Source organism: Saimiri boliviensis, chromosome 21, assembly GCF_048565385.1.
Source record: "Saimiri boliviensis isolate mSaiBol1 chromosome 21, mSaiBol1.pri, whole genome shotgun sequence".
Classification (NCBI taxonomy): domain Eukaryota; kingdom Metazoa; phylum Chordata; class Mammalia; order Primates; family Cebidae; genus Saimiri; species Saimiri boliviensis.
In genome coordinates this window covers 9,370,905-9,509,995 of record NC_133469.1, presented here as the reverse complement: position 1 = coordinate 9,509,995, position 139,091 = coordinate 9,370,905, and the positions used below count along the sequence as shown (strand labels likewise).

Below are 139,091 nucleotides of genomic sequence, written 5' to 3'. Positions count from 1 at the left end.
AAGAATGTTCTTTTTATGTAAACCAGTCTGGCCTCGTATATGATGCCTGGATGTCAGGCACCTCAGACCATTTGCCCATTAATTGACAAAAATTGTTTAGGTCTCGTAGAATACAAAAATCTTACTTGGTTAAAAAAAAAAAAAAAAAAAGACCTTACAGTCACTTTGTATGTCCAGCACTCTTAAAAGTACCTGGTACATGGTAGGTAATTAATAAATTGATTATCTATTTATTAATTTAATTTCATTCATCCGTTCATTCTCAGTAGTCATTCATTTATTATTTCCTATGCCAGACCCAATGCCCCACCCTGGGAAGACAGATGAATCAGACGTTTTTGATCAACTTAGTGTGATGGGGGCAGGATAGACAATGATGACAGTGTGCTCGTTGTTGTAATATTGGGGAGAGCAGAGACACTGTTTAGCCTAAGTCCTGTCTGCAGACTAAACTAACTATGTCTTGCTCAGAAAGATCAGGAAGTAAATAGCCCCATAGAGCCCCTGCCCTCAGCACAGATGGGGCTTTGATTCCTCATGGCATGGGGTATGGAGAGGACTTCCTGAAAGTCCTTTTTGTTTTTTGTTTGTTTTGTTATGTTTTTTTGAGACAGAGTTTCACTGTTGTTGCCCAGGTTGGAGTGCGATGGTGTGATCTCAGCTCACCATAACCTCTGCCTCCCGGGTTTAAGTGATTTCTCCTGCCTCAGCCTCCAGAGTAGCTGGGATTACAGGTATGCACCACCACTCATGACTAACTTTGTATTCTTAGTAGAGATGGGGTTTCTCCATGTTGGTCAGGCTGGTCTCGAACTCCTGACCTCAGGTGATCCGCTCATCTCGGCCTCCCAAAGTGCTGGGATTACAGGTGTGAGCCACTGCGCCTGGCCCTAAAAGTTAACTAGTCATACACTATGACAAGAAAGTAAAGCAAGCTGGACACCATGGCTCATGCCTGTAACTCAGCACTTGGGAGGCTGAGGCGGATGGATCACTTGAGGCCAGGAGTTTGAGGCCAGCCTAGGCAATATGGTGAGACCTTGTCTCTACAAAAAAAATTTTTAAATCAGCTGAGCGTGGTGATGTGCTCCTTTGGTCCCAGCTACTCAGAAGGCTGAGGTGGGAAAATCAGTTGAACCCTAGCGGTAAAAGTTGCAGTGAGCCTAGACCATGCCACTGCACTCCAGCCTGGGTGATAGAGTGAGGCCCTGTCTCAAAAAAAAAAAAAATGCCGAGCACGGTGGCTCATACCTGTAATCCTAGCACTTTCAGAGGCCAAGGAGGGTGGATCACCTGAGGTCAGGAGTTTGAGACCAGCCTGACCAACAACGGTCTCTACTAAAAATACAAAATTAGCCAGATGTGGTGGCACATGCTTGTAATCCCAGCTACTCAGGAGGCTGAGACAGGAGAATCACTTGAACCTGGGAGATAGAGGTTGCAGTGAGCCGAGATTGTGTCACTGCGCTCCAGCCTTGGCAACAAGAATGAAACTCTGTCTCAAAACCAAAAAACAAACAAACAAACAAATTAGCTGGGCATGGTGGTGGGCACCTGTAATCCCAATTACTTGGGAGGCTGAGGCAGGAGAATTACTTAAACTTGTGTTGCAGTGAGCCGAGATCATGCCACTGCATTCCAGTCTGGGCAACACAGCAAGACCCTATCTGAAAATAATAATAATAATAATAATAAACTAAAGCTGACAGGGGAAGTGATGGGTGGAAGGAGGCTACTTTAGGTCAGGGAGGCCTCCCTAAGGTGACGTTTGAGCAGATGCTTGAATTCAGTGAGAGAGGGGCCCATTAGGTATGATGAAGAAGAGGCCTTAGGAAGAAGGCAGTACACGTGCAGAGCCCTGAGTGGGAAGCACTCCTGGCACTTCCGAGGTATAGCAAGGAGGCCGGTGGCGGTGGCAGATGAAGTGAGGAGAACAGTGGAGGAGGTGAGGCCATGGAGGTGATTCAGCTCCCGGAGACTGAGACCCTTAGAGAAGGGTGGGCTGGGAAAAGACTTTGGATTCTGGTGTGGACTTTCCAGGGGACACTGGGCTAAGACCCATTCGGGCAGCATGTGCTGAGTGCCTGCCCTGGAGACCTGGTCCCAGAGGGACCATTCTGCTTCAGGGAGTTACCAGTGGTAACAACAAACAAGACTCCGCAGTTAGAGTGGCCATCAGGAGCAGCAGGAGCCCCAGGGAAGGTGAGCTATGTCCCTGGGGTGCTGTACTCCACTTCACCGGGATCTGATCATTGGCTGAGACATGAGCAGTGAGACAGAAAGTAACTGTGTGTAGGATCCATATGTGATGAAGGGTAGGGATGGGCAGGAGACCAGATTGAGGCCTGAGGTTCTTACACCCTAAACACCCAAGCTGGCAGGGTCATCAGAGTCCTCTGGGCCAGTGTTTTTAAAAATGGCTTCTGTGGAGCCCTAGGGAGATGACTTGGGGCCCTATGAGGGACAGGGGGATTCTGAGTGGGTGGGGTCCAGAACCCCCACCCCTACCCCATCACTGAACGGAAGCAAGCTCAGCTTTATCCCTATTATGTATTGAGCTTCTCATGAGCTTTCGTCTGAATAAGGAATCAGTGGCTAAAACAATACCCACAGGCCATGGATCACATATTTTACAGATTGAGGTATAAGGGACATATGTAATCAACTACACATATTTCAAGGGTACAATTTGATAAGTTTGACATATGTATATACCTAAAAAGCCACCATCACCATTAAGACACTGAACATATCCCAAAAACTTTACTCCTGCCTTTGTTGTTGTTGTTGTTGTTGTTGTTGTTGTTTTCTGAGATGGAGTTTCGCTCTCGTTACCCAGGCTGGAGTGCAATGGCGTGATCTCGGCTCACCGCAACCTCCGCCTCCTGGGTTCAAGCAAGTCTCCTGCCTCAGCCTCCCAACTAGCTGGGACTACAGGCGCACACCACCATGCCCAGCTAATTTTTGTATTTTTAGTAACGGGGTTTCACCATGTTGACCAGGATGGTCTCGATCTCCTGACCTCGTGATCCACCTGCCTTGACCTCCCAAAGTGCTGGGATTATGGGCATGAGCCACCACACCCAGCCACTCCTGCCTTTTTTTTTTTTTTTTTTTTTTTGAGACGGAGTTTCGCTCTTGTTACCCAGGCTGGAGTGCAATGGCGCGATCTCGGCTCACCGCAACCTCCGCCTCCCGGGTTCAGGCAATTCTCCTGCCTCAGCCTCCTGAGTAGCTGGGATTACAGGCACGCGCCACCATGCCCAGCTAATTTTTTGTATTTTTTAGTAGAGACGGGGTTTCACTATGTTGACTGGGATGGTCTCGATCTCTTGACCTCGTGATCCACCCGCCTCGGCCTCCCAAAGTGCTGGGATTACAGGCTTGAGCCACCGCGCCCAGCTTTTTTTTTTTTTTTTTTTTTTTTTTGAGATGGAGTCGTCGCCCAGGCTGGAGTGCAGTAGTGTGATCTTGGTTTACTGCAGCCTCTGCCTCTGGGGTTCAAGTCATTCTCCTGCCTCAGCCTCCCAAGTAGCTGGGATTACAGGCACAATACCGCCACGCCCAGCTAATTTTTGTATTTGTAGTAGAGATGGGGTTTCACCATGTTGGCCAGGATGGTCTCGATCTCTTGACCTCATGATCCACCCACTTGAGCCTCCCAAAATGCTGGGATCGGGAGGCTGAGGCAGGAGAATCGCTTGAACCCAGGAGGTGGAAGTTGTGGTGAGCTGAGATTACACCATTGCACATGAGTGAAACTCAGTCTCAAAAAAAAAAAAGCTGGGATTACAGGTGTGAGCCATGGCGCCCAGCTAACCCCTTTGTAATTCTTCCCCCAATTCCTCTGCTCTTCCACCCCAAAATGTTAAAAAATAGTTTGGCCAGGTGGTGGCTCACGTCTGTAATCCCAGCACTTTGGGAGGCTGAGTCAGGAGGTTAGCTTGAGGCCAGGAGTTCAAGACCAGCTTGGGCAACCTGGCAAAATCTTGTCTCTACAAAAAGTACAAAAATCAGCTGGGCATAGTGGCATGCATTTGTGGTCCCGGCTACTCGGGAGGCTGAGGTGGGAGTATCACCTGAGCCCAAGAGGCAGAGGCTGCAGTGAGCCATGATCACACCACTGTGCTCCAGCCTGAGTGAAAGAGTAAGACCTTGTCTCAAAAAACAAAACAAAACAAGCCCTCTTTGAACTCACAATCACCCCCCTTACCCCACATATGCTGGAAAGGACCTGTCATACTTGAAGAGCCTCTAGATGTTCCCCAGAAGTGTCTGTGGTGGGGGACCTAGGTCCTGAAGCCACCTCACCCAGAGCCTTTCCCCACTCCCCATTGGGAACAGATTCCTGAGGGAGGTGGTTCCTGGAAGCCTCTTCCCCGCCCCACCCCATGGGCCCTTGGGCTGTGCTCTCCTCCTGAGACAATAGCCCTCAATACATTGCAGACACCTTGTCTATGGCGGGGGCAGGTAGGGGGGATCCGTGCTTGGGGAGGTGGATCCCACCCCCAAGGTCAGCCCTTGGCTTTGAATTCCAGCTTAGTCACTGAGAAGCTGAGGGCTCTGGGAGAAAGGGAAGGCCAGCAGCTTCACCCCTCTGCCTCATCCCAAAATGGGGTCTCAACACCAAGTGAGCTGGGAGTACTGCAGGAAGTGATGTGTGGGGCTAGCCTGGCAGATGGGAATGCTCGGTGCCTATGTTGGCTCTATACCAGCCGGGGGTGCTGTGGGTAGATAAGGCAGAATGGGGAGGGGCAGCTACTTTCGAGGGTCATGAAGCCAGGCTAGGGCTCTGACCCTGGCATTGCTACTTTCTTGCTGTGTATCAGTGAATGAGAATCAAATGAGTTAATATAATCAAAGCATTGAAAACAGTGTCTGGGACATAGTAAATGTTTGAGCCAATGTGTCTGAACACTCAGTCTTGGTCTTGGTTCTTTTTTCTATAACATATAATCCCCTTGGCTCTGCTCTGCTAGTCACTGATTCTGTGTCCCTACCCACTTGCTAAAGACCCCAGTCTCTCTCTGCTCCCAAATGCTTAGTCCCTCAGAGTTATCAGCCACGATCCTCTCCTCTCTAGGCCCACTGGGCTTGGGATGCAGCAGCCTGCTGGGTGACTTGTCCTCCCCACATTCCCCCTGTCCTGCCGCCCTGTCATCTGCTGTACCACGTGCACAGTACCAGGGATCCAGAAGAGAAGGCTGGTTGCCAGGACAACGGAGGATAAAGCCCTTGCTCTGCCAGGCTGCTGATTGGCTGAGACAGGTCCCACCTCCTGCCATCCTGAGAGTGGGGACTAGTGGGGAGGGTCTCTGATGGGCAGGGAGAGGTCCCAGGATGTTGAGCTAGTCCAGGACTGCCCCCTCCTGGCCCACTCAGAGTTTCCGGGTGTGAGAAGCTCCGTCTCCCGTGGGGGGCATTGGCCTTGCCCTATCTCTGCCTCCAGCATTCAGGGCGGCCACAGATGGCAGTGTCTCTGGGGACAGCAGCTGCGAATGAGTCCACGGGCCGACGCTGAGCTGCTCAGGCTGAAGCGGTGTGCTCAGCGCAGAGCCCCCGGAACTGGCATCTGCAGGGCGTGAGGTGGGTCTTTGGGCACACGGAGGGCACCAAATGGTGCCAATGGCTTGGGAGGTAGGGAGAGGGGCTCTGCAGACTCATACTGTCTCAGGACTTTGGCTGAAATGAGGCTGTAAAATTCCATGTAGATCATCTGGCAACCCCCTCTCCACCCTGTCACTGTGCATAGGGAACCCTGAGTCCCAGAGAGGGTGAAGAAGGGGCCAAAGTCACACAGGAGGTCAGTGAGTGTGTTGCTTTTCCACCTAGGCCAGTTCCCTGAGAAATCAAACCAAGGAGTCCTCAGAATGCCTGGGATTTTGTGCACAGGGCTGGGAGAGGTTGGGGGCACTTGGTCTCTATTCCACAGCCCCTAGCATTGCAGCTGAAATGGCTTCTGTTCTGCCCCAGTCCCCCATTCGCATGTTTGGGGGCCTGGCTGGGCCTGGGCAGGGGGCATGAGTCACCTTGAACACAGTCAGGTCAGACTGGAGCAGCTATCCTGCCTGGGAGCTCCTTCCCTACCTTCGCCAACCCTGGCAGCACCAGGCAATCCTGTACTCTCTCCGCCTCCCCAGAAAGGCAGCTGGTTAAGAGGTGCTGGGTCCTACAAGCTCCCCTGCCTTGGCTATGCCAGTCACTTTGGACAATCAGTGCACTCTTCATTTTACTCTTCCACAAATAGGGGTGGGAGAGGGGCTCTGGATGGATGTAGGTCAGAAAGCAGCATCTCTCCCTCCCCTGGGGTCATAGCTCCCCTCACAGTCCCACCTGGGAGTAGAGAGACAAGAGGAGCTGGAGTTTGGAGACAGAGGTCAGAGGAGCTAGGGCATCTCTCCAACCTGCCTGGAGTTCTTTCCATTTATCCCCCTGCTTCCATTCCCAGAAGCAAAGTGGGCATCTTCTCATTTCATCCTGCTCATGTGCCTTTCCCTGCCTTGGAGGGTGAAAGCCTCAGGACATCGCTGGGGTTTGGAGTCTAGCTTTTTCCAGTTGGGTAACCCAGGGCAAGTTAGTGAGCCTGTCTGGGCCTCAATTTCTTCATCTGTAAAATGTGGATAGTGACACTTGTCCCATAGGTCTGTTGTGAGGTTTGTGGAAGTACTCAAATAGTGCTCTCCCTGCTGGGCAGGCAGAAGTGGGCTCCTCACCCCACCCCTTTCTTATAACTAGGGAAAGTTGGGGGTGGGTTCAATGGGCCCTGCGTCATCCTATCCCTGGAGGAGATGATCTATATATTTTTTTTCTTTCTTGAAACAGTCTCACTGTGTCACTCAGGCTGGAGTGCAGTGGTGCTGTCTCAGCTCACTGCAACCTCCACCTCCCAGGCTCAAGAGTTTCTCCTGCCTCAGCCTCCCAAGTAGCTGGGATTACAGGCAAATGCCATCATGCCTGGCTAATTTTTGTTGTTTTAGTAGAAATGAGGTTTCATCATATTGGTCAGGCTGGTCTCGAACTCCTGACCTCAGGTGATCTGCCTGCCTTGGCCTCTCAAAGTGCTGGAATTACAGGCATGAGCCACCATGTGTGGCCTAAGTCTCCTTCTTAAAGTGTGAATAGGAGTTGGGTGTCCCCATGGCATCGGGACAGCTCTGTGCTTGCCCAGGAGTCACCATGTGGTCTTGATGAGCCATTCACCCGCCCTTGCTCTTCTGGACGTCAGTCTCCCCATCTGTAAAGTGATGCTTGGGCCTCTGGTTCTGTGAAGCCTGCGGGTCTCCCTCTGGGTGGGCGGGACAAGGGGCACCTCTGCTGGCCCTCACCCACCCTGTGTCTCCGCAGCCAAGGCCGCCGCGATGCCACACTTCCTGGACTGGTTCGTGCCGGTCTACTTGGTCATCTCCGTCCTCATTCTGGTGGGCTTCGGCGCCTGCATTTACTACTTCGAGCCGGGTCTGCAGGAAGCGCACAAGTGGCGCATGCAGCGCCCCCTGGTGGACCGCGACCTCCGCAAGACGCTGATGGTGCGCGACAACCTGGCCTTCGGCGGCCCCGAGGTCTGAGCCGGAGGGGACCGGCGGGCAGCACCGGATGCCTTCCCCCAGCCCGCCTAGCTGGGAGACTCCCAAGGCAGAGGGAGGCTGGCCTCTTGGCCCTCTGGGCCATCCCTCTGCAGCCTGGGACTTCCCAACAGAGGCCCCAGGTGCTCTGGGAGGACGCTGGCAGTGGAGTTGGGGCACCCGGGTGCCTGGACGAGTTGCTGCCGCCGACCCAGGGCTTGCTCTCCGTGTCAAGCCAACTCACTCGAGCCCACTCTCCCCAGCTCAGGGGCATCCTCTGCTGGACCCCAGTGCCTTTGCACTGCGCAGCACTCCGCCCGCCACTAGAGTCAGGCATGACAATAGTTGCCTGTCCTGAGTCTCCCAGGCCCTCATTTCTTCGTGGAATACCTAGTTTCCCCACTCAGCTCCCCTGCCTCCACTCAATGGCACCAGCGCTGCAGCTTTAGGCAGCAGGCGTGGAAGCTAATCCAGGGAGAGAACCTAAGAACCTCGCTTGAAGGGATGCCAGCTTGGGCCAGCCCAGTCCTACTACACAGGGCTCAGGCTTGGAACTGGTGAGACTGTGGTGGGGACATGCAGAGGGGTAAGACTGTGGGGGAAGAGAGGGTTGGGAAGGAAAGAGAGAGGAAAAAAAGTCTGGGGGAGTGGGCAAACATGGGGAGCTGAGATGTGTATATGTAAGAGAGTGTGGGGGCTCCAGGCAGGGTAGGAGGTGGTAGAAACAGGGTGAGCTCCGTGGGCTGTGTGAGGACTATCCATATGGGTCCTAACCCCGTCCCTCTGCTGGACGTTCCTAACCCTTCCCCCTCCCCAAGACTGAGGTAGCTGGTAGGAACCCTGCCCTCCCTCCCCTTCCTGTGCCACACTTCTGGACCAAGCCCAGCCCCCTTGAGCCAGGCCCTGCCAGGTGCCATGCTCACCCTGGAGCCCTCCTCCTGTGTGGAGCCTGTGTCGTCCCACTTTGGACACAGATTGGCAACCTGTGTCACCTCACCCCGCCCCGCTTTGCTGGGGCTTCCATCTTAATTTATTCCCAATAATAAACCCTCCATGATGATCTCTGCAGGACTGTGTCTTTTCCTGAAAGGAGGATCATGTCTGTCAACTCACTGGGTTCTCATGAAAAATGTGACAGCTCCATAGTCCCCATGTTAGGGATGGAAACACCAAATCTCAGGGAAGGTAGACTGGGGCTTCCTAAGAGCAGCAGTACTGATATTTTGGACCAGATCACTCTTGTTTGTAGAGGTCTGTGCTGCCCATTGGAGGATGTTTATCACCCCTGATCTCTACCCAGTAGATGCCAGTTGCACTTGCCCCCTCTCCTGTTAGGACAATAAAAAGTGTTAACTGGGCTGGGCGTGGTGGCTAACACTTGTATTCCCAGCACTTTGGGAGACCAAGTGGTGGGTGCATCACCTGAGGTCAGGAGTTCAAGACCAGCCTGACCAACATGAAAATGAAAAGAATCCAATTCTTTTCAGCTGGAATGCAATGGCATGAGCTTGGCTCACTGCAACCTCTGCCTCCCAGGTTCAAGCAATTCTGCCTCAGCCTCCCAAGTAGCTGAGATTACAGGCGCCTGCCACCACACCCAGCTAATTTTTAAAATTTTAATGGAGATGGGGTTTCAACATGATGGTCAGGCTGGTCTCGAACTCCTAACCTCAAGTGATCTGTCTGTCTTGGCCTCTCAAAGCGCTGGGATTACAGGCATGAGCCACCATGCCCTGCCAAACTGCCTTAGTTTCTCAGAGAGTTAGGGGTGTGAGGCTGGGATTAGAAGCTCAGTGCAGCTCCCGTTCATCAGAAAACTGTTTCCCAGCCATGGTCAGGGGCAGGACTGAAAAGGGCCCAAGCAGATCTAGTTAGGAGTGATCATTGCAAGGAACAGAAACCTGACTCACTTAGCTTGGACAACTAGGCCAGATACCATGAGGACGCTGGGGTGTTCTGGCCCTTTAGGACGGGAAAGTAGTAGTGGACTTAGAACTAGAGCCAGGCACGCTGACCCTGTAGGAGTCTTTCTCTTGTTAGTCACCACTATCACACCCTCAGCATGGAAAACATAGCAGCCAACTGCTGGCAAGTTCTGTATCTCACAGTTTCAGCCATGGGAATTACCAGTCCCTCGCTCTGTCCCCAGTGCAAATATCTCAGGAGTGGGATTCCTTGTCTTATTTTAGGTCAAGTGTCCATATTAGGCCAGTCATCCAAGGCTGAGGCAGTGTCCTGTGAATGGTCCAGCGTGGGTCGTTTCAGAACAAGGCAGATCCCTTGGGATGTAGGGAGAGGAAAAGGCAGGTTTCAGGAGAAATGTAAACTCCCCCACCCCGAGCCTGACCTCAACAGAGTGTTTTTGGAGGTAGATTAGGCTCGACTGGCTGAGCAAGGGAGGGCCCCTGTGCAATCTGGCCTGCAGCCAAGTTTGATTTGTCCTACATAGTGTTTTGAAAAAATGCAAATTAGTTGCCAACATTCACCAGTCAGGAGATTTCACACTAGACACTCCTTTTTTGACTCCTCCTTAAAAATAAAAATTCTAGCCACACAGAGTCTGAAGTGTAAATGAGCTTCACAGCCTAGGCAGGGAGGGTGTCGACTGTGACCCCCTCCCTGGCCTTGAGGTGGCCAGTCCTCTTCTCAGGAGGGCTGCCTCCATTCAAGGGCTGCAACAAGATTTCTCACCCTAGGCTGCCGACAGAGCTGGGTCTCAGGGAGGGTGAGAGATTCATCCAAGCCTTCTGCTCTCCAACCTGGATCCTTTCCCAGGCTTCTCTCCTGGGCTCATTATATAAATGTTTATTTACACCTGTTCTTCACCTAAAAGATTCAAGAAGGTTTCAGTTGAAGGAGTCACATAACATGGAAGTAAGGAGGAAATATTTTAACTCTGACTCCTACTGTAATGCTGTTATTATTACTTGTCTCTAAGCCTCCTGGCAGCCAGAGGAAAAGGGGAGACACAAAGAGATGTTGGTTTTTTTTTTTCTTTTTCCTGTTTTAGAAATGGGGTCTCACTATGTTGCCCAGGCTGATCGTGAACTCCTGAGCTCAAGCAATCCTTCCACCTCCCAAGGGATTATAGGTGTAAGCCACCAAGCCCAGACCATTTTTTTCTTGTTATGTGATGGAAGAGATTCATTCTTCACAAAAGACAATTTTTTTTGTTTTGTTTTGTTTTGTTTTTTAGACACAGTTTTGCTCTTGTTGCCCAGGCTGGAGTGCAATTCGTGATCTTAGCTCCCTGCAACCTCCACCTCCCAGGTTCAAGCGATTTTCCTGCCACTAGCTGGGATTACAGGCATGCACCGCCATGCCCAACTAATTTAGTATTTTTGGTGGAGACGAGGTTTTGTCATGTTGGTCAGACTGGTCTCGAACTCCTGACCTCAGGTAGTCTGCTCGCCTTGGCCTCCCAAAGTGCTGGGATTCTAGGCATGAGCCACGGCACCCAGCGTTCTTCTGGTTCTAAATATGAAAAAGAAATGTCTCAGGTGGGATAGTAAAAGCAACACAGTGGAGGGGCGGGAAGGTTTGACCCAGATGGCAGAGCCTACAGAAACAGGCCATTGCCTGTAGGGGCAGGATTTCTTTTCCATCTGCCAGGGTATGCCAGAGGACTGGGCTGAGAGCAATTCAAGGTCAGGCCCTGACAATAGTAAATCCTAAAAAACCGTTTATTTAAATTGCATATCCTTGGCCAAGTTTCCTGAGCTCTCAGAAACACAACTGATTCGCCAAACATTTCTATGTCAGGCATGGAGAATCTCAGATGATTAAATCCCACACAAATGTCCCCTGCCAGTGTCTGGCCTTACGCTCAGCTCCTGTCAGGTTCTCTGTAGAGCCTTGTTCATTTTCATATCACTCCTGCCCTACCTCCATCACTGGGTGGTGGCAAATGTTGAAGGAGACTGTGGGGAAGAAAGCACAGTATAAACGCCGTGTATCATGTAGCTGTCCTCTTGAACCCTGCAGAGACATGTCACATACCTAGGCCTGGCACCAAGAATGTAATGGCAAAGAACATGTCCCTGCATCAGAAGAGCTCACAAATTGGAGGTTACAGAGGTATAAATAGACAAACTATTTATTTTTATTTTGAGATGGAGTCTCCCTCTGTTGCTCAGGCACTGAGTGCAGTGGCGCGATCTCAGCTTACTGCAACCTCTGCCTCCCAGGTTCAAGCGATTCTCCTACCTCAGTCTCCCGAGTAGCTAGGACTACAGGTGCACTGAAACCCCATCTCTATTAAAAATACAAAAATTAGCCTGGCTAATTTTGTATTTTCAGTAGAAACGGGGTTTCACCAAATTGGCCAGAATGGTCTTGATCTCCTGACCTCGTGATCCACCCTCCTCAGCCTCCCAAAGTGCTGGAATTACAGGCGTTAGCCACCGCACCCAGCCTATTTATTTTTTTTTGAGAGGGAGTCTTACTCTGTTGCCCAGACTAGAGTGTAGTGATGTGATCTCAGCTCACTGCAACCTCCACCTCCCAGGTTCAAGTGATCCTCACGCTTCAGCCTCCCAAGGAGCTAGGACTATAAGCATGTGTCACCATGCCCAGTTCATTTTTGCATTTTTAGTAGAGACAGGGTTTTACCATGTTGTTCAGACTGGTCTCAAACTCCTGACCTCAAGCAATCTGTCTGCCTAGGCCTCTGGGATTACAGGTGTGAGCCACTGTGCCACGCCAAAAGACACATCATAAAACTGTACCGCAGCAAGAGAAGTGCAGAACTAAAAATGGAACGGAAGAAGTACCTAACTCTTGGGGAAGGGGGCTGTCAAGGAAGGCTTCCTGGAGGATATGACTGTTAATCTGGGTTCTGGAGGTGGAATAAGAATTTTCCCTGCAAAGGGAAAAGAAGGCTGCAAGTGTTAAGCCATGGAGGCCAGAGAGAACCTAATCTTTTTTGAGGATTGCGAGTGGTGTGGCTGAAACACAGAACGCAAGTGAGCCAGTGGCAGGGGGTCAGGGGGATTGAGCAACCAGAAGGTGGCTTTTCAAGGACGGCTTAGACCCAGGCAGAGAACCTGATGACCTTCCCATTACCACCTCCTCCAGGAAGCCTTCCCTGGCCCCAACAGCAGCTTTCCCCATTACAACGCCAATCTTATGTTGTGATTTTGTTCACGTCAGTGGAAAGGAGAGACCGCATCTTCTCATCTTGGCTTGCAGCCTGCCTGGCACTGAGCAGGGCCTCCTTGAAAGCTTGCTTGTTGCAAGAATGGGGTTAGTTTCTTTGGAATTCCCGCCACGGGTTGCCTGTCTGCTTAGAGACCATGATTTCAGAAAGACTTGGAAATTTCCTGGGCGTCAGGGTGTGTGCAGGTTTTTAAAATGCTTTGAGAGGTTTTGCATAGTCCTGGGAGCTTTCCCAGCATCTGGGAGCTGTCAGGATGGAGAAGGGCAGGTGTGTCAGGGTTTGACCCAGAACAGGAGGACAGGAGGCGAGAATGTGCAGGGTCCCTGAGTAGGAATGGCTGCAATGTTCGGACTCCAGGCCTGGAGGGTGGCACAGGCTCCTCATTGTTCCGCCCCCTCAGTTCTCCACACTGGCTGAGCCGGAAGGGCTTCAGAAGGCTGAGAGACCAGCTTTAGGAGAAGGGCAAAGACTTCAGGCTCCCTCAAAAGACCATGACAGTCTCAGTCAACCACCCTTATAGAGAACTCCTGGCAGACAGAGCTTTTTTCTCCCTCCCTTATAAGGTATGAGGGGCTCAGTATTTGGAGTCTGGAGACCCGGGTGTCCAGGTACTGATTCACTGTGTGAACCTTGGCAAGTCCACTTCCTTCTATTTCTGCAGCTATAAACAGCTGGAACTGATGAGGAAGTCAGAGGAAATCATGGAGTGTACATTAAAAAGGAAATCAGAGTGCTAAGGCAACAATTTGAATGGCTAACATGGACTGAGCTCATGGACTAGCAATTCCCCGTTGCATTTTTTGTTTGTTGTTTTGAGACGGAGTTTCACACTTTTGCCCATGCTGGAGTGAAATGGTGCGATCTTGGCTCACTGCAACCTCCCCACCTCAGTTCAAGCGACTCTTCTGCCTCAGCCTCTCGAGTAGCTGGGATTATAGGGACCTACCACCATGCCCAGGTAGTTTTTATATTTTTAGTAGAGATGGGGTTTTGCCATGTTGCCTAGGCTGGTCTCAAATTCCTGACCTCAGGTGATCTGCCTGTCTCAGCCTCCCAAAGTGCTAGGATTACAGGTGTGAACCACTCGCTGCATTTGTGTGTGTGTGTGTGTGAGAGAGAATTTAGCTCTTGTCGCCCAGGCTGGAGTACAATGGCATGATTTCAGCTCACTGCAACCTCCCCACCTCTGTTCAAGTGATTCTTCTGCCTCAGTCTCCTGAGTAGCTGGGATTATAGGTGCCCACCACCATGTCCAGCTAATTTTTGTATTTTTAGTAGAGACAGGGTTTCGCCATGTTGGCCAGGCTGGCTTTGAACTCCTGACCTCAGGTGATTCACCCACCTGAGCCTCCCAAAGTGCTGGGATTACAGGCGTGAGCCACTGCACCTGGTCCTATTGCATTCTTTTTTTTTTTTTTTTTTTTTTTTTGAGACAGAGTTTCGCTCTTGTTACCCAGGCTGGAGTGTGCAATGGCACGATCTCGGCTCACCGCAACCTCCGCCTCCTGGGTTCAGGCAATTCTCCTGCCTCAGCCTCCTGAGTAGCTGGGATTATAGGCACGTGCCACCATGACCAGCTAATTTTTTGTATTTCTAGTAGAGACGGGGTTTCACCATGTTGACCAGGATGGTCTCGATCTCTTGACCTCGTGATCCACCCACCTCGGCCTCCCAAAGTGCTGGGATTACAGGCTTGAGCCACCGCGCCCGGCCTCTATTGCATTCTTATAGCAACTGTGCAAGTGGGTCCTCACTACTGTTCACCAAAAGTTTCTGGCTCTCCCACGGTCAGCACATGGTAGGATTAAACTTCCCTGCTTCCTTGTGATGGGTGAGGCCTTAGGACTAGTTCTGGCCAATTAGTTGTAATTAGAAGTTAGTACAGGCTGAAGCATTTAATGGCTAGCCCACAATTTGTCATTCCCTCCTTACCTCTGCCACATGACTAGCAATGCACTAAAAGGCAGCCTGGGTCCTAGAGGTAAGAGGGCACAGAGCAAAGCCTTAGCTGACTCAAATTACTGTGGACACAAGACATGGATGAGAATCAATGTATTGTTGCAGCCGGACATGGTGGCTTGCCTATAGTCCCTGTACTTTGGGAGGCTGAGGTGGGAGGATTGCTTGAAGCCAGGAGTTAGGGACCAGCCTGGGTAACATGGAAAACCCTGTCTCTACAAAACTTAGAGAAGTTAGGCCAGGCACGGTGGCTCACGCCTGTAATCTTAGCACTTTGGAGGCTGAGGAAGGTGGATCACTTGAGATCAGAAGTTCGAGACCAGCCTGACCAACATGGTGAAACCCCATCTCTACTAAAAATACAAAATTAGTCGGGTGTGGTGGCGCATGCCTGTAATTCCAGCTACTTGGGAGGCTGAAACTGGGAGGCGAATTTGCAGTGAGCTGATATCATGCCATTGCACTCCAGCCTGGGCAACAAGAACAAAACTCCATCTCCCACCTCAAAAAAAAAAGAAAAAAGAAAAAGAAAGAAAAAGAAAAATTAGCTGGGCATGATGGCACATGCCTGTAGTCCCAGCTGTTCGGAAACCTGAGGTGGGAGGATCACCTGAGCCTGGGTAGGTTGGGGCTACAGTGAGCTGTGATTGTGCCACTACACTCCAGCTTAGGTGACAGAGTGAGACCCTGTCTCAGAAAAAATAATAATAATAATAATCAATGTGTTGTTAATCAGCCACTGGGATTTGGGAGTGGTTGTTACTGCAGTATAACTTAACTTATCCTGACTGATATAATCTCCGTTTTACAGTTGGAATGGGAGCTCAGGGACACTGACTTGTTTAAAATCACATAATTGTAACAAACCCAGGCTTGAAAGACTCCCGAGCCTATGCCACTTGTCTGGGAGGCCACCACAATGGTTTTGTGGTTGAGTGGAGGCCTCTGTTCTCTGAGGCGAATTCCAGGCCTATGGATCTCTCCTTTGATGGGGAAGCACCATACATGTAGATAGGAGATGGCCACTGTCACTTTGGTCCCCTAGAGGGCAGCTGAACCTTGGCCTGTAATTACTGGACAGGCAGCTTCCTCTAAGCCTCTAAGCAGGGTAGATGGGCAGGAGGATGCAGAGATGCACAGACTCAGGCCTTGCTCTCAAGGCCCTAATAGTCTGGCAGGGAGCAAGATGGAAGAATTCTGCATCTTGAAGTAGAAGAGACCGACCACATGAGGGCATCTGATCCCTATTTAATTTAATTTAATGTATTTATTTATTTTTTAATTTTTTTTTTGAGACGGAGTCTCACTCTGTCACCAGGCTGGAGTGCAGTGGCATGATCTCAACTCGCTGCAACCTCCATTTCCTGGGTTCAAGCAATTCTTCTGCCTTAGCCTCCCGAGTAGCTGGGATTACAGGTGCACACCACTGTGCTGGGCTAATTTTTTGTATTTTTTTTTTTTTTTTTTTTGAAACGGAGTTTCACTCTTGTTACCCAGGCTGGAGTGCAATGGCGCGATCTCGGCTCACTGCAACCTCTGCCTCCTGGGTTCAGGCAATTCTCCTGCCTCAGCCTCCTGAGTAGCTGGGATTACAGGCACGCGCCACCATGCTCAGCTAATTTTTTGTATTTTTAGTAGAGATAGGGTTTCACTATGTTGACCAGGATGGTCTCGATCTCTTGACCTCGTGATCCACCCACTTCGGCCTCCCAAAGTGCTGGGATTATAGGCTTGAGCCACCGCGCCCGGCCATTTTTTGTATTTTTAGTAGAGACGGGGTTTTATTGTGTTAACCAGAATGGTCTCGATCTTCTGACCTTGTGATCCACCTGCCTCAGCCTTCTAAAGTGCTGGGATTACAGGCATGAGCCATTAGGCCCAGCCTGATCCCTATTTTAAAAGGTAACTGAGTCCCAGAAGCACAGGTGAATCTGGTGAATCATTGGCCAAAGTGGGGAGAGAACCCAGGGCTTCTGATTTCTGTCCAGGGCTGCTTATCTCACAGAGATCATGTAATCCAATGTGGCTGGGCCCAGAAAAAGCTCCCTTGCCTCAATCTGTCCAGGCAGAGCTATGCCCTCTCCTTCCCAGCACCCTCTGTTCTTCCTTAAGTCAGGCCAGTCCTCAGGGCCTCAAACCAAGGAAACTTCAGACAGCTCCCCTTCCCCATCCACTGAGATCCCAGCAGGTTTCCTTGGTAATCAGAACCCAGCCAAGTTTGAGAACCTAAAGCTATAAGGGAAGAGAAAGGATAAGAAGAGGGATGGGTGCTAGGCCCACACAGTTAACATTCATTCATTCATTCATTATTTCTTTCAAAGAAACTTGCTGGTTGGACATGGTGGCTCATGCATGTAATCACAGCACTTTGGGAGGATGAGGTGAGTGGGAGTTTGAGAACAGCCTGGCTAACATGGTAAAACCCTGTCTCTACTAAAAATACAAAAATTGGATGTGGTGGCATATGCCTGTAATCCCAGCTACTCAGGAGGCTGAGGCAGGAGAATCCTGAGGCTTGAACCCAGGAGGCAGAGGTTGCAGTGAGCCAAGATCATACCACTGCACTCCAGCCTGCGTGGTAGAGTGAGACTGTCTCAAAAAATAACAATAAAATAACAAGCAGAGAAGAACTGTCTGCAAGAAAATGATATTTCTTCCAGCCTGGGCAACAGAGTGAAATTCTGTTCAAACTGGGCACCATGGCTCACACTTGTAATCCCAAAACTTTGGATGGCCAAGACAGGCTGATCATCTGAGATCAGGTGTTCAAGACCAGCCTGGCCAACATGGTGAAAACCTGTCTCTACCAAAAATACAAAAATTAGCCAGGCGTGGTGCCGGGCGCCTGTAATCTCAGCTACTCGGGAGGCTGAGACAAGAGAATTGCTTGATCCCAGGAGGCAGAGGTTGCAGTGAGCTGAGATTGCGCCACTGCACTCCAGCCTGGATGACAAGAGCAAAACTCTGTCTTTTTTTTTTTTTTGAGACGGAGTTTCGCTCTTGTTACCCAGGCTGGAGTGCAATGGCGCGATCTCGGCTCACCGCAACCTCCACCTCCTGGGTTCAAGCAATTCTCCTGCCTCAGCCTCCTGAGTAGCTGGGATTACAGGCAGGAACCACCATGCCCAGCTAATTTTTTGTATTTTTAGTAGAGACGGGGTTTCACCATGTTGACCAGGATGGTCTCGACCCACCCACCTCAGCCTCCCAAAGTGCTGGGATTACAGGCTTGAGCCACTGCGCCTGGCCAAACCTCTGTCTTAAAAAAAAAAAAAAAGAAAGAAAAGAAAGAAAAAAAGAAACCTTGTTCAAAAAAACTAACAATAACAACCAAACAAAACAGAAGTGAGCTGTCTAATATGGTAGCCACAAATTAAAATAAAGTTAAAAATCCAGTTCCTTAGTCACTGTAGCCACATTTTAAGTGATCAGTAGCCATCTGTGGCTAGTGGCTACTGTATTGGACAGCACAGACATAGAACATTTCCATTATCGCCGAAAGTTCTATTGCCCAGTGCAGCTTAAGAAGCTCACTTGCTAAAGAGAGAGATGCACAGGAGAGCAGACCAGACAACACAGTGTTGTGTGGGCTGCAATGTCCTCCTTGGCAAAAAGCAGGTGATGAGGCAGAGATGAAAGGAGATGCCAGGAGAATGCTTAGCCTAGTTCCTGACTCAGGGTGCGTGCTCAGAGGATGTCTGCCATTACTGTAGAGGATAGTACTATAGGATCTGTTTATATACCCATCTTCTTAGCAGACTATGAGCTCTGCCCAGCCCTGGCATGGTGCCGGGCACAGAGCAAGTGCTCAGGAAATGGTAGCTATTATCAACACCATCATTATTATCACCAATGCTATGACAGAGGCAGCCAGGGGCTGTTGGAACACAGAAGAGGGCTCCCATCCATCAGCAGGCAGGTGCTGCTAAAAGTCTGCATTGCTAGAGCCAGGCTGGGTGGCTTTGTGGTCCCCTCACGGGCAAACCTAGGAGTCTCCTTCACACCCTTAGGGGCTGGGTACAGGGTCTGGCTGGAGCAAGCTGGAGCTCAGGAAATAGTTGCTGAAGGAGCTTTAGCCTCCAGGAACTCCAGCCCAGTTGAGGAAAGACCAGGTGAGTGGGCAAGATGGTCTGAGGGTTACAGAGCTGAACAGGGCATGAAGGGCACAGAGGAAGAGCCAGAGGGAGAGCCAGAGAGAGACTGGTGCTGGGACCACCAGAGTGCAGCCATATTTGGCGTACCCCTGTTTTTACTGCAGACTCACTCCCCAGGCATCAGAGTCTGTGGGAGGCAGAGCAAATTTGGAGAGGGCAGGCTGCAGGGAACCACCCCGCAGGTGGCCATGAGTGCCAGCCTGGCTGTTACCAGCCTCCCATGGCTCTTCAGGATTCCAGAGGCTCAGAGCAGCCATTCACAGCCGCCCACTCCTAGGAAGCCAGCCCCTCCCTGTGCCAGAGCCCAGCCCAGCCCAGTCTCCGGGGATGTAGCTGGTGGGACAGTCAGCAGAGGGCTGGGCCCTGTGCCTGGGCACTGTGGCCTGGAAGCTGAGCAGGACCTGAGGAGAAGACCTGAGGGACAAGGCCCCTAAGCCGGCCACCACATCCAGTCTCTGGGTGCAAGGGAGGTGAGGAGCCTGCATGGGCCTCAGCTTCCTAGACCCACTGGATCCTTCTTGTTCTCTGATCAAGGTAGGTGTTTGTGTTGGGGGGGATGGGGGGATGGGGGGAACAGGACCAGGCAATCCATGGAAGATGGGAGTGCAGTGAGGGGATGGGGATTGTGTGACACCCTCGGACACCTTGTCCTCTGGCCTGCTCTCTGTGTGCGGGTGTGCACACTGAGGGGAGCTGTTTGTGGCTAAGTGCAAGGCAAACATGCGTGTCCAAGTGTATTTGGTTGCGCAGGAGTGCACGGGGCTGCAGGGATACGCCAGGTGGGAAAGGGTTGGCGGCCAGGACAGTCTTGGGTACAAATGTATAGCTGGAGAGGGATGAGGGGCTGGGAGCACCATGGTGAGGGGTGATGCCTTCCCCATACGGTGCCCTGCCTTCCCTGTCCCTGCTCCAGACCTCAAGGACCTGGCTATGTGATCACTCCCCTCCCCATGAGCCCTCTGGAACTGGATCCTCCCACCAGCCCTGGCCTTGTCCCCCAAGCTGCAGGTCCTAGCCTGCTGTGTTAAAAAAAAAAAAAAAAAAGGCCGGGCGCGGTGGCTCAAGCCTGTAATCCCAGCACTTTGGGAGGCCGAGGCGGGTGGATCACGAGGTCGAGAGATCGAGACCATCCTGGTCAACATGGTGAAACCCCGTCTCTACTAAAAGTGCAAAAAATTAGCTGGGCATGGTGGCACGTGCCTGTAATCCCAGCTACTCAGGAGGCTGAGGCAAGAGAATTGCCTGAGCCCAGGAGGCGGAGGTTGCGGTGAGCCGAGATCGCGCCATTGCACTCCAGCCTGGGTAACAAGGGCGAAACTCTGTCTCAAAAAAAAAAAAAAAAAAAAAAAATTTGTTCCAGAGAGTGAGTTACATGGAGTCCAGAGTGGCAGGAAGGAGTGGCCCATCTACTAAGATCACAGCCAGAATCCTGAGCTTCATTGTCAACACACCCTTGTGCCCATTCCCTACCCCAGACAGTCTTGCCACTTCTACTCCTGTGCAATGCAGCCTCCTCCAGCCCTAGCCCTGCGCCTTCCACATCCCATGAAGCAGACAGTTTCAACTATGTCCTCATGGGATCCTTGCTTCAATTCTGTTCCCCTCTGGTCTTTCTGTCACACTGCTCCTGAGTGGCCATTCCCTCCTGCAGATCTGGATGGGTCACCTTCCCTGGCCTGAGCATTGCTGTATCCCGGCCTGGACCCCAGCTCACCTGAAGCCTTTGTGCTCCCTTCCCCACTAGATACAGCCTAGGAGCCCCATGTTGGAGTTTCAGAAAGATGCCGCAGTTTCGCATCTTCGGGCCGTCTGTAGGAATAGCCCTGGCTCAGGTCTAGCCTCTTGCCTTCCTACCCATAATGCTTAGCTTGGCGGAGGCCTACCTACTTCCTTGCCTGCCATCCCTGAGGGTGGCAGGCTCTCCAAGGGCAGGGACCGTGGCTTGTTCACTGGATAAGCCTCCTGTGAACACTCACTGCTTCTCCATTTCCGAAGCCTCACCTTCTCCAGGGCTGGCTCTGTTTCCGACTCCAGCACTAGGTCAGCTCAGTTCTTGGTTCTGCGGCTCCACGCCAAATTGATCCTCCTCATCCCAGACACCTGAGCTCCTAGCGCCTAAGCTGGCTGCTGTGGGTGGGAATCCACAACCCTTTGGTTCTTTCTGGAAGAGAAAGGCAGAGCGGTCTCCAGTAACCACTGCCCTCCTCTGGAGTCCCTGAACGTGTATGTGGCCTCCACAGAGCTGTCCACAGAGACAGGGGCCACAATCAGGCCCAGGCAAAGGGAGATGTAAGCCCGGCCTGAGTTCCTCTATGCTGGAGGCAGCCTGCTCACTGGATGTGCCCACCCTCCTGTGTGGTGGCTGGCCAGGGATGGGGTGGGTATGAGGTGCAGGTCAGTCTGCTGCAGTTAGGAGCCATAGGAGGGCTGGAGGAAGTTACATGTTTCTTCCACTAAGAACTGGATGGTCCTCAGAACCAGGCCCCTTAAGACCTGGCAATGCTCAGCTGCTGGTCAGGAAGGGGAGGGCTGAGAGCTCCACACCTGAGCTCCTCATCCCTGCCTGGCCCCTTCTCTCTGTTGATTGCCTCAGGGAAAGACAAACGGCCTGGATGGACCACAACTTTGCTCCTGCTCCTCCAGAGATGCAGTCACAGGGAGCTCCAGGCCCGAGAACCTCTTTCTCCCGTAGCCATGTGCTAGGGCGCTCTACCCGCCCCTCAAGACTCCCTGGAGGGGGATCCCCGCTCACCCCTGTCCTCAGGAAGACCATCCATCTGGACACCTTCCCCCAAAGCCATATTCCACATACCTCCAGCCGGCTGGGCCTTGGAGCCAGGACCCAGAGTGTGCCCCCACAGGAGATGGTCATTGCTCTGGGGGCTTCCTCGAGTCCCCTGCCCACCAGCAGCCTTGTACCCAGGAAGCTCAGCTCCATTTCCTTGACGCTCCGTCAGAACAGCCAGGCACGGTCCCTGGATCACCCACTTTCTCACTGGGAAGGGTCGCCTACCCCGGGAAGGAAGGCTGCTCCCCATGAAGGAGGTAGGCTGTCCTTGCCAGGCTCACCACCTGTGACCCTAGTGCCAGGGGGCAGGGTCCACTCTGAGGGCCCAGAGAACCCAGGTCTGACCAAATCCAGCAGGATACCTGCCGCGGAGAAGCCCCTGGTGAGTTCCTACCTGGCTTTACCTTTCCAAGCCCGGTTAGCCCAGAGCACACCAGTCCTGGCAGAGCCAGGCTCAGTGGGCCAGGGGCACCTTGCCTCAGCGACTGCCCACACGCCTACCAGAGCTTCTCCAGGAAAAGGCAAGCCCCGGGCCAGGGGTATCCCCAGACCCCGGGGGCGTCTCCAAAGGGCCACTGAAGCTGTGAATTTGACTGCTGTGGACACAAGGACAGACGCAGCCAGACATTTAGCCACAGTGGCCACCAACAGACCTAGCTTGGCTATCAGTTTAGCCACACCAAACACATCCAGACTGGACACAGGCACAGAGTTCCCTGCTCTGGATATCAAGCTGGGCACAGCCAGTGACTTGTCTTCGGGAGGGATAGTCAAGTCGGGCAAAGCCATGAACTTGGCTACAGCAGGCACAATCAAGCCAGGCACAGCCATGAATCTGACTACAGTACAGACAACCAAGCCAGGCATGGTCATGGATTTGATAGCCTCAGACCCAGACAAGCTGGACAAAGCCATGGCTACAAGAAGCACAGCCAAGCCAGGTATGACCACAGAGGGCACAGCCATGGATTCGGCAACATCAGACCCACTCAAGCTGGACACAATCACAGAGACAGTGGGCACCACTAGGTTGGAAACAGCCATGGCTTTGGCCAGAGCAAACAGAACCAAGCTGGGCTTGGCTATGAATTATCTTGCTTTGGACACAAGCAGGAAGGGCACAGCTGTGGGTTTGGTTGTGCCAGTAACCCCAGACCCAGCCACTGGGAAGAACACACTGGGCAGTGTTAATAACCTGACCATATCAGATGTTCCTACACGTCTGGTGATGCCAAGCAGATGCACAGTCCCAGCCCTGGACCACACTAATGCTTCCATGGATGGAGCCACAGAGCCTGCCACACTGGACCTGGCCACAGAATCCAAAGGTAAATGCAGAAATTTGGTTGGGGATGGACTAGGCTGCAGGTGGGGGTGGAGGTGTACGAGCTTGGAGATGGATCTTGCTTGCATGGGTTGGGAAAGGGAGAAAGGACTCTAAGGTCAGAGTTGAATGGGTTGGGAGAAAAGGAAATAAGGTTTTAGGGCTGGACATAGGGGCTGTACTCTGAGCTGGGTTCTAACCTGCCAGTCTGAGGTCAGGCTGAGAGAAAGTATCAGAAAGAAGGTTTTGGCCAGGTGTGGTGGCTCATGCCTGTAATTCCAGCATTTTGGGAGGCTGAGATGGGAGGACTGCTTGAGTGATGGGAAGACTGCTTGAGCGCCGGAGTTCAAGACCAGCTTGGGCAACATGGTGAGACTGTCTCTGTAAAAAATAAGGGCCAGGGGCAGTGGCTCATGCTTGTAATCCCAGCACTTTGCGAGGCCAAGGCAGGTGGATCACTTGAGGTCAGGAGTTCAAGACCAGCCTGGCCAACATGCTGATCCCCAATCTCTACTAAAAATACAAAAATTAGCCGGGCGTGTTGGCACATGCCTGTAGTTCCAGCTACTTGGGAGGCTGAGGCACAAGAAGTGCTTGAACCTGGGAGGTGGAGGCTACAGTAAGCCTAGATCATGATACTGCACTCCAGCCTGGGTGACAGAGTGAGACTCTGTCTCAAAAAATAAGATAAAATAAAATACAAAATTAGCAGGCATGGTGGCATGCATTTGTGGTCCCAGCTACTGGGGAGGCTGAGGTGGGAGAAATGCTTGAACCCAGGAAGTGGAGGTCGCAGTGAGCCGAGATCGAGCCACTGCACTCCAGCCTGGGTAGAGAGAGAGAGAGAGAGAAAGAAAGGTTTAGAGGGATAACTTGTGGAGGAGCAATTGGTGAATCCTCCTTTTAGCATCTCCTGGAGTTGTTTCTTTGTTCCCTGAAGAGCTGGAATAATCAGGTGATGAGTAGGTGAGTACAGCTTTAAAAGCAAGCCTCCAGCCAGGCGAAGAGGCTCATGCCTCTAATCCCAGCACTTAGGGAAGCCTAGGCGGGTGGATCACGAGGTCAGGAGTTCAAGATCAGCCTGGCCAAGATGGTGAAACCCTGTCTCTACTAAAAGTACAAAAAATTAGCCCAGTGTGGTGGCAGGCACCTGTAATTCCAGCTACTCCAGAGGCAGAGGCAGAGAATTGCTTGAATCTGGGAGGCAGAGGTTGCAGTGAGCCAAGATTGCGCCACTGCACTCCAGCCTGGGCAACAGAGCAAAACTCTGTCTCCAAAAAAAAGAAAAAGAAAAAAAGAAGCAAACCTCTTATGTGAAAATACTGACTAGCATTTTAGGAAGTGGTGATTTGTCTAATAGTCCCTGCAGCCTCCTCTGGATGTGAGATAATGACCTCACCCGAGACTTTCCAAATCCGTTTACACTCTGCCTTTTAGGAAGGTATCTGTTGCTTAAAAGGTGCCTTGCCTGGATGCCTCTTTCTTGGTTCCCCACCCCCAGCCCCTTGTACATATGGAAGTCCTACACACTAAACAGGCCAACACAAGGGCTGGACATTCATTTGGTCTTGGAAAGCCTGTGACATGCCTAAAGTCACATCAAAGCTGGCTGGTGGCAGTAAGCTGATTGGAATCCAGATTGTTGGAATTTCTACTTTGGGCAGCCTCATTCCCAGCATTTCAAGGGCTCAGAGTTTCTAGGTCTGGAAAGGTGCCTGGAAGGCATTCAGTCTCACACCAGAATTGATGCTTTAGATTGTTAGACCCCTTTCCCTTCATCCCACATACTCAGTCTGGGCACCTCACCTAGGCTGTCGTCTTCACTTCTCCCTATGAGACCTCAGCTCTCCCTCCATCTGCAGCCCAGCCCTGTCTCAAGTGCCAATGTGGGCAGCTAAGCAGCCTGCTAGGCTGGTGTCTCGCGCATGTCTCACGGGCATGTCGAGAGGTAGCCCTTTTCTTCTTGAACTGACTCCTGCCTCCCTGATCTCACTCAGCTATAGGCATCACCTACCTTCTGTCCAGTGCCTTGAAACCCGGGTATCCTCTTTTTCCTCATCTCTCTCTTGCCATCTCATCCAGTCTACTTCCCACCTTGTTGATTTACCTCCTCAGTACTCAAGTACCTAGCTGGCTGTCCCCTCTTCTCCATCCTTCTGCCCCAGGAGGCCAGCCTCCACCCACCGGCTCCACCCCTGTCCACACAACTGTTGCAAGGACTCACATACTGAATGGCAGCACTTTCAGCTTAATATTCGTCAGTGATTCACCATTACCTTCTGTTAAAGTCCAGCTTCCAAGACTGTGTGCGGACTTCTCCAGCCTCTTATTTAGCTGTACATACCTGTCTGGAATTTTCTCTGCTTCAGCCACACCAAGGGCTGCGGGCTGTCCACCAGCAACACGCAGCTCTCACCCCTGGGTCCCCTAACCTCTGCTGCCCTCTCTTTGCAGAATGCCTCTCCTTCTCCCTTTTTTCCTCCCACTCCCATTTGCCTTTCCATCCAGCTCTCACCTCCTCCAAGAAGTCTTCCAAGCCCCTCTCCCCAGGGTGCCCACCTGCCTGCACCCTCAGTCCTCTGCGTGAACCCCAGCCACTGCGTTAGGACATTCCAGCTTCCTGTTTCCTCTACTAGACCCAGAACCTTCGAGGGCAGGGATGGTTGTCCTCACCCTTGTGCTCCCAGGGCCTGGCTAGTGTCCACTGAATGCATACAATTTTTTTCTAATGGGCAAATTGAGGCTCAGGCAAGTTCCTGGCTGGCTCAAGGTTATTGGTTCATCATCCCGGAGAAGGGCCTGGAACCCGGGCCCCCTGACTCAGGGCTCTACAAGCACCCGCGCAACACTCCAGCCCCCGCGTGACTCACGCGCGCGCACGGCCGCCCGCAGCTGCCACTGGTCCCCTGCGCCCACCCGCCCGGCCCCACCGCAGCCTAGCGGGTAAGGGGCCAGGAGCGGACCCAGCGGGAGAGAAGGGACTGAGATGCGGGCACTTTTCCGGGCCGGGCACCTGGAGCCCGCGTGCGCGGCTCCTGGGCCGCCCGCAGCCTGGACCTGGGGCCCGTTCCCGCGTGCGGGAGGGGGAGGGGCCATCGGCGGGGCCGGCGGGCGCGCGGTCACGTGGTGCGGGTGGCAGCAGCGGCGGCGGCTGGCGGCGGCGGCAACCGTGCGCGCGGACAGGAGCGGCGCGGCGCCGAGCGAGCCGAGGCGAGGTCCCTGGCGGGCGCGGCGGCGCGGGGCGCACGGGCGGCGCGGCGGGGCCGCGGGCCGGGCGGGTGGGCGGAAAGCGCGGAGGGGCGAGGCCTGGCTGCAGGGGCCGCTCGGCCCGGGGGAGCCCGCGCCCCGCTCAGCCTTGCAGCCCCGCGCCGGGAGCATCTCCTTGGAGGAACGGAAACAAAGGAGGATTCATGTCCAAAGGTAGGGCGGCCGGCAGGGCCACCGGAACCCGCCAGGAGTGGGCTGCGGCCCCGGCCAGCGCGGCCGGAGGCGCTCCCGGGGGAGGGTTTCCGCGCCGAGGATCCCACGCGCGGTGACAGATGCACGGACACACGCACGCACGGTGGCACCCACCTCGAGAGACAGTCTCGGAGACAACAGACACAGGACGCGGGGAGACGCAGGGACCCACGGACACGCAAGCAGGGACCCAGATGCGCACAGAAAGCCCCAGGCTGGAGTACACCAAGACACGCACACGCACAGGTGCCAGGGCCATGCCAGCCGGATGAGAGACCTGTGCACTGACACACACGTCCCCTCCCTCCCAGCCCCCACAGGCACACGCTGAGACAGGCACCAGCTGGTGGTCTCCAAGGGAACCCATTGGCCTCCAGAGGACTGGGATGGGGGAAGGGGTGTCCCAGGGCCCTCTGCTCCTGCCAATGGGAAAGGACCCAGGGAGCTTTCGTGATTCCTTTTCTCAGAGCCCAGGGCTGGAGCTGGGGTGGGCTGGAATTGCCTCTGTGGGTGGTGGTGGGGTCTTGAAGGCCGCTGGGGGCTGAGGAAGACCCCCCTTCAGGGCAGAAGGAAGAGGGGGTCCTGCACTAAGCAGGTGGTATTTTGGAAAGGTCTCCTCCCCCAGCTACCACCTTCCCAACAGAGGGGTGGGGTCCCTGGGCCAGACAAAGCAAAGCCATTCATTTGCCTGTAAAAGGAAGTGCCAGGGTCTTTGGTTAGCATGGGAATGGAGGGGCTGCTTCTGTGGAGGACTTGACCGCCCTGAGTCAGGCGGATGGTGCCTCTCCCTGGAGCACTGACAGGGCAGGTAGCTTCTGGCAGAGGGTGCTGGAGGCAGATCCCCCTTCTCCAGGGGCCCTGGGAGAGCCAGGAGTTGAGGGGAACCCCAAGGACCCTCTAGACAGGATGGCAGACTTGAGCTGCACCCTGCTGTGACCCCAACCTGAGCTCTTCCCCACCCTTGGGGAACCCCCCTCCAATCCTTGTTGCAGAGGAAGGAGGAGGTCTTAACAATTCTACCCCCTTGACTGTGGCGGAGACAACAGCCATTGCTCTCTGGAGGTCGGCTGCTCTGTATGGGGAGAAGTATCCGAGGGAAGAGAAAGGTGAGGCTCTGTATGGGGAGAAGTATCTGAGGGAAGAGAAAGGCAGGTCTCTGACACCCGCCTCACCCTGCGGCTCTCATTCACTCATTCATTCATTCATGATCTGAATGAATGAATGATGAGTGGTATGCTAGGTAAACTGGGGCACAGAGATCAATAAGACATGGCCCTGCCCTAAAGAAGGGTGAGAACTAACACGTAGTTGTGCCAGATAATTCATACCCTTGTTTCTATATAACCTTCACAGCAACCCTGCAAGGTAGGTTCTAGCCCCACTTTTCTCAGCAGAAAAATGAGCCTCACAAGGGTCACCTAGCCAGGATTCAAGCCTGGGTCACCTGCCCATCTGAGGTTGACATGGTGGTACCAGGGGAGCTGTAGGGGCAGAGGATGGAGCTACAGAATCTAGCTCCAGAGCAGCATTTGTTGTGTGCCCCAGAGGTCTTTGTGTATTTGTCAGGCATCCTTACCAGACGATGGGCCCTCGAGGGCAACAACCTTGTCTAGGGTACATAAGTGTCCTTGGCATTTAGTCTAGGGTTTGGCTGGTGTAGGCCCCCATTTGACAGCATATGAAATGGCCTGGATGGGATGGAATGAATGAATGAGTGAATGTGAAGAGTAACAGAATACCTGCAGTGGGCATAGAAGAGGGCCATCCACATCAGATAGCAAAGCAAAGGCTTTCCTGGGAGTAGCACTGGAGCTGAATGTTGGAGGAGGAGGAGTGAGCCAGAGGTTGGAGGGGGAATGGGATCTTCTAGCAAAGTTTGTGGCACAGTGACCTGCAAACATGTGCCGTACTTGTGGCTGTTGGGTGGCTTGTTAGCACATGACTGGTATGTCATTGGTGTGTGGTGGGGAGGCTGACTTGCCAGCAGGTGCTCTGTAGAGTGCACACAATGGGTGCTTATAGGTGCTTGCTGGAGGAATGAAAGTGAGATCTACCAGGTCTTGGTCCTGCAGCCGGCCTGCAGTAGCTCCTAGAAGCTGCTTGGGACTCTGGTAGGACCCTCTCTCGATCAGGGTCTGTCTTTTGGGTGTGCTGTTTTAGGATGCTGCAGTTGACAGGCCAGGGCTGAGCAGGCCATGGCGAGAACACACACTTTGTAAGAATCCTGACAGTACCTCTCAAGTAAATACAATACTTACGTTCCAAGTCTGTAAAATGGGGATAAGACACTCCCCACCCCCAACCATGTGGCTCTATCTCATAACACAGGTTAAGACAAAATGGGCTCAGCTGCAGAAGCATGAGGGGCAATGGAAAGGCCCAGTTTGTGTGAGCAGCTGGGCAGGAAAAATGGGGCATTGGTCCCAGTGCAGGTGTGCTGAGTGGGGCCTGTGAGCCACGTGCAAGAGTGGAGGAGCAGGGCTAGGCTGCTGAGAGTCAGCTGCTGCAGGGCTGAGCCAATCTTGCTGCCGTCTGGAGCTGCCTGGCTGGCAACAGCTTCCTGGGAAGCAAGAGGGAGCTATGCCAGGCCCTGGCGGGGGCGGGGGGGCTCCTGAGGCTTTGGCAGATTTGGCTGTGCCTGGGAATGACAGAAGAAAGAACAGTTTTCCATCGGGAGAGAGGGTCTTGCCAGTACCGGTGGAAGGACCAGGTGGAGGGTGATGAGAGCAGACTCCTGGCTGGGTTTAGGGTTGGGAAGGGAACACTGCTGTCCTCTCTCTCTCCTGCCCATCTGCTGCTCCATCAGGCCTCCCTGTAAGGTTGAGACTCTGCAGGGTGTTAGTCATGAACCATAGGATTCTAGAACGGCAGAGCTGGAAGGTGTCCTCAAGAGTACATGGAGTCCAATAACCAGGGTTGTGTAACTAGCATCTGGGGACACCTCCCTTTAACCAGTGCTTTCACATGCATTGTTTCATTTCCCCTACAGACCTGAAAGGGACAGGGGCAAAAGTGTCTGGTACTGTAAGATATTGCTCAGTGCTCGTTTGTTTTTTTGTTTGTTTTTTTTTTCTGAGACAGAGTTTCGTTCTTGTTACCCAGCCTGGAGTGCAATGGCGCGATCTCGGCTCACCGCAACCTCCGCCTCCTGGGTTCAGGCAATTCTCCTGCCTCAGCCTCCTGAGTAGCTGGGATTACAGGCACACGCCACCATGCCCAGCTAATTTTTTGTACTTTTTAGTAGAGACAGGGTTTCACCATGTTGACCGGGATGGTCTTGATCTCTTGACCTCGTGATCTGCCCGCCTCAGCCTCCCAAAGTGCTGGGATTACAGGCTTGAGCCACCGCTCCCGGCGGTTTTTTTTTTTTTTTTTTTTTTTTTTGAGACAGAGTTTTGCTCTTGTTTCCCAGGCTGGAGTGCAATGGCCTGATCTAGGTTCACTGTAACCTCCACCTCCCGGGTTCAAGTGATTCTCCTGCCTCAGCCTCCTAAGTAGTTGGGATTACAGGCTCCTGCCACCACATCCAGCTACTTTTTTGTATTTTTTTTTTTTTTTTTTTTTTTTGAGACGGAGTTTCACTCTTGTTACCCAGGCTGGAGTGCAATGGCGCGATCTCGGCTCACCACAACCTCCGCCTCCTGGGTTCAGGCAATTCTCCTGCCTCAGCCTCCTGAGTAGCTGGGATTACAGGCACGCGCCACCATGCCCAGCTAATTTTTTGTATTTTTAGTAGAGACGGGGTTTCACCATGTTGACCAGGTTGGTCTTGATCTCTTGACCTCGTGATCCACCCGCCTCAGCCTCCCAAAGTGCTGGGATTACAGGCTTGAGCCACCGCGCCCGGCTTTTTTTGTATTTTTAGTAGAGATGGGGTTTCACCATGTTGGCCAGGCTAGTCTCGAACTCCTGACCTCAGGAGATCCATTCACCTTGGCCTCCCAAAGTGCTGGGATTACAGGTGTGAGCCACCACGCCCGGTCATTGGTCCGTGCTTCTAGGGATCACATCTCATAAATGCTCACCACAGTCTTAGTGATGATCCTACCATTTTATGGAGGAGGCCGCAGGCTCTTAGTGGGGAGGTGGTCTTCCCAAGTCCACAAAGCTAACAAGCAACAGAGCCAGGCTCTTTCCACTTCACCGCACACCCCCATTGTATAGATGGGGAAATGGAGGTGCTCTTTTCTAGAACCAACCCTGGTGGACAGTGGCCTGATAAGGAAACCCACAGATTTCTTCTGTGTGTGAACACACCCATGATCCACTAGAGCCAGGGGGATGTTGACCTTCCCCACTGGGGAGAGACTGGTTCCTCCGCCTTCCCTTTCATCTGCCATCTACCACTCCAAGAGTACACTGTGTCGTCTTAGGCAAGTGACCGCCTCATCTGGTTCTCATCCCTTCCCTGCTGGTCCCACAGATTCAGAACAATAACTGGGAGGGTATCTGGGGCTCTTCCAGGTACAGATACCTCTACTGTGCAGTGATGCTCATGGCACAGAGGGGACACCGAGGCTAAGAGACAGGAGTGATGGCCACTCTTCAGAGAAGAGTAGACCTGTTTGCTGCTGCTGGTTTTTTTGCTTTTTTTTTTTTTTTTTAACAGAGTTTCACTCTTGTTGCCCAGGCTGGAGTGCAATGGCTTGATCTTGGCTCACTGCAACCTCCGCCTCCTGTGTTCAAGTGATTCTCCTGCCTCAGCCTCCTGAGTCGCTGGGATTACAGGCACTGCCACCACACCCAGCTAATTTTTATTATTTTTAGTAGAGACTGGATTTCACCATGTTGGCCAGGCTGGTCTTGAACTCCTGACCTAAGATGATCCACCCGCCTCAGCCTCCCAAAGTGCTGGGATTACAGGCGTGAGCGACCGCACCAGGCCTCCCTGTTTGCTTCTAAAAGATGAAGCAGCCAAGGTCAGTGACAGTCAATAGATGTTAGTGCAGGATCCTAAAAAGTCTTTGCCCTTTATTCAAGGAGGGAGTCATGACTCAGATCCGAATAACCCCAGATACTTCTTAGACCAGTGGTTCTCAGGCAGGGCAATGGTGCCTCCCAGGGGACATTTGGTACTGTCTAGAGACATTTTGGAGTGTCACAACCTGGGGGGCTACTAAGGTCACGGATGACACTAATTATCCTGGAATACACGTGTCAGCCTCCCATAATAAAGAATTACTCAAACGTCATTAGTGCCAAGATGGAGAAGCCCCTGGGCTAGACACAGAGATGTGGACTTTGGAGCAGTGAGGTGCATTTGAAAGTGCTCATCAGGCCAGGTGCAGCGGCTCGCACCTGTAATCCCTGCACTTTGAGAGGCTGAGGCGGGTAGATCACCTGAGGTCAGGGGTTGAGAGCAACCTGGCCAACACGGTGAAACCCCGTCTCTACTAAAAATACAAAAAATTAGCCAGGCATGGTGGTGAGCACCTATAATCCCAGCTACTTGGGAGGCTGAGACAGGAGAATCACTTGAACCCGGGAGGCAGAGGTTGCAGTAAGCTGAGAGTGTGCCACTGCACTCCAGCCTGGGCAACAAGAGCAAAACTACATCTCAAAAAAAAAAAGTGCCCAGCAACCAGAGAACCTGGCACTGGCCCAGATTTTGCCTCTGACCTGCTCTGTATTCTTAGGTGAGTTCTTTCTCTTCCAGGCCTCAGTCTCTTCATCTATGAAATGAGGGACCTGGACTGGATGACATTAAGATCCCTTCCATTAAGGCCCAGCTTTGTATGATTCTGTAGCAAGAGAAAAATACCATGGCTTCCATGTGACCTCTGCTGTCCTCCTGTCACCCCTCCGACCCCTCCCACCTTGTCTCTGCAGGGCTCCCAGAGACCAGGACGGACACAGCCATGTCAGAGCTGGTGCCTGAACCCAGGCCTAAGCCAGCGGTGCCTATGAAGCCCGTGAGCATCAACTCCAACCTGCTGGGCTACATCGGCATCGACACCATCATCGAGCAGATGCGGAAGAAGACCATGAAGACTGGGTTCGACTTCAACATCATGGTTGTTGGTACGGAAGGCCGTGGGGCTGCTGCAGGCCTGGTGGCGGGCAGCACTGAGGATCCCATTTCTTTCCCCTGAATGGCTGTGATCCTGGCTCTCCTAAGATGAGCCGTTTATAGAAGGGAGAATTTCACCATGCTGACCACAAAGGCCTGACCCCTTTTCCCCTTAAGACTAGCTGACCCAGGGGTAGGAGCTTTGGGTGGATGTCAGCGTGGCCCCATCACCAGCTGGGTGTACACAGGTAGCCCCATCATCATGCTGAGCCCGCTTTTGGGTTTGTGACATGAGAGAATCAATGTATTTTCCTACCTCTAGGAGCTTGTGGGAGGATTGGATGAAGGGTGGTCTTATTTCTGATCTTGTGTAGTGCTTTAAAACTTTGAATTTCCAGGGATTTTGTCACTGAGGAGCATCACTGTGTCACAGAATGTAAGAGTAGGAAGGGACCTTTACCACATCTTAGTGAGATGTCTAGTCAGTGCTGAAATAGGAGTTTGGCATCACCCTTCTGTCCTCTTACTCGTTCGTCCCCCAATCTAATCAGTCACCCAGTCTTATCCATTTTACCTGGTAAATATCTCTTATGTTTGCCCACTTCTCTCCTCTCTCCTGCTGCCACCCTATGCTGAGCGAGGTCTCTCATCTGGCCTGCTGTGGCCACCTGACTCTGTGCTGTCAAAGTGCTGACCTGCAGCAAGATAAGCTCAGCTTGTGCTTGGGCAAGTATAAATCATCTGGAAAGTCTTGCTATAAAATACCTCAGCAGGGCTAAACAGTGTTCTCAATGACATGGTAGATTTCTCTCCTGAAGCCGACTTTTTTTTTTTTTTTTGAGACGGAGCTTCGCTCTTGTTGCCCAGGCTGGAGTGCAATGGCACAATCTCGGCTCACCGCAACCTCCGCCTCCTGGATTCAGGCAATTCTCCTGCCTCAGCCTCCTGAGTAGCTGGGATTACAGGCACGCACCACCATGCCCAGCTAATTTTTTGTATTTTTAGTAGAGACGGGGTTTCACCATATTGACCAGGATGGTCTCGATCTCTTGACCTTGTGATCCACCCGCCTCGGCCTCCCAAAGTGCTGGGATTACAGGCGTGAGCCACTGCGCCCGGCCAAGGCCAACTTCTTATCTCAAGAACTAGTAGCAAATGATTCAGGGTCCCTGGCAGCTGGGCCACTACAGCCCACACTCAAGAGTAGCAGCAACCCTCCTGGTTCTCTGTCTCCTTTCCTCTCCAGTCCCTTGTCCACCAGTGACCAAATAATCTGTCCACCTTGCAAAACTTATCAAGTCACCCATCCTGCTTAAAACTCTGTAATAACTCTCCTTTAACCTTAGGATAAGTTTAAACTCTTAGACTGTCCTGCTGCTACCTCTCTAACTCATCTAGCATTCCCATGCTAGATGGGCCTAGCATGACCACTTCTCACCTACCATTCTACTCCTCAGTCATAAGGGACAGTGCCCCTCCACATGCCATGCTCTTTCCTACCCTAGAAAAACAGCTTCTGCATATGCTGTTCCTTCTGGCTAGAACTCATGACTCTTTTGAAATCCACCTTCAGGTTTCAGCTTAGTTGCATTTCTCTGGAAACCTTCCTTGGTCTCAGAGAGACTGGGTTGGATTCCCTTTGCAATGCTGTTTTGATACCCTGTGGTTACCCTTTTTCATAGTGGTTATTGCAACATACTGTAATTGCCTGCTTATGTTTTGGTTTCTCACACTGAACAGCTCCTTGAGGGTAAGGCTGATGTCATGTTTACCACAATACCTCCAACTTCTAGGACAGCACTTGGCACCTAAGAATAATTAATGAACGAATGCTCTTAGAAGACATCTCAGAGGCCGGGTGCAGCGGCTCATGCCTGTAATCCCAGCACTTTGGGAGGCTGAGGCGGGTGGATCACCTGAAGTCAGGAGTTTGAGACCAACTTAGCCAACATAGTGAAAACTATCTCTACTAAAAATACAAAAAGTAGCTGGGTGTGGTGGCATGTGCCTGTAGTCCCAGCTACTCGGGAGGCTGAGGCAGAAGAATCACTTGAACCTGGGAGGTGGAGGTTGCTGTGAGTGGAGATCATGCCACTGCTCTCTAGCCTGGATGACAGAGCAAGACTCCATCTCAAAAAAAAAAAAAAAAAAAAATGAAATCTCAGAGCAAGCATGGCAAATCCAAGATCCATGAGCCACTTACTTCTCTCCCCACTGGTGCCCATGGCAGACTGCCGGTTAGTCATCGCACATGTTCAGTGCTGAGCCCAGAGGTAGCCTTTTTTTTTTTTTGAGACGGAGTTTCGCTCTTGTTACCCAGGCTGGAGTGCAATGGCGCGATCTCGGCTCACCGCAACCTCCGCCTCCTGGGTTCAGGCAATTCTCCTGCCTCAGCCTCCTGAGTAGCTGGGATTACAGGCACGTGCCACCATGCCCAGCTAGTTTTTGTGTTTTTAGTAGAGACGGGGTTTCACCATGTTGACCAGGATGGTCTCGATCTCTTGACCTCGTGATCCACCCGCCTCAGCCTCCCAAAGTGCTGGGATTATAGGCTTGAGCCACCGCGCCCGGCCTGACATGCTGTATTTTCTAAAGGCAATTGACCATTAAACCCCTTTATGACTGGGTGGCTCAGGCCTGTAATCCCAGCACTTTGGGAGGCCGAGGCGGGTGGATCATGAGGTCAGATGTACAAGACCAGCCTGGCCATTATGGTGAAGCCGCATCCTTTCTAAACAAACAAACAAACAAACAAAAAATTAGCTGGGTGTGGTGACACATGCCTGTAGTCCCAGCTACTTAGGAGGCAGGAGAATCACTTGAATCCAGAAGGCAGAGGTTGCAGTGAGCTGAGATTGCGCCACTGTACTCCAGCCTGGGTGACAGAGCAAGACTCTATCTCAAAACAAAAACAAAACCAAAGTGAAAACCTAAGCAAAAAACTGAATCACACCAAAACAGAAAACATGACACTACACATATGCAGAGGTCGTCTTCTTTCCCAGTGGTCCTCAGGCTCTGGGAAGGAGAGAATATGGAATCCAGTTGATGTTTCCCCAAGGCTCTCTGCAGTAAGCAGGAAGTCGTTCCCACCTGCCTGCCCTCCCCACTCAGCCTGGCCATCCCCCAGTGAGTGGTCAGACAAGGTGTTGGCCTGGAAGATGGCTCTAGAATTCTGTAAGCTTATGGGGAGGTATTAGGCTCAGAAGGTGGATGCAGAGTCTCCCTATCTTCTCTTTCTGCTTTGCTGTAGGCCAGAGTGGACTGGGCAAATCAACACTGGTCAACACGCTCTTCAAATCCCAAGTGAGCCGCAAGGCCTCCAGCTGGAACCGGGAGGAGAAGATCCCCAAGACGGTGGAGATCAAAGCTATTGGGCATGGTGAGGACCACGCAGGGCCCTATGGGCTTTGCAGTGAGTGCCTCTGCTGCAAAGGGGAAAGATTGGGGTTTATTGAGGAATAGGACCAATGAAAGGCAACCTTAAGAAGAATAGACTTTAGCATTGCACTCTGAAGTAAACTCCTTAGACTGCTGGTTCAGGGAAGAGAGAGCAGGGAGCTAGAATGGAAGGAAGTGGGACTTGAGCTGGATGATAAAGCCAAGTAGGATTCAGACAGGTAGAAAGAGGTGAGAGGGTGGGTGCAGTGGCTCATGCCTGTGAGCCAGCACTTCAGGAGGCCAAAGTGGGAGGATCACTTGAGGCAGGGAGTTTGAGGCCATCTTGGTCAACACAGTGAAACCCTGTCTCTTTTATTTTTTTATTTATTTTGAAATGGAGTCTTGCTCTGTCGCCCAGGCTGGAGTACAGTGGTGTGATCCTGGCTTACTGCAACCTCCGCCTCCCAGGTTCAAGTGATTCTTCTGCCTCAGCCTCCCGAGTAACTGGGACTACAGGCATGCACCACCATGCCCAGCTAATTTTGTTTTTTTACTAGAGATGGAGTTTCACCATATAGGCCAGGCTGGTCTTGAACTCCTGACCTTGTGATCAGCCCAGCTCAGCCTCCCAAAGTGCTGGGATTACAGGCATGAGCCACCGCACCAGGCTGAAACCCTGTCTCTTAAAAAAGAAATAGCTGGGTATGATGGTGCACACCTGTAGTCCTAGCTATTGGGGAGGTTGAGGGGAGGGGATTGCTTGAGGCTGGGAGTTTGAGGCTGCAGTGAGCTGTGATTATACCACTGCAGAGAGAGGGTATTCCAGATTCCAGGTACAGAGAACAACATGAGCCATGATATCAAGATAGAAAAGGCCCTAAATCTGATTTTTCCAATAACTGATCCTGAAGAACAGACCTGGGTCTCCCTAGCTAGTAGGCTGCCAGTTACCTAGGGTCAGCTGTAGGAATGACCTCTCTGGTACATTTTCTTTTCACCCCCAGTGATAGAGGAAGGTGGTGTCAAAATGAAGCTGACTGTCATCGATACCCCGGGCTTTGGAGACCAAATCAACAATGAAAACTGGTATCTGTCTGCCTCTGAGATCTTTGCCCTAAAGACTGCTGGGAAGATACTATGGTGCAGATTCATTCACATTGAGAACTATCTGTACCCTCCATGCTCTGCAGTTCCTGGGGAGCTCCGCCCCTGCTAACTAACCATCTAGGAAAGCCATCCATATGGGGGCTGAGGGGGAATTTGGCAGCAGGTATTCTAGGCCCACCAGGGAATGAGATGGATGGAAGGAGATTGCTACCGGACCATGCCTAAGCTGAGCCCTAGTCTTGTTCTTCTGACATATCCATCTACTTTTTCCCACCCTCAGCTGGGAGCCCATTGAGAAGTACATCAATGAGCAGTACGAGAAGTTCCTGAAGGAGGAGGTGAATATCGCCAGGAAGAAACGCATCCCTGACACTCGTGTCCACTGCTGCCTTTACTTCATCTCCCCCACAGGACACTCGTATGTACCAACCCCACTCCTATTGCCAGGCCTGGTCTGGTTTGCATCATCTGTGCCCATTCTGGATTGGATGATCCATACCTTGACTCAGCTAGGGAGGGCCAGGAGGTCTGGAATATTGTTATGGCCTGTGACCTTGGGATTCCTCAGACTTTCCATGAGGAGGTCTGACTTTCTTGCTAGGAGAAGCGTGTGTGCATACACACACACAGGCTGTCCAACATCAGCCATCAGCCACCAATATCTGCCCACTGGTGTCCCAGCAGCACGGCATGACTGTACCAGCAGAGAGGAGTTGGTATATGTGAGAAGAGGGCACTTCATTTATTCACCAAATACCTGCTTTGGACTGGAGTTCGAGGGAGCAGCAAGAAGGGTGAAATAGGCCAGGGCAGGGCTCCTGGATTGGGGCTGGTGTTTTCAGGGGTATGGGACCCAGCTGTAGGCATTTGGAAGGTGCCAGCCTGGAGTGAGGCATTGTGTGTCCAGAGATAAAGGCCAACTGTTGTCATGAAGTACTGTCTGATAGGCAGAATAAGACACACACAAGTATGCTGGGAACTCTGATTGTAAGTGACAGGTAGGCCCCATGAAGGAAGTGCTGAGAACAGGCAGAGAATGGACATTGCATGGGGCAAGCCAGCAACCTTCCTACAGAGATGGGGGGAGGGGGCCTCATAACATGACTCAGCCCAGCTGCTGGGCCAGGGTTAAGTACTTCAGAGGATGGCACAAGCAAGGTAGGCCCCAAATTTTGTAGGAAGCAGGAAGTGATGGTGGAGGGAGGAGAGAGATGAAACAAGACCTCTGGACCAGGCCCAGGAACTCAACAGGAGGCTGGCTTTTTCCCTCCTGAGACTTCGGCTCTCGGTCATAATGAACCATCACATAGCCTGACTTAATGAGTTCCCCAGATTGCAAAATAGAGCCAAGTTGGGGTCTCAGAGCCTGAGGCAGGGTGGGGGCATAGTCTGTCAGACTGTAGGGAGGGCAAGGGCCCCAACTTGACCATGCAAGACTAACTCTGGGGGCTGGGAGGAGACCCATCAAGAAGTACTGTCTGATAGGCAGAATAAGACATACACACTGGGTGTGGTGACTATCACCTATAATCCCAGCGCTTTGGGAAGCCAAGGCAGAAAGATCGCTTGAGCCCAGGAGTTCAAGCCTAGCCTAGGCAACGCGGTAAGACATTGTCTCTACAAAAATTAAAAAATTAGCCAGACATGGTGGTGTGTGCCTGTGGTCTGAGCTCCTCTGAAGGCTGAGGTGGGAAGATCGCTGGAGCCCTGGAGGTCGAGACAGCAGTGAGCCAATGATCATACCACTGCACTCCAGCCTGGGCGGCAAAGCAAGACCGTGTCTCAAAAGAAAACACACATACACACACACGCACACACACACACAGACAAATGTCATTTTTTTTTTGAGACAGACAAAAAAGGAAAAAAGACACACATGTGCAAGGACATATGAGTAGAGACAATAGTCCACAGATACTCCCAGGAGAAAGAAATCCCTAAGTCAGAAAATATGTCATGAAGGGGTGGTTTGAGGGGCTTAAACAGAGGCAGGCTCTGCACAGGAACCGGAGAAGAACACGCAGGTGGTGAGGCGGCTCTGCAGACAGCAAGGCAGTGGGGCTGTATGGGAGAGGAGAGAGCAGCCTCTTGGCCTCAGCCAGTTGCCCAGCCCAGTCCTCTTCTCCCATGGGTGCCCTGGAGTGGTGGCGGTGGGCGAGTTGGGGAGGACAAGGTGGTTCTGACAATCCTGCTTTTTCTGGGTCCCAGCTTGCGACCTCTGGATCTTGAGTTCATGAAACACCTCAGCAAGGTCGTGAACATTATCCCTGTCATCGCTAAGGCTGACACCATGACCCTGGAGGAGAAGTCTGAATTCAAGCAAAGGGTGAGAAGGCCCCCTATCTTCTTTTCCTGCTCCCATCTCTTCCTTTCTCTCTTCTGGGTTCAGTCCACCTCCTAGCCCTCATCATTCTGCCTGCACCCCCACTGTCAACCCTCCCCGTTCTCTACCTCAGCCCCTACTTAACTATTCAAGAGGCTGAGGTTGGTGGTATCTGGGGACTTTGATGAAGAATAGATGGTGCAGCTCCGAGTGCCTTCCTCCTGCCCTCTAAACCTACCTGTGAAGCCCACTGAATACATGTATCACTGTGAACATGAGAAATCACTCCTCAAATGTTACCCTACTTGAAGGACTAGACTAATTAGTGAGTCAACTGGCCACTAGTCCTCACTGGCATCTTCTATAAGCTCAGCCCTGTGCTGGCTATATGAGGTTGAGGAGATGGGATTTGAGAGAAATGAAAAGACAATTGCTACTTTTAACAAACCAATCTACCGGGTGCGGTGGCTCACACATGTAGTCCCAGCACTTTGGGAGGCTGAGGTGGGTGGATCACCTGAGGTCAGGAGTTCGAGACCAGCCTGGCCAACATGGTGAAACTACATCTCTACTAAAATACAAAAAATTAGCTGGGTGTGGTGGTGGGCGCCTGTAATTTCAGCTACTTGGGATGCTGAGGCAAGAGAATTGCTGGAACCCGGGAGGTGGAAGTTGCAGTGAGCTGAGATCGTACCACTGCACTCCAGCCTGGGGGATAGAGGGAGACTCCATCTCAAAAAAAAAAAAAAAGAAACTTACAATCAAATAGAACAATGAAGAAGTCCTGGGTGGTTTCCTGGAGAAGACAAGACTTAAGTCAACCTTGAAAGAGGGCAAACAGAGTCTTGGAGTAGGGGGAGCCTCACCTTTCTTCCTTGCAATCAGGAATATAACATGCAGGGGTCTGAGCACTCCCCAGTGGGCTCAGCTGGGCTGCTTGTGCAAATCCCAGTCTTGTGGACTTGAGATGAGCAAGCTGGTTGCGAGGCGCCTGGGACCTGAAGTTGTACCTCCTGGCCTCTTCCTCCTCTCAGGCTAAGCTGTAATTGTATCACTGGGGCTTGCATTTATTCACAATCTTACTGCTGCTCAGGGTCTCAGAGTTCAGAGATGACTGCATTATCCAAGGCTGGATTTGGCTGTCTGACCTCAGCTCACACATAGGTGCACACACCCCCTTTTCCATTATCCTGACACTTGGCTACCTTGCTTCTTCTCCCCGCCTCCAGGTTCGCAAGGAGCTTGAAGTAAACGGCATTGAATTCTACCCACAGAAGGAATTTGATGAGGATTTGGAGGATAAGACGGAGAATGACAAAATCAGGGTGGGTGCCTGAGGCACTGCTCCTCCACAGATACCCCCTTCGACCTCTGGGATGTGTATCATGCGCATCCTCTGTCTTTTCCCTTTCTATACTCTCCCCCACCTTATTTGACACAGACCAGAAGTGACATGGGGAGTGGGAGAGGCTCTGGCCCTGGACTGTGAACCCACAGAAGGGCTCCCTGTACCCAGAAAACCTTCCATCCCCAGACCACACAAAAGCCTCCTTTTCCCTCACAAGGTCTGGCAGAAACAGTATGTGGGGTGATGGGAGGGGCAGTGGGCAGGAAGAGTGTTGTGCTGGGGTTCAGGAAAATCTATGCTCAGATCCTGCCTCAGTTTCTTCTCTATATAATGCAGGGGTTAGACTAAGTGAGTGGCTTATAGGCTTCCCCCAACCCCCCAAAAAAAAACAAAAAAAAAAATTGGCTGGGTGTGATGGCTCATGCCAATAATCCCAGTACTTTGGGAGGCCTAGGTGGGAGAATTGCTTGAGCCCAAGAGTTCAAGACCAGCCTGGGCAACATGGCAAAAACTTGTCTCTATAAAAACTTCAAACATTATCCAGGTGTGATGGCAGGTACCTGTAGTCCCAGCTATTCAGGAGGCTGAGGTGGGAGGATCGCAGGAGCCCCAGAGGTTGAGGCTGTAATGAGCCATGATTATGCCACTGCACTCCAGCCTGGGTGACAGAGCAAGACCTTATCTTTCTTTTTTTTTGAGACTGAGTCTTGCTTTGTTGCGCAGGCTGCAGTGCAGTGGTGTGATCTCAGCTCACTTCAACCTCTGCCTCTCAGGTTCAAGCCATTCTCCTGCCTCAGCCTCCCTAGTAGCTGAGATTACAGGTGCGTGCCACCATGTCCAGCTAATTTTTGTATTTTTTTAGTAGACACAGGGTTTCATCATGTTGGCCAGGCTAGTCTCAAGCTCCTGACTTTATGATCAGGAGCTTGGTTCCCAAAGTGCTGGGATTACAGGTGTGAGCCACCACACCCAGCTGAGCAAGACTATCTTTAAAAAAAAAAAAAAAGAATAAATCTCAGAATTCCAATATACAAAACATAAAATCAGAGCTGCTTTGGCTAAGTGACAGGCACAGAGCCCTGCCTCCTCAGCAGCCTGTAGGGTACTTGCTGGAAACCTTAATGCTCCATAAGCCTGGCTTGCAATCTGTCATTCTGCATAATATCCAAGGTCCCTCTCAATTCTAAATTCCTGCAGTTCTGTGATTCTACATCAGAAGCTGGGAACTAGGCTGGGCTTTGCTGTCTCCCCTGAGATACGTTATTCACTGTTTTGGTCTTGAGTCTCCTCCTCTATTGAGTGGATAAACTAGTAGAAGTTCCTTATCCGAAGTAGTTGAGACCAGTAGTTGGTCAATTAACTGAAAAAGTTCTCTGAGGCGAGGAAATTATTTTCTAAAATTATGTTTACAAGTCTTTTTTTTTTTTTTTTTTTTTTTTTTTGAGGCAGAGTTTCGCTCTTGCTGCCCAGGCTGGAGTACAATAATACAATCTCAGCTCACTGCAGCCTCCTGCCTCAGCCACCCAAGTAGGTGGGATTACAAGCACACACCACCACACTTAGCTAATTTTGTTTTTTGGTTTTTTTTGTTTGTTTGTTTTTTTAGTAGAGATGGGTTTCTCCACATTGGTCAGGCTGGTCTCCAACTCCTGACCTCAGGTGATCAGCCCTCCTTGGCCTCCCAAAGTGTTGGGATTACAGGCATGAGCCACTGCACCTGGTCACAAATCTTAAATGTTTAAAAATAAATATTTTAGGCTGGGCACGGTGGCTCAAGCCTGTAATCCCAGCACTTTGGGAGGCCAAGACGGGTGGATCACGAGGTCAAGAGATCGAGACCATCCTGGTCAATATGGTGAAACCCCGTCTCTAATAAAAATACAAAAATTAGCTGGGCATGGTGGCACATGCCTGTAATCCCAGCTACTCAGGAGGCTGAGACAGGAGAATTGCCTGAACACAGGAGGCAGAGGTTGCGGTGAGCCGAGATCGCGCCATTGCACTCCAGCCTGGGTAACAAAAGCGAAACTCCGTCTCAATAAATAAATAAATAAATAAATAAATAAATAAATAAATAAATATTTTAAGAAGTTACTAAGTTAAAGTAACTTAAAACATGTATAAGCAGGACGGTGGGCATGGAACTTAGAATCTGCTAAGGTGTGTATAATAACTCACCTGCCCAAAGCAAAACAAAACATATTTATCACATTCATTAAACATTCTTTTCCTGAAGCGCCAAGGCCTCTTCTTTCAGGATAAGCCCACCTTTAATGCCAAAGCAACTCACCTTTATCAAGTCTTTCTGAAACATTCAGCTTAAATTTCAGAGAAGCAACTCTCTTCAGGCATATGACTTCAGTTTATCTAATCACAATAACAAGTACACATCAGGCAAATAGATTTGGAAACAAACAGCTGGCACTTGATGAACAAACAACCCACCTGGTAGAGCAGGGCTGGCCTTTGTACACCAGGAAGTAGCCTAGAGCTCTGAGAGTTCCGAGGGCCTGGGCATCTGCAGTAGTAGGTATCACAGAGACGGTATAAAGCGTCAGTGAGTCTGCTTGGGTGGACTTGTTTAAGAGGGATTCTGTCTGTCCTTGCTAGGTCAGAGTTGTTCAAAATCAGTAAGCGTATGGTAAAGCACTATGAAAAGTACGAAGTGGCTGGGTGCATTGGCTCACGCCTATAATCCTAGCACTTTGGGAGGCTGAGGCAGGTAGATCACCTGAAGTCAGGAGTTTGAGACCAGCCTGACCAACATGGTGAAACCCCATCTCTGCTAAAAATATGAAAATTATCTGAGCACAGTGGTGGGTGCCTGTAATCCCAGCTACTTGAGAGGCTGAGGCAGGAGAATTGCTTGAACCCAGGAGGTGGAGGTTGCAGGGAGGTGGAGGTTGCAGTGAGCTGAGAACTCCAGCCTGGGTGACAAGAGTGGAAACTCCATTTAAAAATAAAAGCCAGCCACAGTGGCTCACACCTGTAATCCCAGCACTTTGGGAGGCTGAGGCAGGTGGATCAACTGAGGTCGGGAGTTCCAGACCAGCCTGACCAACATGGCGAAACTCTATCTCTACTTTATAAAAATATAGTCTCTATTTTATAAAAATATACAAATTAGCAGGGAGGGCGTGGTGGTACATGCCTATAGTCCCAGCTACTCGGGAGGCTGAGGCAGGAGAATCACTTGAACTCAGAAGGCAGAGGTTGCAGTCAGCTGAAACTGTCCCATTGCACTCCAGCCTGGGCAACAAGAGCAAAACTCGATCTCAAAAAAAAAAAAAAAAAAAAAAAAAAAATGTATGAAGCGCTTTGCAGCTGAAGGAGAGCTGATTCCTGAGGTTAACCAGCCGGGTAGTAGTACAATCGGGATTCGACCCAGGACTCCTGGTTCTGAGTGTGGTGCTCTTTTCAGTCGGCTCAGCCTTGCCCTTGCCATCAGCGGTATCTCTGAATGAGCAGAAGAGTGTGGTTCAAGGCCACAGGACCATATGTTGTCCTGCTCCTGGATGCCTAGGTTGTTGGAGGATGACGGTGCACATTGTCTGGTTTGTGTTTCTGTCCTGTACAGCAGGAGAGCATGCCGTTTGCTGTGGTGGGAAGTGACAAGGAGTACCAAGTGAATGGCAAGAGGGTCCTTGGCCGAAAAACTCCATGGGGGATCATCGAAGGTAATTCACTGCATCTTCTGGAAGAACTCGTTGCTGATCAGTTATCCAGTCACCATTTCTTAAGCATCTATAGATCAAGGCACTGTCTCAGAACATATGAAATGAATGCCAGCCAGATTCTGCCCTTAAGGAGCTTACAGTCTCATTGAGAAGATGCTTACAGGCAGGAGTAACAAGAGACCAATGTAGCACCTGACTGGGTGCACTGACTTGGTGCATCAAAGGAGTTCAGAACATGGAGAGTTTAGTAAGACCTGGAAAACCTGGAGAAAGTTTTCATAGGAAGGAAGATGTGATCTGACAGACTGCTGGAGGGTTGTTCAGATGTTGCCATTTCCATTTTGTTATGAATGGATGTGACCTTGGGCAGGTGTTGATGGTTCTGAAAGTGGTCAAGGAATCACTTTAATGATTTCATTCAATATGATAACCCTATGAAGGGTGGAGGGTACATGCTCCTGTTCTCAGAATATAAGACACCAAAGCACCAGAGCTCAGGCTAAAAGCCTTGCCCAAAGTCACATAACTTATTAGTGGCAAAACTTGATTTCAGACTCAGACTTTTTTTTTTTTTTTTTTTTTTTGATATGGAGTCTCACTCTGTCGCCCAGGCTGGAGTGCAATGGCACAATCTCGGCTCACTGCAACCTCTGCCTCCCGGGTTCAAGTGATTCTCCCTGCCTCAGCCTCCTGAGTAGCTGGGACCACAGGTGCGCACTATGCTCAGCTAATATTTATATTTTTTGTAGAGACGGAGTTTTGACATGTTGGTCAAGCTGGTCTCGAACTCCTGACCTCAGGTGATCCGCCTGCCACAGCCTCCCAGAGTGCTGGGATTACAGGCACGAGCCACTGCACCTGGCTATTTATTTTTATTTCTAATAGAGGTAGGGTCTCACTATATTACCCAGGCTGATCTTGAACTCCTGGGTTCAAGTAATCCTCCCTCCTTGGCCTCCCAAAGTGCTGGGATTATAGGCATGAGCTCTCGTGCCCAGCCCCATGTCTTAATCTTCATTCTGTTCCAACAGTGCTTGGCCAGTGATTTCCAGATACTAGGTATTCAGTATATGTTGAATTGGATTTATTATGTAGTGCATGACCTTTTTAAAATGGCTCAATTGGGCCAGGCACAGTGGTTCATGCCTGTAATCCCAGCACTTTGGGAAGCTGAGGAGGACGGATCACCTGAGGTTGGGAGTTTAAGACCAGCCTGACCAACATGGAGAAACCCTGTCTCTATTAAAATAAAAATAAAAAATTAGCTGGCTCTGGTGGCACATTGCCTGTAGCTCAGCTACTCAGGAGGCTGAGGCAGGAGAATTGCTTGAACCTGGGAGGCAGAGGTTGCAGTGAGCCAAGATCATGCCATTGCACTCCAGCCTGGGCAACAAGAGTGAGACTCCGTCTCAAAATAAAATAAAATGAAAATAATAAAATAAAATGGCTCAATTGTTATTTTCTCTATGTTACTTCCAATTGGATTATAAGCTTCATAAGAATGTGAAATGTATCTTAGGCCTTGGCCAGTTTCTTAGACTCTGTGTTAGTTTTCTCTTCTGTAAAATGATAAAAATAATAGTCCCTTTTAGCTATTATTCTACAGCATCTAGAAGAGTGTTGTGCCCATTGTAGCTGCTTAATAAACATTTGTTCAATGAATCAAATCCAGTGCACCCAAGTGAGCAAACCTCTGAAAGGGTTGCAGAAGAACCCATCCCATAGCTTTCTCCTAAATGCCTCTGTGACCCGAACAGAAGTTCACCTCCTGGGTGTTGCTGCATTAATGAACTGACTACCTGTTTTGCTTTGTTTTGTTTTATTCATAGTGGAAAACCTCAACCACTGTGAGTTTGCCCTGCTTCGAGACTTTGTCATCAGGTAAGATGTCTCCCCTCCCCCTGTCCAGATAGCAGGCTGAATTATTTGGGGTCAGGATCTGTCTGTTTAAATTCACCTCCTGTGTCTCCAGGTCTCTGTGACAGAGCTTTCTGCCTCAGTTCCAGCTCCTGTTGCAAACCAGAAGGGGCTGTAGAAGCATCCTTAGCTCCTGGGAGTGGGTCCCAGTCATTGAGTCCAGTCCCTCGAAGTGATGTATGTCACCACCTCCTCTTCCTGCCCCTAATTCATCCTTTTTCTTCTCACCCTTTGTCCTCTAGGACCCACCTCCAGGACCTCAAGGAAGTGACACACAACATCCACTATGAGACTTACAGGGCCAAGCGGCTCAATGACAATGGAGGCCTCCCTCCGGTGAGCGTGGACACAGAGGAAAGCCACGACAGTAACCCATGATGACCCCTTCTCTGTGTCATCATACATACCCACTTCACACACACACATCCCAGATACCACCACCAACCACCTTCTTCCTCTCAGCTCTGTCCCATAGGCCTCTCTGGTGTTTGTGGAGCATCTTGTCTATGTTGTGTTTGTGTGTGTGTGTGTGTGTGTGTGTGTGTGTGTGTGTGAGGGAGAGCGAGAGAGCCTGTGTGTGTGCATGCAGGGGTGAGGTATTTTCACTGCCCTCCCTGGAGAGTCCCTTGTAAGTTTGGTTCCTCCATGCCTGTCCATTATCTGTCTCCTTTCCTTGTGTCCCAAAACAAAGCCCTGTGCCTCACTCAGGAGATCTGGGGGAGGTTTCGTTTAAAAGCATTGGGAGCAGGTGAGCCACAGGCAACTCTTCTCTTGGAACCTGCACACAAACTGGGACTATAGAGATTCTCCAAGGACAGATGGCAGTGGAGCTAGACCTGGGTAGGGGGCAGGGACAACCCTCTCTGTGAGTTGGGGGTAGTCTGGGGTTAGGATGGGGCTTCCTGGGAAAAGGAAGGCCATGAGAGGGCAGAGAAGTAGGGCAGAGCTGGGTTCTTACAGAAAGAATCAGTGCCTACGAGTGGAGCTCCACCCTTCCGTCTGTGTTGTGTTCACTGTCCCAAAGCCACCACCTGTCACCAGAGCCTACTGCTGCTGTCCACTCACCTGGCCTCTGCTCCCAGGCCAGTGCCTGTCTGCTTCCTACTTTGTCTTCTTTCTCCCTTTCCCTCCTTTCCTCATACATTCCTTTCTCTCCCTCTCTCCTGCCCATCTCTGACATCTTTCACTTCCTTTTAGATGAATCTACTTTAGGTTCATTCCTATGTTTAGAATTTATGTCCAGTCTACTTCCAGAAATGACTTTAGGCTGCTTTCAAATAAAATCACAAAAGTACAGGACAGGCTGGGTGCTGTGGCTCTCACCTGTAATCCCAGCACTTTGGGAGACTGAGGCGGGTGGATCACGAGATCAGGAGTTGGGGACCAACCTCACCAACATGGTGAAACCCCATCTCTACTAAAAATACAAAAATTAGTTAGGCATGGTGGTGTGTACCTGTAATCCCAGCTACTTGGGAGGCTGAAGCAGAGAATTGCTTGAATCCAGGAGGCAGAGGTTGCAGTGAGTCTAGATGGCGCCACTGCACTCCAGCCTGGGCAACAGAGCAAGACTGTCTCAAAAAAAGTACAGGACAGTACAAACTGAGATTGTCAGAGAAACTGAGCCAAAGAAAGGAAGAGGAAAGAAAGTTTCTGTAGTCAAACACCTGAACAAGCCCTGAGCTCACAGGCAGCCAATGTGAAGAGGGAAACACAGTGAGTGATGGAGGTTCCCGAAGCACACATGCTGGTCAGGCGAGACAACCTTTTATGGGGATATTAAGTTCTATAACTAATTCTAAAGAAGTATCAGAAACAAGATACATTATTTGTCTTAGTGATTTGGCTTCAGAGACAGATTTTTGACCACACCTCCCTTTTCTCCATCAGACTTCTCTCTCCCTTTTAAGCAGGCTTCTCTGTTGTTCCATTTGCTTCAAACATACTTGACTTCTTACTTTTCTATTCCCTGTCACTTTTGCGCTGAAGCTAATTACGTGTATGTCTTTCTCTGCTTTTCCCTAATTCCCTCTCCTGACTCCTGCAGACAGTCCCAGTGATACCCATTTTCATACACTTAGGCTTTTCTTGTCTCTCCCTGAAGCCCTGTATTTATTAATGCATATATTTCCCCTGTTTGTTGTACAAGTAAGTTACTCTTTTCCTTTAATCTGTAAGATTGATGAAATTTGGGGCCGGGGAAACAATTTAGCCTTAGGAAAGGGAAAACACCAAGTGAAACTGTTTACAATAACCTCATACAACCTCCTGTCCCATCTCCTGGTTCAGCTGAGGTTTTTCACTGGTCCTCTATGAATCCCAGCACTTACAATCCCAGTCTTTCGTCACTCAGGTGCTAGGAAAAAAACACAGACTTAAGACCCAAGATTCAGTGGACCAGGGGAAAGGCGGGTGGTGATCAGGTCACCGGTGACCTCAAACCTGTGGTCTCGGTCTTTCCTGGAGGCTTATTTGCCAACCCAGCCCTCATCCTCCCCTGCTCACAGTTACAGGGTAGGCTCCCGTCAGGACTTGAGCAGTGCCGCATCCCAGAGGTTACTACATTTCAACAGAACAGGGATCCTAGGCTGCCAGAGAAGCAGTCCTGTGTGGAGACCTTGGACCAGCAGGGGAAGATCCAGGGGTATGGGAGGTGGGTGTCGGAGAGGCTGAGTAGGAATGGTGCCTGGCACCCCGAACCATGATCTCAGCCTCCATGGAGAAGGTATTTTATACGTTTGCTGCCAGCTGCTGGTCTCCACACCCTCAACAGTTCTCAACCCCCCCTGCAGGGAGAAGGCCTCCTGGGCACTGTCCTTCCACCTGTGCCAGCCACCCCCTGCCCCACTGCTGAATGAAGGCCATTTCAAGCGCTGCTTCTCCCTCCATTCCTCTCAGCTGTTATTGCTGCAGGGCCAAGCCCTTTTTAGTGCTGTGCTTGTCCAGCTCACCACCACAGTCCTTCTCAGCCCTCAGTAGGTGGGAGAGCCAGCTGCCTCTAGGACAGTTGCTTCTTCCACTTATCCAAACCACTCCTCTCCTCCCAGTGGAGTGGGGTTCTGCCAGCACTGCCCTACGCCATTGTCTGTGTCAGCCGGTCCCAGACCATCTGCAGGGCAAAAGAACTCATCAAGAGCTCTTTCTGCCCTTGCAGGCCCACTCCAGCTACTTGTAACCATCTCCAAGGGCAATGGCATTGCTCCCTACTCATTCATCTGCATGAGCTACTCTTGGCTTCCTTAAAGGGTCAAGAAAGCAATTTTTCTGCTTGCCAGATTCATTGAGATGAGCTGTGTGAGCCCCAATGTGGGACGAGGGTGTCTCCTTCATTGCTTAAAAGAATTCATGAGGGTGGGTCACTATAGATGTTGGGGAGCAAGGGCTAGGATCACTTTTTTAAAAATCACCACTTGTGGCTGGCCCAGAGTACAGTTGTGCATCCTCCCCACCTCAACGTAGCCACTGAGAAAGAGTGGTTTTCCTAAGAAGACATTGCTGGAGTTGACTTTCTTATGCCCAAACAAAAACCAAACACACACACAAACCCCTAGAAACCCACAATATGTACACTCTAAGGAAAAACTAGCACCCTTCTGTCCATTCAGCAATAAGAGGGATCTCTTCCCACCTACCCTACCTACTCCTACCCCCACCCCCTTCCCCATTAATGTGAGTAATGAATTAGCCTGGCCACAGGTGGTCACTATAGGCTAATGGAAAATACCCAAGGGAGGGCAAAGCCCCCCATCAGATGCATGAATGTTTGCGAATGTCGACTGCCACTGCCCCACACACTGTGTCTTTATAGAAGTCCCCTTTGCCCACCCCCTCCCTGTCTCCACCTGGACACAACTTGCTCAAAGGCTGGTGACTTGTGGGCCATTCAACTACAACCAAGTCCTGATGAGCAAGAGGCCCACGCCTAGGGGATGCAAGAACGACCCATTTCTTAAATGTTACCAGTCCCAGCCAATCTACGGTGACATTACAGTTAAATTTCCCAAATGAAAACAAGCAAACAGACACTCAAACTGGTCCTGTAAATGTTGCTAGACTTTATGTGTTGTACAACTAAACACTGCTGTTTGAACAGTAATTGCCTGGCGTGTCTTATTGTGCTCCTTGACCAAATCAGCTGTTATGTCATCTCACCCATGTGTGGAGGGTGAGATTGTCTCGGTAAGAAGTAGCCACAGATACAAGAGATGGAAACACCTTGTGAGGTTGGGCCTCAGTCATTATTTTATAACATTTTATGTCCAAAATGAGAAATGGATGGGAGGTTGAGGTGGGAAAATGGCTTGAGCATGGGAGGTTGGAGTTGCAGTGAGCTGAGCTCATTCTACTGTGCTCCAGCCTGGGCAACAGAGCAAGACCCTGTCTCAAAGAAAAAAAAAAAATGCAACAACAAAATGAGTGATGGAATTATCACACCTGAACTTGAGGGATGCTGTGCAAAGTACAGCCTGTCTCTAGTGAAAACGATGCTTATTTTCATTCAGTTAACTTCCTGGCTTTCCCCCTCCTTTTTCCTTAATGTGTAAGGACCAAGTCTACGAAAGGAGTGGACCTGGCTGGGTGTGGTGGCTCATGGCTGTAATCTCAGCACTTTGGGAGGCTAAGGCAGGAGGATCGCTTGAGCCCAGGAGTTCAAGACCAGCCTGCAACACAAGACCCTGTCTCAAAAAATACGTATATAAAAGGAGTGGACCCATCTTACCTAGATACCTGCTTATTTTACAGTGAATAAGGATTAAAATTTAAGCACTAGCTTGTTTTTTTTTTGTTTGTTTGTTTGTTTTTGTTTTTGTTTTTGTTTTTGAGACAGAATCACACTCTCTCGTCCAGGCTGGAGTGCAATGGCCTGGTCTCGGCTCACTGCAACTTCCATCTCCTGGGTTCAAGTGATTCTCTTGCCTCAGCCTCCCAGGTAGCTGAGATTACAGGTACCTGCCACAACGCCTGGCTAATTTTTTAATTTTTAGTAGAGATGGGCTTTCACCATGTTGGTCAGGCTGAGTTTCAAACTCCTGAACTCGTGATTGGCCCGCCTCAGCCTCCCAAAGGAGCCATCACACCTGACTTTAGCTTATATCTTTCTTCAACTTAAGCCAACTCTTCCTCTCCTTAAGGTGCACACTTTTTATGGTAGCCAACAAGTAACACACTCACCTGTATATTATTTCTCTGAATGTGACAACTGTGGGCAATTATGTTTGAGGCCTCAACATTCTGGAGGATGAGTGCAAGGTATGGATGAATAGTGGGAAGTGGTTTGGTAGGGACAGAGTTGGATGAAGACAAAGCAGGAGGCTGTGGGAGTGATTGAAGTAAAATAACGAGGGCAGAAAGGAGTAGCAACATGACACTGAGATGGAGAGAAATGTGTGACAAAGCAGTTTGGTGAACATAAAATGTCACAGCTGAAAGAAACCTAAGAGCTCATCTGTTCAATGCCTTCATACAGATATACGCAAACTGGAGTCCCAAGAACATAATAATCTTTGCCCAAGGTGGTTGTAGTAAGTCTTGTATTTTGAAACAAATTTTCTGAAATCAAGATACATTTACAATTGATGAAATGTCAGTTTATTTGGCAACATTTTTCCCCCTCAGTGGTACATAAAAAACTGTTGCATCTTATGCTTAACAGTATCTTAAATTTGATGAAAGACAGTAGTCAAGAAGAGGTTTACATCTCTTTGAAGATCCCTTTGATCTCTTTGAAGAACTCTGGTGCTGTGTCTGGACTCTGATACTACTGAAGTCTATTTTTATTATTTTCATTTTTTTTTTTTTTTTTTTTTTTGAGACGGAGTTTCACTCTTGTTACCCAGGCTGGAGTGCAGTGGCACGATCTCGGCTCACCGCAACCTCCGCCTCCTGGGCTCAGGCAATTCTCCTGCCTCAGCCTCCTAAGTAGCTGGGATTACAGGCACGCGCCACCACGCCCAGCTAGTTTTTTGTATTTTTAGTAGAGACGGGGTTTCACTATGTTGACCAGGATGGTCTCGATCTCTTGACCTCGTGATCCACCCGCCTCGGCCTCCCAAAGTGCTGGGATTACAGGCTTGAGCCACCGCGCCCGGCTATTTTCATTTTTTTAAAATAGGGTCTTGCTCTGCTACCCAGGCTGGAGTGCGGTGGTTGGATCACCGCTGGCTGCCATCAGCAGCTTCCATCTCCGGGGCTCAAGCAGTCCTCCCGCCTCAGCCTCTGGAGTAGCTGGGACTACAGGTGTAAGCCACTACACCCAGTTAATTAAATTAAAAAAAAATAAGGTAGACATAAGGCTCACCATATTGCCCAGGCTGGTTTTGAACCCCTGAGTTCAAGTGACCCTCCCGCCTGGGCCTCCCAAAGTGCTGAGATTACAGGCGTGAGTCATCATGCCTGGCCTGTATTTGTGAAGTTTAAAGTAAATAAGAACATGTACATTTTAGTTGTCAAAGCAATTCCGGTACAACACGTCCCGCTCCATTCCCAAGATCACCCTGGAGGAGGCAGGGCAGGCATGAACCATGACCCAGAGACAAAGGCGCTGTCGATCTTGGAACTGGCAGGGACTCCTCAGGGGCCTCCGGGCCTCCGCCGGTGGAAGAAAGTTCTGTGGGCCTAGGGAGGCAAGGAGTTAGTCTGGTCCCTTTCTGCAAAAGGCAGCGGCTTCCTGGCGGGGCGGGGAGGGCGCAGGGAAATCCTTGCTTGGGTTCTCGGGTCGGCTGCCTTTAATTTTCATTCTTGACAGGACCAACCCAAGTCCAAATCCGCAGGCAGGGAGCTAAGGGGACAGGCGAGGTCGGGAAGCCATTCACCTATTACCCTTTCCCGCTCCGGGGGCGGAGCCAATTCCAAGGCCCCGCCCCTTTCTCGGCTGGGGACTCCACCCTGATTCCTCCCTGCCCTCCGGCCACTGCCCTAATCACGTGACGCGAACACGCCCCCTCCTCCTCCTTGCGTCATAATCTCCGCCCTCCCTCTCATAGCCCCGCTCCACGTCTCGTCGCAGGTCCCCCCCGCCCCTTTCCACCTGCGGGGCGGCGGGAGGAGGCCCGAAGCAAGATGGCGTTGAATCAGAACCATACCGAGAACCGCCGCGGGGCCCTCATCCCTAACGGTGAAAGGTGCCTGAGGGGAAGCACAGCGTGCCGTCAGAGGAGAGGATAGACATGGCGACTCACAAGCTCTAAGCGTGTCAGGGACTTTGCCGCCTTTTTTGGGCGCGGCGCTCTTAGCTCCGCCCCGTTGGGAGTGCGCGTCCCCCCTTGGGTGTTCCGGCATCTTAAGATGGTGGAGGCCGGAACGCTTGGCTTCGCGCGTGTGAGGGGCGGGGATGGGAATGCCTCTCTTCAGGCGCAGGGCCAAAACGCGTGTCTCCTCAGGGCGGCGGGCGGGGGGCCGAGATGCGTGTCTCGTTCGAAGAAAGGCTGGATCTGACTGGCGGTCGTGAGCAGCAGGGGACCCTTGGTGGCAACATGGCTGCCCGTTGGTCCCCTGTGACTTTGTCGGATGAGGACAAGCACTGGGTGTGCATCGCCCCCTACTCCCAGGAACAAGGTGTCTCGCTTTGGGAAGAGGGATGAGGAGGTGGAGTGCAGATCATTCTGGAAAGATCTCGAACTGTCAGGGTGCTTCCCCTTGTCCCTCGGAACTTACCGAAGTCCCGTTTCCTCCTTGCTCCAACTAGGGAGATGTCTGCTTTTTAAAACAAAAGATTGAAAAGATTGAGGCCAGGTGTGGTGGCTCATGCCTCTGATCCCAACACTTTGGGAAGCTGAGGTGGACTCGGAGTTCGAGACAAGCTTGGGCAACATAGTGAGACCCCTGTCTCTACAAAAAGTAGAAAATCAGTGGGGCATGATGGTGTGCACCTATAATCCCAGCTGCTTGGAAGGTTATGGTAAGAGGATCGCTTGAACGCAGGAGTTTGAGCTGCAGTGAGCCCAGATTGCACCACTGCACTTCAGCCTGGGTGAGAGCCAGATCCTGTTTCAAAAAAAAAAAGATGAGACTGAACAGATGCCTGGGCAGAATAAAGCACTCTTGGTTGCATGAAGCTGTGTGGGGTTTGCACCAGTTGCTTTGCTCCTTGTGGTGCCTGCTGCTGGCCCCTGAGCACTCTACTGGAGCAGGCCCAGCCAGAGAGGTGCCTGTCTCCACCTTCAAGGCATACTTGCCCACTATGGCCGCCACTCCACTGCATTCCCTTCTTTACCTCTATCCCACATGCCCCTTTCCTCGTTTCCCACAGTCAGCCTCAGTCTTCCCGGCTGTGGGGTTCTGAACTGTGCTCCTTTCTGGGCTCTTAGTTGCCCTTACTTTCTTTTTTTCCCACCCAGCAGTGGAACTCAAGCTAGATGATGTGCTTGGGGCCAGCACACCCAGGTCAGTTTGAATGCAGTTGTCAGGAAGATTGAAGTAGACATTACCAAATGCTGATGTCCAGATCTTTCTTCTATCCTTCCTTCCACCAGAAAGTTTTCTTGACAGATTTATATGGGCCTTAGAGGTTCCATGTCCTCACTTGCTTCCTTCATACCTCTGCTGCTTTGTCCAATTTTGTGGGATATGATTACTCACCACTCTGACAGGGGTATCTCTGTAGGCACTTACTGGGAGCCATTTGAGCACCTCTCATTCCATGCTGTGAAGCCATTTCTAATTTGGTGTTTGGGTGTCTTCTCCTTGGGCTATGGGTGTGTCTCTGCTTTGCTGCTTTTGTGTTGGAGGAAGGAAAGGAAGCATGTTTTAAACAACAAAACACAAAACACTTATTTTTGTGGTCCTTTGAATTATCTTTATGGGATCCATTTTGTATTTATTGAACACTTAAATATGCCAAGTACTGTTCTTAGTTCCAAGAGCTTTTTACTGTAGTTTAAACCACTCTTGTCGGCCAGGCATGGTGGCTTACACCTGTGATTCTAGCACTTTGGGAGGCCAAGGCTAGTGGATTACATGAGACCAGGAGTTTGAGACCAGCCTGGCCAACATGCTGATACCCCCGTCTCTACTTAAAATGCAAAAATTAGCTGGGCATGCTGGTGCACGTCTGTAATCCCAGCAGTTCGAGAGGTTGAGGCACAAGAATTATTTGAGCCCGGGAGGCAGAGGGGAAATTATAGTGGGCTGAGATTGTAACACTACGTTTCAGCTTGGGTGATGCGGTGAGACTGCCTCAAAACAAAAAAACTCACTCTATCTACAATCTACAGTGAAGATCAGTATTGTTTCCCTCATTTCACAGGTGGAAAAACAGAAAAGTAATTTGCTTAAAGTGCATGTGAGAGAGCTTGGATTTGGATTTGATCTTAGGAACTGTGCATTAAGTACCTACTCCAGCTATTCCTCAAAAAAGAAAAGGACTGTTTCTCTATTTTCTTCTTACCAAAGAAGGACTTGTTAGTACCCTGGTTTCCTGGATAGAAACGACTTTGCAGAACCTGAGATGGGTGTGCACACCTGTAGTCCTACCTATTTGAGAGGCTGAGGTGGGAGGATCACTTGAAACCAGGAGGGAGTTGAAGACCATACTGAGCGAAATAGTGAAACCTCATCTCACATAATAAAATTTTAAAAAGAAAGCAAAAGAGGAACTTAAAAAAAAAAACAAGTGGGAGCCGGGCGCAGTGGCTCACGCCTGTAATCCCAGCACTTTGGGAGGCCAAGGTGGGTGGATCACGAGGTCAAGAGATTGAGACCATCCTGGCCAACATGGTGAAACCCCATCTCTACTGAAAATACAAAAAATTAGCTGGGCATGGTGGCGTGTGTCCCAGCTACTGGGGAGGCTGAGGCAGGAGAATTGCTTGAACCTGGGAGGCGGAGATTGCAGTGAGCCGAGATCGCACCACTGCACTCCAGCCTGGCACCTGGTGGTGGAGTGAGACTCTGTCTCAAAAAAAAAAACATGCCTGAACAAGATTTAGTTTGAGGCACTAAGAAAGATAAGCCATTAGCCGGGCACAGTGGCTCATGCCTGTAATCTCAGCACTTTGGGAGGCTGAGGTGGGCAGATCGGGAGGATGACCATGCTTTTCTCACTCAGCCAGGCAGTTTACACCTCTGCCTTTACCTTCACTTCTTTTTTGCATCATTTTCTTTTTTTTTTTTAGTACAAATCCAGCCCTGGATGTGTGTGTGTGTGGCTTTCTTGTTTCCCAGGAATATATGTGAGTTTTTCAAAGCCTTTATTCCTTAAAGTATCTCATTGCTCATCCTTTCCTCTGTCTTTACAATTTGTCTATATTTTGCCCCAACTGTCATCCCTTCCCCTAGGTAGCAGCAACTAATGCATTGGGTTGGAAATGTTTTTGTCAAATGCCCTCTGGTAGCCTCATTAGTCCCAGGAAAAATACAAATTAAGTATGTGCCCTTTGAGCCAGTCCTTCAAGAAGCCACCAGACAAGTCAAAACAAACTACAGTTTTTTTCTTTTTATGAGATAGAGTCTCTCTCTGTTGCCCAGGCTGGAGTGCAGTGGCGTGACCTCGGCTCACTGAAATCTCCGACTACCTGGTTCAAGCAATTCTCATGCCTCAGCCTCCTGTGTAGCTGGGATTTGATGAGTGACAAGATGAGTCCAAGTTTTCCAGGTTAACAGTAAGGAGAGAGCACAACAGGCTGAGGGAACAACATGTCAGAGGGGGCTGGGGCAGTCTGCCGCCTTACCTTTTTTACTAGCGTCAAAGAACCATTGCCATTAGCATGGTACTTTATGCTTACCACACAAGAAGTCTAAGAATTAATGAGGCCAGGCATGGTGGCTCATGCCTGTAATCCCAGCACTTTGGGAGGTTGAGGCAGGTGGATCATGAGGTCAGAAGTTCAGGACCAACCTGGCCAAGATAGTGAAACCCCATCTCTACTAAAAATACAAAAATTTGCCAAGCATGGTGACAGTCGCCTGTAATCCCAGCTACTTGGGAGGCTGAGGTAGAGAATTGATTGAACCCGGGAGGCAGAGGTTGTAGTGAGCCAAGATCACACCACTGCACTCCAGCCTGGGTGACAGAGCAAGACTCTGTCTCAGAAAAAAAAAAAAAAAAAGAATGAAGACACAGAATAGGACTAGGTTTGACAAGAAAAAGAATCAAATGATAAAGAGTAAATTGTCAGAGAATAAGATCATTTGAATATTTCTTTTTATTTCAATAAAATAGTAGTAGTAGCAGTAGAAGCAGCTAATGTTTATTGAGTGCGTACTCTGGAAAAAAAACTCTGTTAAGAACTTTATGTTTGTCATTTTATATATGTTCTGGATTGTGTGCTATTCCTCCTTTTCTACAGTCTCTTGAAGCAGTCTCCAAATGTGGAGCTCTCCTTCCCACAGCGATCAGAAGGCTCCAATGTCTTTAGTGGTACAAAGACAGGAACATTGTTTCTCACTTCATACCGGGTAATTTCTGTTTCTGCTTTAATCTGCGGATTCACTGTACATTTGTTTTCCTTAAAAATGTAGAAAAGTTAAATACTGACTTTCAAAGTATTCTTTTTCTTTTTTCTTTTTTTTTTTTTACATGCCTGACAGCAATAATTTAAGTGAGAAAAATACTGTATTTTTTTTTTTTTTTAAGAGATGGGGTTTTACTTTGTTGGCCAGGCTAGTCTTGAACTTCCAGACCTCAGGTGATCTACCCGCCTTGGTATCCCAATCAAAGTGTATTTAAACGTTTGTATTTTGGGATTTTCCATGTTGAGGAGTGATGGAAGAAATGATGATGTTTCTCAATTATGCCGGAATGTACCTTGCTCTTGTAAGTCTCAATGCATGGACCAATTCTGCATTCCTTTTCCAAAGTTTCTTTCCTTGTTTAGGTGATTTTCATAACTTCGCACTCCATCAACGATCCCATGTTGTCTTTTATGATGCCATTTGATCTGATGACAAACCTCACTGTTGAACAACCAGTATTTGCTGCAAACTTCATTAAGGGAAGTATTCGGGCAGCTCCAGATGGTAAGTATTCCTTCAGAAGCGTGTGTCTTTTTTCCTCAAAACCTTCTGGAATATTTAAGATTCAAATTTGGCTCATGTTGAAATTCAAACCAAAGCTGCCCTGTTTTGTCTGGTAGTGCTTCCCTTGGTGTTTGTGGCAGTCTTTCTGTTGTCATCTGTGCCAGTTTCTTAGTGAGTGTGTGCTATTTCTTCCCCCAGGTGGCTGGGAAGGACAAGCTACTTTTAAATTAGTCTTCAGAAACGGAGGTGCCATTGAATTTGCCCACTTGATGGTGAAAGCTGCCTCTGCTGGTGAGTGATGCTGATAAAGATATTAAGCACTTTGGGGTTTTTTGTTTGTTTGGGTTTTGTTGTTGTTGCTGGTGTTACTGTTTTGTTGTTTTTGAGAAAGAGATTTTTGTATTTTTTGTAAGTCAGGTTTTTACCATGTTACCAGGCTGGTTTTGAACTCCTGAGCTCAAGTGATCCTCTGTCTTAGCCTCCCAAAGTGCTGGGATTATAGGCGTGAGCCACTGTGCCTGGCCCACTTTGGGTTTCAAGGCTTGTGGAATTAAAGTGGAGTAACTCAGCCAAGATTTGCTGGCCTCTGTGGCCAGGCAGTTGGTATTTGCACACATATTCAGTAGGCATTTTCTGGGCTTACCTACAGTTGCTAAATACCATGTTACAGGATAGGAACACAAAGATTATTCAGTCCCTTTCTGTCCTGAGGGAGCTGGTAATCTAGTGGGAGCTTACAGTCAGACACCCAAGTGACTATATCTGATAGTCTTTTGTCCATTTAAACACTGACCTCAGATATCCACTGAGAGGTCTCTTCTTTGGGTCAGGGAGCCCTTAGTTACTCTTCCTTTGATCTGGTTTTTTACTTTTTCTTCTCTCTGGACTTGCCTTTGCTTTGCTCAGGTTTAGTCCCCATCTTTTTTTTTTTTTTGGTCCCCATTTTATATGAGGGGGAAGTAGAGGTACTGTCAAGACTTATAGCACTAATCTAATGGGTATATTAGAGAACTCTTTCGTCTACGGCCATACTACCCTGAACGCGCCCGATCTCGTCAGATCTCGAAAGCAAAGCAGGGTCTCTGGCCTGGTTAGTACTTGGATGGGAGAACTCTTTCAAACTTTGACTAAAAATCATTTGTGTGTGTGTATATATATATATATATATATATATATATATATATATATATAAAATGTAATTATATATATATATACTTTTGTTGTTTTGTTGTTTGTTGTTGTTGTTATTGTTGAGAGGTAGTCTTGCTCTGTCACCCAGGCTGGAGTCCAATGGCACGATTTTGGCTCACTGCAACCTCTGCCTCCTAGGTTCAAGCCATTCTCCTGCTTCAGCCTCCTGAATAGCTGGAATTACAGGTGCCTGCCACCACACCCAGCTAATTTTTGTATTTTTAGTAGAGATGAGGTTTCACCGTGTTGGCCAGGCTGACCTCAAACTCCTGACCTCAGGTGATCCACCTGCCTCAACCTCCCAAAGTGTTGGGATTACAGGCATGAGCCACCTCGCCCAGCTGTGATATATTTTTATTTAATCTAGCCTCACTTCATGCCCCTCACTTTCTTACCTTTTATGCTCCAATCAAACTGGACTTTTTTGTACTTTATTTTCTCTCATCTCTGCGCCTTCATGCTATTTTTTTGTGTCTGGAATGCTCTTCTCCTTTCTCCCTGCCACTCACCCCCAACTTCAACTTAGTTGAGACAAACATGCTCTAGTAGAGACAGACATAGGCAGATACACTATTATATCTCATGGAATATGCTGTAATAAAGACATGACAAAGTGCTGGGGACACACAGAGAATGGAGTATAAACTTTGTAGCTTAGAAGACTTAATGGATTGGGATGCTATAAACCATGGTCAAAAATATAAGAGACAGGCTAGGCCTGGTGGCTCACGCGTACAATCCCAGCACTTTGGGAGGCCGAGATGGGCGGATCACCTGAAGTCAAGAGTTTGAGCTCAGCCTGGCCAACATGGCGACACCTTGTCTCTACTAAAAATACAAAAATTAACTGGGTGTGATGGTGTACACCTGTAGTCCCAGCTACTTGGAAAGCTGAGGCAGGAGGATCACTTGAACCAAGGAGGCAGAGGTTGCAATGAGCCGAAATCATGCCACGTACTCTAGCCTGGGCAACAGAGTAAGACTCTATCTCAAAAAAAAAAAAAAAAGAATATAAGAGGCAGTCTAAGTTGAAGAAGAAATGAATTCAATTTTAGACAAAACATTGGCTGACATATATTGAAATGTTTACTGTATACTCAGCAGTGTTCAAAGCCCTTTACATGTGTCAATTTTTTTAATCCTTGCAAAAATCTTATGATGTAGGTACTATTATTATCCCCAGTTTATAGCTGGGGAAACTGAGTCAGCGGTGGTATATAATTTCCCAAGGCTATATAGTTAGCAAGTGATGTAGCTGGGATTTGAACTCTAAACCTACTTTCTCTTCTTTTTAAGTCTTTTCTTATTAAAACAAATCAGATCTATGGAAAAGTTGTAAGAATACTGCAGTCAGCTCCCTTCATCTAGACTCACCCAGTGTTAGCATTTTCCTGTATTTGCTCTTTATTATTCTTTTTCTGCTTTTGTTCTTGCTGAACTATTTGGGAGTAAGTCACAAAGATTATTTTCTTCATTTCTAAGTATTCAAGTGTGTTTCTCCTAAGGATGCGGGTATCCTTTCATCTAACCTCAGTGTACTTATCAAATTCAGAAAATTTAACATTGATATAATATTGTTATTTAATATATAGTTTATATTCAGCTGGGCACAGTGGCTCATGCCTGTAATCCCAGCACTCTGGGAGGCCGAGGCGGGCAGATCACTTGAGGTCAGGAGTTTGAGACTAGCCTGGCCAACGTGGTGAAACCTCATCTCTACAAAAATACAAAAAACAGCTAGGCATGGTGGCGTATGCCTATAGTCCCAGCTACTTGGGAGGCTGTGGCACAAGAATTGCTTGAACCCAGGAGGCAGAGGTTGCAATGAGCCAAGATCATGCCACTGTACAACAAGAGCAAAACTGTCTCAAAAAAAAAAAAAAAAAAAAAAAAAAGGTGGAGGGGACCTCACACCTGTAATCCCAGCACTTTTGGAGGCCAAGGTGGGTGGATCACGAGGTCAAGAGATCGAGACCATCCTGGCCAACATGGTGAAACCTGTCTCTTCTAAATATAAAAATTAGCTGGGCATGGTGTTGAATGCCTGTGGTCCCAGCTACTCAGGGGGCTGAGTCAGGAAAATCGCTTGAACCTGGAGGTTGCAGTGAGCCGAGATTGCACCACTGCACTCCAGCCTGGCAACAGAGTGAGACTCTATCTCTTTTTTTTTTTTTTTTTTTGAGACGGAGTTTCGCTCTTGTTACCCAGGCTGGAGTGCAATGGCGCGATCTCGGCTCACCGCAACCTCCGCCTCCTGGGTTCAGGCAATTCTCCTGCCTCAGCCTCCTGAGTAGCTGGGATTACAGGCACGCGCCACCATGCCCAGCTGATTTTTTGTATTTTTAGTAGAGACGGGGTTTCACCATGTTGACCAGGATGGTCTCGAACTCTCGACCTCGTGATCCACCCGCCTCGGCCTCCCAAAGTGCTGGGATTACAGGCTTGAGCCACCGCGCCCGGCAAGACTCTATCTCAAAAAACAATCAAAATATAAAGTTTATATTCAAATTCAAATGATTGTCCTGTTACTGTTCCTCATTCTTTTTTTTTTTTTTTTTTTTTTTTTTTGAGACGGAGTTTCGTTCTTGTTACCCAGGCTGGAGTGCAATGGCGCGATCTCGGCTCACCGCAACCTCCACCTCCTGGGTTCAGGCAATTCTCCTGCCTCAGCCTCCTGAGTAGCTGGGATTACAGGCACGCGCCACCATGCCCAGCTGATTTTTTGTATTTTTAGTAGAGACGGGGTTTCACCATGTTGACCAGGATGGTCTCGAACTCTCGACCTCGTGATCCACCCGCCTCGGCCTCCCAAAGTGCTGGGATTACAGGCTTGAGCCACCGCGCCCGGCAAGACTCTATCTCAAAAAACAATCAAAATATAAAGTTTATATTCAAATTCAAATGATTGTCCTGTTACTGTTCCTCATTCTTTTTTTTTTTTTTTTTTTTTTTTTTTTGAGACGGAGTTTCGTTCTTGTTACCCAGGCTGGAGTGCAATGGCACGATCTCGGCTCACCGCAACCTCCGCCTCCTGGCTTCAGGCAATTCTCCTGCCTCAGCCTCCTGAGTAGCTGGGATTACAGGCACGCGCCACCATGCCCAGCTAATTTTTTGTATTTTTAGTAGAGACGGGGTTTCACCATGTTGGCCAGGATGGTCTCGATCTCTTGACCTTGTGATCCACCCGCCTCGGCCTCCCAAAGTGCTGGGATTACAGGCTTGAGCCACCGCGCCCGGCTACTGTTCCTCATTCTAATAGCACTGTTTACCCGACTCCAGGATCTAATTCTGGATCACGCATTGAATTTACTTATTTCTTCTGTCTACTTTAATCTGGAACCCAGCCTTTCTTTGTCTTTCATGAAATTGACATTTTTAAAAGAATGTAGACTTACTGTTTTGTGGAATATCCCTTCATTTGAGTTTGTCTGGGTTCTCATGATTATATTCAGGCCATGCATTTTGACAGGAATACTACGTAAGTGATGTGTCTTTTTGAGCCTATACTGTTGACCCCTATACCATATTAAGTGTGAGGTACATGGGGAGGCCACTGGACATGCAGCTTGGAGCTCCGGAGATGAGCTGTGTCTGATTTGGAAATCCTCAGCACACAGGTTGTCTCTGGAGTCATGTGAATGATGGGCTTCCTCAGTGATTTGAGGATAGAGTTCCTGACATTTAAGGGAAGGGAAAGGAATTAGTGATCTGCAAAGATTGAAAAGGGACTGACTGGAGACAAATGAGGAGAATCAAGTGAGTTTAATACACCAAAAGTCAATGGAGGAGAAAGTTACAAGAGATATGGGGTGGTCATACATATCAGCTGTTCTAGATGTGTTTGGTAAAATGAAGACTGAAAAGTGTGCATTGTTTGTGGTAATTAGAGTTTGTTTATGGTAGCAAGAGAAATTTCCGTGAAATGCTGGAGAAGAAAGGTAGTGGAAGAGCCATATACCAGGAGGTTAAGAAGTTAAAAAAAAAATGCCGGGCGCAGTGGCTCAAGCCTGTAATCCCAGCACTTTGGGAGGCTGAGGCGGGTAGATCACGAGGTCAAGAGATCGAGACCATCCTGGTCAACATGGTGAAACCCCGTCTCTACTAAAAATACAAAAAATTAGCTGGGCATGGTGGCGCGTGCCTGTAATCCCAGCTACTCAGGAGGCTGAGGCAGAATTGCCTGAACCCAGGAGGCAGAGGTTGTGGTGAGCCGAGATCGCGCCATTGCACTCCAACCTGGGTAACAAGAGCGAAACTCTGTCTTGAAAAAAAAAAAAAAAAAAAAGTAAAAAAAAAAAAAATTTTCCAGTTACCTTTGATTATACAGTGCAAAGATAAAGAAACCAAGAAGTTTACAAGCTGTACGTAAACCACAGCTGTTTGGTAGTCTGGAGTGCAGGGAGCATCTGGAAGCCTTAAATGGATTACAGGGTATCCTGACAGAGGAGTACAGCTATGGAAATCCAGAGACAGAGGACACTTGGAAGTCTAGTACTTCTTTGCTACAGACATCTGGGGAACTCAGAACTGTAGCATACTGAATCTTGAATTCACTCTTATTTTTGGCCCCATAGTACTGAAGAGGGCTTCTTTTTTAGGATTATGGGCTAAGGGTCAGGCAACTTGGGCCGGGCGTGGTGGCTCAAGCCTGTAATCCCAGCACTTTGGGAGGCCGAGGCGGGTGGATCACGAGGTCAAGAGATCGAGACCATCCTGGTCAACATGGTGAAACTCCATCTGTACTAAAAATACAAAAAAAAAATTAGCTGGGCATGGTGGCGCGTGCCTGTAATCCCAGCTACTCAGGAGGCTGAGGCAGGAGAATTGGCTGAACCCAAGAGGTGGAGGTTACGGTGAGCCGCGATCACGCCATTGCAGTCCAGCTTGGGTAACAAGAGCGAAACTACATCTTAAAAAAAAAAAAAAAAAAAAGGGTCAGGCAACTTTTAAGGTTCTTGGTACTCTCACCTAAGATCTACTTCTTGGCCTGCAATGCTAGCCAAGAAGGTTCAGCATCTCAGCAGTTGCATAGCCACTTGAAAAGGGTTTAGGCAACTTACATGAACTTGTCCAATGTGTGGAACTACTCTGAGTCTTCTGATTATACCACGGCTTAGATGTGGGAAACCTCTTCCCCTCCTCCACCTGCCCCCACAAGAGCCAGGGCTTGTGAGATAGATGTCCTTGAGGCCCTTGGAGTTAACTGTTAATCATTCTTTATGATCTGATTCTTTGACCAGGAAAGATTCCCTTTCCCTCTGCAGAGTTGATATGTCAGGGCTCTTTGATTTATGTTTTTAACATATGTACGTTGAGTACCTATTGTGAGCCAAATTCCCAATTGTGAGACAACTGGGAACACAACAGTGAATAAGACACACATGGTCTTTATAAACTTACAGTCTAGTGAGAGTCATATAAAAAGCAAAATTGTAAGTGAATAAAATAGTTATTGTTGGAATTACCATAAAGGACACAGAGGGTCCTCAAGGGTGATGAGGGAAGAGGGGCAACTTTAGATTTATAGTGAATTAGTTAGAATAATCCTAGCTGCTGAAACAGATAAACCCCAGATTATCAATGCTGAAGACAGTAGATTACTGCTTAATGAAGACCAATTAGCAGGGGCAAGAGGAGGCTCTGTTCCACAGTTATTCATCGACCCAGGGTAATAGGGTCCTTGCTATCTTTTTTTTTTTTTTTTTTTTTTTTTTTTGAGACAGAGTTTTACCCTTACTGCCCAGGCTGGAGTACAGTGGTGCAGTTTCAACTCACTGCAACCTCCACCTCCCGGGTTCAAGCATTTCTCCTGCCTCAGCTTCCCAACTATCTGGGATTACAGGTGTCTGCTACCACACCCAGCTAATTTTTGTATTTTTAGTAGAGACGGGGTTTCACTATGTTGGTCAGTCTGGTCTCGAACTCCTGACTTCAGGAGATCCACCTGCCTTGGCTTCCCAAAGTGCTGGGATCACAGGTGTGAGCCACTGTACCCAGCTAGTCCTTGGTGTCTTTAACCCATGGCTTCCATGGCCTCTTTGTACAGCCAGTAGAGAAGGGAATAAAGTAAAGATCTCCCTTGGGAAGCTTTTATGGGCTAGGCCTGGAAACTGTGTACCTTACTTCTGGTCACATGCCATAGGCCAGAACTCAGTGTGATAGGCTGATAATGGATCCACAGTCCCACTCCTCAGAACCTGTGAATGTTACCTTATTTATAAAAAGGGTATTTGTAGATATAATTAATTTAAGGATCTTGAGATGACAAGATTACCCTATTAAATTGCCCCAAATGCCATCACAAGTGTTCTCATGAGATGCAGAGGGAAGAGAAGACAAAAGTGTTTTCTTCTGTACCACACTGCCTTACATTGGTCTTTAGTGGATGTCTTACCAATTTGGTAGAATCCTCACTTGGAAGTTTTTTCTGAATATCTATTATGATAGGTGTTATGCTAGGCCTGGAATAAACATAGGCAAATGAGATACAATCTCTTCCCATAAGAAACATGTCATTCAGGACAAGGGTCATATTGTTTTTCTTTTCTCTTCTTTTTTTGAGACAAGGTGTTGCTCTTTTGCCCAGGCTGGAGGCTGCAGTGCAGTGGCACAATCACAACTCACTGCAGCCTCAAACTCTCAGGTTCAGGCAATCCTCCCGCCTAACCTTCCTGAGTAGCTGGGACCACAGACATGTACCACTGTGCCTAGCTAATTTAAAAATAATTTTTTGTAGAGATAGGGTCTTGCCATGTTGCCCAGGCTGTCTTGAACTACTAGGGTCAAGCAATCCTCCCACCTTGGCCTCTCAAAGTGTTGGGATTACAGGTGTGAGCTACTGCACCCAGCCCATGTTTCTTTTTTATCTTGTATCTCAAAAGCATTGTTGGAAACACATGCAAGATGGTTATTAAATACTCTGGTTTTTTTTTTTTTTTTTTTTTTTGAGACGGAGTTTCGCTCTTGTTCCCCAGGCTGGAGTGCAATGGCTCGATCTCGGCTCACCGCAACCTCCGCCTCCTGGGCTCAGGCAATTCTCCTGTCTCAGCCTCCTGAGTAGCTGGGATTACAGGCATGCGCCACCATGCCCAGCTAGTTTTTTGTATTTTTAGTAGAGACGGGGTTTCACCATGTTGACCAGGATGGTCTCGATCTCTCGACCTCGTGATCCACCCGCCTCGGCCTCCCAAAGTGCTGGGATTACAGGCTTGAGCCACCGCGCCAGGCCCTAAATACTCTGTTAATTGTTCAGTTGATACCTGCTATACCTCTGAATTAAAAGAGCTCCTATTTTGCCAAACTTGTCTTCCCAGCTGCCCGAGGATTTCCACTTAGAACCTTAAATGACTGGTTTAGCTCTACAAGAATTTATGTAATTACTGGAGAAGGGAATGTATGCACTCCACAGATGCCTTGTTCAGGTAAGGTATGGCAGAGAGGTTCTTCCTGAAAGGTAGGAAACTGCCAGTGGTTCAAAGATCTATCCACTGCAGGCTTGCCTCCAGCTCCCCTGCAGGAGAAGCAGCAGAGATTTAGGGGGGCTGGAAAATGGTCACGTCTGTGACTTTGTTTCCTGATTGAAACCCAGTGGCAAACTCAGCAAGTGACTGGGGCTTTGGTTTCAGGCTTACTTTCTTTTTTTTGTTTTTGAGTTGGAGTTTTGCTTTTGTTTCCCAGGTTGGAGTGCAATGGCATAATCTTGGCTCACTGTAACCTCTGCCTCCCGAGTTCAAGTGATTCTCCTGCCTTAGCTTCCCAAATCGTGTACCACCATACCTGGCTAATTTTGCATTTTTAGTAGACATGGAGTTTCTCCATGTTGGTCAGACTAGTCTTGAACTCCTGACCTCAGGTGATCTGCCCTCACAAAGTGCTGGGATTACAGGCTTGAACCACCAAGCCCGGCCTCAGGCTTACTTTTAATGATATATTTAAACCTGGAACATACTTGAGCAACTCCTGTTAGTGGAAAGGGTCACTTCCTGTTTATAGCCTGAGCAGAAAAATATGCTCTTGCCCACTTCCTCATTTCCATTTCACAAAGCATAGTCATCATGCCTGTGCCACACCCTTCAACCTCACTGAGGACTCTAGCCCTGGGCACTTTAACAGTTGTGCTGTTAAAGTCCACTGCTACTGAATGGGGTTTCTGGGAAGTAATTCTCAAATGTGGTCCACTGCCTACTGGTAGGCCACAAAGGGTCTCCTAATGCTGCCAACACACCCAAAAATATGTAACTTCTCTTGAGTTCTCCTTGGAAAATGATATGCATGTCCATGGGCTTTTAGTTTTGTTTGTAACTTAAAGGCTACTTACTTGAAAACTTAGGAGTTACCTTGGTTTTTAAAGGCTACTAAAATCTAATATTCAGAATCTAAAGTAAGTTTTGCTAGCATTTAACATTTTTAAAGTTTGAGGTGAAACTCACATAACATATAATTAACGTTTTAAAGTGTACAGTTTTTTTTTTTTTTTTTTGAGACGGAGTTTCGCTCTTGTTACTCAGGCTGGAGTGCAATGGCGCGATCTCGGCTCACCGCAACCTCCGCCTCCTGGGTTCAGGCAATTCTCCTGCCTCAGCCTCCTGAGTAGCTGGGATTACAGGCAGGCGCCACCATGCCCAGCTAATTTTTTGTGTTTTTAGTAGAGACGGGGTTTCACCATGTTGACCAGGATGGTCTCGATCTCTCGACCTCATGATCCACCCGCCTTGGCCTCCCAAAGTGCTGGGATTACAGGCTTGAGCCACCGCGCCCAGCCAAGTGTACAGTTATTTAGTGTAAAATTTAGCAGTATTTGATGTATTCACAATATTATGCATCTCCAAGCTCTCTCTAGTTTGAAAAGTTTTTTTTGTTTTTATTTTTTCAGACAAGGCCTTCCTTTGTCAACAGACTATAGTGCAGTGGTACTATCATGGCTCCCTGCAGCCTCAACCTCCTGGGCTCAAGCAATCCTCCCACCTCAGCGCCCCACAACCATAGTAGGCTAGGACCACAAGTGCAATCCACCATGCTCAGCTAATTTTTATGTGTTTTTGTGGAGACAGGAATTTCAGAGACTCATTGTGGTTTTAATTTGCATTTCCTTAATGACTAATGATGTTGAACATCTTTTTATTTGCTTTTTGGCTTTTCGTATACCTTCATTAGAGAAATGTCCGTTTAAGTCCTTTGCCTATTTTTTTTTCTTTAAATCGGATTCCTTGTCTTTTTGTTGTTGAGTATAAGCATTCTTTATATAGTCTGGACATGAAATCCTTGTCAGATACATTATTTGCAAATATTTTTTGGTTTTCATTCACATTTTTTTTTTTTTTTTTTTTTTGAGACAGAGTCTTACTCCATCACCAGGCACCAGGCTAAAGTGCATTGACGACCTTGGCTCACTGCAACTTCCACCTCCCGGGTTCAAGCAGTTCTCCTGCCTCGGCCTTCCAAGTAGCTGGCACTACAGACGCGCGCCACTACGCCCAGCTAATATTTTTTGTATTTTTAGTAGAGATGGGGTTTCACCATGTTGGCCAGGATGGTCTCGATCTCTTGACCTCATGATCCACCTGACTGGGCTTCCCAAAGTGCTGGGATTACAGGCGTGAGCCACCGCGCCCGGCCTTCATTCACCTTCTTAATATTGCTTTTTTTTTTTTCTTTTTTTTTTTTTTGAGACGGAGTTTTGCTCTTGTTACCCAGGCTGGAGTGCAATGGCGCGATCTCGGCTCACCGCAACCTCCGCCTCCTGGGTTCAGGCAACTCTCCTGCCTCAGCCTCCTGAGTAGCTGGGATTACAGGCACACGCCACCATGCCCAGCTAATTTTTTGTATTTTTAGTAGAGACGGGGTTTCACCATGTTGACCGAGATGGTCTCGATCTCTTGACCTCGTGATCCACCCACCTCAGCCTCCCAAAGTGCTGGGATTACAGGCTTGAGCCACTGCGCCCGGCTTGCTTTTTTTTTTTTGAACTTTTTTTTTTTTTGAGACGGAGTTTCGCTCTTGTTACCCAGGCTGGAGTGCAATGGCGCAATCTCGGCTCACCGCAACCTCTGCCTCCTGGGTTCAGGCAATTCTCCTGCCTCAGTCTCCCGAATAGCTGGGACTACAGGCACACGCCACCAAGCCCAGCTAATTTTTTGTATTTTTAGTAGAGATGGGGTTTCACCATGTTGACCAGGATGGTCTTGATCTCTTGACCTTGTGATCCACCTGCCTCGGCCTCCCAAAGTGCTGGGATTACAGGCATGAGCCACCGCACCCGGCTGAACTTTTTTTTTAAGACGGGTTTCACCATGTTGGTCAGGCTGGTCTTGAACTCCCAACCTCAGGTGATCCGCCCACCTTGGCCTCCGAAGTGCTTGAATTACAGGCATGAGCCACCACACCAGCCAATAATGACTTTTTTTTTTGAGACAGAGTCACCCTGGCTGGAGGGTAGTGGCACTGTCTTGGCTCACTGCAACCTCTGCCTCCCAGGTTCAAGTGATTCTTGTGCCTCAGCCTCCCAAATAGCTGGGACTGCAGGTGTGTGCCATGATGCACAGCTAACACTTTTTTTTTTTTTTTTTTTTTTTTTTTTAATTAGAGATGGAGTTTCACCATGTTGCTCAGGCTGGTCTAGAACTGAGCTCAAGTGATCTACCTGCCTCAGCTGGTGGGTTACAGTTATGAACCACCGTGCCCAGGCAAAAATGACTTTTATTTTTTATTTTATTTTTTTTATTTTTTATTTTTTTTTGAGGCGGAGTTTCACTCTTGTTACCCAGGCTGGAATGCAATGGCACGATCTCGGCTCACCGCAACCTTCGCCTCCTGGGTTCAGGCAATTCTCCTGCCTCAGCCTCCTGAGTAGCTGGGATTACAGGCACGCGCCACCATGCCCAGCTAATTGTTTTGTATTTTTAGTAGAGACGGGGTTTCACCATGTTGACCAGGATGGTCTCGATCTCTTGACCTCGTGATCCACCCGCCTCGGCCTCCCAAAGTGCTGGGATTACAGGCTTGAGCCACCGCGCCCGGCCCAAAAATGACTTTTAATGCACAAGGGTTTTTAATTTTTATCACGTTTTTCTTTTTTCTCTTGTTCCTCATGCTTTTGATGTAAAATTTAAAATTCATTGCCAAATCCAATGTCATAATGATTTATCCCTATGTTTTCTTCTAAGGATTTTATAGTTTTAGCTCTTATATCAAGCTTGTCCAACCCATGGCCCAGGATGGCTTTGAATGCAGCCCAACACAAATGTTTTTAATTTATGAAGTAAATTAACAATATAAAGACATTTCTTATAACATTAAGTAAAAGAGCCAAATTTTAAAAATCATATGGTTGATATGATGATGATTGTATAAAGAATATTCACAGAGATTCTACAAAGAAATACACCAAAATATTAAGTGTTTGGTGATGGAATTATAGATGACTTTCCATTCCTCTTTCTCCATTTTCCAAACGCATATTCCTCATTAAGCATGTATTACTTTTTTTCATAATCAAACTGTATTAAGTAAAATATGTATCTGTGCACAAGTATAAGTAATGAACTGATCTATTCATAGGGTTGTTTTCATGTTGATTTGAAATCACCACACAACAGGAGGTGATATGCCTTTCAACTGGTGATGGCTGGAGGAAATAGTTTTTTTTTTTTTTTTTTTTGAGACGGAGTTTCACTCTTGTTACCCAGGCTGGAGTGCAATGGCGCGATCTTGGCTCACCGCAACCTCCGCCTCCTGGGTTCAGGCAATTCTCCTGCCTCAGCCTCCTGAGTAGCTGGGATTATAGGCACGCGCCACCATGCCCAGCTAATTTTTTGTATTTTTAGTAGAGACGGGGTTTCACTATGTTGACCGGATGGTCTCAATCTCTTGACCTCGTGATCCACCCGCCTCGGCCTCCCAAAGTGCTGGGATTACAGAGGAAATAGTTTTAGCATTATTCTGCCTGACTTCTCTTCTTGTGTCAGTTTACTTCAGCATTATTTTTTAAGTTCTTCTTTCTCACATATTCTTTGACTTCCAGGTGACTGATTTTTTTTTCCTTCTCATTATAATTCCCAGTTATTGTCTATGGAGCCCCACCTCCCAGATATGGAGCCCCACCTGGGGGATATGGAACCTCACCTCCTGGATATGGAGCTCCACCTGCAGGATATGGAGCCCCACCTCCAGGATATGCAGCCCTGCCTGCAGGATATGAAGCCCCGCCTCCTGGATACAGAGCCCCTTCTGCAGTAGTATATGGAGCCCCACCTCCTGGATACGGAGCTCCACCTGCAGGAAATGAAGACCCACGTGTGGGATACAGAGCCTCACCTGCGGGATATGGAGCCACACCTCCTGGATACGGAGCCGAACCTGCTGGATCTGGAGCCAGGCCTCACGAATCTGCAGCAGCCCAAACTCCTGAAAATGAGGCTTCTCTTCCCTCTCCCTCCTCTTCTCAGGTCCGCTCTTAAGCTTCTTAGATGTAAACGTTGAAGACTCACCAAGCAGAGAGGTACCCTAAAATTGAAGTCAGGATAAGGAGGAGGACTCAGGTATGTGATGGCAGGCTTCTCGCAGGTAGTCATTCCACCCTTTGGAAGAGCAATCTTATGGGGTAAGGTGAAGCTTTACTTGTGTGCCTAGATTTTAGAAGCAGAATCAAGTCTTGATTAGCTGGCTAAAGTAAGAGTATCATTGTAGGGTTAATTCCCAGTAATTTGGTTGACATAGGGTTGCATTTTTAAACATACCATGAATGTGAGTGTGGAAAAAGTTTCCTGTCTTTAGAAACATTTAAGTATTATGCTCCGTTTGCTAGGCACTAAGATGCATGCTAAAAACATCATGTTGAACACTTAGTTGTTTGAAAAAGCTAAATTTCCAATAGTGAAAAAGAATATTATAAATTATGGTATAACCATAAAATGGAGTATTATACACCTGTTGAAAACTATGTCTAGAGGTAGAGAAAGCCTCTTTGAGGAGGCCAAAAACAAATAACATGATAAATTTTACTATATCAAAATTTAAAACTTCTCTTTGACAAAAGTTAAAAGGTAGGCAACAGACTAGGAGAAAGTGATTTCCAACATATGTATTTTAAAAATTGTGGTCAGAATACATGAATCAATTACAAATCAATTCTCCCCAAAATGACAAAAATTTGAATTGTTGACCAGCCAAGGCAACAGCATGGCCAAAAAAACATTTGAAAAGGTGTTCAGCTTGACTAGTGTTAGGGAAATGCAACTTGAAATGAGAAAACATTTTTATCTCCAAAGATATACAAATATTAAAACTCTTGATGTGGCACTTTCACATCTTAATATCTACCCCTGAGAAATACTTGCACATGTGCACAAAGATGCATGTCAGGCCGGGCGCGGTGGCTCAAGCCTGTAATCCCAGCACTTTGGGAGGCCGAGGCGGGTGGATCACGAGGTCGAGAGATCGAGACCATCCTGGTCAACATGGTGAAACCCCGTCTCTACTAAAAATACAAAAAATTAGCTGGGCATGGTGGCGCGTGCCTGTAATCCCAACTACTCAGGAGACTGAGGCAGGAGAATTGCCTGAACCCAGGAGGCGGAGGTTGCGGTGAGCCGAGATCGCGCCATTGCATTCCAGCCTGGGTAACAAGAGCGAAACTCCGTCTCAAAAAAAAAAAAAAAAAAAGATGCATGTCAGAAGATTTCATATTATTCATTGTTTCTAACAGCACAAATTAGAAATAACCTATATGTCTATTAACAGGAAATGTATGAATAGACTATGGTGTGCCCATGCTACATATGCAGAAATTTCTAAGACTTGTTGATAATCAGAAAAGTTGTAGGAAGCATATACTGCAGTGATTCTCAGCCTCATCAGACTGAATGCCCCATTTTATAACAAATATTTTTATATATATATATATATATATATATATATATATATATATATATTTTTTTTTTTTTTTTTTTTTTTTTTTTTTTTTTTTTGAGACGGAGTTTCGCTCTTGTTACCCAGGCTGGAGTGCAATGGCGCGATCTCGGCTCACCGCAACCTCCGCTTCCTGGGTTCAGGCAATTCTCCTGCCTCAGCCTCCTGAGTAGCTGGGATTCCAGGCACGTGCCACCATGCCCAGCTAATTTTTTGTACTTTTAGTAGAGATGGGGTTTCACCATGTTGACCAGGATGGTCTCGATCTCTCGACCTCGTGATCCACCCGCCTCGGCCTCCCAAAGTGCTGGGATTACAGGCTTGAGCCACCGCGCCCGGCCCACAAATATTTATATTTTATACCAAATGTTTATACAGGTATTTGTATATTTATAACGAATATTTTGTAATGTCTCCATAACTCAATGAAGTTTGTAGATAATTGCATATGATTCCACACCATTTCAACCAAAATTAGTATAATACCATAAATATGATAGAGGAAATAAAAGGAGTTCATAGTAAAATTTTAAGTGTTTTAATATATAAATGCTCAGATTCTACCACATGAGAAGACGTATTGAAGTAATCAAGTGTTCACTCCCATATACATAGTCATCATAGGTATAAAAACTAGAAATGCTAACTGATATGAATATGTTGCTTTGATGACTTGAATACCATTGCCACTGGCAATGTTGTTTTCCAAAATGGTGAACAACCTTTGAACATTTTCCAAATAAAACAAAGTTTAGTTTTCCTTTGATTTACACAGTGGTTGAATTCCTGAAAATTTCTGTGTATATTAAAGTCATATAAATTGAGTTAGGCTCTAGGCTCAAATGATTATAAATGTGCTTCACCTACACCACTGGCTGGAGAGCTGTTTGAAAGTCGGGAGATAGCCGGGCATGTTGGCTCACGCCTGTAACCCTAGCACTTTGGGAGGTCGAGGGGGGTGGATTATCTGAGGTCAGGAGTTCAAGACCAGCCTGGCTATCATGGTGAAACCCCATCTTAAAAAAAAGAAAGAAAATTAGGAGATAGACAATTCTTTGTTATGAGGTACTGCCCTGTGCCTTTCAGGATGTCTAGGGTCTTTGACTCCTCACCCATTAAATGCCAATAATGGCTGCCAGTTGTGATAACCAAAAATGCTCCCACTTATTTCCTAATTGCTCCCGGGGCTAGGAGGAGGCAGTACTGTCTCTGCTGAGAATCACTATTCTAGACTATTTGAAGGTTTTCAGCACCTTCAGCGTTCACTATTCTCCCACTCTGGCAAGGTAGGCAAAGTTCCTGATTTCATTGGCCTTTCTTTATCTTATGTAGGCTCATCAAGCAGCATAAAAGGGAGGCCTTAAAAACATATAGGGCCGGGTGCGGTGGCTCACGCCTGTAATCCCAGCACTTTGGTAAGCCGAGGTGGGTGGATCACGAGGTCAAGAGATCGAGACCATCCTGGTCAACATAGTGAAACCCCGTCTCTACTAAAAATACAAAAAATTAGCTGGGCATGGTGGTGTGTGCCTGTAATCCCAGCTACTCAGGAGGCTGAGGCAGGAGAATTGCCTGAACCCAGGAAGCGGAGGTTGCGGTGAGCCGAGATTGCGCCATTGCACTCCAGCCTGGGTAACAAGAGGGAAACTCCATCTCAAAAGAAATAAAAAAATTAAATTAAAAAAATATATATACATATATATATATAAAATAGAGAGAGAGAGAGAGAAGCCAAGTGTGGTGGCACATCCCTGTAATCCCACCACTGTGGGAGGATAAGGTGGGAGAATCGTTCGCGGCTAGGAGTTGAAGACCAGCTTGGGTGATGTAGCCAGACCCTGTCTCTAGGGGAAAAAAGCCAGTGTGGTACACAGTTGACCCAGAAGAAGACATTTAAATCATATATTTTCTATGCTTTTTTTTTTTTCTTCTTCTTTTGAGACGGAGTCTCACTCTGTCACTCAGGCTGGAGCACAGTGGTACAATCTTGGCTCACTGCAACCTCCACCTCCTGGGTACAAGCAATTCTCATGCCTCAGCCTGCTGAGTAGCTGGAATTATAGGCATATAACAGTATGCCCAGCTAATTTTTATTTTTTATTTTCGCCCTCTCAACCCAGCTTTTCCTGACTCTGGGAAGAACCGGGAAAAGAAGGCCCCCAGCTAATTTTTTTATTTTTAGTAGAGGTGGCATCTGGCCATGTTGGCCAGGCTGGTCTTGAATGCCTGGCCTCAAGTGATCCGCCCGTCTCAGCCTCCCAAAGTGCTTGGATTATAGGCATGAGCCACCATGCCCGGCCAGTAGTGAGATATTTTAAAGAATTTCTTCTTTTCTTACTTCCAAACTACAGTATGTGGGCAACAGTGACAAGGAGAGGAAGAGAGGAGAGACTCATCCAACTAAAGCAGGAATAAAGTTTCCTTTGATCAGCTTTTCTGTGTCTGCTGGAATGTGATGGTAAGTTGGGAACAGGGTGAATGGGTAAGGCCTTCTTTCTATAGGGAAGTTTTCCAAGTAACTGATATCTGGCAAATATTTGGGGATTAGAATTCTAAAAGAATACAAACTAGACTTCTCTTCTCCTCTCCATTTTAGTTATACTTGTACCAGGTAGAGTTGAGGTGAGATCCAGTTACCTGAAAAGGGTAACAAGTGCCAGTTTCTTTCTTTGTGTTTTTTTTTTTTTTTTTTTTTTTTTTTTGAGTTGGAGTCTCGCTCTTGTTGCCCAGGTTGGTGTGCAATGGCACGATCTCAGCTCACCACAACCTCCGCCTCCTGTGTTCAAGTGATTCTCCTGCATCAGCCTCCCGAGTAGCTGGGATTACAGGCGCCCGCCACCACGCCTGGCTAATTTTTTGTATTTTTAGTAGAGACAGGGTTTCACTACGTTGGTCAGGCTAGTCCCGAACTCCTGACCTCAGGCGATCCACCCATCTCGGCCTCCCAAAGTGCTGGGATTACAGGTGTGAGCCACTGCACCCGGCCTCAAGTTTCTTGAAGATGGAATTCCAGCATGGTCCCCTGTGCAAAGGATACCTATTTACCTGCTCCACCAAACTGCCATACAACCGAAGACTGACTGTGTAAGGATAGAACCAAGCAGAGCCACAGTTTGGACGACACGGTGCTGTGTGGCACACCTGCTGTTAGTTAGCTCCCACTGTCTGGTGCAGTTGTTTCCCCAAAGACTCAGTCCAATTCATTCTATAAGAGACACTATAAGAACTTTGTGTCCTGTACATTCAAAGGGCCCTGGTTTATGCTTTGCTTAGGACAAATCCAATCAGAATTCAGCTGAGCCTTCTGTATGCTCGAAGCACTCATGTGCTGAGTTCCTCAGCTCCTCACTGACATTTTGGGTACTTAACTTTCTGACTCACTCACTGTGCTCATGGATTCTGCTCTTCCTGTCTCTTCCCCAGCTGCAATACAGAAACTAGACTCCGTTGTCTACTGTTTCATTTCCTATTAGAAATATAAAGGGATAGAAATAAGGAGACCTAGGCTGGGCACAGTGGCTCACGCCTGTAATCCGAGCACTTTGGTAGGCCAAGGTGGGCGGATCACCTGAGATCAGGAGTTCGAAACCAGCCTGGCCAACATGGAGAAACCCCATCTCTAAATTAAAAAAATAATAATAATAATAAGAAGACCTTTTAGTACTGGACTACCTGGTATTGGCCCCTAAAATGAGCCTCCAAATACTACTTTTCATGGGTAAGTAATTGCTCTCTAGCCTTCTGGAGCAGATCCTTCCTGGCTTTGCTACCCTGAGATATCAAGAGAAAAACATACAGCTGGTGTGATTTTTCTCTTTTCTTTTCTTCTTTTGAGAAGGAGTCTTGCTCTGTACCCAGGCTGGAGGGCAGTGGTGCCATCTCAGCTCATTACAGTCTCGGTCCCCCAGGTTCAAGTGATTCTCCTGCCTCAGCCTCCCAGTATCTGGGATTACAGGTGCCCGCCACCATGCCTGGCTAATTTTTGTGGTTTCAGTGGAGATGGGGTTTCTCTGTGTTGGCTGGGCTGGTCTCAAACTCCTGACCTCAAGTGATCTGCCTGCCTCGGCCTCCCAAAGTGCTAGGATTACAGGCATGAGCCACCACGCCTGGCTGATTTTTCAATCTATAGATTAATATGTTCAAGAAATATTGCTTGTCTTTGTTTTCTTTATTTCTGTTACCAAGAACCCCACCACCATCTGCTTTGTTGGTGGGCTCCCCACAAATCCCAAGATTATGCAAAGGTATCCAGATTTTATGTGGCACCATGATGCTGAGAAGGTCCTTCTGGTCATCAGACTGCTTCTGAAACAGCCACTATCCAGTCCTGGCAGTTCCATCAAGTCTAAAAGCTTGTTTCCTTGGGACCCCAAAATTAGGATAGGGCATAGAACCAGGATGTCAGAGATCCAACTCTGTGTACCATATTGCTCCTGAGAGCTGGGGAGTAGGACCCTAATGCTCACCTCATCCTTGAGAGCCTCATAATTCCTTCCCCAAACTCCCGGATTCTTCCCTCTCAGCTGTGCTGTTAATCTTTATCTGCTCCACCTCTTAAGCATCTATCCTAATCCAAAGCTCAGGATTTGGGTTTCCACAAAAGGTAATAGAAAGCCTTTGCCTTCATGTTGACTTGGCTTTCCTTACCCAGCACTTGGCTGGTTGCTTGAAAATCATGTATATATATGTATAAAATGTAGAGGCCCAATTTACTTTAATAATGTCAAAAATTATTCTGGTACACAGATTACTTCGTTGTCAGGTAGGAAATGAAACATACGATATCCTTCCCAGCCTTTGACTTGAGAGTCTTCTGGAGCCTGAAAATGATGGGGCAGACAACCATGGACTGCTAGAGAATAAACTTTTTTTGAAGCTACCAGCAGTTTGATTAGATGTTTGATTTAGTAGCCAATATAAGAAATTTGTGTGAATTTTAGTAATTAGAATTTATTGTAAATAATAAAACAGGGTATTAGTAATGTTATAGTATCTTTGGGATGTCACTTTTCTGGCCAGAAACCTCTGTGGCTGGGTGGTACCTCTGGCCAAGTTTTGCTTGGGCCCACTGGGCTCATTGCACCCACTCAGCCTGGCAGGCTGCACTTGGCTCATGCTACTGGCCTGAGTCCCATGCCTGCCAAGGGAGACTGCATGGAGTGGTGAGGGGTGTGCATGAGGAAGTGTGGGGTCTGGCTGTTAGTCAGACATGCCAGCTGCTGCAGTGGACTGTCAGCTCCAGATACCAGTGTTGGCACCAGCTCCTGCGAGGCTGCAGCTGACCTAGTCACACTGCAAACAGCTTCCAGTGAAAAGGTGGCACCCGGAAGCTTGGAGACGCCAGGAACCACAGGGCCGCAGAGAGGGAGTTAACAGTCTTGGCTCAGAGAGCTCCCAGATTTGGGCTACCCAAAGCTCTTCTTTCCTTCTCTTTGCCCACAGCATGGTGAGCAAGGAGTAAGTCTCAGCCCTGTTGTGTTACAGCTCTTTTAGCCTCATTAGGCGGGACCCGAGTTCTTGAATGAGATATACAGACAAGTAGAGGATGAGCAATGAGAATGAGGTACACAGACAAGTGGAAGGTGAGCAAGACAAAGAGAAGCTTTATTGAGTGACAGTAGCTTGGAGGCCTTGGAGTGGGTAGCTCCTATCTGCAGGCAGGTCTTCCTGTTGTCTCTGCAGCTCTCAGCAGAGAGGAGGCCCTAGAGTGGGTAGCTCCACTGGTTGTCCCAACATCTTCTCAGGTCTTGCTGACCCCAGGGCTTTTATGGACCTCAAAAAAGAAGAAATTTGTACCGATTGGTCCATGTGTGGCCATGGGCAAACCCACAAAAGGTACCACAAGTTCTCACTCTGGTCCATTGGACTGGCATCCTGGTCCCCAGACTTCAAGCTCTCCCTGGCCTGAAGGTGGGGCCTCACCAGGGACCCATCCCCTTTTACCCAGGAACCTGTCTGCCCCCTGACTTTCATGGTGCCCAGGCTGTAGGTGCCAAGCCAAACTGCCCTCAGCTCCCCTCAGCCTCCTTCCTTTACTTATTGGTGCCCAAAATCTGGAGGAGACCAAGGCGGCAGGGGGCTGGTGTGTCAGCAGTGCTCCAACTTTGCTCTGAGATCAGAGCAGGCACTGACAGTAGGAAGAAGCTAAACAGTGGGAGCAGGCATTTCCATGCCTTTGGGCAACTGCAGCTGCACCTGGGAGGATGGGGCTCCCACCTGCTCCTCTGGTACCTAAGAGGACAGGGATGCCTGAGTCTGCAGCCATGGCTTGGGGAGCTGCAGCAGGATCCAGGGAGCTCCTGCCCCAAGTTGGAAGGGGCGGGTCTCCTGCTTGTCACTGGCTCTCACCTGCTTCATGGAGCATGCATCCCTGGCCATGCCAAGCTGCTGCAGCCAGCGTGATGGCAGCAGCGGCTCCACATGGCTTGCCTGTAGTATTTTGCACAATAGTCAAGATACAGAAACAACCTAAATGTCCTTCAGTGGATGAACAGATAAAGAAAATATGATTATACACACACAAACACACATACAACAGAATAGTACTCAGCCTCAATTTACTACAGACAAAACGATAGCTTTTATCTTTTTGACAATAGCCTGAAAGGTGTGAAGTGCTACCTCATTAACATGTAGCTATTGAACACAATTGATCTTTTTTTGCCTTTTAAATTATTTTGTGATAATTTTTATGACAAAATTATATTTAAGGTTTACACTTAATTGTTTTTGTGAAACATTGTGAAATGACCATCACATTCCAACTAATTAACATATCTGTTACCTCTATATACTTAACATTTTTATACTCTTTGACCAACATCCTCCATTTCCCATTCTTCTCAGTCCCTGGCAACCACCATCCTACTTTCTGCTTCTATAGTTTGACTATGTTACATTCCACATAAAAGGGAGATCATGCAGTACTTCTCTTTCGTGTCTTGCCTATTTTGTTTAACATAACTTCCTCCAGCTTCATTTTGTTACAAATGACAGGATTTTCTTTTTTTTTTTTAAGGCTGAGCAATATTCGTGTGTGTGTGTGTTCGTGTTCATATTTTTTTTACCTGTTCATCCATTGAAGGACATTTAGGTTGTTTCTGTATCTGGACTACTCTGCAAAATAGTACAGTGAACATGGGAATGCAGATAACCTTTACTATCATGTAGGATTGTTTGATCATATGTTCTATTTATAATTTTGGGGGAACTTTGCTCCTTTTTTCATAATGGTTGTATAAATTTATATTCCTAACAGCAGTGTACAAGGGTTCTCTTTTCTCCACATTCTTGACAACATTTGTTACCTTTTTTTTTTTTTTGATAATAGCCTAAAAGGTGTGAAGTGATATCTCATTGTGTTTTTGATCTGCATTTACCTGATGATTACAGATGTTGTACACATTTTCGTGTGCTTATTGGCCATCTGAATTTCCTTCTTTGAGAAGTATCTATTTTGGTTCTTTGCCTATGTTTTAATCCAGTTATTTATATTTTTGGTATTGAGTTGTATGAGTTGCTTACATATTTTGGATATTAACCCCTTATCAGATATATGGTTTCCAAACATTATTTTCCGATTCCGTAGGTTACTCTCCTTTTTTGGATTATTTCTTTTGCTATACAGAAGATTTTTAGTTTGATATAATCCCACTTGTCTATTTTTTCTTTCATTGCCTATGCTTTTGGTGTCATATTGAGAAAATTATTGCCAAGACCAATGTCAAGGTGTTCCCAAGATTTTCTTCGAGGAATTTTTCAGTTTCAAGTTTTACATTTAAGACTTTAATCTGTTTCGAGTTAATTGTTGTGTAGTATGAAATAGGGATCAAATTTCTTTTTTTCTTTTTTTTTTTTTGCGACAGAGTTTTGCTCTTGTTACCCAGGCTGGAGTGCAATGGCACGATCTCGGTTCACTGCAACCTCCGCCTCCTGGGTTCAGGCAATTCTCCTGCCTCAGCCTCCTGAGTAGCTGGGATTCCAGTCACGTGCCACCATGCCCAGCTAATTTTTTGTTTTTTTTTTAGTGGAGACGGGGTTTCACCATGTTGACCAGGATGGTCTCGATCTCTTGACCTCGTGATCCACCCACCTCGGCCTCCCAGAGTGCTGGGATTACAGGCTTGAGCCACTGCGCCCAGCCCCCAAATTTCATTTTTTTGTGTGTCTGTAGATACCCAGTTTTTTATTGAGCAGACTATTCTTTCTGAATTGCCTGTTCTTAGCACTGTTGTCAAAGTAAGCTGTTCAGTAATCAAACGAGTTTATTTCTGGGTTCTCTGTTCTGTTCCATTTTGTCCGTATCTGTTTTTATGCTAGCATCATACTATTTTGGTGATAGCTTTGTCAGATAATTTGAAGTCAGGAAGTGTGATGTCTCCAGCTTTTTGTTCTTGTTCAAAATTGCTTTGGCTGTTCAGGGTCTTTTGTAGTTCCATATGAATTTTAGGATTGTTTCTCTATTTTTGTAAAAAGTGCGATTGGGATTTTGTTAGGGTTTGCATTGAATCTGTAGATTGCTTTACGTAGTATGGACACTTTGGCAATATTAATTCTTCCAATTTATGAACATGAGATGTCTTTCCACTTATTTGTGTCTTTATTCTATTTATTTATATAATTTATTTTGCTGATTCCCGTAAATTCCTAAGTATTTTAGTTTTTGTTGCTAAAGTAAATGTGATTGCATTCTGAATTTCCCTTTCAAATAGTTCATTTTTGGTGCATTGCAGTGCCATGGAGTTTTATATGTTGATCCTGTGTTCTGAAACTTTACTGACTTCATTTATTAGTTCTACCAGTTTGGGGAGTGTGTGTGGTGGGAGGAGCGGGGGAGTCTTTTGAGTTTTCTATGTATGTGATCATGGCATGTAGAAATAATCTTATTTTTTCCTTTCTGACTTGGAAGCCCCTATTTTTCTTGCCTGATTGCTCTATGACTTCCAGTACTATGTTGAGTAACAGTGATAAGAGTGAACATCCGGCCAGGCATGGTGTCTCATGCCTGTAATTCTAGCACTTTGGGAGGCCAAGGCGGGAGATTGCCTGACCTCAGGAGTTCGAGACCAGCCTGGGCAATTCTGTGCAACTCTGTCTTTACTAAAATACAAAAGAAATTAGCTAGCCTTGGTGATGGGTGCCTGTAGTCCCAGCTACTAGGGAGGCTGAAGCAGGAGAATTGCTTGAACCTGGGAGGCAGATGTTATAGCGAGCCAAGATCTCACCACTGTACTCCAGCCTAGGTGATGGAGTAAGACTCTGTCTCTTTAAAAAAAAAAAAAAAAAAAAAAAAAAAAAGGTGAGCATCTTTTCCTTGCTCTGGATCTTAGAGGAAAGGCTTTCAGTCTTTCACCACTGAGCATGATGTTAGCTGTGGGCATTTCATAAGTGACCTTTATTGCATTGAGGTAAGTCTCTTCCATACTTGTTTTGTTGAGAATCTATCATGAAAGGATGCTGACTTTTGTCAAATGCTTTTTCTAGGTCTATTGAGGTGATCATGATTTGTGTTTCACTCTTTTTTTTTTTCTTTTTTTTTTTTTTTTGAGACAGAGTTTCGCTCTTGTTACCCAGACTGGAGTGCAATGGCACGATCTCGGCTCACCACAACCTCCGCCTCCTGGGTTCAGGCAATTCTACTGCCTCAGCCTCCTGAGCAGCTGGGATTACAGGCACGCACCACCACGCCCAGCTAACTTTTTGTATTTTTAGTAGAGATGGGGTTTCACCATGTTGACCAGGATGGTCTTGATCTCTTGACCTCGTGATCCACCTGCCTCAGCCTCCCAAAGTGCTGGGATTACAGGCTTGAGCCAGCGAGCCCAGCCTGTTTCATTCTTGTTATTGTAATTTATCACATTGGTTGATTTTCATGTTAACTGACCTTGTATCCTATGGATAAATCCCACTTGACCATGGTGTATAATCATTTTAATGTGCTATTGACTTTGGTTTGCTAGTATTTTTTATTTATGTATGTATTTATGTAAAATTTTTTTTTTTTTTTGAGTCAGAGTCTTGCTCTGTTGCCCAGGCTGTGGCACAATCTCAGCTCACTGCAGCCTCCACTTGCCAGGTTCAAACAGTTCTCCTGCCTCAGCCTCCTGAGTAGCTGGGGTTATAGGTGCCTGCCACAATACCCAGCTAATTTTTATATTTTGCTTTGCTAGTATTTTATTAAGAATTTTTGCATTTATGTTCATTGGGAATATTGCCTGGTAGTTTCCTTATGTTATCTTAAGCTCTGGAATCAGGGTGATGCTGACTTTACAAAATTAGTTTGGGAGTATTTTCTTTTTGAATTTTTGGCAAGAAGAGCTAGTGTTCTTTGAATGTTCGAAGGTAGAATTATCCTATGAAGCCATCTGGTCCTGGGCATTTCTTTGTTGGAAATTTTTTTCTTTTTTGAGATAGGGCCTCATTCTGTTGCCTAGGCTGAAGGGTGGTGGTGTGATCATTGCTCACTGCAGCCTCAATCTCCTGTGCTCAAATGATCCTCCTGCCTCAGCCTCCCATATAGCTGTGACTACAGGTGTACCCCACCGTTCCCAGATAACTTTTTTTTTCTTAGTAGTGATCAGATCTTGCTGTGTTGCCTAGGCTGGTCTCCAACTCCTGAGCTCAAGTGATCCTCCTGGCTCAGCCTTCTAAAGTACTGTGATTATAGGTGTGAGCCACCACACGCAGCCTGGAATGTTTTTGATTACTGATTCAACTCCTTGTTTGTTACTGATCTGCTCACTCTTTCTGTTTCTTCTTGATTCAGTCTTGGTAGTTTGTGTGTTCCTAAGGATTTTTTTTTTTTTTTTTTAAATTGAGACGGAGTTTCACCCTTGTTACCCAGGCTGGAGTGCAATGGCGCGATCTCAGCTCACTGCAACCTCCGCCTCCTGGGTTCAAGCAATTCTCCTGCCTCAGCCTCCTGAGTAGCTGGGATTACAGGCACGTGCCACTATGCCCAGCTAATTTTTTGTATTTTTAGTAGAGACGGGGTTTCACCATGTTGACCAGGATGGTCTCGATCTGTCGACCTCGTGATCCACCCGCTTCGGCCTCTCAAAATGCTGGGATTACAGGCTTGAGCCACCATGCCCGGCCCTAAGGATTTATCTGTTTCTTCTAGGTTGTTCCATTTATTGGCATATAAGTGTTCATAATAGTCTCTTAATGATCCTTTTTATTTCTGTGTCATCCATTGTAATATCTTCTCTTGTATTTATTTGAATCTTCTTTAGTTAATCTAGCTAAAGGCTTGTTGATTTTGTTGATCTTTTTAAAAAGCCAACTCTTAGTTTTTTCTATTTTATTTCCACTTTAATTTCTCTTCTTCTACTAACTTTGAGTTGAGTTTGTTCCTCTTTTTCTAGTTTCTTTATTTGTACAGTTAGTTTCTTTCTTTCTTTTTTTTTGAGACGGAGTTTCATTTTCGTTACCCAGGCTGGAGTGCAATGGTGTGATCTTGGCTCACCGCAACCTCCGCTTCCTGGGTTCAGGCAATTCTCCTGCCTCAGCCACCTGAGTAGCTGGGATTACAGGTGCGCGCCACCATGCCAAGCTAATTTTTTTTTTTTGTATTTTTAGTAGAGATGGGGTTTCACCATGTTGACCAGGATGGTCTCGATCTCTTGACCTCGTGATCCACCCACCTCGGCCTCCCAAAGTGCTGGGATTACAGGCTTGAGCCACTGCACCTGGCCTTTCTTTCTTTTTTTTGAGACAAAAGACTTGTTTTGTCACTCAGGCTAGAGTACAGTGGCTCAACCTAAGTGCACTGCAACCTCCGCCTCCTGCGTTCAAGCGATTCTCCTGCCTAGCCTCCAGAGTAGCTGGGACTACAGGCAGGTGCCACCATGCCTGACAAATCTTTTGTGTTTTTAGTTCAGATGGGATTTCACCATGTTGGATAGGCTGGTTTCAAACTCTTGACTTCACATGATCCACCTACCTTGGCTTCCCAAAGTGCTGGGATTATAGTTGTGAGCCACTATGCCTGGCCAAAGTTAGGTTGAGATCTTTCTTGTTTTTAAACATGGGTATTTAGTGCTATACATTTCCCTGGAACTGCTTTTGCTGATTCTTATAAATTTTAGAAAGTTGTAATTTTATTTTTGTTTCAAGGTATTTTAAAATTCTCTTTTGATTTTCTGTTTTATCCAATTGTTCAAGAATGTATTGTTTTTATGAATTTGTGAATTTTTCTATTTTCCTTTTGTTATTGATTTCTAGTTCATTGCACTGTGGCCTAAGACTATACCAGGTATTATTTCAAATTTCTTAAATTTATTAAGACTTGTTTTGTGACTGAACATGTCACCTATCTTGGAATATGTTCCATGTATGCTCAGGATGAAATTGTATTCTGCTGTTGGGTAGAAAGTTCTGTATGTTAGGTCTATTTGGTGTATAGTGTTATTCAAATCAGTCATTTATTTCTTGGTTTTCTGCCTCAATGTGCTCTTCATTATTGAAAGTGGAGTACTGAGTTCCACTACTTTTTTTTCTTTCTTTCTTTCTTTCTTTTTTTTTTTTGAGACGGAGTTTTGCTCTTTTTACCCAGGCTGGAGTGCAATGGTGCGATCTCGGCTCACCGCAACCTCCGCCTCCTGGGTTCAGGCAATTCTCCTGCCTCAGCCTCCTGAGTAGCTGGGATTACAGGCACGTGCCACCATGCCCAGCTAATTTTTTGTATTTTTAGTAGAGACGGGGTTTCACTATGTTGACTGGGATGGTCTCGATCTCTTGACCTTGTGATCCACCCATCTCGGCCTCCCAAAGTGCTAGGATTACAGGCTTGAGCCACCACGCCCGGCCTCTTTCTTTTTTTTTTTAAAGATGGGGTTTCACCATGATGGCCAGGCAGGTCTTGAACTCCTGACCTCAGGTGATCCACGCACCTTGGCCTCCCAAAGTGCTAGGATTACAGGCATGAGCCACCACGCTCAGCCGCTACTATTATCAAAATGTTTTTAATCTCTCTCTTCCTATCTGTCCATATTTGATTTATATATATAAGTACTCTGATGTTCAGTACATATATGTTTATAATTGTTATGGCTTCCTGTTGAATTGAAACATTTATCATTATGTGATGACTTTCTTTGTCCTTAGTAACAGTTTTGAACTTAAAAGTCTGTTTTTTCTGATACAAGTATAGCCACCTTTGGTCTCTTTTGGTTATCATTTGCATGGAGTATCTGTTTCTGTCCCTTTATCTTTAGTCTGAGTGTACTTATAGCTAAAGTAAGCCTCTTGTAGATAGCATATTCCTGGATCTTTTTTTTTTTTCCAATCCATTCCACTCTATGCCTTTTGATTGGGGGGGGTTAATCCATTTACATTTAAAGTATTTATTGGTAGGTAAGGACTTAATATTGCCATTCTGTTAATTGTTTTCTGTCTGTTTTCCAGCTCTTTTGTTATCTTCATTTCTTTTCTTTTTTTGTTATTTGATGATTTTTTCTAGTGGTTTGCTCTCATTCTTCCTTTGTCTGTATCTTCTGTGTATATAGTACAGGCTTTTTTTTGTGGTTACTTTTTTTTTGTGGCTTGTATACATTTTATTTTAGTTATTGAGATGGAGACTCGCTCTGTCACCCAGGCTGGAGTGCAGTGGCATGATCTTGGCTCACTGCAACCTCTGCCTCCCAGTAGCTGGGACTAAAGGTGCATGCTACCACACATGGCTAATTTTTGTATTTTTAGTAGAGATGGGGTTTTACCATATTGGCCAGGCTGGTCACGAACTCTTGATCTCAGGTGATCTGTCTCCCTTGGCATTTCAAAGTGCTAGAATTACAGTCATGAGCCACTGCACCTGGCTACATTTTCTTTTAGTTATGACCACCTATTTTAATTTAATGATAACTTCAATTGTATGCAAAAACTTTACATGCATACTCCCCTCCACTGTGTACTCTTCAATTTAGAGTTTACTTCTTTTTATATTGTGAATCCATTACCAAATTTTTGTGGTTATAGTTATTCTTGATACTTTTGTTTTTCAACTTTTGTATTAGTGTTATGGGTAAATTGGGTACCACCATTACAGTGTTACATTATTTTGTATTTGACTATATATTTACCTTTGCTTGTAAGATTTATGCTTTTACATTGCGTATTAGCATGTTTTTAATTCCATTTGAAGAATTCCCTTAAGCATTTCTTGTAAGACAGGTCTAATGGTGACAAAATCAGTTTTTGTTTATGTGGGAAAGACTTTATCTCCCTTTCATTTTTAAAGGATAGCTGTGCAGGATATAGCATTCTTGGTTGCCATTTTATGTCAATATTTTGAACATGTTATCCATTCTTTCCTGGCTTGTAAAATTTCTGTGGAGAAATCTGCTGATTCTCTTTTTTGAGACAAAGACCAAAAAAAGTTGCATTTTTCTTGCAGCTTTCAAAATTCTTTGACTTTGACAGTTTCATTATAATGTGTCTTGGTGTAGACTTATGTCCAACCTATTTGGGGTCCTCTGGGCTCCTTCAGTCTGGATGTCTGTTTCTCCCCAAAGACTTGGAAATCTTTTTAGTTATTATTTCTTCAAATACGCTTTCTACTCCCGTCTCTTTCTTCTTCAGCTCATAACCCCATAATGTGTATATTAGTTCACTTGGTAGTGTCTCAAATTCTATAAGCTTTCTTCACACATTTTCTTTTTTATTTTTTCTCTTCCAATTGGATAATTGCAAATGACCTGTTTGTGAGTTTGCAGATTCTTTCTTCTGCTTGAGTCATCTTCTGAAGTTCCATATTGCATTTTGTAGTTCATTCATTATGTTCTTCAGCTCCAGAATTTCTTTTTAATTTTCCTATATATTTGCTGAACTTCTCATTTTGTTCTTGCTTTGTGTTGTTTTCTTGATTTCATTAAATTGTTTATCGCTGTTCTCTTGTGGTTTGTGGAATTTCTCTAAAGGAATTATTTTGAATTATTTATCAGGCAGTTCATGGATATACATCTCTTTGGATTATTTACTAGAAGTTTGTGTTCTTCCTTTGGTGTTGTCACGTTTCCCTGATTCCTTGTGATCTTCCTAGCCTTGCATAGGTGTTTGCACATTTAAAGTAGTAATCATTGGCTGGGTATGGTGGCTCATCCCTGCAACCCCAGCACTTTGGAAGGCCAAGGTGGGCAAATCGCTTGAACCGAGGAGTTCAAGACCAGCCTGGGCAACACAGTGAAACCCTGCCTCTATAAAAAAAAAAAAAATAGAAAAATTAACCAGGCGTGGTGGTAAACACCTGTAGTCCCAGCTACTCAGGAGGCTAAGGTGGGAGGATCCCTTGAGCCCAGGATGCAGAGGTTGCAGTGAGCCAAGATTGCAAAGATATTTCACTGGAAAACCCTATTTTAAAAGCCATGTGAATATGTTAACACTACTGAACTGCATGTTTAAATTTTTTTTTTTTTTTTTTGAGATGGAGTCTTGCTCTGTCACCCAGGCTGAAGGTGTGAGCCACCGCGCCTGGCCTAAAAATTATTAAAAGGATAAATTTTATATTACATAATTTTTATTGGCTGGGCGCGGTGGCTCACACCTGTAATCCCAGCACTTTGGGAGGCCGAGGCGGGTGGATCACGAGGTCGAGAGATCGAGACCATCCTGGTCAACATGGTGAAACCCCGTCTCTACTAAAAATACAAAAAGTTAGCTGGGCATGGTGGCACATGCCTGTAATCCCAGCTACTCAGGAGGCTGAGGCAGGAGAATTGCCTGAACCCAGGAGGCGGAGGTTGCAGTGAGCCGAGATCGCGCCATTGCACTCCAGCCTGGGTAACAAGAGCGAAACTCCGTCTCAAAAAAAAAAAAAAAAAAAAAAAAAAAATTTTTATACATGCTGGAGTGCAGTGGCATGAACATGGCTCACTGCAGCCTTGTCCTCCTGGGTTCTAGTAATCCTCCTGCCTCAGCCTCCCCAGTAGCTGGGACTGCAGTCACACACCACCACGCCCAGTGAAATTTTATTAATTTGTAGAGAAAAGGTCTCCCTTTTTTGCCCAGGCTAGTCTCAAACTCCTGGGCCTAAATAATCCTTCTGCCTTGGCTTCCCAAAATGCTGGGATTACAGTCATGAGCCATTGTACCTAGCCAAAACCAAAATTTTTATTGATCTTTTCAAAGAACCAACTTTGGTTTTGTTGATTTTCTCTATTAATTCCTGCTATGGCTTGAATATTCCCTCTGAAATTCATGTTGAAACTTAGTCCCCAGTGGGACTGTATTGAAAAGTAAGGCCGGCTGGTCGCAGTGGCTCATGCTTAATCTCAGCATTTTGGGTGGCTGAAGTGGGGGGATTCCTTGAGGGCAGGAGTTCAAGACCAGCCTAGTCACCATAGCGAGACCTTGTCTCTACAAAGATTTAAAAAAAAAAAAAAAAAAAAGGACTAGGCACGGTGGCTTAGCGCCTGTAACCCAAGCACTTTGAGAGGCCGAGGCCGGCAGATCATGAGGTCTGGAGTTCAAGACCAGCCCGGCCAACATGGTGAAACCCTGTCTCTACTAAAAATACAAAAATTAGTTGCACATGGTGGTGGACACCTGTAATCCCAGCTACTCAGCCGGCTGAGGCAGGGGAGAGTCTTTTGAACCTGGGAGGCAGAGGTTGCAGAGAGCTGAAATAATGCCACTGCACTCCAGCCAGGGCAACAGCAACAGAGCGAGACTCTGTCTAAAAAAAAATTAGCCAGGCGTGGCGGCACACATCTGGTGGGATAGGGACAGGGATGGATAGAAAGCATTCTAGGTACAGACATAGTGAAGCAGGAGAGCAGGGCATATTCAGGTAACTCTTCTCCAAACCGAAAGACAACTATTGCCTCTCTGAAGCAACAGAGAAGGAAATCATCTTTTCTTTTGTTAACAACTCAAAACTCTAGCTCCAGACCAGGTGTGGTGTTAACAGCTCACAACTCTAGCTCCAGGCCAGCCGAGGCAGCTCGTGCCTGTAACCCCAAACCAAGGTCGGTGGATCACTTGAGATCAGGGGTTCAAGACCAGCCTTCCCAACATGGTAAAACCCTGTTATGCAAAAATTAGCTGGGCATGATGGCAGTTGCCTGTAATTCCAGCTACTTGGGAGTCTGAGGCAGGAGAACCTGGGAGGTGGAGGTTGCAGTGAGCCAAGATCGTGCCACTGCACTGCAGCCTGGGCAACAAAGTGACACTCTGTCTCCAAAATAATAATAATAATTTAATAATAATAATTATTATTAAAACCTTCCAAAAAATAAAGCACCAGGCTCAGAAGAGTTTGCTGGCAAATTCAATATGTTCCAGAAAATAGGAACAGAGAGAAACACTTGCTAGCTTATTTTCTGAGGCCAAAAATACGTAAGTACCAAAACCATGGCCAGGCGTGGTGGCTTATGCCTTGAGACTGGCCTGGCCAACATGGCGAAACCCTATCTCTACTAAAAGTACAAAAGATAGCTTGGTGTTGTGGCAGGGGCCTGTAATCTTAGCTACTCGGGAGGCTGAGGCAGGAGAATCTCTTGAACCCGGAAGGCAGAGGTTGCAGTGATCCGAGATCTCACTACTGCACTCCAGCCTGGGCAACAGAGTTACCCCTGCCCCCAAAAAACCCTAATTAACAAATAAATAAAAGATCTGAACAGACACCTTGCTAAAGAAGATAAACAGATGGCAAACACACATATTAAAAGATGCTGAACATCATATGTCATTAAGGAATTGCAAATTAAAACAGTGAGATACTATTACACACCTATTGGAATGGCTAAAATCCAAAATGCTGACAACACCAAATTCTGGTGAAGATGTGGAGCAACAGGAACGCTCATTCATTGCTCCTGGGAGTACAAAAATGATACACTTTGGGAGACAGTTGGGCAGTTTCTCACTAAACTAAATATATTCTTACCATATGTCGCAGCAATTGTGCTCCTTGGTATTTATCCAAATAAGTTGAAAATCTATGTCCATGAAAATCTGCACTCAAATATTTATAGCAGCTTTATTCGTAATTGCCCAAACCTGGAAGCAACAAAGATGTCCTTGAATAGTTGAATGGATAAACACTAGTACATCTATACAATGGAATATTATTCATTTTATTACCTTGCTTAAAAAGTAATATGCTGTCAAACCATGAAAAGATATGAAGGAACCTTAAATTCGTATTGCTAAGTGAAAGAAACCAGTCTGAAAAGGTTATTTACTGTTTGATTCAAACTCTGTGACATTCTGGAAAAGGCAAAACTATGGAGACAGTGAAAAGGTCAGTGATTGCCAGAAGTAGAAGAGAGGGAAGGGAGGGATGGACCAGGTGGAACAGGATTTTTAGGGCAGTGAAACTATTCTGTATAATACTGTAGCAGTGGATGCACCTCATTACACATTAGTGAAACCCCAGTGAATGTATAGCACAAAGAGGGAACCCTAATGTAAATTATGAACGTTGGCTAAGAATAATGTTTCAGAATTATCAATTATAACAAATGTACCACATTAATGCAGGTTGTTAACAACAGGGGAAACAGTGAGGGAAGAGAGGGTATATGGGAACTCTGCATTTTCTGCTTATTCAGGAAACCTAAACCTGGTCATTAAAGGGCTTGGGTCAGGGGAGGGTTGGGGAGCCTATTTAGGGGGAGAGACTGATTTCCCACAGCTTTTTGTCTGAGGACTCCCAAGCTAGGTGGCAAAAACCACCACGTAGAAAAGCCTGGGCCTGAATAACTACTTATTCAGGTGCTATTCTCAGTGCTTTACATAAATTAGCTCATTTAATTCCTGGGCAATAATCCTATGAGGTAGGAACTATTATTATCCCTCTAAAGAAAGTAGAATATTGTATTACATTATCCCCATTATAGAGGAAGCAGAAGCACAGAGATTAAGTAGGATGCTCAAGATGGCACAACTGTAAGTGGAGTGAGGATTTACATCTAGGTATTAGTATATACAACTAAATTACCATCTTATTCTCATTTATAAACCGGTCATATAAATCATATATTAAAAAGATGATTTTCTTTTTAATAAGGAAAATCATCTCTATTATTTTACACACCCCAAGTCAGTGCAGATGGATTTGTTTCACCCTGGAGAAGTAAAGGGTCTTTGTAGGACTCGTTTACACACAGCCTCTCCAGGGACTGTTTTGAGGAATAGTTTTAAAGAACTTCTTGAAGCTCTTAAAACAGGAACCAACTTGTATTTTTTTCTCTCTCTCTTTCTTTTTTTGAGATGGAGTTTGCCTCTGTCACCCAGGCTGGAGTAAAGTGGTGTGATCTCGGCTGACTGCAACCTCCACCTGGGTTCAAGTGATTCTTATGCCTTAGCCTCCCGAGTAGGTGAGACAACAGTAATGCACCACCATGTCCAGCTAATTTTTTTGTATTTTTATTAGAGACAGGGTGTCACCATGTTGGCCAGGATGGTCTTGAACTCCTGACCTCAGGTTATCCACCTACCTTGGCCTCCCAAAGTGCTGAGATTACAAGCATGAACCACTGTGCCAGGCCTGGAACCCACTTGTATTTTTTCCTTGGAGTCCAGAAATTCTAGACTATTGCTGGAAACAAGAGTGGCAAAATAGGTACTTTTTGACAATTCCCCCTCCAATACTTTTGTCTTTATTTTACCAATATGTCTTTGGCCTATGCATATTTCCTTGGCAGCCGCTCCCAATGGTCACTCATCCTGGACATCTGGCCAGTCCCTCTTCTTCATCTTCACTGTGATCACCCCTGTCCTAACCTCCCTGTCTCTCACCTGGGACCTGGAACAGCTAATTGTAGGCTCTCTGTATACCTGAAAGGATCCAGTCAGAAGACAAAAGCCATGCATTATTTGAACAGAAAGATAGTTAGGCAACCATAAGCACTGTGATTCCAGAACATTTTCATTACCCAAAAAGAAACCCCATAACCATTAGCAGTCACTTCCCATTTCCTCTTCCCTCCCCTGACAACCATTTATCTACTTTTTGTCTCTGTAGGTTTACCTATCCTAGACATTTCATGTAAATGGAATAATGTATGTCCTTTGTGTCTGGCTTTCACTTAGCATAATGTTTTCAAGGTTCAACCATGTGTCAGTATGGACATACTGTGTGCATTGTGCGGATATAACACATTTTGTTTATCCATTCATCAGTTGATAGACATTTGAGTTGTTTCTACTTTTTGGCTATTATGAATAATGCTATGAGCATTCACATACAAGTCTTTGTGTGGACATATTTTTAAATTTCTCTTAAGTGTCTACCTAATAGTAGAATTGCTGGATCATATGGTAACTCTATTTTATATTTTAAGGAATTGCCAGGCAGGTTTCTACAGGGAGTGATGACTAATGATGTTAGGCATCTTTTCATGAGCTTATTAGCCATTTGTGTAACTCTTTGGAGATATGTCTATTCAAATTATTTGCCTATTTTTAATTAAGTCATTTGTCTTTTTATTAAGTTTTATATATTCTGGATACTGGATCGTAATGAGAGTATATGATTTACAAATGCTGTCTCCCATCCTATGAGTTATCTTTTTAACCTTTTTTTTTCTTTTTGAGACGGAGTTTCGCTCTTGTTACCCAGGCTGGAGTGCAGTGGCGCGATCTCAGCTCACCGCAACCTCCGCCTCCTGGGTTCAGGCAATTCTCCTGCCTCAGCCTCCTGAGTAGCTGGGATTATAGGCACGCGCCACCATGCTCAGGTAATTTTTTGTATTTTTAGTAGAGACAGGGTTTCACCATGTTGACCAGGTTGGTCTCGATCTCTCGACCTTGTGATCCACCCGCCTCGGCCTCCCAAAATGCTGGGATTACAGGCTTGAGCCACCGCGCCCGGCCTAAACTTTCTTGATAATACACTTTGACATGGAAACGTTTTTAATTTTGATCAAGTCCAACTTATCTATTTTTTTCTTTGATTGCTTCTGATTTTATTTACTTATTTATTTTGAGATGGAGTTTCAATCTGTCACCCTGGCTAGAGTGCAGTGGTACAATTGTGGCTCACTGCAACCTCCACCTCCTAGGTTCAAGTAATTCTCCTGCCTCAGCCATCTGAGTATCTGGGATTACAGGCATGTGCCACCATGTCTGCATAATTTTTTTGTTTGTTTGTATATTTTTTTCTTTTTGTGATGGAGTCTCGCTCTGTTGCCCAGGCTGGAGTGCAGTGGTGCAATCTCAGCTCACTGCAGTCTCCATCTCCCTGGTTTAAGCAATTCCTCTGCCTCAGCCTCCCAAGTAGCTGGGATTACAGGTACATGCTACCATGCCTGGCCAATTTTTTTTGTATTTTTAGTAGAGATGAAGTTTCACCATGTTGGCCAGACTGTTCATGAACCCCTGACCTCAGGCAGTCCACCCGCCTCGGCCTCCCAAAGTGCTGGGATTACAGCAAGCTACTGAGCCTGCCTTTTCTTTTGTATGTATTTTTAGTAGAGGCAGGGTTTTACTATGTTGGCCAAGCTAGTCTCAAACTCTTGACCTTAGGTGATCTGTCCACCTCAGCCTCCCAAAGTGCTGGGGTTATAGGGGTGAGCCACCGCACCTGGCCTGTTTCTGATTTTAGTGTCCCATCTTTTTTATTTATTTTGAGACGGAGTTTCGCTCTTTTTGGCCCAGGCTGGAGTTCAATGGCCTTATCTCAGCTCACCATAGCCTCCACCTCCCAGGTTGAAGCAATTCTCCTGCCTCAGCCTATTACGGGCATGAGCTACCATGCCCGACTAATTTTATATTTTTAATAGGGACAGGGTTTGTCCATGTTGGTCAGGCTGATTTTGAACTCTTGACCTCCAGTGACATGCCTGCCTCAGCCTCCCAAAGTGCTGGGATTACAGGCCTGAGCCACCACGCCTCACGATTTTAGTGTCCTACCTAAGAAACTGTTGCATAATCCCAAGTCACTAAGGTTTATGCTTTTATTCTAAGAGTTTTATACTTTTCAGTCCCACATTTAGGTATGTTAACCATTTTGAGTTAAATTCATTTTTTTTAAACATGTGGATATCTAGTTGTCCCAGCACCATTTATTTAAAAGACTATTTTCTAATTGAAAGGTCTTAATACCTTTGTTAAAAAAAAATCAATTGGCCAGGCGTGGTGGCTCAAGCCTGTAATCCCAGCACTTTGGGAGGCCGAGGTCGGTGGATCACGAGGTCAAGAGATCGAAACCATTCTGGCCAACATGGTGAAACCCCATCTCTACTAAAAATACAAAAAATTAGCTGAGCATGGTGTGCCTGTAATCCCAGCTACTCAGGAGGCTGAGGCAGGAAAATTGCTTGAACCCAGGAGACGGAGGTTGCGGTGAGCCGAGATCGCACCATTGCACTCCAGCCTGGGTAACAAGAGTGAAACTCCGTCTCAAAAAAAAAAATCAATTAACTGCCTGAATGCAGTGGTTCATGCCTATGATCCCAGTGCTTTGGGAGGCCAAGGTAGCAGGTTTGTCTGAACCCAGGGGTTTGAGCCTGCAATGAGCTGTGTCACACCAGTACACACCAGCCTGGACAACAGAGTGAGACCTGGTGTCTAATAAAGAAAAAAAATCAGTTACAAATGTATGGGTTTATTTCTGGACTCTCAACTGTATGTCTGTTGTTATGCTAGTACCACACTGATGTTATTACTGTGGCTTTTTGCTAAATATTAAAATTGAAAGTGTGTGTCCTGTTTTTTCTTTCTTCTTCTTTTTTTGAGATGAAGTTTCACTCTCGTCACCCAGGCTGGAATGCAGTGGTGCAGTCTCAGCTCACTGCAATCTCTGCCTCCTGGGTTCCAGTGATTCTCGTGCCTCAGCCTCCCAAGTAGCTGAGATTGCAGGTGTGCGTCACCACACTTGGGTAATTGTTTTATTCTTTATCTTAGAAAGTGTCAGTCCTTAACAATAAAGTATAATGTTGACTATGGGTTTTTCACAGGCGTCCTTTATTGGGTTGAGGAAATTCCTTTCTAGTTCTAGTTTGTTGAGTGTTTTTAATAATGAAAGCATGTTGTTTTTTCAAGTTTTTTTTTGCATCTATTGAAATGGTCATGTGGTTTCCTCTTTATTAACATGTTACATATTGTATTACCATTGCTTTTCATCTTTTGAACCAATCTTGAATTCTTGGTATAAATCTCACTTGGCTATGGTGTATAATCCTTTTTTATATGGTGCTGGATTCCGTTTGCTAGTATCTTTTCGTGAGGATTTGGTGTTTATATTCATAAGAGATACTGGTCTATAACCTTTTTATATTTTTCTTTTTCTGGTTTTGGTATCAGGGTAATAATGGCTTCATATGATAAATTAGAAAGTATTCCCTTCTGATCTACTTTCTTGGAACAGTTCGTGAAGGATTGGGCTAGTTCTTCATTATGCATTGGATAAAATTCACCAGTGATGCTGTCTGTTCCTGGGCTTTTAACTTTTTAGGTCACTAAATTAATCTCCTTACTTGTTGTAGGTCTATGCAGATTTTCTTTCCTTTCTCTCTCTCTCTCTCTCTCTCTCTCTTTTTTTTTTTTTTTTTTGTTTTTGAGACAGAGTCTTACTTTGTTGCCCTGCCTGGAGTGCAGTGATGCGATTGTAGCTCACGGCAGCCTCAACCTCTTGGGCTTAAGCGATCCTCCTGACTCAGGCTCCTGAGTAGCTGAGACTACAGGCATGAGCTGCTATTCCCAGCTAATCCTATTTCTTCTTGAATCAGATCTGGTAGTTTCTTCTTTTCTAGGAATTTACCTATTTCAACTAGGTTATCTGATTTGTTGGGATTGTTCATAGTATTTTCATAATCCTTTTTATTTCATAAAGTCAGCAACAATGACACATCTTTTAGTTTTCATTTCAGCAATTTGAATCATCTCTCTTTTTTTCTTGGTCAGTCTAGATAAAGATTTGTCAGGTTTTTTTTATTCTTTTCAAAGAACTGAGTTTGTTTCACTAATATTTCTCTATTTTCTATTCCTTGTTTCTGCTCTACGTTATTTCTCCCTTCTGCTTGCTATGGGTTTAGTTTGCACTTTTCTTTCCAGTTTAAGATGAATGGTTATGTTAATGAGTTTTTTCTTTTTCTTTTTCTGAGATGGGATCTCATTCTGTCACCCAGGCTGAAGTGCAGTGGTGCAATCTTGGCTCACTGCAACCTCTGCCTCCAGGTCTCAAGGGATCTTCCTACCTCAGCCTCCCGAATAGCTGAGACCACAGGCATGTGCCACCATGCCTGGCTAATTTTTTGTCTTTTTGGTAGAGATAGGGTTTCATCATGCTGCCCAGGCTGGTCTCCAACTTCTAAGCTCAAGGAATCCATGTGTCTTGGCCTCCCAAATTGCTGGGATTACGGGGGTGAGCCACATGCCCAGCCAAGGTTTTTCTTCTTTTTCTTTTCCTTTTTTTTTTTTTTTTTGCAATGAACAAAGGTCTTTATTATTCTTACTCCTTACTCTAAATATCCACCTAACAGATGGAAATTGTTATCTCCTCTCTTCTTGTTCAGTCTTTTATGGATGGGGATGTTTGGGGGAAAAGTGAGGATGGCTATATTCCTGGAGCCAAATAATGTTCAGGTAAGGGTGGCAGAAAAATTGGATAATAATTGAATGAGAGAAAAAAGAATGTTACATCTTACATTTTACCTGGATTCTGGGTAAAGAAGAAAGTGGAGCAATAATCACTACTGGGTAAGTTGATATTTAACTGGTAACACACAATCACAGTGGCAAGGAAAATGACATTTGTAATGTCATCCCTAGTGACACTCACTTCTATCCTTTATTCCTCCTCTTGGGTATCCCAGGGCTGGTAGATGTGCACATCTCAATTAGATTCCTCACTTTTTTTGGTGGGGGAAGGGGGTATCTTTTTGCATTCCTGAGGAATGCTCCCATCCTATTTGAGGGCAAGACAGCATAGTCTCCATGAGCCCATGTCCTTTCTGGCCATGTTGGACTCTGTGCAGCTGGACCTTCCCATAGCTACTATCTGTAAAATGCTGGGCATCTTCTGATTCAGTTTCAGAAATACATCTTTTTAAATTGTAGTAAAAGTCATGTAATACAAAATGTATCCTTTAATAATTTTTAAGCATATGGTTCAGTAGTGTTAACTGTATTCACATTGCTTTTTAAAATAGGGGTTTCCAGTGAAATTTTCTAGACAGATTATAAAAGAGCTGCAACACTTGTATTCACAGTGTTGTACAGCAGATCTCTAGAACTTTTTCATTTTGTAAAACTGAAACTACACCCACTGGACAACTAGACCTCATTTACCACTCCCTCCAGCCCCTGGAAACCATCATTCTACATTCTACTTCCTTTTTGTATGAGTTTGAGTACTTTAGATACTTCAGAAAATGAGAAGCATACTTTTAAACAAATTTTAATTTTCATGTTAGTGGATACATGGTAGGTATATATATATATTTATAGGGTTCATGAGATTTTATTTTTTTAGATGAAGTCTCACTCTGTCACCCAGGCTGGAGTACAGTGGCATGATCTTGGCTCACTGCAATCTCCACCTCCCAGGTTCAAGCGATTTTTGTGCCTCAGCCTCCCGAGTAGCTGGGATTACAGGTTTGTACCACCATACCCAGCTAATTTTTATATTTTTAATAGAGATGGGGTTTCACCATGTTGTTCAGGCTGATCTCAAACTCCTGACCTCTGGTGATCCACCCTCCTTGGCCTCCCAAAGTTGCGTGAGCCACCACACCTGGCAAGATGTTTCGATATAAGGCATGCAATACATAATAATCACATAATGAAAATGGGGTATCCATGCCCCCAAGCATTTATCCTTTGTGTCACAAAGATTTTTTTTGTGTGAATATACTTTATTTCATCATTTTTGTTAACAGTTGAAACTCTGGGAATTCAAAATTAACATCCTTGCCCGTAAGCTTCTTAACAGACACCAGAAAAAGTTTCACCCTTGTGTTCCACATTGTTCTGCTGTGCTTTGTCCAAATGAACCTTTTATGAGCTGGCTGCCATGATGTTTCATGTGGGTTTTCTTGCCCATGACTTCACTTGGGAAGACCAAGTCCTCAAGGATTGCATTGTGCATAGCTGTCAGAATATGGTTCCTGGGACGCTTTTTCTTATTTTTTTGTATGGCTTTTTCAAGGTGGCTTGGGCAGAATTCTCTGAGTAGTAAAGACAACATGCTTCCCGCTGAACTTTTTCTCTAATTCACATACTAGCTGGACCTGGATTTTCTGGAAAGATTTCAGTTGAGGAACTGGAACAAAGATTGTGATGGCTTTCCAACCACCAACTTCAATTTCCTTTGCTGCCATAATATTCAGCTCCCTGAAGTGAGTCTTGAGGTCTGAGTTCACTTTCTGCTCCAGAAGAGCCTAGGAAATGCTGGACTCAACCTCATCTGGCTTCTCACCATTGGGCTTCACAATCTTGGCACTCAAATTGAATGTGGCCTTCTTGCTGAGTGCCAACTTAGGGAGAGCCAATTATACTGTTTTATTTTAAAATGGATAATTAAATTACTATTGACTGTAGTCACATACTAGCTCTTACTTGTTCTATTTTATTGTGGCATTAACCATCCCCACCTCCCTCATAAAGCTCCACTACCTTTTCCAGCCACTGGTAACCATTCTTGTACTCTCTATCTCCGTGAGTTCAATTGTTTTCATTTTTAGATCTCACAAATAAGTGAGAACATGCTGTATTTGTCTTTCTGTGCCTGGCTTATTTCACTTAACACAATGATGTCCAGTTCCCATCCATGTTGTTGCAAATGACAGGATCTCATTCTTTTTTTTTATAACTGAATAGTACTTCACTCCGTTGTATTAAGTACCACATTTTCTTTATCCATTTGTCTGTCAGTAGACATTTAGGTTGCTTCCAAATTTTGGCTATTGTGAATAGTGCTGCAATAAACATGGGAATACAGACATCTCTTTAATAACCTGATTTCCTTTCTTTTTTTTTTTTTTTTTTTTTTTTTTTTTTGAGACGGAGTTTCACTCTTGTTACCCAGGCTGGAGTGCAATGGCACAGTTTCGGCTCACTGCAACCTCCGCCTCCTGGGTTCAAGCAATTCTCCTGCCTCAGCCTCCTGAGTAGCTGGGATTACAGGCATGCACCACCATGCCCAGCTAATGTTTTTGTATTTTTAGTAGAGACAGGGTTTCACCATGTTGACCAGGACGGTCTCGAACTTCTGACCTCGTGATCCACCCGCCTCAGCCTCCCAAAGTGCTGGGATTACAGGCATGAGCCACCGCACCCGGCCTGATTTCCTTTCTTTTGGGTATATACTCAGCAGTGAGATTGTTGGATCATATGGTAGCTCTATTTTTAGTTTTTTGAAGGCCTCCAAACTGTTCTCTATAGTGGTTGTACTAATTTACATTCTCACCAACAGCGTATGAGGGTTCCCTTTTCTCTACAGCCTCACCAGCATTTGTTATTGCCTGTCTTTGTATATAAGCCATTTTAACTGGTGTTAGATTGTATCTTACTGTAGTTTTGATTTGCATTTCTCTGATGTTGAGTGATGTTGAACACCTTTTCATATTCTTGCTTGCCATTTTATGTCCTTTTGAGAAATGTCTATTCAAATAGTTTGCCCATTTAAAAATCAGATTATTAGATTTTTTCCCTATAAAATTTTTTGAGCTCCTTATATATTCTGGTTATCAATCCCTTGTCAGATGGGTAGTTTGCAAATAATTTCTCCCATTCTATGGGTTGCCTCTTTACTTTGTTGATTTTTACCTTTGCTGTGCAAAGCTTTTTGACTTGGTGTGATCCCATTTGTCCATTACTGCTTTGATTGCCTGTGTTTATCGGGTATTATTTATTCCACAGTGTAATTTTTGCCCACACCAATGTCCTGGAATTCCCCTGATATTTTCTTATAGTAGATTCATTGTTTGAGGTCTTAGATTTGAATCATACTTTTTGTCATTATTATTTAGCATAATGTCCAACTAAAGGCTCATCAATGTTACAACAATGTGGTATTTCCTTTCCTTTATTATAATTTAAGAGATAGGGTCTTGTCTCGCTCTGTTGCTTAGGCTGGAGTGCAGTGGCATGATTATAGTTCACTGTAACTTCAGACTCCTGAGTTGAAGTGATCCTTCTGCCTCTGTTTCCTGAGAAGCTAGGACTACAGACATGTGCCACCATGTTTGGCTGTTTATTTATTTAGACTGTCTTGCTCTGTTGCCCAGCCTGGAGTGCAGTGGTGTGATCTTGGCTCACTGAGACCTCTGCCTCCCAGGTTCAGGGGATTCTCCTGCCTCAGCCTCCCAATTAGCTAGGACTACAGGTGCATGCCACAACACTCAGCTAGTGTTTTTTTTTTTTTTTTTTGAGACAGAGTCTTGCTCTGTTGCCAGGCGCCAGGCTGGAATGCAGTGGCGCAATCTCGGCTCACTGCAACCTCCACTTCCCAGGTTCAAGCAATTCAGCCTCAGCCTCCCGAGTAGCTGGGACCACAGGTGTGTGCCACCACACCCAGCTAATTTTTTGTATTTTTTAGTAGAGATGGGGTTTCACCGTGGTCTTGATCTCTTGACCTTGTGATCCACCTGCCTCAGCCTCCCAAAGTGCTGAGATTACAGGCTTGAGCCACCACACCTGGCCGAATTTTTTGTATTTTTAGTAGAGACAGGATGTCACCATATTAGCCAGGATGGTCTTGATCTCCGGACCTCATGATCTGCCCACCTTGGCCTCCCAAAGTGCTAAGATTACAGATGTGAGCCACTGTACCCGGCCAATTTTTAAATTTTTTGTAGAGTCTTGTGTGTTGCCCAGCCTAGTCTCAAACTCTATTGCCAAGCTATTCTCCCACCCCAGCCTCCCAAAAAGCTGGGATTACAGGCATGAACCACCATGCCTGGCCTATTTCCTTTTTTAAAGCTGGATATTATTCCATTGTATGTACATACTATGTTTTGTTTATGCATTCATCCATCAGCAGACATTTGGATTGCTTCTACCTCTTGGTTATTGTGAATAATGCTGTGATGAACATGAGTGCAATTTCTTTTTAAAACAGATTTGTTGAAATATTCATGTCAGACAGTTTACTCATTTAATATGTATAGTACAATGGTTTTTAATATATTTACAAATATGTGTAACCACCATCTGTTTTTGAATATTTTCATCACCTCAGAAAGAAACCTTGTGCCCATTGGCTATTCTCGCCTATCTCCTGATCCTCCCACCCAGCCCTAAGCAAACACTAATCTGCTGTCTTTGTAGATTTCCTGATCCTGGACGTTCAAATGAATGAAACCGTGTAATATGTGGCCTTTTGTTGGCTGGCGTCTTTCACTTAGCATAATATTTTCAAGGCTCATTCATGTTGTAGCATATATCACTACTTCACTTTTTTTCATCCCTGAATAATATCCCATTGTATGGATACAACACATTTTTAATCCATTCATCAGTTAGTAGACATTTGGGTTGTCTCCACTTTTTGGCTATTATGAATAAAGTGGCCATAAAGATTCATGGACCATTTTTAATGTGGGTTTTTGTTTTCATTTCTCTAGGAGGGGAATTACTGGTTCATATGGCAACTGTATGTTGAATCATTTGAGGAATTGCCAATTTTCCACAGTAGGTGTGCCATTTTACATTCCCAACAGCAGTGTATAAGGATTCCAATTTCTCCACATCCTTTCAAACATTGATTATCTAACTTTTTAATTCTAGTTATTCTTTCAGGTGCTAAATGGTATCTCATTGTGGTTTTGACTTGCATTTCCCTAATGGCTAGCAATGCTGAGCATCTTTTCATGTGCTCATTGGCCACTTGTCTATCTTCCTTGGAGAAATGTCTATTCATAGATCATTTGCCTATTTTTAAATTGGGTCATTTGTCTTTTATTGAGTTGTAAGATTTCTTTATGTATATTAGATAGAAGTTTTTTAGCCAACATATGAATTGCAGATATTTTCTTCCATTTTGTGGGTTATCTTTTTCAGTCTTCTTTTTAAATACAGGCATTTACAGTTAAGATTTTCTCTCTGATCACTGAATTAGCTTCATCCATAAGTTTTGGTATGTTATGTACTCATTATCATTCATCTCATAGTAGTTTCTAATTTCCATACAATTTCAGCTTTAACTTATTGTTTATTCAAATGAGTCTTGTTTTGCTTTATATATTTGGACTCTTGTTAGGTATATTAATGTGTATAATTATATCTTTGGTGGATTGTGCCTTTCAGTGTTATAAAATCTCTTTTGGATCTAGTAACAATTTTTGTCTTCAAGTCTTTTTCTGATATTAATACAGACCCCCAACCTTAGTACTTTGGCTACCATTCACGTGGTATATCTTTTTCCATCCTTTTACTTCCAACTTATTATGTATCTTTGAGTCTTAAGTGTCTCTTGAATAAAGCACATTTTTAGATTGTGTGTGTGCTTGTGTGTGTATCTTTTAAGTGCATTTTGTCAATCTATGTTTAATCCATTTACATGTAATTACTGATAAGGTAAGGTTTACATCTGCCATTTTACTATTTGTGTGTTATGTCTTAAGTCTGTTGTTCCATATTTCCTCCATTACTGCCTTTTTTTGTTAGATGTTTTATTTTGTACCAATTTATCTGTGTCATATATTTACTTTTTTTTTTAAGTTTTTTTTGGGGGGGACTGCCATAGGGATTACCATTGACATCTTAATCTGAACTATCTCATTCTGATTAATACTAATTCATGTCACTTGTATACAAAAATTTTGCTTCTAATATGGCTGTTTCCCTCCTCCTTTATGCTGTTATTGTTATAAATTACATCTTTATACATGGTCTACCCATCTTAGATTTATAATTACTGCATTTTAGTTACCTTTTAAATCAGGTGGGCACAAAAAATGAGTTACAAACCAAAATCATTTATATTTACTTAAGTAGTTCTATTTACTATTGCTCTTTATTTCTCCATGTGTATTCAAGTTACTTCTAGTCTCCTTCCATGTCAGCCTGAAGGACGTACTTTATGTAGAACAGGTTGGCTGCTTTCAAAATTCTTTTTTTTTTTTTTGAGACAGAGTCTCACTTTGTCGCCAGGCGCCAGGCTGGAGTGCAGTGGCATGATCTCAGCTCACTGCAACCTCCACCTCCTGGGTTCAAGCAATTCTCCTGCCTCAGTCTCCCAAGTAGCTGGGACTACAGGCGTGCGCCACCGGGGTTTCACCATGTTGGCCAGGATGTTCTCAATCTCTTGACCTTGTGATCCACCTACCTTGGCCTCCCAAAGTGTTGGGATTACAGGCATGAGCCACCACGCCCAGCCAAAATTCTGTCTTTTGAGGGTTGATTATGACATGTCTAAGTATGGAGCTCTTTGCATTTAACCTATGTGGAGTTCATGGAGTTTCTTGGATAAGTAGATTATTATTTTCCATCAAATGTGAGACATTTTCAAGCATTTCTTCCAATATTTTGCCCCCTTCTCTTTGTGTATATTGGTACATTTGGTGGAATCCCAAAGGTTTTAGAAGTTTTGCTCATTTTTCTTCATTCATGTTTCTTTCTTTTCCTCACAGAGGTTAATGTCAATGAATCTATCTTCAAGTTTGCTGATTCTTTTTCTGTCAAATCTACTATTTAACCTCTTTAGTGAATTTCTCATTTCAGTTATTGTACTTTCCAAATCCAGAATTTGTGCTTTCTTCCCCACTCTAGTTTTATCTCCTCTTAGTTATTCTCTGTTCGGACATCATTCTTATTCTTTCCTGTATTTCTTTTTATTATTATTTATTTATTATTTATTTATTTATTTATTTATTTATTTTTATAGAGATAGGGTTTCACCATGTTGGCCAGGATGGTCTCAATCTCCTGACCTTGTGATCCATCTGCCTCGGCCACCCAAAGTGCTGGGATTACAGGCATGAGTCACCTTGCTCAGCCTCTTTTTTTTTTAGATGGAGTCTCACTATTGCCCAGGCTGGAGTGCAGTGGCATGATCTCAGCTCACTGCAACCTCTGCCTCCCAGGTTCAGGTGATTCTCTTGCCTCAGCCTCCTGAGTAGCTGGGATTACAGGTGTGTGCCACCACACCCAGCTAATTTTTGCATTTTTAGGAGACTGGGTTTCACAATGTTGACCAGGCTGGTCTCAAACTCCTGACCTTGTGATCCCCCTGCCTTGGCCTCCCAAAGTGTTGGGATTACAGGTGTGAGCCACTGTGCCTGGCTCTTTCCTGTATTTCTTTAGACATGGCTTCCTTTGGCTCTTTGAATATATTGTTTAAAATAGCTGATTTAAAATCTGATAACGTAAAATACCACATAACTAGCTGTTCCTACTAGAATTCAACAAAATTAATTTTTTTCAGCTGAAGCTCTCTGGGTGGCTGCAAGCTTTTGGTGAATTTCCAGAGTTCTGTGAAAGCTGATTCTTTTTTTTTTTTTTTTTTTTTTTGTGACGAAGTTTCGCTCTTGTTACCCAGGCTGGAGTGCAATGGCACAATCTCGGCTCACCGCAACCTCTGCCTCCTGGGTTTAGGCAATTCTTCTGCCTCAGCCTCCTGAGTAGCTGGGATTACAGGCACGTGCCACCATGCCCAGCTAATTTTTTGTATTTTTAGTAGAGACGGGGTTTTACCATGTTGACCAGGATGGTCTCGATCTCTTGACCTAGTGATCCACCCGCCTCGGCCTCCCAAAGTGCTGGGATTACAGGCTTGAGCCACCGCGCCCGGCCTGAAAGCTGATTCTTATAGTGTGTGGCAGGTTTTTCAATGCTTTTATGAAGGAAGCAAACTTTCAGTGGCTCGCACTGGACCATTTTCATTCAGACAGACTATAGAGAGATATTTTTGAGACAGCTGGCAAAAACTGAGCATAAACTCATTTTAAAATTGTTTTGTTAGATAGGAAAATTATATTAACGTCGTGTGTGTGTGTGTGTGTGTGTGTGTGTATGTATGTTTTTTTGAGACGGGGTTTCACTATGTTGGTCAGACTGATCTCAAACTCCTGACCTCAGGTAATCCACCTGCCTTGGCCTCCCAAAGTGCTGGGATTATAGCCATGAGCCACCACACCGGCCCATATATATATATTTAAAGCCCTTATCTGTTAGAGATACGTAGTGGTTTTTAGGGTTTTCTGAGATTTCCTTTCACATAATCTAGCTGACACATCAAAGGCGCATGTGCAGGAAGAGAGATGAAATAATGGTACAAGTTTGATGGTTGTTGGAGCTGGATGCTGGGTATAAGGAGGTTCACTCTACCATTTTGCTTTTGAATTTGAAAGTTTTTATGATAAAAAGTTTTTAAAAAGAGAAAGGGCACTTTGGGTCCAAACAAGTCTGTCTTGAACTGAGAAAAAATAATTTCGTTCCTAACTGGCCTTGAATAAAAGGGAATAAACACCTGGGAGATAGATGGCATGTGTGTTGAAAGAATGAAGGGTGAAGCGATAGGATCAATGAGGCACCCCCAGGACAGAAGGTTAACTTAAACAGCAAGTAAAGACATGTAGCTATCTTGGGCTGAAAGGTGAGGGAATTAATTGGTGAAGTCCAGGCTCAACTCTGGCCCCGAACTCACAAGTCCATGGTCTCAACTTAGATACTCCACCACATCTCAGAGTTGTAGGAAAGCTTTCCTGGAACTGGCAAGAGAAGGTGTTCCCAACTGAGGCTATTCCATTTTGCTTGAACAGCACTATGAGCAAGACCCAAAGCTGGAGCTGTGCACAGAAGGGCAGGCCTTCAAGGACAGAGGCCTGGGATGAGGTAGGCATCTGTCCTGAGTTCCTCCACAGCCTCAAGACATCAACTGTGGAAAGAAATTTTCTCTGGTGACTCTATACCTAACCAGTGAAGCTCCAGTCATCTTAAATGATTTACCAAAATGTGCACATGTAAGTTTTTACACCATGCCCTAAATACAAGGATCTCAGAACCCTGAGGAGTGTGGGAGATCCACCCAGAAAATAGTCTTTGAGCAGGACAGTGCAAGGCCTGGGGCACTGGGTGCTCCCACATTTAAAACCCAAGGAGGACCTAGCTAGCTTCTCTGCCAACCAGCTCTTTCCAAAGGGGAGAGAGCCACCAGGGAAGACAAATACACTGTAGCCTTGGCTAAAAGAGGAGGGCTTGAGAAATAAGGACCAAAGCAAGATAGGCAAGAGCCCGTTGTTCCTTCAACTTTGACTATTACCCCTATCGTTAGGAAGAGGAACAGGAAATCAGTTTTAAGACACAATTCCTGGACAGGTTTGTGGACACATCTGGGGAATATAAACCTCTGTAGCCAGGTTGGGAGAGAAATAATAAAGGGAGAGAAGTAGGGGTGAGAGTGGAGCCACCAGAGAGAAGAGCAGGCTGAGATGCTGGGCCAGGGGCACTCCTGGGCAAAGCACAAGCTACAGGGCCTGGAAGCATTGCTACTTGGCCTCACTGTGTTGCCACCATGCTAGGCACAGCAGAGGCAGCTCCTTAGTGGAGGCAAATCTGGCATCTCTAGGAAGTACAATCTTCAGGTCACTTTAGAAAAAGAGGGACCAGAAGATGCCATACATCTTCCATAGAAGTGAGATTTGAATGCAGCTCTCTGTGCAGTGCCACCAGAGTCCCTAACTAAAGGTGCTCCAGGTCCATGTTACAACTACTTGATTACAGCAACTCTCACAGGTTTATTGGTGACTCGAGGGAGCCAAGGTCTCCTTTTTGATCCTCACTCCCAGGTAGTATCAGCCTGCAAGGCCTTCTATGGGTAAAAAAGCCAATCACACAATTCATGAGTATTCCTGGCAAGAGGTCAGATCTCTCTACTAATTTGAAAAATTCCATATCCTGATTTCAGAGTCAACAACGAGGTCAGAGGCTAGAGTCCTGATGGGCATGGGGCTCAGGAGGCTGGCGAGTTGCTCAGCAACATCTGAGGGGCTGCACAGACAAAGTAGAAGCCAGGAAGGCCACAGGAAAATTGCCCCAAGAAAAGTTTCCAAGAGGGCAGGGCATAGAACCTGGCCCTGAGATTGCACTTTGGGTACGATGGGGTCAGTCACCAAGCGGGGCCTGGGGAGCAGAGAACCTGCCCACGTGCCCTGGGCGTGCCAGAGTTCCATGGTCTAGGCTCAGTGGTGCCACCACAGCCTGTCATATGTTCCAGTTCCTCACCGCTGGGACATCTCCAGGTTCTTGATGGGATACAGGTACCACATCACTACCCCAGAAGGGTTGATGACCACTGTGAAGTTGGTTTCAGCTTGGAGGTTACTGATGATATCACCTGTGTAGACATCCTGGGCCTGCAGTGGGGAGGGACATCACCAATGCCACTATGAGAATGGATGCACAGAGGGCCCCCCCCCCCCAGAGGATGTAGAAGGCTTCTGCCTGGACTTTGGCCCGTCTGTGCTGGGCTTCCACTATGCCCTACAGAAGTGGGAGCCGTGAATCTCCATCATGTCTCTACCAGCAAATCCAACAGATGCCCAAGCACAGGCATGGAGAAAGCCCCAGCTATGGAAAACTGTGAGAAATGTGCCAGTGAGGGCTGACTCGTGGGAGGAGGAGTACAGCCCTAGAGGCTAATGGGACTTATATGCAGTAGTTCTGTTTGCATAGGTTGAAAACACTGGTACAGAGCACAGCACCAGCTGCAGCTCTCAGTGCTTGCAGCTCCCCATGGGCATCTGCCAGAGGCCCTAAGCCCGTGGCTCAGGGGAGGCCATATGTGAACAACCATCTTCCCATAACGCCCTCCCAGGGAAATTTGAAGCCCAGGTGGGTAGCTACAGGCAGCTGGACACTCACCTCATACATCATGGACACACTGAAGTTCAGCTGGCCAAGGGAGGAGTGGTAGTGATAAGGCATATCGGTCCTGCGGCTGAAGAAGACTAAGGCGCTTGCCTTGTTGGACAGGGGCCGCATGTAAACTTCGATAAGAGATTTTTCCTGGGCACAGAAGGTGGCTACTGGCTGGGGTCCCTTGCTCAGGCACTACAGTTGCCTCCCTGGCCCTCCCTGAGTACTGGGTCACATAGGCTTACGGAGGATGCAATGGGCCTCCGGCACCCCAGCTTATCTAACCCTACCTGCCTGCCTTCCCTGACTCAGCAGACACTCATCAACACCTACTTGGAGCCCAGCCCCCATGCTAGCACCCTGAGACAAATGCTGCATGAGGGCCTGCCCCAGAAGCTCACAGGACAGCAAGAGGGATAAATGCAGAAATGGGGAAGCAGCGACCGAATAGTACATGAGTGCTGCCCCCAAACAGCTGCCAGTGCTGGCCTGGAGTGTGCTGTCCAGTGGGGTGAACTCTGTTCCAGGAGGGTGGAGAATGGAGCTGGATATGAACTCCCATCCTCCAGAAGGTTCTCCAGGCCCAGCTCTACCCATCAGCCTCTCTGGCAGGGAATTGTTACTTCCTCTGGGCATCACCAGTTCTACAGGTGCCTTCTGCAGTTCTGTAGGTTTATTTTTACCAGTGTCCAGGATTTGGTAAAGAGCAAAGGCAGCTGGGTGTGGGCTCATGCTTGTAATCCCAGTACTTTGCCATGCTGAGGCAGGTGGATCACCTGAGGTCAGGAGTTTGAGACTAGTCTGGCCAACATGATGAAACCCTGTCTCTACTAAAAAAAAAAAAATACAAAAAAATTAGCAGGGTGTGATGGTGCACACTTGTAATCCCAGCTACTTGGGCAGCTAAGGGAGGAGAATCGCTTGAACCTGAGAGTTGGAGGTTGCAGTGAGCTAAGGTGGTGCCACTGCATTCCAGCCTGGGAGACAGAGTGAGGAAAAAAACTCCATCTCAAAAAAAAAAAAAAAAAAAAAAAAAGCGAAGGCTTTGAGGTGACACTGAAGTCCGGTCTTGTTTACATTATGTAGCCTTGGGTTAAAGTTACCGAGATTCTTGAAGTTTCATTTTTCTCATTTGTAAAATGGCAACATACCTACCTTGCTGGCCAGCCAGCATAGGTATCTAGAACTCCCAGCACATGGTAGGTACTCAATAAATAGCTGCCAATAGTAGTCATAATATTCTTTGACTATAACAGCTTCTCCTGGCCAGGTTCGGGCTCACACCTGTAATCTCAGCACTTTGGGAGGCTGAGGCAGGTGCATCACCTGAGGTCAGGAGTTTGAGATCAGACTGGCCAATGTGGTGAAACCCTGTCTCTACCAAAAATACAAAAATTAGCTGGGTGTGGCAGCGGGCGCCTGTAGTGTCAGCTACTCAGGAGGCTGAGGCACGAGAATTGCTTGAATTTGGGAAGTGGACGCTGCAGTGAGCTAAGATTGTGCCACTGCACTCCAACCTGGACAACAGAGTGAGACCCTGTCTCAAAAACAAAAAACCCAGCTCCTCCTCTGCAGGGAAGTCCAAGTTCTCTGCAGGCCATCATGGGTGTATAGAAGGCCTGTGCCTCACCCTTCCTGTGTGCCCTTATGTGGCTAATGCCTCTCATTCCTGACTCCCTTGAGCTGTCCTGCTTGGTCCTGCTTTCACTCAGCAAGAGGATGACAGTGGGAGCAGCTCCTAGCAAAGTCCTCAGCCATATGCAACCAGAAGGGGTATGCCTGGTTGGGAGTTAAGCAACTCCTGTACCCCCTCCAGGTGTCTCCCCCAGGTGATGCTGTCAACCTTTCAGGAGATCTCAGTTCCTCAGCCCTCCCCTTCCTTCCCTCCCCACCCTAGTACCTTGTGAATCCTGCGTCCCTGGATGCCTAAGGGATCCTGGTTGATTTTGATCATGAGTGGATTCTGCAGTATGTCCATGTTCTGGGCAGAGATGGTACGCAGGTCTGTGGACATGAAGAGGGGGGCTGCCAGCACTGTCCACAGGGCCATCTGGGCCCGGGATTGCTCTAAGCTGAGACCAAAGTTCCCAATGAGCAGCTGAGGACAGAGAAAAGGAGTAGTCAGCTCTGATCTCCTCAAGGAGGTAGACAGGGACCATCCCCAAACTTGTAGCCGAGGAAGAGCAGGTAGGGATTGGGAAAAGATGGTTGCATGTGGAGGCCTGGTTCAGCAAACACCGTTCTCCAGCTGTGTGGCCTTGGGGGACTCAAGTCACTTTCTATTGAAGCATCAGCTTTTATTTTCCATGAAGAACACAATCAGCAGTAGGTGGGTGGGCAGGTGGCCAGGTGCAGTGGCTCACGTTTGTAATCCCAGCACTTTGGGAGGCTGAGGCAAGTGAATCACTTGAGCCCAGGAGTTAGAGACTAGCCTGGCCAACATAGCAAAACCTCATCTCTACAGAAAATATGAAAATTACTCAGGTGTGATGGTGTGCACCTGTAATCCCAGCTACTTATTTAAGCATGAGAATCACTTGAACTGGAAAGTGGAGGTTGCAGTGAGCCAAGGTTGCACCACTGCATTCCAGCCTCGGCAACAGAGCTAGACTCTGACTCAAAAAACCACGGAGGTGATGGAGGTGGCTATGCCCCCACTACAACACAGATGGTTCAGATGATCATACAGGCTCCTGTTGTCAAAAAGCTTTTTTTTTTCCCCCTCCGAGACAGAGTCTCACTCTGTCACCCAGACTGGAGTGCAGTGGTGCAGTCTCGGCTCACTGCAACCTTCACCTCCAGGGTTCAAACGATTCTCCTGCCTCAGCCTCCCAAGTAGCTGGGACTACAGGTACATGCCACCACGCCCGGCTAATTTTTTGTATTTTTAGTACATAGAGTTTCACTGTGTTAGCCAAGATGGTCTTGATCTCCTGACCTTGTGAACCACCCGCCTCAGCCTCCCGAAGTGCTGGAATTACAGGTGTTAACCACTGCACCCGGCCAGAAAGCTTATAAACTAGGTCAAGTCAATAAATGCTCCAGGGTGACAGTGGAAGGATACAGAACTGGACAAAGTTCTGCACCTACCACCGGCCACAACCACCTGCCTTAGCCACAGCTGAATGGACCAAGGGGGACTCCTAACCCCAGGGCAGGCAATCCATAGTCAGGACACAAGCTACAGGCTTAGTGACAATAATTTTGTGCCCATCACTGTCCCAAGCATTTTAGAGTTATTTTAACCCTCAAAGCAGCCCCATAAGGTAGCTACTGTTATTTCCAATTGAGAAAACTGAGGCACAGAACAAATGAAGTTACTTGCCCAAGGTAAAGTGGCAGAGCTAGAGCTGGGACTCCACAGTAGGCCAGTTCTTGCTCCTCCAGGCTGTTCCCTCTGCCTAGCTTAGCCCTTGTAATTCTTATCATAGGATCAATCAAGTAGTAAATGCTTGTTAACTAACAGATAACTATAAAGCTATAAATTGCAAAAACAAAATGACCCAGGGCAATGACTGAGATAAAACGTAAGGGCTAGAAGCAGGACTGTGAGGGCGAGTTGTGCCTGTGGAGGACCAGGCAGGGCACTGACAAAAGGATCAGAGGCAGATGGGGGAGGGCACTCCAGGCACCGGGAATAGCAAGGTCATGAACTTCAACCTGCACAGCAATAACATCTTATTCCAGAGTCACTACAGACCAAGTTCTTGAGCTTTCAGAAACATCAGAATTGCCTGGGGTTTGGGGGGAATGCTTAACAGTGGGCATTCCCAGGTTCTTACCCCTGAAACTTCTGATCCAAAATGTGGGGAATAGGACCCTGGAAAACAGCTAAGTCAAGTCTAAAGCATCCAGTTCAGGGACGCATTTCAGAAGCGCTGACCTAGAACCTGGCAGTAAGCCTCTAGGGAGGAAGAGAGCACAGGGCAGTGGGGAGCAGGGTCATCATGGATGGTGGGCCTAGGGACATCCCCCTCCATCCTGGTACCATGTCGGGGTCATTCCAGTGTCCAGGGCCGGCCACCGGCTGCAGTATGTCCTGGTGCTGCACAAACCAGTTCAGGATGGAGAGCACGCTCTGCCAGGAGTCCTGTATGTCATCATAGTTGCGCCAGAGGTTGCAGATGTCCACCAGCAGACTGTAGTTCACCTGGATGTCAAGGGGAAGGCAGAGTCCAGCACCAGAATCACACGTTGCAGCCCAGAGACCCACACAGGAGTTAAGGAGACTCAGTGGGAGACACAGAGGGTGGGGAAGGGGGAAAAGAACAGGCCCCATCATCTTGCTCAGAGTGACGAAGGCCTCTGAGACAGTGCCCTGCTCTGGAGCTACCAGGGTCTCCCCTCTGTGCATGCTGGTGCCAGAAGCCTACCCTGCCCTTCTGGGTCTTCTTGCCCCACTGGGCACCTCCCAGGATCCTGGGCGCTGTGTGCCAGCATGGATGGCTCTCCTGCCTCAGATGCCAGCTCCTTCAGCCCACCTCTCAAGGGCCTCTTCTCTAAGGCCCGCCTCTCCCACCAACACACACCTCTCTGAGCTGGCTGAGCCCACCTGCTCTTTGCAGGTACTTATGTAGGTCTGTAGACACCTACAGATCAGCATGGGTGCATCTGTGGTAAGAACAGTCCTGGCTCTGGAAGGCCACCTCCCTGAAGCCTGGCACTCAGGAGGGAAGGAGGCCCGGTTGGGGGACGTGCCATCAGGCAGGGTGCAGAATGGCTTACCCTGGGGGGGAGGCCACCTTCATAGGCTGGCCAGCTGCAGGAGAAGGCAATGGGGCGGCCTGTGGCATTCAGGGCAGCAGCCATCTTGGGGTACCCTGGAGAAAGCCCAACCTGTTTCAGGCCTGAGGAGGCAGTCTGGGCCCCTCAGCCCAAACCTTTTCCGAACAGATGTGAGTGAGGAAACAAGCTCCGAAGAGTAGGTGCCTCCCCACGTACCCAGAGCCTCAAATGCTTCCGGGGTGGGCTATGCTGCCATCCCATATATAGGGAACCTGGGAGCCACAATCCCCCTAACTCCTAGGTGAGGGGAATTGGGAAGCTCAGCCAGGTTGGCACTGGTGGGTCTCCACAGCCACCCTCCCTGTCTCCCTGTGTGCCTCAGCCAGCTACATAACTCACCCAAGGCCCGTTCCTCATCTGTGGAGAAGCAGCCATCCAGCTTGAGCATGTCCACCTTCCACTCCGCAAATGTCTGAGCATCCTGGATCACCTTGTCCAGTGTGGTGCCTGGGTAACCCATGCAGGTAAAGTTGCCCATGTCTGCATAGATGCCCAGCTTCAGGCCCAGGGAGTGAACCTATGGGGGTTTGAGGGCACGGTGGGCTCAAGCAGGACCCTCAGGGAGCCTCCTCAAGGTACACCTGACTGGGCCCCATTAAACCTTCAGTGGTTCCCACTGACCAAAAGAGAGGGCCCCAGCATGCTGGCCAGGCCTCTGCCCACAATGGCCCACCCTTCCCCCAACACATACCTCCCAGCGGCTGTTTCTTGCCGCTAGGTGTTTGCTCCTGCCATCCTGTCTGCCTCCTATGCCATCTCTCTGGGTTCAGTTCAAGAACTGCCTCCTCCAGAGAAACTTCCTGGAATCCCAGGCTAAGTAAGATGCTCTTTCTGGCTCTCACTCACCACAGCCGGCCCAAAGTCAGCATTCATTTGTTTCCCACAGTAGACTGTGAGATCTCAAACAAGGACTATGTAAATGAGCCCTAAGCAAGGTAGGGTGAAAGGAGCAGTCTAGCCCTGAGGCCAAGGGTAGGGCTGGGGTGCAGCTCACATAGTCAGCCAGGAAGGGAATGCCATGAGAGAAACGCTTGGGATCTGGCATCAGGCGGCCACTGGCATCGCGCCCACCAATCCAGCAGTCATCGATGTTGAGGTATGTGTAGCCCATGTCCCGCCATCCATCCTGTGCCATCCTGTCAGCCATCTCCATGAAAAGCTGCTCACTAGTGAGGGGCAGAGGGATGGGGGAGCTCAGGGACCCAGCTCAGCCCTCACCCACACCCTGCCTTAGCTCTGATCGACTCTGGGTTATAAAAACCATGACCGAGCTGGGCACAGTGGCTCATGCCTGTAATTGCAGCACTTTGGGAGGCTGAGGTGGGCAGATCATGAGGTTGGGAGTTAGAGACCAGTCTGGCCAACATGGTGAAATCCCGTCTCTACTAAAAATACAAAAAAAAGCCGGATGTGGTGGTGTGCACCTGTGATCCCAGCTACTCAGGAGGCTGAGGCAGAAGAATCACTTGAACCCAGGATGGGGAGGCTGCAGTGGGCAGAGATTGCACCATTGTACCCCAGCCTGGGCGACAGTGCAGGACTCCGAGTCAAAAAAAAAAAAAAGAAAAAAAAATGACCAGCCGAGCTTGGTGGCTCAGGCCTGTAATCCCAGCACTTTGGGAGGCCAAGGTGGGCAGATCATGAGGTCAGGAGACAGAGACCATCCTGGCCATGGTGAAACCCCATCTCTACTAAAATACCAAAAAATTAACTGGGCATGGTGGCGCATGCCTATAGCTCCAGCTACTCAGGAGGCTGAGGCAAGGCAATCACTTGAACCTGGGAGATGAAGGTTGCAGTGAGCCAAGATCGTGCTACTGCACTCCAGCCTGGTGACAGAGCAAGACTCCGTCTCAAAAAACCATGACCTTGCTGAGGCCTAAGCCAGGTATCGGTGTAAATGACCACCAAGGATTGTGCCATGAGCCATAAGCAAGCTGGCTTGAAAGGAGTGGCTGGCCCAAAGCCAAACCACTGACCCAGGCCTCCCAGGCAAGGGGCCTGGCCTGACCTTTTAACAGTTATCTCATGGGCTGGGTCCTCAGGGCCTTTGGCCCCAGGCCAAAAGGCAGGACTGGGTCAGGGGAATTACAGGGGGCCTGGCTTGACCTTTTAGCAGTTGTCTCAAGGGCTGGGTCCCTGTAAGGTCTCTGCCTCATGACCAGGTTGGGGCCTGACAGTCCCTATAGAGGCCCCAGGTAGGTCATGGGGCTGGGGTTAGGCATCTGACAGTCTAAGTGACTTCTGTCTGCAGTCTTTGGGATGGAGAACTGTGACCCTGCCTTCTTTTGTGGCTGACTCTCCACTTTCTGCTCCCCACTCTGCAGGGCCCTGGGCACGGCTTGTCAGGTGGATGCAGACCTTACCTGATGCAGTTCTTTGGGTCCTCATCACAGTTAGTGTTGCAGCGAAAGCGTTCCCAGGCCAGCCAGCCCATGGGTGGCGTCTGCAGGAGCCCATTGTCCAGCATCAGCACCTGGGCCACATGCCCCAGCAAGAGCACTAGGGGGCCAGGGAGGAGGGGATGGTGACTGCCAGTGGCCCCCACAGCTCCAGCCCTCATCCTACCCTATCCGTATGTTGCTCAGCCCTACAGAGGCTGCCTGCCTATATATTAGGGAAACTGGTCTCTTGGGTTTAGCCATTCTTCCTGCAATGGCTGGCTCCTGCAAAGCATTAAGTGGGAGGATGGTTCCTGGGCGAGGCAGTGGTTTGAGGTCTGGCCATCACCAGTGCTCGAATTAGCAAAACAAACACCTGAAGTTACTTCCTTACTATACCCCCCATCAGCTCCTCCCATCCCATATATAGAATTTAACTATACAGATGCTCCTAGGCCTACCATGGAGATACATTCTCATAAACCCAGCGTAAGTTGAAAATATCACTGGGTGTAGTGGTTCACGCCTGTAAGCCCAGTACTCTGGGAAGCCGAGGCCGGTGGATCACTTGAGGTCAGGAATTCAACATCAGCCTGGCCAATGGGTGAAAACTTGTCTCTACTAAAAATCCAAAAACTTAGCCCGGCATGGTGGCGTGCACCTACAATCCCAGCTACTCAAAAGGCTGAGGCAAGAGGATCACTTGAACCCCAGAGGTGGAGGTTGTAGTGAGCTGAGATTGTGCCACTAAACCCTAGCCTGGGCTGTAACAGGATAAGACCTTGTCTCAATAATTTTTTAAAAAAAGAAAATATTATGTCAAAAATATACTTAATATGGAGGAAGCAACCTGTTGAGCACCTGTGTATTGAATGAAAAAAATATATATATATATATATCCTTAATACACCTAACTTCTAACTTGCCAAACATCATAGCTGGGCCTATCCTACCTTAAAAGTGCTAACAGGCCAGGCGCAGTGGCTCACACCTGTAATCCCAGCACTTTGGGAAGCCAAGGCAGGTGGATCACCTAAGGTCAGGAGTTCAAGACCAGCTTAGGCCACATGGTGAAACCCTGTCTCTACTAAAAGTGCAAAAAATTAGCTGGATGAGGTGGTGCGTGCCTGTAATCCCAGCTACTGGGGGGCTGAGCAGTAGAACTGCTTGAACCTGGGAGGGGAAGGTTGCAGTGAGTGGAGATTGCACCACTGCATTCCAGCACACTGTCCAGCCTGAGTGACAGAGTGAGACTTTGTCTCAAAAAAAAAAAAAAAAAAAAAAAAAAGTAGTGCCAACAAGGCACATTAGCCTACAGCTGGGCAAAACCATTTAACACGAAGCCTATCTTATAATAAATTGTTGACTATTTCATGCAATTTACTGAGTACAGAAAGTGAATGGAATGGTTGTATGGGTACTGCGGTTTCTACTGTCAATTTCACAAAACAGTAAAGTTGAAAAGTCGTTTGGGACCATTGGCCAGACTCCTGGTCTCCTAAGCCCCAGTCCAGAGCTCTTTGCTCTCTACCATAGACCCTCAAGAATCCTCAGGGAAGCTTAAGAAGTGAGCCAGCCAGGACAGACACCCAATCAGCTCACTTTCCCCCTCTTTTCCCCTCGGGCCTCAGTTTCCTTATCTGTAACATGTTTCCTTTTCTGTAGGGACTGTACAGGCCATTCTCCGCACATGTTGATGTCACATCAGTTACAGCCTCTGGACTTAAGGGAGAGGAGGTGAGAAAGGAAGGGCCTCTTTGAAGGGAAACTGATTCCTGAATGGGCAAGCATCTCCTTCTCCCTTCCTGCCCAGCTCCAAGAAAAAGAAGAACCTGTCTCCCCACATAACCACATTAGGGAAGAAGGGCCAGTCAAAGCACTCCTTGCAGCACTCACCTCGACCCTCCCAAACCACCCCAGCCGGTGTAGGTACCTGTCTTCAGCAGCATTGCTCTGGACGCAGCGTCCGAGGACCTGATCAGGTCTGCTCTGCGAGTATCAGTTGTATGTGTCGGGTTCTGGAAGCTAAGAAACGTCAGAAAAGCACTGGGGTCACGGCTGCCTGGCTAGCCCGGCCACCCTCAACCTGGGGCGTGGATCCCCAAGTTGCCCCCCCTATCCCCAGCCATCACTTCCCGGAGCTTGAGTTCTTCCTTCATAAATACTAAACAACGTGTCTTGGACGTCAGACCTCACTCCCTCTGCAGTGGTGGGGCCGCCTTCGGAGGGGCCTGGGCTCAGAAAAAGGCAGTGACTGGCTCAAGGTCGACCAGGAAGAGCGGAGGGGTGGGGCTGGAGCCAGGCTCCGGTCTCCCACCCGGGTCCGAGTTCCTGCCCTGGGCCCCCCAAAACCGCAGAGTCACCGCCTGCCGTACTTACCCTTCAGAAGCGCTCAGTCCCGCGGTCGCTACTGTCTGCGATCCAGTAACCGGAGAAGCCTGCAGAGTTCTTGTGGGGCGGGGCCTCACGAGGACAACCCTCCGCGCAACCTATCAGAATCCCCCTAGCAACGCTGTGCCCCGCCCACCACGGGCCCGCCACCCAGTGCCCCGCCCCACTGGGCTCCCGCCCTGCGCGCTAGGGAGGCTGGTATTGGCAGAGCGGCGTTGGAACTGGATGTCCTTCGTGGTCCGCACCCCACGAAGCCTGTCCTTCCACCTCTGTGGGGACCACGAGGGCGAGGATTGTGCCAGGCTCACCGTGGGCGCTCAGTAAGCGTCTGTGCAGTGAATACCTGCTGAGGGTTTTGTGCAGAGGAAATGAGAGACTGCCGCAAGCAAGGCCCCCGCCAGCCGCTGGGAAAATGGAAGTCGAGTATTTAATAGTCTACAAGGAAAGTTCGTGGGAGGCAGCAAAGCAGGCGGTCACAGCTCCCGCAAAAGCAGCCGGCTCCCCTTCCCTGCCTGAGGGTCAGGGACTGCTCGTACAGGCTCGGCTCTTTCTTTCTTTATTCATTCATCAGGTATTTATTGAGAAACTGCTAGGTGCCAAATGCTTTGTTCTGGGCATTGTAGGGGCAGAAAGGTGTGATATTTTTCTTCACTCACCCCAAGGGTCCCAGCAGACACTCCTATAAACAAAAGATAGGTTAGCAAGAGAAAAGCATAACAGATTGATTTACTCAAATGATTTATATGACTTGAGAGCCTTCAGGAAGACCCAAATATTTGGGGAAAACTTTATGTCTCAGTTTGATAAAGAATAGACGGTCCTGGCCGGGTGCGGTGGCTCACACTTGTAATCCCAGCACTTTGGAAGGCTGAGGCAGGAGGATCGCTTGAGGACAGACATTTAAGAACAGCCTGGGAACATAGTGAGATTCCGTCTCTACAAAAAATTTAAAAATTAGCCTGGCAGTTTCCTGTGGTCCTAGCTACTTGAGAGGCTGAGGTGGGAGGATTGCTTGAGCCCAGGAGGTGGATGTTGCAGTGAGCAGTGATTGTGTCACTGCACTCCAGCCTGGGCAACAGAAAAAAAAAAAAAAGGAATAAGGAATGGTCAACTGTATAAACGTGATTAGACAAAAGGGAATGGTTTAATGATAACAGCTGAGTGTGGAAACCCAGCAAGGTCTGTCTGTTCAGATTCTTCTTCTTCTCTCTGTGTGGCATTCCCTCCTCCTGGGAAGAGGGCAAGACCGCTTCTGGAATGAGAGTCTTACGACCTAGTATTAGACAAGGTAGGTCAGAGGATTCCTTTATGGCCAGGTCTGACAGAAAGGTGGGGGATGTTTCCAGTAATATTTGTAGTTTCTATAACTCACCTTGGGGAGGAGGAATTTTAGTTTCTATGGCCTGCCTTGCAGGAGAACGAAAAGCAGGAGAAAGAAGGGGGGCAGGGGGTCAGAGAGAGAGAGAGACTTTGCTTCTGAGGCTCTTCCAGAGTCCTTTGGTTCAAAGTACTCAGCACGCCCAAGTGCCATATTTTTAGGCATCGCTTTCTGAGCCCCAACAGCACCTTCACTCAGATGGCCACTGAGTGTCTCAAACAACCCAGACCAAGTACCGGCTACTTTCCACATTTCAGATAATGATAACTCTCCTAGGTGATCAAGCCAAAACTGCGCAGTCCTGCCTGCTCTTTCCCTCACGCCCCACATCCAGCCCCTCAGCAAATCCTGTGTTCTCTAACTTCAAAAGCCATTCTAAATCCCGCTGCCTCTCCCTTCTCTCACCGCCCTCATGACATCTCGCTTGGATCGTGGCAGCAGGCTCCTCACTGGTCTTCAGCTTCCACTGACATGGATTCTCTCCACAGCAGCCGGAGTAGCAATGAAATCACTCAGGTCCCTCCTTACAGCACTGTCTAGACCAACAACCCCCCCAGATTTACAGAGCCCCACCCACTGTTAAAACACACACTCTGAATAGAGAGACCTCCTCCCAAACAGGCTTTTTGTGAGCAACATGGCTGTTTATTCACCTGGGTTCGGGTGGGCTGAGGTTCTTAGCTTGGTCAGACCTTACATTCCTGTCTTTTTAGAGTAGTAATATATAGGAAAAAGAAATGAAGAGTGGAGGGCAGTGGAATATTAGGGAGGCCGGCACAGAGGGGTGATGGTGCAATGTTTCTCAGGCTTCTACAAGTGGGATTGGGAGCAGTGTGGACACCTGAAAATGGGAAAGAATTTAGACTGCTGGGAGACCTCAGGGCAAGGGGTGATATGGTGGGGTTGTTAGAAGGATCATTTGTCATATTGACTGATTGCTTGTTGCTTGTATACGATTTTGTAGGAATTGAGAGATTAACTGGAAAACACAGTGTCCAAATAAGAGAAGGAGAAATATAGGTAGCAGAGGACTAAGGACTGGAAGAAGCCATGACTCCCAGATAGAGAGTGTCCAGCCAGTCCAGCCAGCTCCAGAATAACCATCTGCCTGATTAGTGAGCTTTTGGGCTTTTTAAATTTATTGATGGTAGCATATACGAGGCGGGACTGGTGTACATAAAAACAACAGTCTTCATTTAGAAATAGACTAAGACCGCCGGGCGCAGTGGCTCAAGCCTGTAATCCCAGCACTTTGGGAGGCCGAGGTGGGTGGATCACGAGGTTAAGAGATCCAGACCATCCTGGTCAACATGGTGAAACCCCATCTCTACTAAAAATACAAAAATTAGCTGGGCATGGTGGCGCGTGCCTGTAATCCCAGCTACTCAGGAGGCTGAGGCAGGAGAATTGCTTGAATCCAGGAGGTGGAGGTTGTGGTGAGCCGAGATCGCGCCATTGCACTCCAGCCTGGGTAACAAGAGTGAAACTCCGTCTCAAAAAAAAAAAAGAAATAGACTAAGACCTCCTTTTTCAGGAGTCAGTAAATCAAGACCTCTGAGGTTCTGGAGGACAGCTGCAGCTAAGGAATTTACGTGAGCTTGAAGAAGGGATAGTGATTGAGTTAATTCTGCAATGCTAGCAGAGAAATCATTAGAGAGGCTACGGAAGGAGACGACTGAAGTGGTAAGGCCTGCTATGCCTGTGCCGAGTGCAGTAGTAATCCTAACCCTACAAGTAAGAGGATCAATGGAATGACCCACTTGTGACATGTCAGGACCACAAGGGGAACCCAGAGGCTTTTTGTCTCCATTGGCAAACTGAATTTTGGGCTTAAGGAAAACTAGGGTACAAGTACCTGTCCAGTTGGTAGAAAGACAGATGTAAAAAACCACAGAGGAAAAAAAAAAGTCCTTGGCTTAGACAAAACTGGAGCTGTAAACTGAAAAGATGAGAAAGTGTTCTAGGGGGTGCTGGGGTCTTGGACCCAAATGCCAAGAGAACCAGCAAGGGCTGCGGCTGTTAAAGGTTGTAGCGGGGCGCTGGGCGCGGTGGCTCACGCCTGTAATCCCAGCACATTGGGAGGCTGAGGTGGGTGGATCACCTGAGGTCAGGAGTTCAAGACCAGCCTGACCAATATGGTGAAACCCCATCTTTAAAAAATAAATAAAGGTTGTAGTGGGGCTTGGTGGGGTAACTGTGCAGAGGGAGAGCTTTTGTTTTCATGGTGTATGAGAAAGCCTCTGGTATCTGTAAGTAACCACTTACTTGCATTAACAAGACTGGGTAAGAGCAGAGAATGGGAGCCAGATTAAGAGTGAAATATCAGCTGTGATTGCCTGGAGGAAAAGTGTAAACTGGCAACTTAAACAGAAGCAGGGCATGTACAAATAAATGAGTACAGTGAATTTGAGCACAGTTAGACAGAAAATAATAGAAACAGAAACTTTCTGAGGTGTGGTTTAAGTAGTAGGGCCGACTACATAAAGCTGGAGAAGGCGAGGGGCTGAAAGTGTGTGAGGTGTGAAGAGGAAACTGAACTTTGGAGGTTGTGAGAGCTATAGAGGGTAAGTGGAGCACAGCCTGTGATTTTGAGGGATTCTAAGAGCATCAGGGTGGCAGCTGCTGCTGCACATAGGAATGAGGGCCAGCCCAGGACTGTGAGGTTAAGTTGTTCGGATAAAAAGGCTGCGGGCCGTGAGCCTGGCTCCTGGGTAAGAATCCTGATGGCGCAGCCTTTTATTTCTGCTGCATAGAGAGAATAGTTGAGAGGAGTTGGGGAGTGCTCAAGTAGGAGCAGTCTCTTAGGCCTTTTTTAAAGAATGGAAGGAAGAATGGGGGAAGGATTTTTGGTCTATGGGGTCGGATAGGTTTCCTTTTGTAAGTTTATAAAGTGCTTTGGTTAGAGGGGCAAAACTTGGTATCCATAGACAAAAGTATCCTCCAACACCTAGGAAGGAGAGAAGCTGTTGTTTAGTGGATAGGGTTGGGGTTTAGGAAATTAACTGGATATGGTTGGCAGGGAGAGCGCATGTATACTGGTGAAGGATTATAAGAGATGGGGAAGAAATTTGGGTTTTAGAAAAAAAGCGTTTTTGAGGTCAAGAACAGAACAGTGAATTGTGGAAGGGGGTATGGAAAATAGGGGGGTACAGGGGTTGGTACAACCAGGTGGATGGGAAGTACAGTCTGATTAATGAGGTGGAGGTCTTGAACTAGTCTGTAGAATTTGTCTGGTTTTTGGACAGCTAGGACAGGGGACTTGTAAGGAGAATTTGTAGGAATTAAAGGCCATGTTGCAATAGACAGGTGATAACAGGCTTTAGGCCTTTTAAAGCCTGTTGTTGTGGGATGGGGTGCTGGTGCTGAGCGGGGTAAGAGTGGTTAGGTTTTTTTTTTTTTTTTTGAGACGGAGTTTCACTCTTGTTACCCAGGCTGGAGTGCAATGGCGCGATCTCGGCTCACCGCAACCTCCGCCTCCTGGGTTCAGGCAATTCTCCTGCCTCAGCCTCCTGAGTAGCTGGGATTACAGGCACGCGCCACCATGCCCAGCTAATTTTTTGTATTTTTAGTAGAGACGGGGTTTCACCATGTTGACCAGGATGGTCTCGATCTCTCGACCTTGTGATCCACCCGCCTCGGCCTCCCAAAGTGCCAGGATTACAGGCTTGAGCCACCGCGCCCGGCCTAAGAGTGGTTAGGTTTTAAGGGGATGATGGGGGTGAGTGACTTGTAGCAAGGGATGGGGAGGTGGTGTCCCGTACCCTAAGGTTAAGGTAGTGGGACACAAGGGGAGCTATTGAGGGAGGTATGGGTTCAGGGAGGAGGGTGGCTATGAGGTGTGGCTGTAGCCCAGGAATAGTTAAGGAGGCAGACAATTTTGCTGGGATGTCTCAGTCTAACGAGGGAACTGGACAAGTGGGGATGATTAGGAAAGAATGTGGAAAGGGGTGCTGGCCTAACTGACACCAGACTCTGGGAGTTGTGAGAGGCCTGGAGGCCTTGCCATCAATTCACACAACAGTTACGGAGGCCAAGGAGACAGCTCCTTGCAAGGAAGGCAGGGTGGGGCGGGTGGCCCCAATGTGATTAAGTTCTGAGATGTGCTGCCTCTGGGCAGCCCCTTCCCTGTTACTGAACACCTTGAAGGTAAGGTTGATTAATTCCTGTTGTGGGGTTTGAGGGCCAGATTTTAATTTCTGTAGCTTTTTTTAATGTCAGGGGTTTATTGGGTGATAAAATGTATATTAAGCGTTCTTCAGGGGTGAGAGTGGAAGTAGGGATGACATTTCAAGTCACTCCAGGTGAGATTACAGGACTGGGTTAAGTATCGGAGGATCTGATGTTGGCTGATTTGGGAAAGGTTGGAGAAAGAGAAAGGAAAGTACATCCTAAATGTGCCTTTGGCTCCGGCCACCTCTCGAAGGGGTAATTGTTAGGGGGGGTGGTGGCGGAGGAGGTAGCCACAGGACTAAACTGTAAGCTGGGCCCTGGATGAGGTAGGGAGGTGACCGGAGGGGGATAAGGCTGTGGGTTGTGGGCAGAGGAAGAGGAGGAAGGCTGGGGGTAGGGTTGGGCCTGGATTGGGGTTTGGTTCAGACAGGCAGGGAGAAGAAAGTTAGGAAGGGTTGATGGACCAGGAGGATTCTGGGTCATTGGCAGAGGCAGGCGGGGCGGATGGGAGGGAGAGAAGGAACAGAGATTTGGGAGGAATTCAAGTGTAAAAAAAATGCCTGGATGTCTGACACCTTAGAGCATTTGCCCATTTGTTGACAAAAATTGTTCAGTTTCTAATAATGGATTACAACCAGTTCCAAATTACTGCGTTCCTTCTCCACTCCCACTGCTTCACTTGACTAGCCTTAAAAACAAAACAAAACAAAACAAAACAAAACAAAACAAAACAAAACAAAAAACGGTCCAGGTCTCACAAAATAGAAAAATCGAAAGTGCCTTTTTCTGGTCATTTGGATTGAGGCCAGGCTGTGCTATAGAGACGTTTAGGTCTCAGATTGGGTGGCAGTTGAAGAAGTTTTAGGTGTTTTAGGTTGCAGGCTAGAGGTGAGGACTGAGGAATAGAACACTGAGAGTTGTTCATAGCGAAGGAGGTAAGTTTTAATGAAAGAAGTAGAGATTAGAAGGAGCGAGCAGCTACTAGCGTTTTCAGTAGGCATCCCTGACTGATTCCTGGGCTGTAACGTGGGTGAGTGATCAAGAAAGACATCCCCACAACTGACCAGACACCGAGGGAAGAGTCTTCTCTTCTCAAGTCCGTGATCAACATCGGAGTTTTGGAGCAAGAAGCAGAGACTTGTCTCCTCCGGCTTACACGGATAAAGAGTGTCTCTTTGTCTCTACTAGAAGGAGAAAGATGTAAAGGAAAAGAGAAAGAGGGAGAGACTTGTCTCCTTCTCTCTAAAGGAAAAGAGAGAGAAAGAGGGGGAGAGAGAGACTGCTTACCTGATCTGAAGCTGGCGAAAAAACTGTTCTGCACGCAAGGTGTGAGCTGCTGGGCTGGGCTGGGCGGGGCTGGGCTTATGTGTTGAGGTCTCAGGTAGGTCTCTTTACAGAGGGAGAGTGGGGACAGGGGGCTGGTCTCTCCATAGGAGTACCCCCATCCTGGGTTTTCAGTACCAAATGTTAAAACGTGAGCTCTAAATGAAGAAACCACCAAACAGGCTTTGTGTGAGCAACATGGCTGTTTATTCACCTGGGTGAGGGTGGGCTGAGGCAGATAAGCGCGTCAGCAAAGGGCAGAGGGATAGAAGTTGGTTTTATAGGTTTGGGGTAAACAGTGGAAAGTTGCAGAAATAAGTTTAGGGCATTTTTCTGCAAGCTGGGAGTGGGTCGTAGGTTTGCAAGCTGGGAGAGGGTCGCAGGGTGTGGAGTCACCAGGTTGGCCGAGGTCAGTTACAAAATCCAAGGCCTTGTCAACTGAGGCTGGAATAAGAAATAATAGAAGGTCGCAGGTAGGTTAGGCGCCGCAGGGGTTGATCGTTTCTTCTGGGAACTCATCTGGGTGTACGTGCAGCCACAGAGATGACCCTGCCATTCATGGTGGTGAGGCCTTACCACCCACCCCTTCACCCCACCTCCTACAGCCCACCCCCTCCCACCCTCCCAGCCTCACTGACCTTACAGGTCCTCAAACACAACAGGCCTCAGGGCTACCATGCCGACTGTTTCCTTTGCCTGGAATGATCCTCCCATATTGGCATGGCTGGCTCCCTCAATTCCTTCAAGCACGTGTCCAGTGTTGCTCTCTCAGTGAGGCCTACCACCCTGACCAGTGGTCTATCTATATTACAGATAGAGTCTATCTGTAATCGCAACCTCCCAATTCCCACAATTTCCCATCTCCCTTACCCTGCTCTGTTTCCATGCCACTTTATTACCTTCTAATACGTTTATTATGATTTATAGTATTAATTAAATAAAATTTAGTGGGGGAGACAGACAATAAACAGGAAAATAAAAGCATGAGCCTAGGAACATTTAGTCCAGCGGTGAGTGCTCTGATAAAAACAATATCCAGCTGGCGGTGGCTCAAGCCTGTAATCCCAGCACTTTGGGAGGCCGAGGTGGGTGGATCACGAGGTCAAGAGAGCAAGGCCATCCTGGTCAACATGGTGAAACCCCGTCTCTACTAAAAATACAAAAAATTAGCTGGGCATGGTGGCACATGCCTGTAATCCCAGCTACTCAGGAGGCTGAGGCAGGAGAATTGCCTGAACCCAGGAGGTGGAGGTTGCGGTGAGCCGAGATTGCGCCATTGCACTCCAGCCTGGGTAACAAGAGCAAAACTCGGTCTCAATAAAAAACAAACAAACAAACAAACAAACAACAACAATATCTCAGGGATGGGGCGGACTGCAGGCCAGGCTGCTTTACAAAGGTCTGGAGAGGACCTCTGAGCTGAGACTCAAAAGGGGTCCTGAGGAGCGGAGCTGCAGCTCGAGGTGGGACGGGAGAGCACTCTAGGCTGCAGGAACTGCAAAGGCAAAGGCTCTGAGGTGGGAGCCAAGTTCATGGGCAGATGTTTGAGCACACCTCTGGCTTCCAGGGCCTTCCAGAAGCTCCAGTCCCTTGGGTTTGGTTGTGTATTCCTGTGACCTTCACCACAGGCCTCCTCCTGGACCCACTAGGGCAGAGCCTGGGGGCTGCCGGTGGGTTTCAGGCTAAGGAAGTAGAAATGGGTAATTCCCAGAGGCAGAAATCAGCAGACCCAGTGGCCCGGTGGGTGGTCAGGAAAGCTTGTCCGCGCCTCAAGGGCTGTGTAGTAGCCCGCCCTTAGGACGTGCCCAGAGCGAGACCATCCCAGTTTGGATCTGCCGGGGAAGTGGGCCGGCCAGGGAGAGGGGTAGAGGGGGACCAGAGGGGAAGACTGAGTTTTCCGGACGGTGGGCTGGGTCGGAGGCCGGCGGACCGTCTGAGGGGGTCCTCCGGGTTCGAGGCCGCTGGCACCAACCAGTTCTGTGACCCTCTCGGGCCTCAGTTTCCCGCCCTCGCGGATTCCTAGGCGACCTCGCAGATCCTGGGCCTGGTGATTACTGGGCGGGGAAGGGCGGGAACTCGAGCCTCCCGGGCGGGGTCTCCCAGATTCCGCGGCCACGTTTGCGACCCAGGCGGAGGCGCGGGGTCTGAAGCCAGAATCGCTCTCCTGGGCTTCGGTGCGATCGGCAGTGGGAGGTGAGAGTGGGCCCGGCGGGCTCCGGGAGGAGGTGGTCCCGGGGACGTGGCGGGAACGGCCCCGACGCAAGGACACGGAAACCGAGGCGGCAGCCGGGGAGATCCTGACTGAGGTGACCCCTGTTTCAGGGTGACAGCCGGTCGGGGCTCCCCGCAGTGGCCACTGGCCCGGCGGTCCCGCGTCCCCATCCCGCCTCTCCTGCAACAAAAGAATCCAGGAAGACGCAGAGGCGGGCGGGAGGCGGGGTGTGCGGGCGGGTCTGGCCCCCCTGCTGGTGGAGAGGAGGGAGCGCCCTTACCTAGGCGCGGGGGAGTGGAGGGGCACGGCCCACGGGCTGCCCACCCGCTCCATGTGCCCCAGTGCTGGGCCCAGGACCACCAGTGAGGCCACTCCTCTGGCAAACATCTGTGACCTCCTCCTCCCACTTCCTGGGCCACCCCTACTGGAGTGGCCTCTTTCCCTATCCCGGAGCCTGGCTGGTTTTCCTCCATAACCCTTAGCATTACCGGTCCTTATGTTATCTCTTATTTCACTGATTATTATTTCATTAATTTTTTTCTTTTTGAGATAGAGTCTTGCTCTGTCCTCCGGGCTGGAGTGCAGTAGCGCAATCTCGGCTCACTGCAACCTCCGCCTCTCCGGTTCAAGCGATTGTCCTGCGTCAGCCTCCAGGCACGCACCACCACGACCGGCTAATTTTTTGTATTTTTAGTAAAGACGGGGTTTTTATCGTCTTAGCCAGGATGGTCTCGATCTCCTGACCTCGTGATCCACCTGCCTTGGCCTCCCAAAGTACCGGGATTACAGGTGTGAACCACCATGCCCGGCCATTTTCTCGTTACTTTATTAGTATTTATTTTGTGTGCCTACATTGTTTCCTCCATGGGAATGTAGGCTTCAGGAGGGCAGGAGACTTTGTTTTGTCTGCTGATATCTTCCCATTACTTCAACAGATCCCTCCCGAGGGCCTCTCTGAGCCCTGCACAGTGCTGGATATTGGGGTTCTCCTGGGAACCTAGCTGAGTCCCACCCTACGAATTTTGCAGCTGGGAGCAGTGCTTTAACACAAATGACATAATTGTGGGATGAAGGAAACAAACCAGAAATGGCGGGGCGGGGTGGGTCTACTGGTCAGGTGACCTTAGGTCAAGACACCTTGGTGGTCGGGGCCACCTTGGATATGGTGATCATGGAAGGCCTCCCAGATGAGGTGACTTCAGTTAAAGCCACAAAGAAACTGAGTGGCAAGTACTAGAAGGGAAAAGCTAGGAACCATGAGGGCACATAGAGCTTTGACCTGGACTCAGGCAAGGAGCTGAGGTCTGAAGAGTAAAGGACAAGACAAAGGGGACCCGGCCCTTTAAGTTGCTCAGGGGTTCCTGGCTGGGTGGATGGGTAGGGGATTCTCAGGGGTCAGGGAAGGCTTCCTGGTGGAGGCCTTGGTTTCATTAGGCCTTGAAGGCGGAGTAGGAGTTCTCATTCTTTGGGATGAGCTGACTGGGCTTGAGAATTGTTTTGCAGGATCCCTGGGAACCAGGTGGTCCAAGGGCTAAGCTGTGTGGCCAGACAAGAGGTCTCTGCCCTCCCCCAGGGAGCCGGTAAGTGAGTACAGTGTGAGGGATTTGGGAGACCAAGCTCTGTGTCTCATTGGCCATGTAATCTTGGGCAGGATCCGCTCACTGCTGGACTTTGGTTTTCCATGAGTAGGGACAGTTGGACTACATGCCATTCATTGATCCTGGAGGCACTCACACTCAGTGGTTGTGGCTAGCTTTTCTCAGCTATACCTTGGGTTTGTGCCACACTCTTGTTTACAGAGTAGGTTCCGTCTGTCCCTGAAGACTGCAGATTGAGAGAGAAAAATAATGTTTTATTTGTGGAATTAGAGCCCCTTTAAATAATCGGGCCCAGACATATTGAAATGAAACGTCTGTCAAGTCTTAGTCCTCCCTAGAGCTAAAGAATCATCTCTTTTCCTTTTTTCTTTTCTTTTCTTTTTTTTTTTAATGTCAGACCGGTAGTGTGCCCACATGGTAACACAGATCAAAGGCAGCACATCTCACACATGCACATGAACACCCAATCATCACTCATGAACTATAAAAGGTCAAGAATTACCTCTTGAAGCCACTTGCCATGTGGCTCTAGAGTGATAACAAGTAGCCATAAAATGCCGTGCACTGGACACCCTATGGTTCAACAACATATAGCCAGTCACTGATCAATGTTCTTTCTTTTCTTTTTTTTTTTTTTTTTTTTTGAGCAGGAGTTTCGCTCTTGTCAAGCAGGCTGGAGTGCAATGGCACAATCTTGGCTCACTGCAAACTCCACCTCCTGGGAGCAAGCGATTCTCCTGCCTCAGCCTCCCGAGTAGCTAGGTGTCCACCACCAAGCCCAGCTAGTTTTTGTATTTTTAGTAGAGATGGGGTTTCATCATGTTGGCCAGGCTGGTCTCGAACCCCTGAGCTCAGGTGATCCACCTGCCTCAGCCACTCAAAGTACTGGGATTACAGGTGTGAGCCACCACAGCCGGCCAATCAATGTTATTTCTGTAAACAAAGGAGAATTCCTGCCAAATAACTCTGTCATCCTTGCCTCCTCCTGCCTATAAGAAGCTGCTTGTAAGAAAGGCCCACGGCACACCCCACGGCAACTTATGTTTGTTCTGGGCAGTTGTCCTCACTTTGGCTCAAGTAAACTTTTGAAAGTTATATTTTGTGCCTCAGCTTCTGCCTTTAGGTCAATAAGATTCAACTGCTATATGCAAATAAGAGGCCAGTGCAAGCCCAGGAGGGTCATGGAAACCCTGGAGGTTTGGCCTCAGAGTTGGAGTTGAGAGGACCCCAGATTAGGGAATAGTTTAAGCACAATGGTTTCCATGGGTCTGTGATCCCTTTCGCCTCAGCTGGGGCCTGTTACTTTGGATTTTAGAAAGCTTTGCCCAGGTCCTGCCATGACTCCTGTCTGATCCAATCTTGTTATTACCTCCGAGTCTGCTATTGAGATTTTTTTTTGCATGATCCTTACAACAACCCTTGGAGGGAAAAGGAAGGAAAGATGAGTCTACTTCTCAGGAGACATTAGGGGTCTTAGGGACACAGCAAGTGAGTAGGAGCCCCAGGGCTGGGGCTCAGGTCACCTCCAGAGCCAGTGCTTTTCCCCAGGGTGGCATGGAGCTACCTTCCTCTCTGATCAGCTGCCGCTTCTCTCGCCCTACAGTTCTCGTGGAGCCATGAAGCTGAACGAGAGGAGTGTGGCTCACTATGCACTCAGCGACTCCCCAGCAGACCATGTGGGCTTCCTGCGTACCTGGGGGAGCCCAGGGACCCCAGCAACCCCCAGTGGCACTGGCCGAAGATGCTGGTTTGTCCTCAAGGGCAACCTGCTGTTTTCCTTTGAGAGTCGCAAGGGCCGGGCCCCGCTGAGCCTGGTGGTGTTGGAAGGCTGCACAGTGGAACTGGCCGAGGCTCCCGTGCCCGAGGAGTTTGCCTTTGCCATCTGCTTTGATGCCCCCGGAGTGCACCCTCACCTGCTTGCTGCAGAAGGGCCGGCAGCCCAGGAGGCCTGGGTGAAGGCGCTGTCCCGCGCAAGCTTTGGCTATATGCGCCTGGTGGTACGAGAGTTGGAGAGCCAGTTGCAGGACGCACGCCAGAGCCTGGCTTTGCAACATCACTCATCCTGGAAGCCCGCTGCCAGCCGCTGTAAGCTCCAGGCTCGTAACAACCGGTCTGTGGTCCTGGAGAATGGCCACTCCTTCTCCAATGACTGCAGCCCTGTGGGCTTGGTTGAAGAAGCGGGTAGCAGGTCTGCAGGACTGGGGTTGGCTGAGCGGGAGCTACAGGGCCCTGCCAGCCTCCTCTTAGGCAGGGGGCAGAGTCCTGTGTCCCCTGAGACCTCCAATTTCTCTACCCTGCATGACTGGTATGGCCAGGAGATCATGAAGCTGCAGCAGCATTGGCGGCAGAGGGCCCAGGGGAGCCAGCCAGAATGTGAGGAACAGGAAAAGCCCTAAGGCTGGGCACTGTGATTCAGGAAACCAGGGCCAGTTCTTTTTCAGGAGTTAAATGTTTACCCATTTCCAAGGCTGCATTTTGGGAGGTGACGTGGGTTCTCTCCTTCCTGCTATTTAGGCATTCTCCAGGTTCCAGATCCACCTGTGTGTCTGGAAGGGACTGAGGGACCATTCCTGCCATCCTTTTTTATTTCCTGAGGCCCGGAGAGGAAAGGGGCTTGATCAGCTGCCACTGCACCCGGTCCAAACTCCTGACTGCACTGGCCTGACTGCCCCCTCCCAGGGGATATTAATGAAATGCAGGAAGTGGGCAATGTCACCTGAGAGTGTCACAGGCTTGCCCTACCTTTGACCTACACGCCGGACTCTAGAGCTGTAAACTCCAACCTGGGGAGTCTCGTGTGCATTTAAAGCCAAGGTTGGCTGCAGTATTGGCTTGAGACTCTTGACCTTGTCAGAGAAAGTGGATTTACCATGTCATAGGAGTTTCTGGGACTCAGCTCTTCCCAAGAAGGCTGGGAAGATTGGGGATGGCATCCTCACTCAGCAATTCGGGTAGGGCCCTTTGAGGCAGCAAGTCTTTGGCCAGTGAAGAGAGATTTATTCTGCTAAGAATTTGGGGCCCCATCCTTTCTCTCTGGCTGCCCTGTTAACAGATGGTGCTGGACCTTGCCCCAGGAAGGGCTATTAGCTTTTGATGTCAGCAAAATGCCCTCCTGTACTCTGTCCTCAGCAGCCAACTCCTGGAGCTGCCAAGTGAGGGGTTAAAGAAGAGGTGGGGAGACAGTGTGGTTCTCGGGGAAAGTTGGTTGCTCTGGCTCTCAGTCCTGGGCATTCTGGAGCTTGGACACGGGATTCCCAGTTTCCTGTGCTAAAATCTCTCTCCTGGCTGGGCTCGGGTAAAAGTGTTCTTGCAAGTGAAGCTGCTCAAGAAACCACCTGGGAACTCTCATAGCCCTGTTTGTCACCTAGCGTGTACTTGCCAGGACCCCTCCTTGCTACTATTCCCAGCATCCAGCCTGTTTTTTCTTTTTCTGTTTATTTTTTGGAGACAGTTTCTTTTCTGCCGCCCAGGTTGGAGCGCAGTGATGCAATCTCGGTTCACCGCAACCTCCGCCTCCCAGGTTCAAGTGATTCTCCTGTCTCAGCCTCCCGAGTAGCAGGGATTACAGGCGCCCAACACCACGCCTGGCTAATTTTTGTATTTTTAGTAGAGACGGGGGTTTCGCCTTGTTGGCTAGGCTTGTCTCGAACTCCTGACCTCAGGTGATCCACCCATCTCGGCTTTCCAAAGCGCTAGGATTATAGGCATGAGCCACCGCACCGGCCCAAACGTGTTTTTTTCTATTGTTCTGGGAAGCAAAGTGGTGCTGGGTCACCAGAGCCTGACCAGACTGACGCCTTAGAGGTGCGAGGGCAGAGGCTGGGCGGAAGACGCAGAACCCCAGAGGAGACACCCCCTCCCCAGCCTCCGCTACCCTCACTGGGGCCTTGGGCAGGACCGACAGGCACCCAACCAGGACTTAGGCGGAGGTTCACAGCCTCCTACCCCCAGGAGCCTGAGATGCACCCAGGGTGGGCGCCGGGCCAGTTCCCCAGCCCTGCCTGGGAGCCCCGCCCCCACTGCACTTTGCTTTATACACAGATCGCACGGGCCTTTCTTTTTTATTGTTACAGTGCTTGGCACGCGGTTAAAACAGTAGTAAAGCTTTTTCATTATTACTCATTCGGCTCCCTAGGTTTTTTTCCGCAGCCGCTGAGGCCTGCTCTGGCGGTCGGGTGGTCCCAGGCGCGAGAACCCGAACTGCGGCCCTGCCCAGCAGGACGCGAACAGACGCAGCTGGGGCGGCGCGCCGCTCTCGTAACGTCACCACGTAGGCCGGTGACAAACACCTCCCTCTGGCCGCCCCAGGAGGCGCCGACACTAAGCGAGTTGAATGGGCTTCTCGTGTGCTCCTCGAAGTCTCGCGAGGCTTCGAGCGGCGTTCTTCCCGAGGGCGGCACCGGGGCCGGGCGGTGGGGTCCGGGTGCCCGGGCGAGGGGCGGAGCTGCGGGATGGCGTCCGGAGCGGCTCGCTGGCTAGCGTTGGCAGCCGTCAGGTCCGGGGTTCCCCGGAGCGGGCCTAGCTTGAGGAAAGGTGGTGATGTTGCCGCGGCACGGAGCGACCCAGGCCGGAGCCTGGTACCGTCGAGGTCAGTCATCGTTACCCGCAGCGGCGCCATTTTGCCCAAACCAGTCAAAGTGAGTGTCTTCCTGGAGACGGGGCGAAGGGGCTGAGGCCAATCATTGTGGGGAATGCAGGCGGGCGGCGCTGATTGACTGGAGCCAAGGCCAATCATAACGATTACCCTAGAGTGGAAGGCGGGCCAAAAATAAATGCGCTAATGAGTTCCTAATTTTGACAGGTGGGTAGAAAATGGTAGGTAGACAGAAGATGGGGACAAAGGCTGAGGAAGATGACGTTTTACATTAGCTTATTCTGAGAGGTACGGTGCGGTGCTCCTCTGGAGTCAGAAAACTCGGCCCTGTGCATCTAGCTTAGACTGTAATCTAAATCCTGTAATGTCTGCCCTGCCTGTCTCCTAGTTTATGGGATGAAATATGAATTGTGAAAGGACTCTGTAAACAAGGGGTACGTGGGACGCCCCTTATCTTTTTATGAGTCTCCACCTAGTATTTAATTCATAGATTTACAGCCCTGATAGATGTGCAGGGAATTATTACAATCACGGTTTTTCCAAATGAAGAATCAGGCTAGAGCTGTGAAGCCAATATCCAAGGCTTGCGCTGAGGCCGCAGCCTCCCGGTTTCTTGCTGTTACTGTCCCGGCCAGGTCCTATTTTTTTCCACCACTGAACGCTATCACATGCCCTTGAGTTTTTCTAGGGAAAACGGAAACAGTCCCTTATAGCAAACAAAAGTTTGCTTTATGACTGCAGGGCTGTGTGGTATGGGAGTTAAAAAACAAATTCTCGGCCGGGCAGGGTGGCTCAAGCCTGTAATCCCAGCACTTTGGGAGGCCGAGGCGGGTGGATCACGAGGTCAAGAGATCGAGACCATCCTGGTCAACATGGTGAAACCCCGTCTCTACTAAAAATACAAAAATTAGCTGGGCATGGTGGCGTGTGCCTGTAATCCCAGCTACTCAGGAGGCTGAGGCAGGAGAATTGCCTGAACCCAGGAGGCGGAGGTTGCGGTGAGCCGAGATCGCACCATTGCACTCCAGCCTGGGCAACAAGAGCGAAACTCCGTCTCAAAAAAAAAAAAAACAAAAAAACAAACAAAAAAAAAACAACAAAAAAAACACAAATTCTCTTAAAGCTAGTCTAGCCTATGCTAACTCACCCAATTGACTGCAAGGTCCACGTTGGGAAAGAGCTACCTTATCAGAAGGCACAGTGACTTTTTTTAAACTCCGGGAATACAAGAGGAAATGTTGCTCAGATTTTACTGACACTTTCCCAATCTATCTAAATAGTCTTTTAGTGTAAATACATGCCCCCTTTCACACACATTAGTTTCTAAAATTTAATGTGCTTAAATCAAATTTATCAGGCATCAGGGAACCTGTTACTTAATGAATTGTATAGAATATCCCTTCAGTGTACATCTTTTTCTTCCTTTCTTTTTTTTTTTTTTTTTTGAGACGGAGTTTCGCTGTTGTTACCCAGGCTGGAGTGCAATGGCACGATCTCGGCTCACCGCAACCTCCGCCTCCTGGGTTCAGGCAATTCTCCTGCCTCAGCCTCCTGAGTAGCTGGGATTATAGGCACGCGCCACCATGCCCAGCTAATTTTTTGTATTTTTAGTAGAGACGGGGTTTCACCATGTTGACCAGGATGGTCTCGATCTCTTGACCTCGTGATCCACCCGCCTCGGCCTCCCAAAGTGCTGGGATTACAGGCTTGAGCCACCGCGCCCGGCTTTTTTTTTTTTTTTTTTTTTTTTTTTTAACAGAGTTTCACTCTGGTTACGCAGACTGTAGTGTAATGGTGCGATCTTGGCTAACCGCAACCTCTGCCTCCCAGGTGCAAGCAATTCTCCTGCCTCAGCCTCCCGAGTAGCTGGGTTTACAGGCAGGCGCCACCAGGCCCAGCTAATTTTGTATTTGGGGTTTCTTCATGTCAGGCTGCTCTCGAACTCCTGACCTCAGATGATCCGCCCCTGCTTGGCCTCCCAAAGTGCTGGGATTACAGGTGTGAGGCCCCGTGCCCAGCCTTCCTTCACTGTACAACTTTCTGCCATAGGTTTTTGTGTATTTCATGTCTTCAAGTAGAGCTCACTATAGTCCAGCCCGCCTAGTACTGGCGCACCTGTCTGCCTGTAGAGATTTAAAGTAATTAGCAGGCTGTGTCCTAACTTAGCAGGCTGTGTCCTAACTTTAGATGTCTAGGGTGCCTTAGACTTTTCTACTTTTCATCCACTTTGATGGCCATGACAGTCACCTATCTCCTTTTGTTTTTTCTTTTTCTTTTTTATTTTTTTTGAGACGGAGTTTCACTCTTGTTACCCAGGCTGGAGTGCAATGGCGCGATCTGGGCTCACCGCAACCTCCACCTCCTGGGTTCAGGCAATTCTCCTGCCTCAGCCTCCTGAGTAGCTGGGATTACAGGCACCCACCACCATGCCCAGCTAATTTTTTGTATTTTTAGTAGAGACGGGGTTTCACCATGTTGACCAGGATGGTCTCGATCTCTTGACCTCGTGATCCACCCGCCTCGGCCTCCCAAAGTGCTGGGATTACAGGCGTGAGCCACCGTGCCCAGCCTTGTTTTTTCTTTTTCTTTAATCTTGCCTCATTGCAACCTCTGCCTCCCAGGTTCAAGCAATTCTCCTGCCTCAGCCTCCTAAGTAGCTGGGATTACAGGCATGCACCACCACGCCGAGCTAATTTTTTGTATTTTTAGTAGAGACGGGGTTTCACCATGTTGACCAGGATGGTCTCGATCTCTTGACCTCGTGATCCACCCACCTCGGCCTCCCAAAGTGCTGGGATTACAGGCCTGAGACACCACGCCTGGCCCTCTCCTTTTCTAATTCCTTTTCTTGCCCTGAATTCTTCCAAAGATTTTAAAATCAAGTTGCTTATGATGGGTCTGAGTTCCACAGTAGGGAATGTCCATGACAGGGCCAGTTTTTCTTTGGTCTTGCCAGAGGCGGCTCTGGAGCTCACAGCCACCACTCTGACCCTCTGCAGATGTCTTTCGGTCTTCTCCGTGTGTTTTCCATCGTGATCCCCTTTCTCTATGTCGGGACGCTCATTAGCAAGAACTTTGCTGCTCTACTTGAGGAACATGACATTTTTGTTCCAGAGGATGATGATGACGACGACTAACAAGTAAGACTTGCTTTAACTTAGATGGACCAGGAAGCAGGGTGGAGCACGTGTCTGTGATGCAGTGTGGCTTGGTAGCAGCATTTGGACATTGGGGGCAGAAGCTGTAATGAATTGACCCACTTGGTGGCTAATGTTTTTATTTTGCTTTTTCCCTTTATTGGATGAGGACAACTTACTGACTTATACATTCACTGGGGTCTCTTCCAACTAGGTTGGGATCCTAGCCAGCCTTTTCAGTTGCCCTTGATGTATCCCCAATCAACCTACCCATTTTCTTGACAATTTAATATGCCTTACACACATACCACCAGCAGCATCATTTCAGCAGCTATGTGTGGAAATGAAGAAACTGCAAGTGCTTCCCTGTCAGCTCTCGTTACCAAGCTCTCACCACTACATCCTGTCTGTGGGCACCACAGCCTGGTTCATGCATTGCTCACAGACTGCTCCCCTAGCAGTACCAGTCCTTCCCATTCAGCTTCCTGTGTTGACTTCCTGTGCTCTAATACGTACTGCATGGCACCACTGTCAGAGATGAGGACACTCCTGACTCCTTACCTGGCATTCAAGGCTTGCCATGATTTGGTCACGCCTCTTATTCCAGTCTCATCTTCCGTATTTCCAGCCACCCACCGATTCCCAGTATTCACCATTTCTTTTTTTTTTTTTTGAGATGGAGTTTCGCTCTTGTTACCCAGGCTGGAGTGCAATGGCACGATCTCGGCTCACCGCAACCTCTGCCTCCTGGGTTCAGGCAATTCTCCTGCCTCAGCCTCCTGAGTAGCTGGGATTACAGGCACGCGCCACCATGCCCAGCTACTTTTTTGTATTTTTAGTAGAGACGGGGTTTCACCATGTTGACCAGGATGGTCTCGATCTCTTGACCTCGTGATCCACCCGCCTCAGCCTCCCAAAGTGCTGGGATTACAGGCTTGAGCCACCGCACCCGGCCACCATTTCTTAAGGTTGCACACTCATACCCACCCCCAAATACTGGCTCATTGTTCCTCCCACATGGAAGGCTCTTTCCCAGAGGCTCTTTGGGTCTTAATTCTACCCATCCTTCAGTGTCTTTGAAGTCTTCCTTCCTTTCATTTGAAAGTGACTGCTCCTTCCTCTGAGCAACCAGTACCTCTTCAAACACTCAGTTTTGTGTGTCTAAACACACACAAACCAAAATTTTACACCACTCTGAGCTTTCTGCTGGCAGGGGATGTTTTTTATACTTTTGGGCTCCCAGTGCCTGGCCCGTGGTGAATGCCCATTTAACGTATGCATAAATAATCAAATGTGCTCAAAGCTGCCCTTCTCCTGCCATGTTTGATAGAAGCGCTTTGTGGAATTCTTTCAGTGTGTGGATGGAAGACTGCTCTCTTGCCCAGTTCACTGCTGCTTTCCTTTCTTCCAGGAATTACAGAAAGCGGAAAGCACTAACTGAAGAAATGGTGATGCTCTCAGCCTCTCTGCCTTCCCTATTAGCAGGATTCAGGGAAAGCCCTCAACCTCCCAGTCTGGTGAAGCTGCCTCTGTGGTCCATGACTGTATCCCAGATCCCCAGGCTCTGGAAGGCTCCCTGAGATGTGCTGTCCACAAAGCACTGGACTAACAAACAATCACATTAAGAATAAACATAATTGCCAGCTGTTTGTGATTGAATGATGGCTGCAATTTCTCAGTATGTGTAGGCTCTGGTTGGTGCGGTTCTCTCTGCTGTCGTTTATGAGAGAAACATAGGCCTAGAGTATCCAGGTTTCACTGGAGCCTGGTGAACTATTCTGGAGGCCTGGGAACTATTTTCATTGTTTACAAAAGCCCAGCAGAAACTGTCCGTTTTCCCTTAAGAAAGCTAATGGGCGGGGGCCGGGTGCGGTGGCTCACGCCTGTAATCCCAGCACTTTGGGAGGCCAAGGCGGGTGGATCACGAGGTCAAGAGATCGAGACCATCCTGGTCAACATGGTGAAACCCCGTCTCTACTAAAAATACAAAACATTAGCTTGGCGTGGTGGCGTGTGCCTGTAATCCCAGCTACTCAGGAAGCTGAGGCAGGAGAATTGCCTGAACCCAGGAGGCGGAGGTTGCAGTGAACCGAGATCGTGCCATTGCACTCCAGCCTGGGTAACAAGAGCGAAACTCTGTCTCAAAAAAAAAAAAAAAAAAA

General features: G+C 47.8%; 6 protein-coding genes, 1 non-coding gene and 1 pseudogene across 22 annotated transcripts; 5 read left to right on the top strand and 3 right to left on the bottom strand.

The window, feature by feature from the left end:
- Positions 1 to 4,546: 4,546 nt before the first annotated feature.
- On the top strand, positions 4,547 to 8,628 carry SMIM45 (small integral membrane protein 45). The gene is made up of 2 exons (XM_074391272.1): positions 4,547 to 5,586; positions 7,345 to 8,628. The coding sequence occupies exon 2, from the start codon at positions 7,359 to 7,361 to the stop codon at positions 7,563 to 7,565; it is 207 nt and encodes a 68-aa protein (XP_074247373.1). The 5' UTR covers positions 4,547 to 5,586; positions 7,345 to 7,358; the 3' UTR covers positions 7,566 to 8,628.
- A 12,741-nt stretch (positions 8,629 to 21,369) lies between these two features.
- On the top strand, positions 21,370 to 50,263 carry SEPTIN3 (septin 3). Of its 5 annotated transcripts, none has more exons than XM_074391327.1 (11): positions 21,370 to 22,949; positions 32,234 to 32,425; positions 35,668 to 35,796; positions 36,800 to 36,881; positions 37,183 to 37,320; positions 39,111 to 39,228; positions 40,455 to 40,550; positions 44,154 to 44,250; positions 46,080 to 46,131; positions 46,410 to 46,503; positions 48,960 to 50,263. In XM_074391327.1, the coding sequence occupies exons 1-11, from the start codon at positions 21,446 to 21,448 to the stop codon at positions 49,023 to 49,025; spliced, it is 2,568 nt and encodes an 855-aa protein (XP_074247428.1). In that variant the 5' UTR covers positions 21,370 to 21,445; the 3' UTR covers positions 49,026 to 50,263. The 5 variants fall into 5 exon arrangements, with proteins under 5 accessions (XP_074247428.1, XP_003932865.3, XP_039319011.1 ...); XM_003932816.4 differs by having other exon boundaries at positions 21,375 to 22,949; positions 44,151 to 44,250; XM_039463077.2 differs by lacking the exon at positions 21,370 to 22,949 and adding an exon at positions 26,067 to 26,365 and having other exon boundaries at positions 44,151 to 44,250.
- A 2,883-nt stretch (positions 50,264 to 53,146) lies between these two features.
- WBP2NL (WBP2 N-terminal like) lies at positions 53,147 to 114,135 on the top strand. 7 transcript variants are annotated; one of them, XM_074391213.1, is made up of 7 exons: positions 53,147 to 53,288; positions 57,453 to 57,561; positions 57,981 to 58,122; positions 58,321 to 58,413; positions 66,627 to 66,734; positions 71,371 to 71,849; positions 75,570 to 88,685. In XM_074391213.1, exons 1-6 carry the CDS (start codon positions 53,227 to 53,229, stop codon positions 71,766 to 71,768), a joined length of 912 nt encoding a protein of 303 aa, XP_074247314.1. In that variant the 5' UTR covers positions 53,147 to 53,226; the 3' UTR covers positions 71,769 to 71,849; positions 75,570 to 88,685. The 7 variants fall into 7 exon arrangements, with proteins under 7 accessions (XP_074247314.1, XP_074247312.1, XP_074247311.1 ...); XM_074391211.1 differs by lacking the exons at positions 53,147 to 53,288; positions 57,453 to 57,561 and adding exons at positions 53,342 to 53,721; positions 114,068 to 114,135 and having other exon boundaries at positions 75,570 to 75,676; XM_074391210.1 differs by lacking the exons at positions 53,147 to 53,288; positions 57,453 to 57,561 and adding exons at positions 53,342 to 53,721; positions 92,431 to 99,177 and having other exon boundaries at positions 75,570 to 75,676.
- LOC101028728 (small ribosomal subunit protein eS7-like) lies at positions 99,018 to 99,653 on the bottom strand (annotated as a pseudogene).
- Positions 107,817 to 118,613, bottom strand: NAGA (alpha-N-acetylgalactosaminidase). Of its 3 annotated transcripts, none has more exons than XM_010343395.3 (10): positions 118,506 to 118,613; positions 118,060 to 118,151; positions 116,112 to 116,247; positions 114,740 to 114,911; positions 114,085 to 114,262; positions 113,686 to 113,780; positions 112,949 to 113,110; positions 110,861 to 111,058; positions 108,967 to 109,110; positions 107,817 to 108,458 (listed from the first exon to the last, which is right to left on the bottom strand). In XM_010343395.3, exons 2-10 carry the CDS (start codon positions 118,073 to 118,075, stop codon positions 108,324 to 108,326), a joined length of 1,236 nt encoding a protein of 411 aa, XP_010341697.1. In that variant the 5' UTR covers positions 118,076 to 118,151; positions 118,506 to 118,613; the 3' UTR covers positions 107,817 to 108,323. The 3 variants fall into 3 exon arrangements, with proteins under 3 accessions (XP_010341697.1, XP_010341699.1, XP_010341698.1); XM_010343397.3 differs by having other exon boundaries at positions 108,967 to 109,065; XM_010343396.3 differs by having other exon boundaries at positions 118,060 to 118,144; positions 118,506 to 118,587.
- A 7,583-nt stretch (positions 118,614 to 126,196) lies between these two features.
- On the top strand, positions 126,197 to 133,421 carry PHETA2 (PH domain containing endocytic trafficking adaptor 2). 3 transcript variants are annotated; one of them, XM_010343394.3, is made up of 3 exons: positions 126,197 to 127,581; positions 129,104 to 129,180; positions 130,802 to 133,421. In XM_010343394.3, the coding sequence occupies exon 3, from the start codon at positions 130,815 to 130,817 to the stop codon at positions 131,592 to 131,594; it is 780 nt and encodes a 259-aa protein (XP_010341696.3). In that variant the 5' UTR covers positions 126,197 to 127,581; positions 129,104 to 129,180; positions 130,802 to 130,814; the 3' UTR covers positions 131,595 to 133,421. The 3 variants fall into 3 exon arrangements, with proteins under 3 accessions (XP_010341696.3, XP_003932862.3, XP_074247298.1); XM_003932813.4 differs by lacking the exon at positions 129,104 to 129,180; XM_074391197.1 differs by lacking the exon at positions 126,197 to 127,581 and having other exon boundaries at positions 127,633 to 129,180.
- On the bottom strand, positions 129,590 to 129,691 carry LOC120361529 (small nucleolar RNA U13). Its single transcript, XR_005577710.1, has one exon. It is a non-coding gene; the product is annotated as a small nucleolar RNA U13 (small nucleolar RNA).
- Positions 133,422 to 133,576: 155 nt separating the features above from the next.
- Positions 133,577 to 138,588, top strand: SMDT1 (single-pass membrane protein with aspartate rich tail 1). 2 transcript variants are annotated; one of them, XM_010343393.3, is made up of 3 exons: positions 133,577 to 133,786; positions 136,749 to 136,932; positions 138,341 to 138,588. In XM_010343393.3, the coding sequence occupies exons 1-2, from the start codon at positions 133,650 to 133,652 to the stop codon at positions 136,927 to 136,929; spliced, it is 318 nt and encodes a 105-aa protein (XP_010341695.1). In that variant the 5' UTR covers positions 133,577 to 133,649; the 3' UTR covers positions 136,930 to 136,932; positions 138,341 to 138,588. The 2 variants fall into 2 exon arrangements, with proteins under 2 accessions (XP_010341695.1, XP_003932861.1); XM_003932812.4 differs by having other exon boundaries at positions 133,579 to 133,835; positions 136,792 to 136,932.
- The last annotated feature ends 503 nt before the right edge of the window (positions 138,589 to 139,091 follow it).

Coding starts and splice junctions, on each gene's coding strand:
- SMIM45 (XM_074391272.1), top strand. CDS start 7,359: ATGCCACACTTCCTGGACTGGTTCGTGCCGGTCTACTTGGTCATCTCC.
- SEPTIN3 (XM_003932816.4), top strand. CDS start 21,446: ATGGACCACAACTTTGCTCCTGCTCCTCCAGAGATGCAGTCACAGGGA. Junction 22,950..32,233: donor CCTGGCCACAGAATCCAAAG/GTAAATGCAGAA, acceptor TTGTCTCTGCAG/GGCTCCCAGAGACCAGGACG. Junction 32,426..35,667: donor CTTCAACATCATGGTTGTTG/GTACGGAAGGCC, acceptor GCTTTGCTGTAG/GCCAGAGTGGACTGGGCAAA.
- WBP2NL (XM_074391213.1), top strand. CDS start 53,227: ATGGCGTTGAATCAGAACCATACCGAGAACCGCCGCGGGGCCCTCATC. Junction 53,289..57,452: donor CTCATCCCTAACGGTGAAAG/GTGCCTGAGGGG, acceptor CCTTTTCTACAG/TCTCTTGAAGCAGTCTCCAA. Junction 58,414..66,626: donor GGTGAAAGCTGCCTCTGCTG/GTGAGTGATGCT, acceptor TTGTCTTCCCAG/CTGCCCGAGGATTTCCACTT.
- NAGA (XM_010343395.3), bottom strand. Junction 113,111..113,685: donor AAGGTGGCCTCCCCCCCAGG/GTAAGCCATTCT, acceptor CTTGACATCCAG/GTGAACTACAGTCTGCTGGT. Junction 109,111..110,860: donor AGGGACGCAGGATTCACAAG/GTACTAGGGTGG, acceptor TTCTGTGCCCAG/GAAAAATCTCTTATCGAAGT.
- PHETA2 (XM_003932813.4), top strand. CDS start 130,815: ATGAAGCTGAACGAGAGGAGTGTGGCTCACTATGCACTCAGCGACTCC.
- SMDT1 (XM_003932812.4), top strand. CDS start 133,650: ATGGCGTCCGGAGCGGCTCGCTGGCTAGCGTTGGCAGCCGTCAGGTCC. Junction 133,836..136,791: donor TTTTGCCCAAACCAGTCAAA/GTGAGTGTCTTC, acceptor GACCCTCTGCAG/ATGTCTTTCGGTCTTCTCCG.